At 43.7% G+C, this 144,179-nt stretch overlaps 2 protein-coding genes across 5 annotated transcripts in view; both read right to left on the bottom strand.

Annotated features, from left to right (window-relative positions):
- Positions 1-7,467, bottom strand: part of LOC307215727 (sodium channel protein type 1 subunit alpha) — a 106,063-nt gene extending 98,596 nt beyond the window's left edge. For all 4 annotated transcript variants that reach the window (XM_079975360.1, XM_079975358.1, XM_079975359.1 and 1 more), the window contains exon 1: positions 7,255-7,467. The gene's annotated coding sequence lies outside the window, so the exon portion shown is untranslated. The remainder of the gene's footprint in view (positions 1-7,254) is intronic.
- Positions 7,468-41,995: 34,528 nt separating this feature from the next.
- Positions 41,996-90,839, bottom strand: LOC307220102 (sodium channel protein type 2 subunit alpha-like). Its single transcript, XM_079983746.1, is given in 27 exon segments — positions 41,996-44,401; positions 45,615-45,885; positions 46,052-46,152; positions 48,900-49,041; positions 50,375-50,428; positions 50,709-50,981; positions 52,445-52,567; positions 53,902-54,075; positions 55,110-55,264; positions 58,307-58,424; positions 65,312-65,689; positions 67,363-67,719; positions 68,627-68,800; positions 69,684-69,922; positions 70,280-70,412; positions 73,033-73,371; positions 75,492-75,779; positions 78,094-78,300; positions 79,595-79,736; positions 81,296-81,368; positions 83,207-83,443; positions 84,236-84,417; positions 84,419-84,517; positions 85,392-85,520; positions 87,035-87,129; positions 87,689-87,799; positions 90,084-90,839. Coding segments are annotated over 27 exon segments (6,027 nt in total). The 5' UTR covers positions 90,357-90,839; the 3' UTR covers positions 41,996-43,241.
- Between the last annotated feature and the right edge of the window lie 53,340 nt (positions 90,840-144,179).

Genomic DNA, 144,179 nt, shown 5'->3' on the forward strand with positions numbered 1-144,179 from the left:
AGTATGGCAAGGAACATGACAAGCTTTGGCCCTGATAGGGAATGACTGAAGAGGAGGAAGGAAAATATGGATCACCTTCTGTGTGCATTTACTCGGTGACCTTTGTGCTGAGGCTTCAAGTTAGGAGCCTGGTACTGAGGTCATTTTGCATAAGGAAAACCAGCATCTTATGTTCACTTGACTTGGGACACTCAGTTAATAGCACCATAGTACATAGTACTATTATTAGTAATAATCTGACCACATGGCCCCTGCACAACTTGGGGTCAAAGTGGACTCTGCCACTGAGCAACCTGAATAGCCATTTGTGTGTATCCCTTATTGTGTGGACAATGTCATTGTGCCATTTAGCCAGTAGGTGGCACTGAACTCAGGGTTATCTGGGTGGAGGTGGGAGCTGCTTCTTCTTGCTCTGTTCTTCTCAGAGGGAGAAATAAAGACAATAAATTTATTGTATAGCTTTCTGACTGTGTCATCTAAGACTTCCATCACACTAATTTGTCTCATTTGTCAAAGTTCTGAACACAAACAGTAAAACACGGCTAATTCTACTCAAGTCATAGAATCTAGAGAACTGGGGGGGACCTCAAAGGTCGTCCTATCCAACGCACAGCCAATTCAGGAAAGCCACCACTACAACATTCTTGAAGAGTGGCTGTCTGCCTCTGCTTAAAAATCACTTAAAAAAGAGAGTCTACCACCTTCTGAAGCATTCTGTCAAGCCACCCATATTATCAGGAACCTCTTGCTAACGTTTAATCAAAACCCAGATAGTCCTCACCAACTACACAATATTCCCCTGCTGGATCAGAACAACACCCGTTTAGTCCAGCATCCCATTTCCAATATCCGGCCTTTGACAATATATTCCACAAGTTAACCATGCGTTGTTGTAAGTGTAGGATGTGAAACACAAGAGCAGTCAAGTACAACATTCCTAGAGTGAACATGTTTACACATGGGGAGGAATGTTTGTCCAGCCAGCTGGTAAAATTCCTGTTTCCTTCTGGACTGGGACAGACTTCCTCTGCATGTGACTTGAGGTGGGCATGGCCTCACCTGTGCAGGTAACGACAAAAGCACAGGGCGGGGCAGCCATCTCTCTCTCTTTTGACTACATGCATCGAAGAAGGAACATCTGCTTAGCCAAAGATGCTCTCTTGGCTCCAGCCAAGAAAGGACAAAGGGACTGCCTTCTTATGAGATAGTTTCTAGGTATATGTTACTTTTCTAAGCTAAGTCTGCCTTCTGGGATCCTATTGTGAACAGAATGATGTGTGAGTAAACCTTTTTATATTTTATACTGTGTTGTGTCTTATCTTTTATGAGGGAATAAGGGGGAAATACCAGAACAGTTATTATAGAGGATTTAGCAAACCTGAGCAAACGCATCTGCTGCAAGTTTAAAAAGAGGGATTTTACTCTGCTAAATTGTGGAACTTGTTAACACAGGTTGGAAAAGGATATAATCAAACAATATATCCTCTCCTGCATCCCTGAACATTCCCACAGTAAGTGCTCCAGAATGGGGGTGGGAATGGGGAGGATGCCCTGAGTGGATGCCCTTGCCATGGTCACCACTTCCCATTTTCTTGATATCTTCCTCTGAACCCAATCTGTCTCTACTGCTCCGAAGGAGAGTGCAAAGTAGTGAAGGCTGCACCTCATTGGTCCTCGTTGACCAGCTTTTGCTGGGCTAGCAGACCCACTGGAAAAATCAAACGAGGGCACATTTAAGCAGGTCTTGCAAGATCACAGTTATGGCATTCTATATAAAGAGGGGGAATGCTTTGGCAGGTGTGGCCTCACTCAAAAGATAGACATATTTACTAAGAGCTGATTGACACAAGAGTATTTCCCCATCTTGTAGCCCAGTATTACGAATTCTGACTGACAGCAGCTCTCCAAGGTCTCAGGCAAAAGCTTTTGTGAACTTTGTCACCACTTTGGCAGGAATTGGATCTGAATCCTTAGCTGTACAAGGTTCATATGCCAAAAATTTAGGTGCCCTGACCATAAATATCTCAAAAACTTTTTAGTACAGTGCAAAAATGTGCTAAGCGTAATTTACTATAGATTGGCATGGGAGATTGTATATAGATTAACCAGCATGTTTTCTTCTATCAGCCAGTATCAAATCTGAGGCCGAACTTCCTCCCCTCAGAGTGTAGAGGTAGCCCTGATTGCTGGGAAAGGGGCTTTTCAGATGAGGAATTACACCCAAGCAGACAGTCAAGGCCTGCCCAAAATACTGGGCAGGTCAAGCAGGCCTCATCTTCCATTAAAACTCCTGCCAAACATGCCAGCATCCCACCATAGAGGTTGTTCCAAGGCTACCATGCACACCCCACCCTTCCTGAATCAATGAGGGGAGCTGCAAGATGCAACTTTTCCACAAGAATCAACCCAGCGTCATACATTTTGCCTACACCAAAAAGCAATTTTGTATGTTTGTGCTGCAGTATGCAAGACAGGGAAGCCTCTTTCCATCCAGCACAATGCACGAGTAATCAGGACAGTGGACTGCCTTGGTCCCATGAGCCCAAGCAAGAGAAGGAGTCCCAGCAGGCCACTTAACAGCTGTGACAGCATGTCTGTTTGATCGCTTACTGCTACCAAACACTGCCTGGTTCTGCATCGTTCTCAGGCTTCTGGGGCATTAATCCACTATGAAAATTTGTGTGCTATCACCACCTCTCTCTCTTTTTTATCCTACGCTTTCTCCAATTAGCTTAGGAGGGCACTCATTCTTTCCACCCCTCGTTTATGCTCTCCACAACCATGTGAAGTAGGTTAGCTTGAAATACAGTGACAAGTCTTGGGCTGATTGACATCAGGTGCTCTTTTAAAATGTGGAAATGGGGGGGGGATTATTGGGTTGCTTTTGTTTTTGATATCGTGATTTTATATTGTGAACCGCCCCACGATCTATGAGTATAGGGTGGTATACAAATTTAATAAATAATAAGAATAGTCCAATGAACTTTGTGGCTATGTAGGAACTAGAACTAAAAAATAAATAAATTGCTATCAGTCTTCCTACTCCAGGGATAGGGAACCTGTGGCCCTCAATATGTTGTTGGACTCTAATTTCCACTAGCCCCAGTCAGTATGCCCAGTGATGAGGCTTGATGGGAATTGTAGCCCAGAAACATCTGAACAGCCACCATTTTCGTACCCTTGTCCTAGCCCAACATTCTATCAACCACACAAAACTGACAGTCATGTTTATGTCTCTCCCACACAGTATTTCACCAGTGTTACAGAGGTGGGCATGAATGCTCTGGAAGTTTTGGGCTTGTGGGGAGGGAAGAGGGAAGGATTCATTTACTTTGACATTTGAAGTTTGCATTGATTCCTCTTGAAACAGCACCTGAACAAAGCAAGCTGCTCTCACAGGAATCCCAGGCCTCCTGATACACCGCGAAGTGGGCCACAGATACAGAAGAAATAAAATAACAGTGTTTTGCTTTCTTAAATTACTCTGATCTGTGCAAAAGACTACAGGGACGAATCCAGATGCTTAGATGAACCTACAGCAACAATGTCCAGACGGATCTATAAAAACAATGGTCTGGTCACAGAAATAACTTGGGCCTGCATTTCCATTTGGTGTTGGCCTCATTCAGGCACCCAAGAAGAATGTGGGGAAGGGGAGGTTTGTAGGAGGCATGTGTACTGCCCCTGGTTACAGTGTTTTTGCCCTGCATGCACTGCTCCAACCTTTCTGCCACACTAAAAAACAATGTGGCTCTTCTTGGGCTTTAATCTAGGTTTTGCCAGTGAGATTTGTCAAGGCCACTGCCAGACCACAAGGCCCCCAACTTTATCCATGGGACTGCCAAGCACTGATGTGCCAAAAAAAGCGCATCTGTGCACCCATAGACATTGGTGCTTCCTTACAGTACACAAGGAGTTTCTCCCCAAAGTTGAAATTGGCAAGGGTGACCACCTGCATGGCAATCCATGTATACATACACTGCTCTGTGCATGGAACCTGGAACAGCACTAAATTAATATTGAAATCTGCTACTGCAGAAATATCAGGCGACACCTGAACAAAGAAGCTAGAACACTTACGCAACAGTGAGTTGTTTCCTGAACCTCTCTGAAAAAGCAATGCTCCTTTAGGAATGCCACACATCCACTTTCCATTGTTCATAACCCCGTGAGAACTCTGAAAAGAATGAAATGCTTGAAATTCTAATTGCACATAAGATCTTAGAGAGCCACAAGAGCTTAAGATAGGTCCAGCATCCTGTTCTTACAGGGGCCAACCAAATTGCTGTGGGGAAATCCATAAGCTGGACATGAGGGCAACAGCATTCTCTGTGTTTGCATTCCCCATTAACTGGTATTCAGAGGCGCACTGCCTCCAACAGGAAGTAGTATGGAGCCATCATGGCTAATAGCCTTTGATAAACCACTTTGAAGTTTTATTTCTGTAAACCACCTGGAGGTTTTATTACGCGGGATAAAGAATGAGTGAACAAGGAGACAGTTGAATCCTCATAATCAAGGGTGGGGAACCTGTGGCACCCCTAGATGTTTCTGCACTCCAGCTTCCATCAGCCCCATCCAGCATGGCTAGTGGTCAGGGAAGACGGGAGTTTTACTCCATCAAATCTGTGTGTGGGGGGGTATCAGGTCCTGTACCCTTGTTCAAAATGGCCTAGACTCTATGCACTTCAATTGGCTTGCAGTGGTCACCATGAGGGATGGCTGGTTAGCTTTTGGCTCTTTGGGGAATCAAGAAAGGCCTCACATCTAAAACAGCATTACAGAACTTTTTTTAAAAAACCAAATCAAAACCAAAACATAATTTGTTTTATTCATTCATTCATTCATTCCCTGCCCATCTGGCTGGGTTTTCTTTTCTTTTCTTCTAAAAGTCAGATAGTTGTTTATTTCATTGACATCTGATGGGAGGGCATTCCACAGGGCAGGCACCACTACCAAGAAGGCCCTCTACTTCTTTGAATCCTATATTTAATAAAGATCAGCTGGCTACAATTCTTTGGCTTAGCAAATTGACTTTGATGGTTGTGTTATATATTAAACTTGCTATCCCAGGCATATGCATTTAGGAGAAAGTTCCATGGGAACCAATGAAACTTTTTCTATGCATGTATAGGAATTTACATCACACTGTTGTGCTGGTGTAAATGAATCAGCTTAATTGGCAAGAGGTATGAAATCTATATCCATAACTTCCTGCTGTATATACACAAATACACACACACACACACACACACAGTCCTCTCAGTTACCAATAGAGAACAAGATACTGTCTCCTTCACTGCTGAGAGTGGCAAAAAAATGAAGATGAAGAGAGGGAGGGGGAGGGGAAAATATACCCAAACCCAAGCAAAGCCTAACACTATAATCCTATGGACACACTAACCCTACATACTTCCCTGTAAACATATATAGGATTGGGCTGTAATATATGTTGAACAGGGAACTAAAAATACACCAGATTAATAGCACAAATACTTCTATTTTATCCAAAAACCTGTGTTGCTTACAGCCAAAATAATATCTTTTAAATATAATTTTCAGAACTAGCACAAGGAAGCTACCCTTTTATACATTGCGCAACAGTATTTCCCAAAGGATATAATGACAGGTATCTAATATTAGAATGGAAGTTCTTTTCCCTTAACATTTGTTATTGGTTGTATTCCTTACCCCCTCCTTTGTGTTATGACTATCATACAAGTATCTGGATATCCCAACAGAAAGTATTTTCATTTTTTTTTAAAAAAAGATAAATGGTAATCAGGTAACTTACCCCCTCCACTGATAGATGTGAAAGAATAGCAATGATGAAAATGACTTCATTGTGGATATTGAAAAGAAAAAGCAATGATTTACTATTTTCATAAAAAAGTGATATAAATGATATGAACAAGTGAGATCTCACTGTTACAAGCCAGAACACCGCTTTAAGATCTTCATATAGGCTAAAGAAGCCTAGTCGTTCTGCAAGATAAAGCAGTATGAACGCAGCCAATCTTTCTAGAACCCAGATGCAAGCTAGCAGAATTTAATGAGTCAGTGTGCTGACTGAAGAAATTCTCCTTCCCCCCACTCCAGGATGTGTAACCGTACCTAGCTTAAAAATAATAATAATTAAGCAGCATACTTGAGCTTTGGTTGCACAGAAGTTTTACAGATGAGCAGTTCTTTTAAGGGACTTCTGCCCTGCTTCTTGTTATATATATGGTCTGATTGAACAGTGCTTTGTTGCTGTCCATGGTGCTGAACAATGCCTCCGAGCTTCAGGGTACAGTCCAATGTATCATGCAGCCTCATTAAGTGATAACACTCCAGCAAAATGAGTCTGTTTGCTTGAAATTCTGTCCACAAGGCGACTGCATCAATATTGTGCTCTTCACTACCCAAGGCCTGCTCTGCTGCAACCCAATACTGAGATTCTCCCCCCTCAACAACAACAACCAAAATCCATCATTGGTAATAGAATCCTATTCAGGGATCAATATTCCACCCCCCCCCCGGACTCTTGGAATAGACTTTAGCATATTATTTGAACCCTTTTAGCTACACAAATCCTTCGACTGCAAACACCATCAAAGGTACTCTCTCTGGATATCTGCAGAGCAGTCACTGGGTACAGTCTTGTCCGCAGTACACACACCCCTGTATGTATTTTATGGGGATATAAATACACAGAGGTAGGAAATGACTGCTAGCCAAGTATCTTTTCTTGATTTTTACCATGAATTAATATTACAAAGAAACACACACAAACACACAGAGGCACAAGCTCAAATGCAGACACAAAGCAGCTGTCTTATGAAAGAAGAAAGCACATTTTTACACATTTGGAGTCCCAGGCAATGCAAAGATCCACAAACTGCAGTAAATCTGCCACGCTGAATAGCCATTCCCAACAATATTCTCCCGCAACACCTCGAAGGAAATGGATTTTCTTTCATATCTTAATCAGTCAAATCAACAGTAATTCCCCCATGGAGAGAGATGTTTGTTAAGCAAGCCCTGATGTATTATTTATTTGTTTTCAGGGTGTTTCAAAGCTGGAAAAGGACTAGCATGAAACACACAATGCTTTATCAAGCAAAGAAACAGACCACAAATTTCCTTTCTTAGCAATTTCTCCTCTGCGTCCTAGTGCATTGCTGATAGTCATTGGTACTGGAGGGTGGGGGGGGGGGTTGAGAATCCCTCAGCATAGTTACCAGTAAATCATGCATTGAAAAAAAAAATTACCCAAGTAGATGCAGCAAAAGGTCATAATCCAACTTCCATGCCCCCATGAAGTATTAAGCTGAAGCAGGAATCCCACTAGCTTGTTCAGGCCAGTAGACTCTCTCCTACACTTGACCTAGACTGCCTTACATAATGTGGAACCAGCGCCGTATCCTGAATGTCATCCCTGGCAGGAGTAGCAAGTGCTGGCAGCAGGCAGGCTGGTAGTTTGCATGAAGATCACGGAGCTTCTCTCTCTCTCTCTCTCTCTCTCTCTCTCTCTCTCTCTCTTTCTCTCTCCCCACCCCCCTGAAAACTGGGCTGCTCAAAGAGAAGAGGGACGATTAGCTCAGAAAAGCTGGTGTCATTCTTCCCCTGGAATGAATGACCGGGATAGACGAGAGCCTTAGCGAGGCAAGGCAGACAGCAAAATCTGCATTTGTCCTTACAGCCAGCCTCACACATTCCCTGTCGTATTGTCTCGAGGACTGCATAGCTGCAGCTCATGTGAGCCAGAAAGAAGCAAGTGAGGAAAGGATATGATGCTTGCCTGTGTTTTCTCAGTGTGGTGAGTAGAAGGCAGACACAGAGGAACGGAAGGTCAGAATCTTAAATGCTTTCGTTCAGTAAATCGTGCTCAGTGTGCATGTCGCCGTTGTGCCACTATAAGAGTATTCGTGTGCAGATACGGTCGCTCATGGACCCCATTTGGCATGTTGAGCTGAATGCATTTGATTGATTTGTATTTTTTGCCCATGCAAAGCATGTGTAAACCTGATTCTAAAGAGGGGTTTTTTTGGGTAATTATTCTTGTTCATGGGGATTCCTGACTTTAATTATTTTCTGAAGATGAGCATCTGAGAATTCCCTAGATTGCAACTGTGTTTAGAATATATTAGCACTTTCTCTGGAAGAGAGGCAAAAGGAACTAAACAGAAATAGGTACTTGGCTTGCAAGAGTTGGCAAAGACCTACACAGAATTCTATCACTGGGTAATAGTGAGGATTGTTTGAAATACTGTATGTGATTTGAATTCCTTCTCCAATTTACTTGACAAGTTTGTAAATAAGTAGGAATGCAAAAGAAGAAGAAGAAGAAAAGAAAAAAAAGACCCAAGCAACCCTGTTTAGCAACAGGAAATGAGGAAATGTTGTCAGCATGGTTACTGAACTTTACTATACGGCTCTGTTGTGGGTTGCTAACGTGTAAAGGTGAGCCAGGTGAGAAATAATGTAATCCTGTAATAATGACCTTCCAGGAACAGACCAAAGGTCTCTCTAGTCCAACACTCTGCTTTCAGCAGTAGCTAAAGAGACACCCCCAGGAAGCTCAAGACCTTCCACTGCTGTCAGCATTTGGTAATTGTTGGTATACTGCCTCTGAATATGAAGGCTCCATTTCTAGTGAGTATAGTTGGTAATCATGAATGGATCCTTCTTCCTTACCCTTTTAAAAGCCTTGTATTCTATTCTAACCGCTGTGCGAGGAAACACTTTTGGGGTGTGCCCAAAACTTATCCGTTTGGTTGTTTGATCCCGAGTTGTAGTGCTTTGAAGAAAAAAAGGGGGCAGAATAATCTGCATGTATGCACACTCTCTCCATACCAAAAATCAATTTATAAATCTGTTTTGTCCCCAGCTTAGTCATTTTTACCTAACCTAAAAAATCCTCCTCCTCCTCAGCCTTTCTTCCAATGCTCCAATAAATTGTACTTACTATTTTATGTATGTTCCACATTCTAAAGGATGGAGATATAATATATATATGAGTGAACCATGAAGATTGCACGTGGTGTTCTAATGATGGGTGCACCATATGTCTGCGTAATCTTAGTAAATGCAAGTTGCTATTATATTTCCAGTCCTTTCCCTAATATTTCTAACACCCAGGGCCTGGCATTCTCATTTAGCTTTTGACCTGACATCATGACCCCAAAATCTGCTTCCTAGGTAGCTGCAATCAATGTAGGTATCATAAGTCATAACCCATACCTATCATGCTGCCTCTGTTTCCTTCAACCTCCTCCTCAAGACTGACTTATCCCATGAAGCCCTTGACAAAATCTCTCAACCCCCCCCCTTTTGTGTCATACCTGAGATGCAAGCTCATTGAGGGCAGGAGCTTGTCTTTTTGTTTGTCACTCTGTAAAGTGCTATGCACACTGATGGCACTATCTAAATAAGCAAATAAACAATGTGGCAGATATTAGGAGCATTGTAATTAGCTTGCTGTTATTCCAATACACTTTTATTGCATCTCATCTGTCATGCTGTTGCACATTCACCTAGTTTGGAGATCTCCTTTCAAAGCTCTCTGGTGTCTTCTTGTTGGCATCTATCTGTCTCAGGAGACAATGGAGTGTGCATCTGGAGGGGAAGTCAAAACCGATGTGTTAGCAGCAATGAAATGACCTCCCCAGGGTGCAAGTTTGGGCAGTGTGTATGAAGGTCCTGATAGGGATGTATTTGGGTGTCTGCTGTGGACCAGAACCATCCCTACTTTCATTCCTCAGGATTTGCCACAGCCCAGTCAGAAAGCCAGTTTCCAACAGTATATGCTTGTATGTTCAATCCTCCTCTTTGGAAGAACTAATGTCATTTGGTTGCAATTTCCCCACAATAAAACTTACGTTTTTACTTCATTAACATGCCAGTAGATTAAAAACTTCTCTGCCTAAGCATGATCAAATGCTCTGTAGGTCACAGACTACAGTGGTACCTTGGGTTACATACGCTTCAGGTTACATACACTTCAGGTTACAGACTCCGCTAACCCAGAAATAGTACCTCGGGTTAAGAACTTTGCTTCAGGATGAGAACAGAAATCATGCTCTGGCAGTGCGGCAGCAGCAGGAGGCCCCATTAGCTAAAGTGGTGCTTCAGGTTAAGAACAGTTTCAGGTTAAGAACGGACCTCTAGAACAAATTAAGTACTTAACCTGAGGTACCACTGTATTGGCAAGTAGATACATCTTGGCTTCTGGTAAGAGAAATTGAAGCATCACTAAGGACTTAGGAAAGTTGCCTCTTTGGTGCTGCTGTTTAACCACCCTGGCATCCAGGCATGTCCAAAGGGTGGGATAGCCAGGTACACTTGCCCCAGGCCTTGAAGGGCTAAGTTGGCCAGGGAGTCCTGCTAGGGGCCTCTCAGCCAAGTGGGGAATTAATGGGCTATCCCAGGGTCTCAGACAAGCTCTCCACAGGCCTGCTGGCATCTGTTTAATAATGAAGGCAACACACACCTGCATGCATGCACACCTGTTTACTTTGCACAGCAACAATTATAAAAACATGAGGTTGGAGCTTGAGAGTGATGCATTCCTGCCAGATCCATAACCTTTGAAGAGCAGTCCAATCCCTCGCTGAGTGGGGATGAAGGCACTACTAAATTCTGCTGTGAAAGCAGAACAAAATTCTGTGCCCCTATGGAGGATTTACATCAGTTTGGCATTAGTGATGTGCTAGTAGTACTCTGCCAGTGCAAGGGGTCAAAAATGAGTAGAGTTGTGCTTGGTCAGAATCCTGTGCTTGCGTAGAGCAGTGTTTCCCAAACTACAACTCCCATCATCTCTAGATAGCAGGACTACTGGTCAGGGATTATGGGAATTGTAATCCAAAAACAGCTGGAGGCCCAAGTTTGGGAAACACTGGCTTAGAGCTTGTTCTGGCTCCTCATGGAGCATATACTTATGCCTTCAAAGGAGGTGTCAAAAGTGAATGATCAGGAAGAGAGCATTGTACATATAAAGATGTGCTGCATGGGGACACAGCATACTGCCCTTGTGCCGTGAGAGCTTAGTGCAAACCAGCGAGAACTTTGGTGTAAGGAAGGGCTTTGCACAAGCAAACAGTCAATGTTAGCTACGAAAGAGGAAGGACGGATAATTAACTCTCACCTGGTCTGAGAACCTTTACAGGTACTTTGCTGCAGGACTGGAGACACAAACCCTCAACAAGAAGCCCAGCTTTGATCCCACAACTAGGCTACAAGAATAAGCCGTGCCATACAGGTAAGCAAAGAAGTCACCCGGTTAGGGTTAGGACTCATACTTCAAAGGGCAAACTGTGAACATCAGCCATCTCTTCCACCTGCTCTCCAAGGAGAGAGATGGTTGTGTAGAACATCCACTCTCATGATCACAGAGTGTCTTCTCCCTCCAGCCCCATGCAATTAGAGGCAACTGGCTTAGCAGCCTTCTGCTACTCTACAGGAAGCATCAGAGTCCCTCACACAGAGGATAGGCAAAAAAGTATGTCCCGTGCCACAAAGCCACAAATCTCCTAATGCAAGTAAGTCCACTCCTGCCATCCATGCACAGGTCTTTGCATCATTTGGTGATGACTATTAGCTACTACTGGCGCAATGCTCACAATTATTATTCTTTTTTAATATTTCAGGTAAGAGCAAGGGCACACAGCATGGAACTGGGCAAACTGCAGGCAGCATTCAGTGCAGTTTTTCCCAGTGGAGAGATGAAGGTTACCGCCATGACTACATAGCCTCCCCCAACAGGTGGATCTCCAAATGTAGACCTCAGGAGAACTGCCAGTGGGTAAGTAGGGGGCCAAGCTGTGATGTGACAGCCCTTTCTCAAGCCCTGACTCAGCAATAGTCATCAGAATTATCCATGGCAGCTGCTTCCCAGTCTTCCTTCCTACCTCCTTCTTTTTCTTGTCTCCACACAGGCAACCACTGAAACTGTGCAGAGGAAAGGATACTTCTCACACCTGGTGCCGTGTAGAATGCAAGTGAGGTCTCCAGCAGCAGCAGCAGCAGCAGCAGCAGCAGCAGCAGCAGCAGCAGCAGATCAGCATGACCAGTGAGGAGAATAAAGCCAGCTGTTTCTTTTGTGATTTATTTGGTCCTAGCAGGGTTTCTGCACCTACCCAGAGTTTATTCATTCATTCATTGCATTTACTCACCACCCTTTTCTCCAAAGATGGGGGGGGGGAGAGAAAATTTAAAAGGTACACAAAATGAGGTTTGTTTGGTTCAATATGTTTTGAAGTACATTTCCTTTTCAGGGCACGTCCAGCATACAGATGTTCTTCAGAGTCCTTATCTGGCTATAGAGCACACTGAAGAGCACTGGCGTTTTTGAGATGCCCCTGAAGAAGAGTACTTCTTCCAGACATGTTGGGAGTCAAATCAATATTGTTTCAGGCACCTTCAAGGTTTCATCTCCTGCTCCCCACCAACACATTTTTCATTGGAAAGTTCTGTGTCTTTCTTTTGTCTCGCCTCTCTGCATTTGGACACCTCTTAAGATGTAGTAACCAAATTTCGCAATTTTTCTTGAGGCGTTTCCCCACTCCTCCTCATTTCAAAAGAAGCCTGGATTTTTTCTTAAAAAATCCACCTTGGACCAGTGGGCAAAAATAGTGCTGATCTATTATTGGCAGAGTTCCCATCTCCTGCTCTGGAAAACAAAATGTTTCCTGACAACTGGGGGGGGGGAGGAGGGTGGAATGAGGTGTGTGTGTGTGTCACACAATGCGATTGTCTCTTCTGAATCACACCTGCTTATACTGCAAAGGATGGTATGTAATTTGTGGTAAGAGAGAGATGTTTTGGCTGCAGTCCTCAAACCACTTAACGGTGGAGCTCCCCCATAGTCTTCAGCCTGCCCCCGTTTTGAGTAAATGAGTTAAAGAAGGCTGTGGCCTAGCAAAACAGCAGAAACAGAACAAGTGTTAAGTGACTTACACGTCTCCCACCTTCCGGAAGCTGCCCAACTCTGCCCTTGTTTATGGCTACAGAATATCACCATCAGTTAGGAAATGTAATACCCTGGTAAATATCAATATACTTTTAGTCTGCTCTTGGTTTTAGTCTGAATGTATATGGCTGCACTGCATGTTACAACTTGTGTTGTTGAATAATAATAATAATAATAATAATAATAATAATAATAATAATACTAAAAGCTAAATATACATATATCAGCCAGGTAGTTCAGAGAAACAAACACACCTCATAGAATCAGAGTTGGGGGTGGGCATCTAATCTAACCCTCTGCAATAGAGGAATGTCAACTAAAGCAACCACATTCCTTTGTGATCAGTTAGACAGAAGATCAATTACTGAAATTGTTTGGTGTTTACTGGAAAATGCGTAGACAAATGCCTTCATTGTTTTGAGAAAAGTCTTGCGTTCTGACCTCATGCTTGCTTATTCAAATACAGTCCACTTTGGACATCATGCCAAACCATGGTTTGCCAAGGTTTTACTGTGATCCAGCATGACATCTGAATTGGCAAACTAAGTTGAGATTAGCTGTCAACTTCTCTACAGTGGCAGGTTGAGCAAGTGAAGTTCTAGGAGGAAATGAAAGAATATTGTAGTGGAAGGATGGGCCTCCAGCTATTGCTGGACTACAACTTGCAGCATCCCTTCTCATTGGGGTTCATGGGAGTTGGAGTCCACCAACATATGGAGGGTCACAGTTTCCCCGTCTTGCTATGCACACCTTGGTTCAATTCAGATATGCCACAAACCATGGTTTGTGTTAATCATTCTTTCGAAATGAGCATACAACCAATCCATGGTTTGTGCTCTGTTCCTTGCTTCCCCAAGAGTCCCTTAATGCTGTCCCAAACCATTCTGCTGTGCCTTGCAATACCATGTGTGTGGCTTTGTTAGTATTTCATTTATTTACTTGCAGACTTTCTAACCAGTGTTTTTTCTTCTATGGTTAGCGACGTGGGTGGCGCTGTGGTCTAAACCACAGAGCCTAGGGCTTGCCGATCGGAAGGTCGGTGGCTCAAATCCCCGCGATGGGGTGAGCTCCCATTGCTCGGTCCTTGCTCCTGCCAACCTAGCAGTTTGAAAGCACATCAAAGTGCAAGTAGATAAATAGGTACCGCTCCAGCAGGAAGGTAAATGGCATTTCCATGCGCTGCTCTGGTTCGACAGAAGTGGCTCAGTCATACTGGTCACATGACCTGGAAGCTATCTGCGGACAAACGCCAGCTCCCTCAGCCTACAGAGTGAGATGAGCGCCGCAACCCCAAGAGTCGTCCATGACTGGACTTAACGGTCAGGGGTACCTTTACCTTTACTCACCATGGTTACAGTAAGTGCCACACTTTAACAACAAAAGGAGTACCTTGAGTACCCCCCCAAAAGATCACTGTACTCTTCACCAAGTAGTCACATTGGTCAGTTATCTCATGGGAGCAGTGCAGCTGAGGATTCTCTTGCCCCCAAAGGCCACAGGATCCTCATGTCTGGCATATACAGAGTTGCAGCTGAAATCTTTTCTCCCCAAGTCCGATACAAATGCCATGACTTGGCAGCAGATGGCTTGACAGCATGAAGATGCTGAGTTAGCAGGAAAGGATTGATCACATCATTGTCTTACTTGGACTTAGGGGAATTCTGATCTGTTAAATGCACTTCTTTCTCATGGCCATTTCAGGCCTACATCCCAGCCCTAAGAGTTGCTGCCTTGGCATAATGAATACTCCCCTCCCAGTGCCATGATACTATATGGGCCCCATTTTTTCAGTCAGGGCTAGCTCCAGATTTGGGAAAGCTTGGGAGGGGGGGAGTTCTTATTGGTGAACCCCTTCTTATTTTAATGGGCTCCTTTGGTCTTACCTGGCAGTGGGGACAGCAGGAGGGCTGGGAGTTGCTGTTTTAATTTCCCACAAAACACCGAAGACAGTGTCACTCTGGCTGTCCTGAACCCCTAGCTTATCTGGGGCCAATATGCAAAGTCCAAAGGTCAATCCACACAAGCAAAGTCTGAAGGTCAGGAAATGCAGCCCAGGGTCAAGCCATATAGTCAGGTCTGAAGTCCAGCAGCCAGGATCCTGTCAAACATGAAGTACAATCTTGTTGATGCCCAGAAGCATCCAAGCCAAGTTCCATCAACATGGGCAGTTGAGCAGACACAACACCTCAGCTCTGCTTCCCTTTTATACTTTGCATGCTATTTGCAGCTTCTGGGCTTGACGAGGCAGATGACCCTCACCTGTTCCAAGACCACTGCAGCTGAAGAATCACACACCTCCTCCCAGAGCTAGTGAGCCCCACCTGGCCAGCTAGGGAGCTGGGCTGTGGGCCCTTGCCTGCCTCAGCCTCCTAGAACACCCCTCTCACTGCTCCCTACGCCTCAAAGCCCACCGTGTTTGTGGAGACAGCCCCCCTCCAGCATTTTGATGTCCCGGATCCAGTCATAAGAATGTTGGTGGGTGTGAGACTGGCTGGTTAAAATTGCACAAATTAAATGCATGGAAGGCAGAGAGCTTAAAAGCTCTTTTGTACAGGGTTTTCCTGGTGCAGAAATAGCTTTCAAGCACTCAGACTCACTCACTGGGCTCTGGGAGGCTCTCATGAGATCTCGAATGGCCCCCAAAGATCTTTCTAGAGCCTCCCAGAGCCTAGTAAGCATAACAGTGAACATTTAAGGGGGGTGGGTTTGCAACCCATTTGGCCCACTGCCTCTAGTAGGTAATATGTCTTGTGCAGGGATGGGTCCAAGGGGGTGGTTTAACTACACACATTTTTGTGTATGTGAACCATCCCCAGAACATAACCTCGGTGCAAGTTGTGAGTTACGTGTACTGCTCTTATTCTATTGCATTTGGAATGTGAGGTCAGTTACATTTGTGGGATAGACCCCTCAGAGTCTGCTCTAATCCAAAATGTAGATTAATAAATATATTTATATGGGTAAACAATATAAAGAATGCTGTCCTGTATTCTATTATTTGGGCTTCCCCGGTAAAAACTGAAATACAGTGGTACCTCGGGTTACATACGCTTCAGGTTACATATGCTTCAGGTTACAGACTCCGCTAACCGAGAATAGTACCTCGGGTTAAGAACTTTGCTTCAGAATGAGAACAGAAATTGTGCTTCGGCGGCGCGGCAGCAGCAGGAGGCCCCATTAGCTAAAGTGGTGCTTCAGGTTAAGAACAGTTTCAGGTTAAGAACGGACCTCCGGAACGAATTAAGTACTTAACCTGAGGTACCACTGTAATAATTTTAGCTAGTAATGTCAGGAATGAAATTTGTGTGGCCGCGAGCTATCACAAAGATAGAATATCAATAATAATAATAAAAATGCTTGAACAGTACCTACAACATTGATGGGAAAAGTACAATAGCGCTTATGTGTCATTAAAGACTGGCACATTCTCAACCTAGAGGTGTCCTCTTACAAATAGTTACACGTGTGTGTATATGTGCTTATACATCTATATATGTGTATTTTGTCACCCTGGCCTTCTTTGGAGGAAGGTGTGGAATATAAATCTAATTCATCATCATCACCATCATCATCATCTCTCTCTCTCTCTCTCTCTCTGTGTGTGTATGTGTAAATACCTTTTCTGTTAAATATAAGGCAAATCTGTATAATAAAGACAACATCTAGGGATGGTTTATTTGGATTCTTTTCCTCTTCAAGATGCCACATGTGATCTCAACCTTGCACCCTCAGCATTTGCTGCTGCTTTTATTTAGCTGTCATGTCAGCATCCCTGCTTCACCCAACTCCTTCTGTTGTACAGCTGGGCATTTCTCCTTATGCATCGCCCCCAAAGAGGAACTGCATCACCAAACAGAGGACAATGAAATGCAGGCCTGTTTCATGGCAGCCACTCTGCAGATAGCTATTAGCTATCAGTTATCTTGGAGAATTCTTAAAGAAACCCTAGAAAGTAGGCCAGTATTACTCTCCCTGTATTGGAGGTGGCTGCCCTCCATTAACATGGATTATAGGAGTGACTGTCACTTTCTGTCCAAGAAATAAGAGACCTCCAGAATAGGTAGATGCCGCCTTCACTGCCCATTTCTGAATGCAATCAAGTTATCTGGGCACATGCATTATTATTTTTGGCTCTTCCTGCCCAGTTTCTGTCTGCACTGGCTCGGCCTCTCCTACAGTAAATATGCCCCTTAAACATGCCCATATTTCATTGGATCCACCCATAGCTGTCAACATTTCCCTTTTTTAAAGGGAAATTCCCTTATTCTAAACAGGATTCCTTGCAAGAAAAGGGAAAAGTTGACAGCTATGGATCCACCTCTGAACTGAAGAGAAGTGAGCAATGGTGACTGGTGTTGGGGCCTTTGCTCCTTTCATTGGGGTGGTGGCTGTTGGGGAAATTTTTGTGGGCCTCTCTCTCTTTCTGCTCTTTTAGGTGCAACAACCCTTTGGTGTTATGCCACATCCTCACAAGAGCCATTTAGTGATTGATGACAACTGCACTTTTTCAGAAATCTGTCTGTTGGCCCAGAAAAGTTGGTATCTGTGCTCTGGTTTCATTTCGTCCCTCCCCCCCCCTCTCTCTTTATTTTGATCCCAGCCCCTCTCTTTAACTCAGTTTGGCTCTCCACATGTCAATCTAGCGTCTATTATCTTTCCCTCTCCTAATTTGGCGCCTGGTTCCTCCCTCCTCAGCCCTTCTGTACAGATTACTTACTGTTCTGTCTCTCCCTCTCTCTCACTCCCTAACTCCCTCTACAACTTTAACCAAATAATTGCCAGTCACAACGGACTATTTCCTAATGAAAATCAATATTTTCCATAATGAAAATGGCCCATTTCTGTAATAAACCACATATTTGATCATTCTAAGCTCTGGCTTGTCCCTTATGGTAGACCTAGTTTTCCTATGGCACAATGTGACTATAGCTTAAAGGTCTGAAAACAAGGAATTGGGTGTATGTGTATATTGTTATACATGTGTTGACAAGGACACATGGTAGAATTTGCAGAAAATGCATTTTCCTTGGCCAGCAATGATTTCAGGTTTATGTATAATAAGGGTCTTCTCTTCAATGAACTCAAGACAAATGCAAGATCCTCCCGCAAACACTACCTTTTAGTAGCATCACTGCATCAGCCAGTATCACACTGTTTCATCAAAATTGCATGTGGCACTCTGTGCATTCTGAGGACTTTAAATCATAATTCATGATAGAGAGTTTTTGATGTTTCTGCTGTTGGACTCGCACATAACCTTGGGAACCTATTCCAGAAAATGCAGTGGTGCTAGCACCATGAACTCTCTTAAGTGTTCAAGTTGACCGATGCCAACGTGCAGTGCTGTAAGGAAATTGCTTCTCCTGCGATCACGTTACACAGATTTATGGTTCAGGATTATCGATGCAACCTCAGCAGTAAAGGCAGTTAAGGGCTACTTTCAAAAATGCTTTTGTACCGCCCTAGGCATACATCATTTGTGATTCTGATTTATCACAGGTACTGAATTGCAAAACCTTGGAAATAAGACGTGCTGCCGAGACATTTCACAATACTTTCTATACCCTCTAGGAACACATCAACACCATGCTAAAACACTAACATTAATCTTTGCAAAACTATTCAGGAAAGTCTGAAACAATGCTTCTCATTCTCTTCAAACATCAAACAGCCTTTGGTTTTTTGTCATCTGTTCAAGCATAATCATACACCTCTGTATTGATCAAATAAGAGAGGGGAGACCATATTTACATTCTGATCTAGGAGACAAGTTGCTGACCAGTAATATCTGCCTCCAAAAAACTTTGGATTGTATTCCTCATCCTATAGACAGATGATAGCTATAAAATCTGCATGCTAGTACAGCTCTACTTATTCCACTCAAACAACTTTTTTCTTTGTTGGAGCAAAGTTAATCAATTACCATAACTGATGTGTAGTTGGTTACAGGGAACCATGCAGAGGGCCTTCTTGGTAGCAGCGTCTGCCCCATGGATGTCGAGGAAATAAGTAACTATGTAACCTTCAGAAGAAATCTAAAGGCAGCCCTGTACAGGGAAGTTTTTAATGTTGAATGTTTCGTTATGTTTTTGTATATGCTGGAAGCCGCACAGAGTGCTTGGGGCAGCCCAGTCAGATGGACGGGGTACAAATAATAAAATTATTATTATATTGAAGTGGAGAGTCTGACAATCCCACAACAACAACTTTTGGGAAGGGGGCCACAGTGTGTGGGGAGGGCGAAACACTGGCCAGCCCAATCCCACAAATGCATCACCACTTGCAGTGGTTAGGATTGAAGCCATAATGCTTATGGGAGCCAGTGTGATGTAGTGGTTAGGAGCGGTAGACTCGTAATCTGGTGAACCAGGTTCGTGTCTCCGCTCTTCCACATGCAGCTGCTGGGTGACCTTGGGCTAGTCACACTTCTCTGAAGTCTCTCAGCCTCACTCACCTCACAGAGTGTTTTTTCTGGGGGAGGAAGGCAAAAGGAGATTGTTAGCCACTTTGAGACTCCTTCGGGTAGTGATAAAGCAGGATATCAAATCCAAACTCTTCTTCTTATTATTATTGTGCTCATCTCTTTTTACACTATCTTATAGATCACCACTCTTTATATTAAAATATAATCAGAATTCCTTTGGCTGCTTGGCCATCCGGCAGGGTACTAAAGTAAACAACCTCCACCCCCTTTGCTGGCTGGCTATATGTCAGCTTGAAAAGGTTGCTCTTAAATGTATCGATCCCACTCAGCTGAGTTTCACACCACCTTTAAAAGGGATACACTAGAGCAAGCAAAAATCAATCCAGCATCTTCCTCTTTGTTGGCACGGCTGATCGGTGATTCTCTGCGCTCCTGCATAAAATTGCTTCTGAATTTCAGAGCCAAATGGAATAGCCCATCAAGAGGAGATTGCAGATGGTCAACGTCAGGGCTTCTCTTTAGGAAGTGTTGTGGCAGTGATGGGGAAGGAAAGCACCCCTTGTCAGCACAGTCGCTTAAATAAGGCAGAGTCCAGAGAGAAAGTAAATCCTTCTAACACTTTGCTGAGGAAAGCTGAATAAACACGGTAAAAATCTGAAGAGAAAGGAACAGACAGGTGTAGGCTTTCTTTCTTCAGGCCTTGCAGAGTGGCCTTCAACCAAAAACACAGATGAAAAGCTGTAGGCTAAACCAGCCTCATATAACCAGCATGCCTGCACCTAATTAATGCAAGAAGGGGTTAATGTCATAGAGTTAGCTGTCCTGCCAGGCTTAGCCTATGTCGCTTCCTCTCACCTTGGGAGGAAATGGGCAATGAAGTCTTTGTTCCCTCACCTGAACGTTGGCATATGAGGAGCTCTGAGCTGCTCCCACTAGCTGCATGGCCTTACTCAGCCTCTTTTGTTTCAGATAACAATGAAGTCTAAAACAAGCATTTTCCTATATCAATAGTTTAGGAACCTTTACTATATTGTAATCAAACCAAGCAATGTTTTACTACCTGTGTGTCTTTTGCTGACTGCTGTATGGAAAATCACATGACTTAGACCTTTGGAGAGTTTTTTAGTAAACCATTCTTATAATTTACCAAATGTGGTTTTTTCTATGCTGGGGGAAGTGGGAAGCTTTGGAACGACATTTTAAAGTGGGATAGTTTGGAACTCACTGGAAAGGGCACATTTTAAGATTTTACATCCTATATTTCCATGTTTTTATTTCCTGCATGTTTTGCTATTTTAAATCTCTGCTGGTGTTCTCTCACCAAAGAGTACTTGCCCCGAACCTGAAACTTGACAGCCAAGGATTTTCTAACAAAATCTCCTGCAGAACTACACAGCCAACCGGGGGCTTGTGCTAAATCAGCAAACATCATGTCACTATGTCTTGTTGCTATGCAACACCGCTAACCCACCCATCCCAGCTCTTCTTCGTTAGCTGACATCAGAATTAACACTTAAGTTACAAACTGAATGAGCCCTGCTGTTGTACTTCCAACACTCCTTTTTTTATTTTGATCATGGAATGATTCCCCAGGAGTATCTAAATATCTGGGTAGCTCACTGATTCTACACACTGAGTAACTGGTATTTGGTTTAGACATAAGACAAGCCTATGCAATAGCTCTGTACTTCACCTTTTGACTAATGTTAATATTATTGTGGTAGTTATTGAATGGTATAAAAAAGTGACCGGGGGGGCGGGCAGGCTTGCAATTTAATCTTGAATATTTTAACCTTTGCTTTGAATGTTGCCTCCTCCAGAGTGGTTTAACAATCCCTCTTCAGAGGGGAACTCTAGGAATTGTAGCCCTGGGAGAGGAATAGGGGTCTGCTAACAACTCTCAGTATCCTGAACAAACTACAGCTCCCAGAATCCTTTGGGGGGGAAGCCTTGACTGTTTAATGTGGTACTGCTTTACATGTATGGTGTGAATGTGGCCCTGGTTTCCTTTTGCACAGTACAAGAACTTCACACAGTCTTTCTGCATAGCTGCTCAGAACAAAAATGAAATGCAGCAGCATGCCACATAACAGGCATTCCCAAATTCGGCCCTCCAGATGTTTTGGGACTACAACTCCCATCATCCCTAGCTAACAGGACCAGTGGTCAGGGATGATGGGAATTGTAGTCCCCAAACACCTGGAGGGCTGAGTTTGGGGATGCCTGCTGCATAATCTTATGTGCTTGTACTTTGGTGTACTTCAGCATACTCCCATGATACAGATTCATCAGGTAAGCAGCAGGAATGAGGATGATGATATTTGTATGTCGCCCATCTTACTGGGTTTCGCCAGCCACCCTGGGCAGCTCCCAATGGAATATTAAAAACACCATAAAACATCAAACATTAAAAACTTCCCTAAACAGGGCTGCCTTCAGGTGTCTTCTAAAAGCTAGATACAGTGGTACCTTGGGTTACAGACGCTTCAGGTTACAGACTCCGCTAACCCAGAAAAAGTACCTCGGGTTAAGAACTTTGCTTCAGGTTGAGAACAGAAATTGCACAGCGGCGGTACAGCGGCAGCAGGAGGCCCCATTAGCTAAAGTGCTACCTCAGGTTAAGAACAGTTTCAGGTTAATAATGGACCTCCAGAACAAAGTAAGTTCTTAACCTGAGGTACCACTGTAGTTGTTTATTTCCCTGACATCTGACGGAAGGACATTCTACAATGCGTTCTACATTTAATTCAACATTGGTTCTAAATTCCAATGGCTAAAACGGGTGCTTTTTCAGGGGGGCGGCACAGGGGGATGCATACCCCTAAACATTTTGTGAATCTAATGGGAGATTCATCAGTTCCATTGCTACCCACGATGGCAGCCTCATTTCCTGTCACAATGTTTCCTGAGTCTCAGATGGAATGAGATTACCCCTAAACATTTTTTTAAAAAGAAAAAAAGCACTCGCTAAAACGATAGCTTGCCTGAAATATTGTTAATGGGACATTGGCCTGGTAATAGATATTATCAAGACAGCCAGTGTGATTAAGTGGCTATCAATCGCTGCTAGTCATTACGCCTGTGTCTTGCCTCTGTTATGGGAGGCAGTGTGGCCCTGAATGCTGGGAACCACGGGTGGAGAGAATGCTGTTGTGCTCAGATTCTGCTTGTGGGCTTCCCATTGGCACTGCAAGAACAGGATGGACTAGATGCTCTTCTTACATTCTTATCTCACAGGCCTCTTGTGAGGATCAAGTGGAATACAGTGGTACCTCGGGTTAAGTACTTAATTCGTTCCAGAGGTCCGTTCTTAACCTGAAACTGTTCTTAACCTGAAGCACCACTTTAGCTAATAGGGCCTCCTGCTGCTGCCACGCCACCGGAGCACGATTTCTGTTCTTATCCTGAAGCAAAGTTCTTAACCTGAAGCACTATTTCTGGGTTAGCGGAGTCTGTAACCTGAAGTGTATGCAACCTGAAGTGTATGTAACCTGAGGTACCACTGTAATGCTTTCTCCTGCTCTTCTGTTCCCCCATGACCGGCAACAGTACACAGAAGAGCAGGAAACTAGGGCAGTTATTTCCATCCTTGTTGCAATAAAAGCGAGAGGTTGCTGTGAGGGTGAGTGAATGATGGTGTCAGTCAATCTCTTCTTGCCAAAAGTAAGGACCAGGACTGGGAGTCTCCTTTTGCCTGTAGGGGCCTTTGAGTCAGACGGAGCCACTACAGGCATAGAGAGGCTTCAGTGCACACAGACTCAATACATGAACTCACTGTGATCAAGGTATTGGAAATGTTTGTTTGTGGGGAAGCCTAACAGACGGAAAGCAAAGGAGAGTTTAAGCCAATTTCTTTTAACAGTCAGCAAATTAGGAAGTCAAAATATAGGCGTTCTGATGAGTCCAATCCACTTGGGCTTTGATTTAAGGTGTAACTGGAAATGCTTCAGCAGTAATTTGCATCTTCCTAGCACTTAGGTTTATGCATATTTAATGATGACGTTGAATAATTTTGAATCATCCTGGATCGACAGCACACGCCTCTACTTTCTGAAGGCAAGCTCTAAATAACCCAGAAATGCTTGTGTTTACGGGGGGCGGGGAGTCACAGGGAGACCATGGCTGGTCCGGTCAAAACGAGGTGCCAAGAAGGTGCTGCATGTGAATAGTTTCTAATGTGGAGGCAGCAGCCCCAAGAAGCAGTTCAAAGTGTGTGTGTGTGGGGGGGGTGGTGGTCCACTTGTGGTGTCGGTGGCAGGGCAGAGCTGCACTACCGACAGCAGAATGGCTGTTACTGATCTTGATAAGGATGGTTTGCACCAATGGGAAGCCCCATCCAGATAAACAGCAGCGACCCTGATGTTGGGAAGCTGGTTCTGTGACTACGTCAAACCACTTGCCTCACTACTGGTGTGGTCCAGGGAGCATGTGTGTACACAGGGGAAGAAGGGGTGCTCAGCATGTCGGATTACATTTGGGGGGGGGGGGAAGCGGCTCAGATTCGGGAAACCCAGATCACTGAAACAATTACTAATAACGTTTGGCATCCCACATGGCAAACAGAAAACATAGAGCCTCAAGAACATTCACTATTGGATTTCCAGCGGCATTTTGCAACATAGCACACCTGCCATTGCAGAGGAATTTGCCATTTGATTGTTCCAGTCACGTTTCCTGTTGCCAGTATTCAGCTTTGGCCTGCACTGTATTTTGTGTTTGATTTGTGTTCTCCAGGTGGCATATAGAGGATTTCTTATTTAGCAGGTATTGCTGAAGCTTTTGCAGTGTGAGGCTAGTGAATGTATGGGGTGCTTTGCTTTCTCGTTATGAGATTTATTTTAAAGACCAACCATCAGATTACTTCCTTTTTTCCAAAATAGTCCATAATTTACAAGGAAGAGGCTTATAACAGGACTGCTGTGTTCAGCTGACCAGTAGTTAGATTAAGGAATTTAAAACAGTTAAGAGTGACAATTATTAGGCAGGAGATTGTGTGTGGGAAGTGCTGCTGTTTAGGTTGCCAGCCAGCTGATCACGCTGTCCTTCAGCATGTTCCTTCCCCCACCCCAATCGTCTTCCCCCCAACAATCAATCAGCATTCCATGCCCATTGAGCATGCTCAGTCAACATGGGGTTTTATTTGTCCCCACCCCTGACCATTAGGTCCAGTCATGACTGACTCTGGGGTTGTGGTGCTCATCTCGCTTTAGGAAGCCGGCATACAGCTTCTGGGTCATGTGGCCAGCATGACTAAGCCGCTTCTGGCGAACCAGAGCAGCACACAGAAACTCCGTTTACCTTCCCACCGGAGCGGTACCTATTTATCTACTTGCACTTTGACATGCTTTTGAACTGCTAGGTTGGCAGGAGCAGGGACCGAACAACGGGAGCTCACCCCGTCGCGGGGATTTGAACCACCGACCTTCCGATCGGCAAGCCCTAGGCTCTGTGGTTTAACTCACAGCGCCACCTGCGTCCCCCACCCACATTAGCTTTTCTCTAAAAGTGTATGTGTGTGTGTATCTGCGCAGGCGCACAAGACCTCAGGTTCCCCATAGCTTGCTGATACCTCCTTCTTTGGGCTTCATAAGGACCCATACTTGGAAAATTACTTTAATATTAGTATGTAGGATACATATATTTATAAAGATTGCAGGTGGCATGTGCCATATTGAATGAGGCATCCATGCTCTTCTCTCACACACCTAAATAAATCAACTATAGAACCTGCCAGCATTGCTCCAAGGGGAGAGGGGGGAAATACTGCTGGCATCCCAAAGTCCTTTATTCAGAGCCACACAGGACTTGGGAGATAATACATAACTGTCCACCCAAGCAACTGCTAGCATTTCATGAAAAGGTTCAAATAAACATGTCCCCTTTTATGTGTTAGCTTATATGTGGCCACAGGCATTCACATTTTGAACCCAAAGCCTGAACATCAGGTTTTTTCTTTTGTCTCGACTCTACCTGAAAATGACATGCAGCATGAGTCCCTTTTCTAAGACGCCTGCGCATTTTGAAACAAAAATATTTCGCTCTTCTGACTGAGCATAGATAATAACATCTTCCAGTTTGAACTGCCAGCGCTTCACTCCACCCTGCCCCCAAGAACGCATTTGCAAAATCAATCATTCCTTCCTTTTGTATTTCACTTGCAATAACTCGGATGGAAATGACCTAAAACATCCTTGGTGATTATTCCTTTCTCGATGATTAGGAGTGCTTCACCCTCCTCAAGAAAGCCACATTGTCGACTTATAATTATTTCCAGCAGTCCCTCTTGGCTCCGTTTGGTATGGATCTTAGATCAATGGCTTCTGGTCTGCAACAGCTCTGCAGAACTCCACTGCCAAGAAACCTCCACCTTCATCAGGAATCCAGACTGCAAATTGTCAGTAATCACAGTGGAAAGCTACATTTAGGCTCCCACTTTCCCATAAGCTCTCTGCAGCCCCTTCCATTCTAAAATTCTTACGTTGGCATCAGACAGGCCTCAACAATATGTCTTGTCATAGGGAAAGGGGGTGGGGATTAAAGAAATTGGTTCTGCCCCCCCCCATCCTCATATATATGGCTCACCCGTTTAATTTATAGTGCTGCCCACTTTTTTCTCTCTCCAGCGGACAAAATATTTAGCCCCTGAAATCTCCCTCCCTCCTGCCCTTCTCTCTCTCCTCTTAGAAAAAATCCTATCATGACAAGTGTATGTCTGTGTTGCAGAAAGTCACACCTGTGGTCCTCCAGATGTCATTAGACTCCAAACTCCTATCAGCCCCAGCCAGTGTAGTCAAGGGCCAGTAATGGTGGGGGTTGTTCCAACAACAAAAGGAGTGCCACAGATTCCCTTTTCTCTGGCCTACTCTGACTACCATTAGCTCTCCAGGGTCTCATGCAGCTATCTTTACCATCACCACTTGAGACCCTTAAGCACAGATCCCTGGGATCGAACCACCAATCTTCTATATGCAAGGCATAGTGATGGATGATTTTCTACCAGCAATTTTGTACCCTGCACTGCTCAGGAATTCAGGTGAGGAAACCCCCAAATCTGTGCCATTTTGAAAACCGTGGTGAAAACCAGTGCAGTTTTGAAAAGTTCAGTTCGCCATCTTGATTCAAAATGGTGTCCAGTTGTATCCAAACAAAGAGGAAAACCTGCTTCTTGTTCTCCTTAATCACTTTCTTTAATTTTCTAGCATTTCTTGAAAGGCAGGTGGCACCTTATTTTACAATCAGCAACCAATTTTCCCCCTTTCTCTTAGCATTTATGGGGAGCAGGGCAAAGATACAAAGGTAAAGGTGTCTTAGTAAGACACAGGAATATGAATTGGAACATAGAAGGGTGCTTACTTCTCACTGTTTACAGTAGTACATATATTTATCCAAATGTTGTGTGGGACATTCAGAAAACTAGGAGCTATAAAAAGGGGTGTGTGGATTAAATTTGGATGACAAAATCAGTCTGATTTGGAAATAGGACTTGCCAAAAGCAAATCAGGTTCCTTCTAAATTGTTGCAAATGGAACTGAGGTATCCAAGGCAATTCATAGTTATTTTGAGATTCAGACTTTAAAATAAATGTGCAGTCAATGTAACTGCAAAAATTGACAATATCATCTCTTCCATTCATTCCTCTCACCTCACCTTCCCCTAGCCTCTCAGAAGTCAAATAACCACTGCTGGAAAATTCTACAATAGTGGGACAAAACTGACCATGGAGCCTAGTATTTTTATAATAGGTTCATAAGAGAAAAACTGTATCTATTTATAGAAAACAAAACTAAGAAATTCTCATTAATAACATTTTCTTTGGCTGCGTCCCAAGGAGAAAGAGTACAGACTCCTTGTATCTTTAAAATATATTTAATCAACACTCACATTGGTAATAAACAGATTTGTGATATTGAGCTGACGGTGTTTTAGCAGATGACTCAGTCATTTTAATTATAGCCTCCAAATGTATATTAGAACCAGGGCTGAATCCAATTCCTGTGAAAAATGTCATTGGCATTATCAAAACTCCCCATAGTTTCCCCTCAAACGTTCTCTGACATTCACCCTAAGTAGGAATCTCCAAATCAGCCTCACATTCTTTTTAGGCAAAATCAATGCTATTGACAACACTAATCAGAAGATGGTGAGAATATGCCTGTGTCTGTCTGTACTATGGATGGGGGAGAAATCTGGTTCAGTTGACATTTAAAAGTGAATCTACCTCATTCTTACTTTCTAAAACAATACACAAATCAAAACATAGCCATCCTTTTAATTTGCACGTCAAAATTTTGGTAAAGTATTGTGTTTTTATGTTATGCTTTATGCTCTTAAATTTTTCAGAGTCACTTGGAGGCTCCTTATATGGCAAGAGACTTATCAATTTACATGGTAGTAGTGGTCGTAATAGTAATGTCCCATTTATTTCACTGCATTTAAGTATGATTAAGATTGGATCGAACCCTATGTGGCTAATAGCTTTTTCAACCCAGCTTGCCTTAGTGGTGGATGTTGGTACACAAAAGAGAGATTATCTAGGTGGGTACTGTGTGTAAAGGTAAGGTAAAGGACCCCTGGATGGTTTAGTTCAGTTGAATTTGATTATGGGGTGTGCTTTCAGGCTGAGGGAGCCAGCGTTTGTCTGTAGGCAGCTTTCTGGGTCATGTTCGAATCCGCCAACAGGGTGAGCTCCCATTGCTTTTACCCAGTTTCTGCTAATGTTGTATGTATGAGGATGAAGGCAAAGCCAGCCATGTGGAATGCTGTATACTCATTTTCCTTCATGCCTGGCAGTGCCATGTTTAAATCAGGTGTGAGCTCTTTGGATACTCAAAACAAACAAATGCCTGAACGTACCATTAAGGTCTTTCAAGATCTGAAATTATTTCCATATGTATATTCATTATAATTGATTTGATTGATTTTCGCTGTTGCCTTTATGTTTTATTGTAGCATTTCATATTTTTATGCCGTCTCCTACTATTTATTGTTTTGCACATTGATTTTTATGTTTCAATAAGGTCTGTAATTTGCAAGCCTTTTTGAATTTTTTTTATCAAATTCAAAGCAGGAATACTTGGAATACTTCAGTATTCTAATGTAATAATGAACAAACATGTTAGTTGGGGCGTTTCTTGTCATCTGGGCAGCCCAGGATCTCCATACGCGCTGCCCAGGCTTGCACCCCAGAGAGGTCACTTTGGGGCTGGCAAGGCAGAGGTTTGACTTCAGCCCTGGAGGGACACTGGTCTCTCGAGACAGATGGATGCTAATGACAACAATAATCAGCACATCCAGAACATAGGAAGATGCATTGTAAAGAGTGAAATGTAGCAGTCCATGTAGCTCAGTCTTGTCTGCACTGATTGTGGCTCTCTAGGATTTCAGAAGGAAGTCTCTCTCAACCCTACTTGGAGATGCTGAGGTCTGAACTGAGGACCCTCCTGCCTGTATGAACACCACGGCACATTTGAGGCACATTTGTGTCTTTGTAGATCCCTATGTTTGCTTCATCCAAGTGCAGTACTAGGCATGTTGATGCATTTTATGGTGGTTTTTTTTCTGAGCTGGCTTGAAGGGTAAAGGTAAAGGGGTAAAGGGACCCCTGACCATTAGGTCCAGTCGCGGATGACTCTGGGGTTGCGGTGCTCATCTCGCTTTATTGGCCGAGGGAGCTGGCGTACAGCTTCCGGGTCATGTGGCCAGCATGACTAAGCCGCTTCTGGAGAGCCAGAGCAGCGCATGGAAACGCCGTTTACCTTCCCGCCAGAGCGGTACCTATTTATCTACTTGCACTTTGATGTGCTTTCGAACTGCTAGGTTGGCAGGAGCTGGGACCAAGCAACGGGAGCTCACCCCATTGCGGGGATTCGAACCACTGACCTTCTGATCGGTAAGCCCTAGGCTCTGTGGTTTAGCTCACAGTGCCACCTGCTTGAACTTTTTCTAAAAAGAAAAAAGCAGGGCAGAATTGTTTTGAATAAGCATTTCCTTGGCAATGTCCTTCTGCACTCGGTGAGACTTGCTTCCAGGTACGTGTGTATAGGGATACAGCCTCACTCTGTGGTTTGTGCCATGTCTGGAGAATGGCAGAAACGGCTGCAGACTACCCAGACCCTCTCTGCATTGTGAAATATTTATTGCTGTAGTGTATTTTAGATACTGACAAGTGTACAATGCGGAAAGGCTGCCATGGAATGTATGCACGCCATTTTAAAAAGAAGCAGTGGAAACATGGATGCACATCTTATTCCTTGAAGATGCAGCTTCTTAAAACCATCAGTGTCCATGTAAGCTCAGAACAGACCTAATATGCATGTTTCTTTTCACCAGATAACAATTTCATACCTTTCAACACAATGTGCATGTTAAAATGGGTCGGTGGGTTAAACAGCAGCTGCTGTCCAAGTGCAGCTTTCATTGTGTCTCTTGATTCAACTCCAGCAAACTTGCAGCATCAACTGACTGAACGGAAAGGGGGGAAAGAAACAGTCCAAAATGCAGAACTTGGCTGCCTTTTGGGTTTCTGATAAATTGTTGATGAGGTGCCTTTCCCTGTTTCCATCAAGAGCTGCTCTTGCAGCAGGGACCATGTGTGAGCCGGCATGCAATTTCCCCTCTCTCCCCAGAGATGAGAATGTGCCGCAGTTTACTTTGCTTGGGTTGCACTGCAGTGTGATCTATTTTCTTAAGACAGGCACTAGGTGGATCTGTGTTTCGTGCTACAAAGCAGCTGTCTCTCCACAATAGAGGTGTGTGTGAGAGAGAATCTTTTTTTTTAAGGGTACCTGCATCACTTCAATAAAGCTGTGTGCTAAAAGAAGGAAAGCAGCAACGTGCTCCCATCATTTCTCTCCTGAACGTGTTGTTAATAATGCAGAGGTTTGCCAGCCATTATTAATTCTTGTACTGCAGTCTTTGCTACGGTGAGATTTCTCCTAATGTACTTCAGAGGTAGATATTTTTTTTTTCCTGGATGCATTCTGCAATGAGAGCAATTTAGTTGTTTCTAGGGTATGCAACAACCAATACACCTGGGCCCTTGGTGGTTGGCTTTTAGAGGTATTCTGTGTTATTTTTATCTGGTACAACCCTCGGCTTGCATATAATATCCCAACTTACTGCCACTTTAGCACATTGTGGTCTGCTTTTGCACTGACGCATGGAAAAATTGTGCATCTTCTCTCCAGCAATTAAAGACAAAGCTTCATGTGCAAAATGCCTAACGTGCTCCAAAGAAGATCTCAACAAGATGCAAAATAATATTAGGAATTCCCCCCATCCCAGACACCTATTGTCTGCAGACTAGGTGTGAGACAATATGTCAGTGTGGAGGCTGGTCATTTAAGGTGAGTGGCGCACCACCTCACCAACCTTAGTCGGCCTTCAGTCAGCCCACACCCATCTGCTTGTTGACATGCAGAGGGCTGGGAGGCCAGCTGGCTAGCCCCAGCTGGGCCATCACCTTCCAGTCGTCCCACTGCAAAGACCATTGGCCTCTGCTCTGACGTAAATCAGGGATCCGGACTTCAAAGCCAGGGCACACTATCAGCAGATCGTACTGTGCACACAGAATAGGCATGAGGCTTGTGAAAGCATACAACAACTACAGATTTTTTAATCATAAATCAGGACAAAGAAACATGTCGTCTCTCTCTTCGTCTTTCTCAGCAAGAACGGGAAAAGCAAAAGCTATACACACAACGGAAGTTCCCAGCAAGCTGTGCTGGAATGTAAACAGACATGTGACACGCAACAGTTCCACACGTCTGCTTCTTAAGGTGGAATGGAAATCTCAACACTGCCTTCTTACTTACAACCAGCACACTGAGGTGGCCCTGACCCTTCCTCCTCCATCTCAATTTTGCTCTCCCTCAGCAGGGAGGAGGATGGGAACAAAACCAGAATCAGTTGGCTCCACCTGTCGTTGGCTCTGGCACCACCTACTGATGGACTCCCTTCCTTCTGCCCTACCAGTCCCCATGGGCATGAGGCACCACTGCAGCCAGTGCTCCAACGCCATGCTTCAGCTTTGACAGGCATCGAGAAAGTCCACAGTTTGTCCGAAATGCCTATATATCTCTAGTGAGAACATTATATATGGATTATTAAAGCAACCGATAGATTGCTCCTTCCTCCTGGGCCATGTTCAGAAAGTAGTGGTGGCTGATGAGTGTTCAGACCCCTGGGCTCTCACTTGAGAGAGGCCTCCGGGACACGACTGCTGCTGCTGCTCCTGCTGCTGCTGCTGCTGCGCACCCACAGCATAAGAGGCCTGAGAGAGGCTTCCGGGACACGACTGCTGCTGCTGCTGCTGCTGCTGCTGCTTGCGTGAGTGTTGGGAGGACCGCTCCCTCTCCTGCCAACTCCATCCGGCCTAGGGGGCGGGGCCTGCACTCGCACCCACAGCATAAGAGGCCTGAGAGAGGCCTCCGGGACACGACTGCTGCTGCTGCTGCTGCTGCTGCTTGCGTGAGTGTTGGGAAGACCGCTCCCTCTCCTGCCAACTCCATCCGGCCTAGGGGGCGGGGCCTGCACTCACTGCCACAGCATAAGAGGCCTGAGAGAGGCCTCCGGGACACGACTGCTGCTGCTGCTGCTGCTGCTGCTGCTTGCGTGAGTGTTGGGAGGACCGCTCCCTCTCCTGCCAACTCCATCCGGCCTAGGGGGCGGGGCCTGCACTCGCACCCACAGCATAAGAGGCCTGAGTAGCTACCGGCAGCAATGGACAAAATGGTTTTAAATGTTTTAATCGCTTTTAATTTGCAGCACTTTAAATGGTGGTTGTTGTTTTTTATAATATTATATTATTTCATTATTTTATTTTTGCTTGGGGTGGGATAAGCACTGAGTCAGCACTATTGTTCCTTGTTTTGCTTTGCTTTGTTTTGTTCTGTTTTGTTTTATTATTATTGTTATTCTGTTAAATTATTATTTAGTTTGTATTTTGCCTTTTAAGGGGGAGGGTCATGGCTGCCTGGGAGTGGGCCTCAGCCAATAGATTGGGTGGGGCAGGTTCCACAGGGGGAGATGTATTGGGACACCCGATCTCGGTGATCACGGGCAGGAGGAGGAGTTATGCTAAGACCAGACCATGTCATTACCGAGGAGGCAGGTTTAGTCGTTGTTTGAGGACTATCCCTGCCTCCAGGTCTGGTCCTGACCGGAAGGATACAGTAATCAGCAAGGGAAACCCACATGACCTGAAAGTGTTGCTGTGCAATGCCAGGTCAATGATGAATAAAACCACTGCCATCCACGACCTGATTGTGGATGGAGGATTTGACCTGGCATGTGTGACAGAGACCTGGTTGGATGAGGCAGATGGGCCTGTCCTTGCCGCTGCTTGCCCACCAGGTTTCTCTTACGCACAGCAACCCAGGTCATGTGGGCGGGGAGGGGGGGTTGCAGCGATTTTTAGGAAGTCATTAGTCTGCACCAGGCGTCCTATTGGGAAGACCCAGTTTTCTGAGTGCATGTTCTGGAAGTTAGGCAATAGGGGCAGTACAGGATTCCTACTGGTGTACCGACCTCCCCGCTGCACCAAGGATTCCCTGCCCGAGCTGCTTCAGGTCGTGGCGGATATACTCCTGGAGACACCTAGCTTGGTTGTCCTGGGGGATTTTAACATCCATGCCGACACGACCTTACAAGGGGCAGCTCGGGACTTCGTGGAAAGCATGGCCTCCATGGGGCTGTCCCTGAATAAGTCTGGCCCAACTCATAGCCACGGACATGCCTTAGACTTGGTGTTTACCTCTACGGATGTTGGTGATCTGACATTAACTAAAAGCGAAACAAAAGAAGTGCCATGGTCAGATCACTTCCTGGTGCAACTGGACTTCTCCGCAACCCTTCCCCTCCGCAGGGAGGTGGGACCGATTCGGATGGTCCGCCCCCGCCACTTAATGGATCCAATTGGTTTCCAGAGAGTGGTAGGGGATGCTTTATCCCAAGTTGATGGCCTTTCAGCTGATTCCCTGGTGGCACGCTGGAATGCGGAGTTAACCAGGGCTATTGACTGTCTGGCTCCGAAGCGCCCTCTCCGATTGCATGGAGCCCAGACAGCCCCGTGGTTCTCCCCGGAGCTGAGGGTGATGAAACAATCGTTGAGACGGCTAGAGCGCCGGTGGCGGAAAACTCATTCTGAATCAGACCGGACACGGGTTAGAGCTCAACGTCGAGCCTACCAAGTGGCAATGGCGACGGCGAAGAGGGCCTTCTTCGCCGCCTCCATTGCATCTGCAGAAAACAGCAGCAGGAGACTTTTTCAGGTGGTTCGCAGTTTATCGGAACCACCTGTACCACCGGGGCCTGGTAGGGACCCCAAGATCTCCTGCAATGCTTTTGCAAAGTTTTTTGCAGATAAAATCGCTCAGATTCAGAAGGAAGTAGACTCCACAGTGGGAGCAGGGCCAGGGCGGGAGAGTGCTAGAGTTCTGTCTGGTCCTGTTATATGGGATCAATTCCAATCTGTTACCTCCGAGGATGTGGACAGGCTGCTTGGACGAGTGAAACCGACCACCTGTCTTCTTGATCCTTGCCCATCCTGGCTGATAAAAGCGAGCCGGGAAGGGCTGGGCGATGGGCTTTGCGGGGTGGTGAATGCTTCCCTCTGTGAGGGAGCCTTCCCAGACCCGCTGAAAGAGGCGGTCATTAAACCGCTTCTTAAAAAAACATCTTTAGACCCGGCCAATTTGGCCAACTATCGCCCAGTCTCAAATCTTCCATTCTTGGGCAAGGTGATTGAGCGGGTGGTTGCTGAACAACTCCAAGCACGCCTGGAGGAAACGGACCATTTGGATCCCTTCCAATCGGGATTCAGGCCTCACCATGGGACTGAAACTGCCTTGGTCGCGCTGGTTGATGATCTCCGGCGGGCTAGGGACAAAGGTGAGAGCTGTTTCCTAGTTCTGCTGGATCTCTCAGCGGCCTTTGACACCATCGACCATAACATCCTTCTGGACCGCCTAGAGGGGCTGGGAGCTGGGGGCACTGTTATACAGTGGTTCCGCTCCTTCCTCCTGGGCCGTGTTCAGAAAGTGGTGGTGGGGGATGAGTGTTCAGACCCTTGGGCCCTCACTTGTGGGGTACCTCAGGGCTCCGTCCTCTCCCCCATGCTTTTTAACATCTATATGAAGCCGCTGGGAGAGATCATCAGGGGGTTTGGACTGGGTGTTCATCAGTATGCAGATGACACCCAGCTCTACCTCTCCTTTAAATCAGAACCAGTGAAGGCGGTGAAGGTCCTGTGTGAGTGCCTGGAGGCGGTTGGAGGTTGGATGGCGGCTAACAGATTGAGGTTGAATCCTGACAAGACAGAAGTACTGTTTTTGGGGGACAGGAGGCGGGCAGGTGTGGAGGATTCCCTGGTCCTGAATGGGGTAACTGTGCCCCTGAAGGACCAGGTGCGCAGCCTGGGAGTCATTTTGGACTCACAGCTGTCCATGGAGGCGCAGGTTAACTCTGTGTCCAGGGCAGCTGTCTACCAGCTCCACCTGGTACGCAGGCTAAGACCCTACCTTCCCGCGGACTGTCTCGCCAGAGTGGTGCATGCTCTGGTTATCTCACGCTTGGACTACTGCAACGCGCTCTACGTGGGGCTACCTTTGAAGGTGACCCGGAAACTGCAATTAATCCAGAATGCGGCAGCTAGACTGGTGACTGGGAGTGGCCGCCGGGACCACATAACACCGGTTCTGAGAGATCTGCACTGGCTCCCAGTACGTTTCCGAGCACGATTCAAAGTGTTGGTGCTGACCTTTAAAGCCCTAAACGGCCTCGGTCCTGTATACCTGAAGGAGCATCTCCACCCCCATCGTTCAGCCCGGACACTGAGATCCAGCGCCAAGGGCCTTCTGGCGGTTCCCTCATTGCGAGAAGTGAGGCTACAGGGAACCAGGCAGAGGGCCTTCTCGGTAGTGGCGCCCGACCTGTGGAACGCCCTCCCATCAGATGTCAAAGAGATAAAGAATTACCTGTCATTCAGAAGACATCTTAAGGCAGCCCTGTTCAGGGAAGTTTTTAATATGTAATGCTGTATTGTTTTTAACACTGATTGGGAGCCGCCCAGAGTGGCTGGGGAAACTCAGCCAGATGGGCGGGGTATAAATAATAAATTATTATTATTATTATTATTATTGTGGGGTGCCTCAGGGTTCTGTCCTCTCCCCCATGCTTTTCAACATCTACATGCAGCCGCTGGGGGAGATCATCAGGGGGTTTGGGCTGGGTGTTCATCAATATGCAGATGATACCCAGCTCTACCTCCCTTTGAAGGTGGTGAAGGTCCTGTGTAAGTGCCTGGAGGCGGTTGGACGATGGATGGCGGCTAACAGATTGAGGTTGAATCCTGACAAGCCAGAAGTACTGTTTGGGGGACAGGAGGTGGGTAGGTGTGGAGGACTCCCTGGTCCTGAATGGGGTAACTGTGCCCCTGAAGGACCAGGTGCACAGCCTGGGAGTCATTTTGGACTTGCAGCTGTCCATGGAGGTGCAGGTCAATTCTGTGTCCAGGGCTCCATCTGAGACCTTATCTGCCCGCAGACTGTCTTGCCAGAGTGGTGCATACTCTGGTTATCTCTCGCTTTGACTACTGCAATGCGCTTTATGTGGGGCTACCTTTGAAGGTGACCCAGAAACTACAACTAATCCAGAATGTGACAGCTAGACTGGTGACTGGGAGCGGCTGCCGAGACCACACAACACCAGTCTTGAAAGACGTACATTGGCTCCCAGTACACTTCTGAGCACAATTCAAAGTGTTGGTGCTGACCTTTAAAGCCCTAAATGGCCTTGGTCCAGTATACCTGAAGGAACATCTCCACCCCCATCGTTCTGCCCTGACACTGAGGTCCAGCGCCGAGGGCCTTCTGGTGGTTCCCTCACTGCGAGAAGCCAAGTTACAGGGAACCAGGCAGAGGGCCTTCTCGGTAGTGGCACCCACCCTGTGGAACACCCTCCCACCAGATATTAAAGAGAACAACTACCAGACTTTTAGAAGACATCTGAAGGCAGCCCTATTTGGAAAAGCTTTTAATGTTTGACGGACAACTGTATTTTAATATTTTGTTGGAAGCCGCCCAGAGTGGCTGGGGAAACCCAGCCAGATGGGCGGGGTATAAATAATAAGTTGTTGTTGTTGTTGTTGTTGTTGTTGTTGTTGTTGTTAGGATGGCCAGAGCGGGCTTGGGAGCCTCAAATGGCTTGCAAGGACATTTCTCAAGTGTGGCTCTCAGTCAGCTCAGCTATTGGAAGTTGTTTAACAACTGCCATGGCTTTGACCTGTGCCTTTTCCCAGCCACTCCCTGGGATCAAGGCAGCGCTTCAGAAATATATGCCAGAGTTGCTGCCAACATCCTTTTTTGGATGATGCAAGTCAAGAGCTCAGTAGGCACAGAGGGGCAGAGTAATGGGAAAGAAGGAAGGAACTATGAACTAGCAAGAGAATAGGAGTGACGGGGAAGAGGGAAAAGTAGCTGGGAGAAAACAGTGCTCAGGAGAACATTCACTGCCCTAGGAAAGTATCCAATGACTGAAGACGGGGGAACTTTGTAATGGCATTTGTGTGGGTAATGAATTTAATCTTCTCCATGTAAAACAAGCTGACAATGACTGTTCATTACATTTTAAGACAACAGAGACACAAAATGAATCTGCATTATGATAAAAATTATTAGCTTTATTCTTTTGGCTTGTTAGTAATGTAGTTTGATAGTTATTTATGCTAAAATAGTCTTCTACATGCAGTCAATCAATATAGGTTACTAGTCAATAGCAAAAGTAAAAGAGTAAGTTTCGCTTTTTCCCTCTGTAGGAAACCGACAAAACAAAACAAAAAATGTCCTGATAATGATTTGATTCTAGTATTACTGTTTTGTTCTTGTGGAAGTAGGAGATGAAATTACAGACTGTGGGCCCCATGCAGGACAGTTCAAATACAGCATGGATAAAAAATGAGTTATCTATGAAGAAATACTGCAACAGATGGAGTAGTTGATAAATTATAAGATCAAAATGTCTGATCAAAGCAATGTCAGGTGGAAAAAACAATCATTTACTCTTTTTGTCAGTTACAAAGATCAGGTGATTCAGAGGCAAGTGAACATGGTCCCCTTGTAATGTGAAATTATTTCATCTACAACTTTGTTCAATTTTTCTCCTTACATGACCCACTGAAGAAGAGGTAACAAGGGGACGGGTAAGGAAGAAGTCAAACTTGTTTGCACCTGTTAAATGTTGTACTGTGGTGATATAAAACAAATGCTCTAATAAATACATACATAAATAAATAAATTAGAAAGTGATTATTGCAGTCACAAATCCTATTATAACTGCAAACTGGCAATATAAAGCAAGGTGACTTTGAGAATATAAAAACGTTATATAAATGTATATTCTTAAACCAATTAAGGCTGCCATCCACACTTAGAAAGGAGCATGTCCAGCTGAAAACAAAAGGGACTTGCTTCTGAGTAGACATGTAAAGTATTATAATTGTTTACAGCACATCTTTATAGAAACGATTTTGCATCACATGACTGTCATTAAAAAGGACACTTTTAAGCAGCATCAGGTTGTCGCTAACTTAAAACAAAACTCTTGTCTCTACAATGGATTGATTTCTGCCACTGATGCATGATTTCCTATGTTGGGACACAGGAAAGAGTACCAGGATACAATCTTCTTCTGAAAGCCCTGTGCAAGGCTGTATGTATTCTGTACCAGCTCTAGATGCTGCACAAAATCAAACCTAAATTCTGTAGCCAATATATACTGCAGAACTTCATTGAATTTGCACATGTCAACCACACTTCAAAAGAACGGTATTTTAGAAGGATTTGGGATTTTTCTTTCTGCAAAAGACTGGAGAAGCAGTAGGCACAGAGGGAAAGAGGCAGGGAATGGCAAAGCATGATGACTTATATATCTGGGCCTCCAGGTGTTGTCAAACTACCACCAGCCTCAGCCAGGATAGCCAAGAGTCAGGGATGATGGGAGTTGCTGTCCATTGAGATCTGGAGGGCCGCAGGTTCCTCAGCTCCTGGCTTATACTACCTGTAAGGAATACAGGTAAGGCTGCCACCTGATTAAAGAAATATTCAGTCAACTGTAAGTTTTATTAGTGAAGTAATGAAGTGATCACATTTGCGTGTGACTAAAGCAATAGGCCCAAAGCAAAACGCATACATTTGCTTTTAGAAGATGCCTGCAAGGTATGTGATTTGTAAGAGAGGCATTCCCTCCTGTGTGACAGTGAATGGGAAAAGCTTCTTCTAAGGCGGTGCTTGCCATCTGCAGTTTGGGTGATTATTTATAAATTACAGTAAAATAAAGTAAATCTGCCACCTGATTAACTGCAGGCACTTGTTGATGAAAATATTTTAAAGCAAAAAAGCAAAAGATGTGTCATGTTGGCCCATAAGAAAACAAACAAACAAACAAACTCCACAGTATGGCAATGCCTTCATTGGGCCAACCAAAATATCACAGTAAGGAAGCTCTCCAGAACTCTTCATTGGGTAGGAGGGGGGTAAGAGAAAATCTGGCTTGCTGTTAAAGCTATAAAGTCTGCATTGTTGTGGACCCTGGGAAGAGGTAGCAAACTTCACAGATAAGGCTCTCCAAGGTGCCATGCAGGTTTCAAGTTACACCCAGGGATGCTGGGATGAAGAAACACAGTCAGATTCGCCATTTTTTTTTTCTTTTGGAAAATATGCATTCCAGCTGTTCTCTAGATCTGTCGATCAGTTAAGCTAACAGGTTCATTTTACAGACCTGGGATGCAGGGAATAAGCATCACCTAAGAGACAGCCAAATAAGGCACTGAAGCTCCACTCTCTGGCCATATTAAATCCACAACAACCATTGCCCCCCACAATCCAGTGGACTATTTGGTTTTCAACAAGAGAGAAGTGTGGGGAGAGAAAAAGGTGAGGTCCTCAGAACACCTGGCTCTGACCCCAGTATCAGAGAGGATGCTTCCACTGCAAACCCACACTTGCACAGAATACACACAGCCCTTGCTTTATTATCCAACTGATAATGTCATAGAAAAGAATGTTAACAGCTGCTGGAAGATTGCACACTAAACAGAAGGCTCGCATTTCTTGCAGTAAATGCTACCTGTGTTAAGGCAATCATTCCTTCCTCTCTTTTTTTCATAAACAAATGCTACTTTTCAAAAGCCCAAGGATTTATTCAAAAGGGCAAGCACTGATACACACAGTCAGTTTTGCACAGGAAAGAATATGGTTGTTTCAGGACAAAGCTAAGCAGCTACATATTTGAATATTCCCTCCAGTGCAGGGCACTACAGAACAATGGAGGCCAGATTTTGTCTTGGCTTGTGGCTCCCCCTGGCTACAATTTCATATCCTGGAGGGATTTAACGTTTGGTTAGGATTCTTGGCTACGTTTGTCCAAAGCATAGCAATATAAGGCAAGTATAAAATTACCAACTGGTCCAGTTCAATGGATGAATTGTGGAATGTACTGGTTAAAATGCAATATTTCATGATAAAAGGCAAGGGGAAATCCACCCAACTACCCTAAAGTGTGTAGCAAAATTTTTAGCTGCACTAATACAACTTCATCCTGGCATTTCAAACTGCAAATAGCTGAAGTGATGCAACCCTGAAACCTGATGTTAGGCTTCTCTTTTTGGTTATTTGCAAATTTTTTTCTCTATGCATGAGCTATAGAGTAGGGCATGGCTACATGCAAATCTCTTATCTGTACGTGAGAGAGAATCAGGGTAAACTAACTTACCAAGTAAGCACCAGAGGGGTAGCCATGCTAGTGTATTGCAGGAAATACACGTAAGATTCTTGTGATGCCAAATAAAATAAAATAAAAATGAAATGAAACACTTTGTAAATCCGTTAGTCTTTTAATGGTGCCATTATTAAACTTCATTTTTGTTTTTGCCAAATCATTTTTTAAGAAGAATATGTAAGTTAAAGAATATATATATTTTTAAAATCTAACCAAAACGACTACTGGACAAATAAAAGCTACATGGACTGTGTAGATATTAAGTGCAGTTTTGAAAGCAAGCTTCCACCTATATTTTGTCATGGTCAATCATGTTATGCGTGCATGTGCCTAGTTTCTGAGATAGAACCTAGGCACGTGCATACCTAGGAAGAGCATATTCTATGCCATATTTTAGAATATGCATAGCCCTATTCAGGCATTCAAACTGAGGCTTAAACATGTGGAAAAAGGGAGTGTGGTAGCTCCACACCCATCACTCTCCAGGTGTTCAGTGTCCAAAAATGTACAAGAATCTCCACCAGCATAGGAGGCTCCCCCACCGCAGACAGTTGCCTTTAAACATGTGGGGGGAAATGGGGACAAAGCTAGCACACTCATTAAACACCCCCCTCCTCACATGTTAAAGCCTTGTGATAAAGGCCTGAATAGGATGTATATGTATTCTGGGTTGATTCTTCCCTTAGGGAGGAGAAGTGTGGAAATTTCATATTCTGATCTACCATGTGGCTTTACCATATTTCACAGCAATTCCTGGGACCATTCTTCATCTGAAGAAGGAAACTATCACCTCAGCATTCCCTCTCTAGTATAAATGCGCATGCATGTGCGCACACACAAACCAAAATTACATCAGAATACAGTGGTACCTCGGGTTAAGTACTTAATTCATTCCGGAGGTCTGTTCTTAACCTGAAGCACCACTTTAGCTAATGGGGTCTGCCGCAGTTGCCGCGCCACCAGAGCACGATTTCTGTTCTTACCCTGAAGCAAAGTTCTTAACCTGAAGCATTATTTTTGGGTTAGCAGAGTCTGTAACCTGAAGTGTATTTAACCTGAAGCGTATGTAACCCGAGGTACCACTGTAGTAGAGCTGGAGGAAGGGGAATTGACCCAACTAGCCTACCCCAGCCAATGGTCAGCGATGCTGAGAGCCACAGTTCAACAGCATCTGGAGTGCACCAAGTTGGCGAATGCTAGGCCCAAACCATGAGAATCTCTCAGGAGCAGCCATTGAAGTTTTCGGAATTGACCAAACTAAACGATTTTGGAAAGGGGAAGCGACAGAGGGATCCTTAGAACTACCAGGTGAAAACAGTGCCTGGTGGCTTTCGATATTACTATCTCACCTCTTTAAGGGCACTGAGTAAGTTTCAGGCAATTTAAATAAGCCAATTGCCTTATCTGTGAGATGCACTGGTTCCTTTCAAAGCGGAGGAGCCTGGAGTCAGCAGCAGCCAGTGAAGCAGTTCAGTAGGCAGAATTACTGGTTAATTCTGCAGAGCAAGGGTGAATTCCTATCCTCAGCTGTAAGTGCCAGGAAACAGCAAGCATCACAGCCAACACCATGGAAGTGGACAGTTGCAGTCTAGCAGCCCCACCAAAATCAGAGAGCACATGCCTTTATGGAGTTGGCTGCAATGCCTCAAGTTTTCCCCTAGGGATTATGGGTGAGGGTTGCACCCCTGTAGCAGCTGCTGGCTCTCCCTGGAGAACCACTTCATAGGCCACTTCTGCCTGGATTGGACCTTCCTTTGCAAAGATGCTTGTGCTTCCTCTCCAGCCTGCCAAGTGTTGGCTGATGCCATTCTCAGCTACTGCTTTCCACTTGGGCTTTTCTTCTGCCTTGCATCTCCTCTTTTCTCCTGCCTTGCATCACCTCCTCACTGCCCCTTCTGATTCCTTGTGTTGAGGAGCTGAGCACCTGTCGGTTGTCCAGAGGAGTCGCTCTGAGCTTTTCTTTTCATGCTGGAATTTTGAATTGTTCACCCTACTGTTTCTTTTCTCACAATGGAGCTCTCTGGAGTAGACTAAGGTAGGCCAGATCAGGATTTGAATTTATTTCATAGAATCACAAAATTGTAGAGCTGGACTGGACCCATTAGGGTCACCTAGTTCAAGCTCCTGCACTGCAGGAATCTTTTGCCCAACGTGGGGCAAAAATTAATTTTTTTTTAGCAGTGGCCATTATTTGTTCTTGAGCCAGAATTTGGGGACTGCATGGATTGTGTGTGTGTGTGTGGGGGGGGGGTGTAACTTTTAACTAAACTTATCCTTTTCTGCATATCTACAAAGGCAGTTTGATTTTTAAGCCCTATGCCATGTCTATGCAAGCACAGCCGATGCTTAACTTAATATCTAAACAGAACCTGGCACATACACAACAACATCCTTTAACCACGTTGACACTTCTTCCTTTCTTCTGACTGTTCCGCCTACCTGACATGCCTCTTTAGAACGCCATCTCTTTGCAGCGGACCCAGGGTTTTCTGCTAAATGCTTGTATTGGACCACACCCACAATGAGTAGAAGTCCAAAATATCACATCCATATCCTAAGTTATAAAGGGTGGTGTGTTGGTGGGGGGGAGGGAATGCATGTAAACAAATATATGAGAGAGAGCACCTCGCTCCTTTGCTCAACATATAATTAAACAGCAATTTGTAAACAGAAAAATGGCAGCACCAAGAGAAATTTGTCAAACAAGACACATGTGGCGACTGGGATGCACACAGTGGATACAATTACTTCAGCAGTGGTGGGTATTTTTTTTGTTATGATAGACACAATTATGGACGTGTCCTGACAGTTTGTAGCTATTTTGCACACCCATCTCCATCCGCGCCTCTTGGTTTGAAGCACAGCATTGTCCTCACAAGTCTGCTACCCTACTATTCAGCCAACAATAAGATGATGATTGCCTTATTTATGTTCAACGCTGGCCTTGGGTGCACAAGTGTACTATGTTGGATAACTGTAGAAACAGGCAGTTTGGCATAAACTTCCAGCACAATCCCTATCAGTTATCAGTGGTAACTTTCTTATGCTGTAAACAAATTTGCTATAGACAGGATCACACGTTCACTTTCGTTTTTACTTTTTGCTCTCCTTGTCATCTTTGTCTTTTTCTTCTTTTTCTGACTTTTCTTGTTCGTATTTGTCTGGCTTTGTCACACTGTCATATGAAGGTGGTGACGTGGTGGAGCAGCTCCTCTTCCTCGTTTCCAGGGGCAAGTTCAAACTCAGCTTATCAGGGTCCATTTTGTTTTTGCCTTTGTCATATATGAATGAAGGTTTATGCACCGGGTTTGAGGCACGGTACCGCCTGTAGGCTCGCTGGATGACTTTAGCGGACTCCAGCTCCAGTTTCCGCCTCAGAGTAGTTGTAATGGGTTCGTAGGAGACTTTGGAAGGATTGGCAGCCATAAACCGATCTTCCATTTGAACACGGAGAGCATCCATTTCATCACTTTCGCCCAAGACACGTTTCGTGAAAGCAAACAAGATGTCAAGGCAGTGAATTCTGTCGCCGCTGACGATGGGAAGATCCATTGCAATAAGCTGGAGGTGGTTTGGCTTTGGTATTAAAAGAGGCGGCTCCAGAGAAGCTGCAAAATCAAAGAGTTTGCAGTACTCTATAAATTGGGTTGCATCTGGATCAAACTTTTCCCAAACCTCATAGAACATCTCAAAATCGTCTTCGCCTAAAGGCTCAGCGCTTTCTTCTGTGGCAACGCTGAAGTTCTCCAGAATGACAGCAATGTACATGTTGACCACAACCAGAAATGAGATGATAATGTAGCTGACAAAGAAGAAAATCCCAACGGAAGGATTGCCACAGTCTCCTTTGGTTGTGCTTCCTGGGTGGACTTTTTCAGGGTCACAGTCTGGTGCATTGCTGTTGAGAATGGGAGCCAGCAAGCGATCCCAGCCCCCAGAGGTGGTGATTTGGAAGAGGCAGATCATGCTGTTGGCAAATGTTTCAAAGTTGAACATGTCATCAACCCCAACTTCCTTTTTCACATAGGCAAACTGGGACATTCCAAATATAGCGTAGATGAACATGACCAGGAAAAGGAGGAGGCCGATGTTGAACAAGGCAGGGAGAGACATCATCAAGGCAAAAAGCAGAGTGCGGATCCCTTTAGCACCCTTGATGAGACGCAGGATGCGACCTATCCTGGCAAGTCGGATCACTCGGAACAAGGTGGGCGACACAAAGTATTTTTCAATGAGTTTGGACAGGAAAAGACCTGTTTTAAAAAAATAGGGCAAACCATTTTATAATATTACATATTAATGTAATACACAATCACATCATTTTCAATCAGGGGCTGCAGTGTGAGGTGGAAATGGCAAATCAGTATCCCCATGTTTTGCTTTTTTACCTGGAATTGGCTCTAGTTCACATATTGTGGTTATTTTCTGACTCAACTGTCCTGTGAAAGATCAAGGGGAGAATGCTAGGCTAGGCTGACACTGGGATGTCTACAGCTCCTGCCGTCACTGGGATAATTAATTTTCTCTGTGTATACTATGGGATGGATTCAAAAATTCTATCCTGCTCACAGGATGTCCATGCTAGATGAAGGGGGTATGGGTAATTTTGCTGAAACTCTCCCCTGTGGCCACTGAACATCTGCTCTGGAAGGGTGAAGGAACCTTCAGACCTGTAAGGCAGGGGAACTGCAGGGGAACAGACAAACATGGTCCCCTATTTCTGCCAGTAGGAGCTCAAAGTCGCCTCCACAAGCAGAGGAAGGCCTTGTAAGCCACCTTGGAAGGTTTTATATCCTGAAAGGTGGGATTTAAATAATAGTGATTTATGAAATAATACTCCTTTTTGAAAGCTGCCTGACCTGGTGGTTATCACAGCACCTTGCAGGAATGAAGTTAATTGTTAACTGTATGAAGAAGTGTTTTTATTTTGCCCATTCTGACCCTGCTGCCAATCAATTTCATTGGGTGCCTCTGATGTGTCATGAGAGGAGTTGACATGAGATGTGTCATGAGAGGCTTTTTCTCCATCCACTCTTCATACCATTTCTGACCCCACTAAACTGAATCCCCTGCATCTACAAAGTCTCAAGTACTTATAAAAGACCTTTGTGTCATTTCTGATGCAATACAATGTTAAAACAATTCGCCATGCACAGTGGCGTGGCGTGGGGGGTGCAGGGGGGGCCGTCCGCACCGGGCGCAACATCTGGGGGTTAGGGAAATCCACGGGTTAGGGGGCGCAAATCCATGGGTTAGGGGGCGCAAATTACTTGCCTTGCCCCGGGTGCTGATAACCCACGCTACGCCACTGGCCATGCATGCTGCAATGTAGACTTTGTAGTCTCAAGTGGAGAAAAAGGGAATTAAGTGGGTACCAGCAACGTTTACAACAGTTTATGCCAAATCTCCAACATACTTTCTTTAGCTGACCCTTTTCTTCACTTATGAGCCCCAAATATTTCTTACCTATAATAGAGATAATGACGACCACAAAATCAAATATATTCCAACCAATAGTGAAATAATAATAGCGGAGTGCAATCAATTTCAGGAGAAACTCCCCAGTGAAAAGGATGATGAAAATCACATTGATCCAGTACAAAGTGTCTTCCACAGAGGGGTCCTGGTTATCTGTTTCTACCATCATGGTGATCATATTGAGGCAGATGAGAACCATGATCCCGATGTCAAAGGCTTGCTTGGTTACGAAATCAAAAACAAAGCCTTGGAATTTATTCTGCAGAAACAAGACAGAGAGAAGTAAGACAGAAAAAGGGTGTGATGTCATTTCATGGGCAAGGGAAAGCTGTTTTTCTCGGTGAACTTGCTTTTTAAACTTCAATGAAAGCTTTTGTCTGATTAATGCAATTTTGTTTTTTAAAAAAGATACAAGACATTCTTACTGCTGGCCTGGGTATAGGTTTCTGCGGTTTCTTGGACCCCAGCTTTTTCATTGCATTGTAATATTTCTTCTGTTCTTCTGTCAGAAAAATGTCTTGTCCTCCTAAGTAAAGGAATAAAAAAAACCCACTGGTTATAACCATAACTTTAGACTCATAAGTACACACTAGGCCACTGTACTCCATGCGTTGATAACCTTGAGGCTGGATTACTTCAATGTGCTCTATGTGGGGCTGCCCTGGAAGCTCCAGCAGGTGAAAACTGCTGATGGGAGCAGATGCCAGACAGCCTGTGACACATCTGCTAAAACATCTGCACTGACTGCCCATGTGCTCATGGGCCAGCTTCAAGTTTCAAGGTTCTTGCATTAATACACAAAACCCTGAACAACTTGGATCCACGATACCTTAAGGACCTTGAGTTCTAATATCCCAGCTTGATCACAGAGATCATCTGCAGGAGTGCTGCCTATTGTACCTCATCTTGCAGAGGCCCAACTGGCTTCAAACAGAAACCAGGAATTTAGTGTAGCTATGGAACACTCTTTCATCAGAGATATGGCAGCCCCTTCACTTTTGACTTTTGTGCATTTCTTGAAGACTTTTTTATGTTGGTAGGCCTTTGCACCTGTTTAAATTGATTAGCTGGTCACTTTAATGATTATTTGACTTTTTAAAAGAGTGCTTTATGTTTAATTGTTGTACACCACACTGATATTTTATGACGCAGCGACACAAAAACATTTTTAATACATATATAAATGGGTAAACCCCATTTATTTCAAGTAGATGGGCAAGCACATTACTTCTTCATGGATATGTTTTAACTACAAAACTTTGGGATTCACCTAACAAGCCCTGTGTGGAAACTCTGTGTAAGGACTTCTGCTTGCACTATGGGGTTTCCGCCCCTCTCCCTGTGCCCCTCAAATTGGCTCTGGAGTGCCTAAGAACTCCCAGAATGGACTATGGGAGGAAAGGGGGATGCATCATTCTGTCTCAAAAGCTGATATGCTCATGTAGATGGAACATCGGCATTTAATTCCATCCAGAAAGATGGAACATTCACCTGCCCAGTCTACCAGTGTAGGCATTATTTTGCATTCATGTAGGGTTTGTTTTAAAGAGGAAAATGAAAATATTTGATGTGGATCATTATTTGATGAATACCCTTTGTTCCCTAAGTGATGGAATAGCCTCGAAAGAAGCCGTTTACTGGCTTCGGTTAACTCCTTCTTGAGTTGAATTACTTCTGGTACTTGCTTAGTGGTGGTTTTTGGTACATACGCTTTACGTTTCAATTTAATTTATTTTCATCATCCATAGGTCACTGCAAATTGTATTAGAGGATACTGACAGCTTGCATACAGTGCAGAATGTTGATTTAATTGCACTGCTGTTGTATCAGTTGACCTCCAGCAGAAGGAATAGTAATTCTATCAACAGTTTGGATTGGATCAAAAGATTCCCTCTTCCTGAGATGGAAGCAGCTTCCTTAGAAGGAAAGAGTTTCTGTCAGAGAAAAACTCGTTCCAATGAAATTCCTTCTATTCAAGAAATGGAATCCCTGATGCTCTCAAAGAAAATATAGTGGTGGTTTATGGTTGGGAAGGACTGAATGGAGAACAACGAGATCCATTAAAAATCATACATATCTGTAACTAACTAATCAACTTCAGAGCCATGATGCTCTGATGTACACTTGGAGTTCCTATCCCTTCTCCCCATACATACCAGAATGTGAAGCTCTTTGTCCATTTGGGGGCAAAGGGCTTGAGTAAGTTGTGGCACCTCAGCTCCAGGTATTCCTGGATGAGGAAAATTATCTACAGCCAAGTCAGTCAAGCTTCAGGTATAGTTATGAAATGGAGACTGCCTTGGTCACCTGGATGGATTATCTATGTAGGACAATGGGGAGTGTGTTCCTGTTGGTTCTGCTGGTCCTCTCTATGACTTTTGATACCACCAGTCACGCTATCCTTCTAGACCTTATGGTGGGAATGGGAGACACAATTTTACAGTGATTCTGGACCTTCTTGGAGGGACAGTTTCAGAAGGAGGTGCTAGGGGACTCCTGTTTGATACCTTGGCCTTTGGTCTATGGTGTCTCTCAGGGTTCCATCTTCTTCCCCAGGCTTTATCTACACAAAACCACAGGGGGAGGATGTCTGGGTTTTGAGATCACCAATACGCTGATGACACCCAACTCTATCTCTCTTTTTCCTTCCAAATTCAATAACCTGGTCAAGTTCTAAAGCAGTGTTTGTTGTTGTTAATGGACACCGTGAGGTGCACTCAGGCACTCCATTTGCCTTATGGCTTACACTCGTTTATCCATTTGTAAGAGATGCTGGAAAAGGGCAAATGTCTCATTGCAAACTTGCCAATCAGGTTTTATGCTGTAACAAAAAGTTCAGCTGACCATTCAGAAAACTGAATATTGGTGCAAATTAAGTAACACACTAGTCATACTGTATAAGCACCTCCAAATGCTATGGCAGTAAGAAAACATAGTGCTGATTCTGGAATGGTACACAACTATGACATTCTGAATGCAGTGGTACCTCGGGTTAAGTACTTAATTCATTCTGGAGGTCCCTTCTTAACCTGAAACTGTTCTTAACCTGAAGCACCACTTTAGCTAATGGAGTCTCCGCTGCTGCTGCACCGCCGGAACACGATTTCTGTTCTCATCCTGAAGCAAAGTTCTTAACCCGAGGTACTATTTCTGGGTTAGCGGAGTCTGTAACCTGAAGCGTCTGTAACCTGAAGCGTATGTAACCCGAGGTACCACTGTATTTTCTGTGAAACACAGCTCACTGTGTGAAGTAGAAATGAATAATCTGGACACTTATCTTCTTTTTTTGCTGGTTGAAATTATCAATGATGACACCAATGAAAAGATTCAAGGTGAAGAATGAACCAAAAATGATGAAGATGACGAAGTAAAGATACATGTACAGGTTGGCCTCATATCTGGGCTGTTGATCCAACTATAATGCAAGGAAACATAAAAATAGATCAGTACCCAATGGGCTGCATAGATTATCTTCTAAAAACATGTAGGTGCTTGCTTAAACACCAATACCAAGGAAATAAGAACAAGCATATAGATGTCTGTAGAAAATACATAAGGCCAGTTCACAAAACTAGAGCATATTTTAAAAACCCCAATGTTCCCTTATAGATACTGAAAAATGTTCTACAGAATGGCCTTGGTCTTGCAATTGCTCCCTGAGAACCACAGTTGGGATTAGTTTATTCCCATGTTTCACTGGCAATTTAAACTAGGGATACATTTGTTTCTAAGAGTTAATGGCACAGTAGGACTTGAATCCCTGACATCTCCAGGTAGGGATGGAAAACCCCAGTCTGAAATATTGGAGGGCTGCTTCCAATACTGATCCAGATGAACTAATGGTCTTTGCAGCCTCTTATGTTCCCAGGTCTGGGCCCCTCTAGTGCATGAGTGCTTGCTCCCACTCTCCCTTAGCTGTCACTAAAGAGAGGCAGGGGGGAAGAGAATAGAAACAAGGACTTAAGTGAGGGACAAAATAAAAGGGAAAGTAAGGTCAAACAGGAGGCAGAGCTGCTAAATCACTTTCCTAACCAACAGACTTAAGGTAAAGGGTTAATTTGTGGGTGGACTGGCAATTAATGAGAGCGGGGTGGGAACTAACACTGTAAACGTAGTAAGAAAGACATAAGACTAGCTTGGGATGAAAATGGCCACAATTTTATTGACAACAGATGTAAACTGGATTTGGCATTGGCATTGAGTCTGTGTCCCATAACAGCAAACCCGATTGCTGGCTGATATCACCATCAGGCTTAATCCTGGTGAAAGGATTTATGCAGATCTAATGGAGAAATCCCACCAGGATGCCATTTAGGGATGTCCTATGGCATGTTGGCCCCCATCTGAGCTTTCGGACAGAACCCAAACCTTGGACCCCTTTAGTAGGGTACCCTGAATTGTTCCCAGATTTGGGGCTAACCAAGGCAAAAAACCTTTTACTTAAGAGTAAAAGGTTAACTTCATGCTCTTTGGTCCTTAGGAAAGCAATTTCCACTTCCAGAATATTCCCTTACCCATATTCAGAGAACAAAACACCACATACCAAATCTTAGACAAGATGCCCAATTTTTTTTTTTTTTTGGGGGGGGGGCATGTTCTTAAAAACAAATTGGAAAGACAAGACTGTTTTCGTTAAGAGAATAAATAGGATAGTAAGCGCTTTAAAACACACACACACACACACATACACACACAAAAAAAATTAGCATTTGAGAAAGAAAAAGAGAGAGATACCATCATGTACTTACACCTGTGGAATCCACAGCAGCAAACATTATCTCCATCCATCCTTTAAAGGTGGCCTATAAAGAGGAGATATGTTAAAAGCTATCCACGATCTAAGTTCTAATAGCTGAGAATATTGTGCAAATTTTCCAAAGCAGAGCTTAAAACTCTTGCATATACAGGTGACCATTTTAGCACACATGCACAGCTGTAGGTTGAAACTGGGAAAGATTGCCTCCCCCTCCCTTCATAGCAGGCGTCCTTCTATGAGTGGGAAGACACCAATGGGATTCCACCCGACAAAACTGACATCCAACTTACTGCTAATGGAGCGGTATCTAATGGGGGATTACTTACAACCTGAAGTAGAGAAAGGTATCCGGCTCCCACATTATCATAGTTTACTTTAACATTTGTCCATCTGGATACATTTGGCATACTTTCGCAAACTGATTTATTCTGAACTATTTCATGTGAAATCATCTTCTGATCTGTATTATTCATGCAAAAGTAGAACGTGCCAGCAAACATATTGACGCCCATGATGCTGAAAATTAGCCAGAATATAAGACAAACGAGAAGCACGTTCATGATGGAGGGTATGGCTCCTACCAGAGCATTCACAACCACCTAGACAAAACGACAAAAGAAGTTAACAGAAGTTATTGAAACGACTGCAAAAGATTTGATGTTGGGAAAAGTATTTAGGTAGCTTCTGATGCTGGTGTTAGATTTTATCAGATACTTAATGGTAAACTCCAATTAAATCCCAGTCAACTGGCTGAAGCATTTTAATCAACTGATCCGTTTGATTAACATAAATCTGCATTTAAATAAAAACCACAGTTCTGGGGGAAAGTTTCTAAACCATTAGCAAGCCATTACCATCATGGCTGTTAAGAGGTCATGTCTGCCGCTGTCCTGGAGGCTCTTAGCAACTCCAGCGAAAGCAGTGGGCTCCTGCCTTATGCCTTATTATGTTTCACCCTACCCAGTGATAAGGTCTTATGCCTTAGTCTAGTTAGTTAGGATAATGTGGTCTTATTGCACAAATCATGCTTTAATGTGCTTTATGCACGCTAGTTCTCTGCATTATGCTCAGAAGCAGGCTACCTATGTGCATTTCATGCTTTATTCTTGCTTTACATGTATAAAACTTGCAGTCTTTATGCAAAGCATGTTTATTGCCACTGAATCCACCAAGAACAGCTCCCCTTGGCAAACCCCTCCCCACACCTCTTTCCCCCAAGGCATAATCCCTTTTCTAAGACGGAATGAGTCATCTTCTGGCTCTGTGACGATGCACACTTACGTCACAGAAGACCACATCTTTCTAAGATGATATTGTCACTTTGCATTTAAAAATATTTTTTAAAGGAAGATTGTTGTTGCTGCCCTAATAATTATTTAAGTCTAACATTAAAAGTAATGTGAATATTGTGTATTCAAATAACTATCTAAATAAATATATTCCTCTAGAAAAAATGAGGAAGGGAAAGTGGGATCTATTATGTGCTTAATAATGTATTAGAGAACAAATGAGAACAGAAGGCTGTGAATATAACAGGAGAGCTAACCTCTTACAGGCGGAGATATAAGCTTATTGCAGAGTGGGTGGGAAGGGATGATATTCACTTGGGTTATAACCAAAAGAAGGAGATTGGGTAAGAGGCTATTGTCTGGGACACCTGTATTGGGGGGGCAGCTAGAATGCAAGTGCAGGAAAGCTCCTGGTGAATATAACTGAAGATATGTATGTGCTTGTTATCAAGCCTACATAGTCGTGGTGAGGGCACCAAAGAAGAAGAGGAGTTTGGATTTGATATCCCGCTTTATCACTACCCGAAGGTCTCAAAGTGGCTAACATTCTCCTTTCCCTTCCTCCCCCACAACAAACACTCTGTGAGATGAGTGGGGCTGAGAGACTTCAGAGAAGTGTCACCCAGCAGCTGCATGTGGAGGAGCAGAGACGCGAACCCGGTTCACCAGATTACGAGTCTACCGCTCTTAACCACTATACCACACTGGCTGAATACCGCTTGCTGTTTCTGACCACAAGTCCCTCAATTGTTATTTAATGATGTCTGACTCACCCTCATTCCTTCAAATCGCGATAATGCTCTCAGAGGTCTCAAGGCTCTCAGTGTCCGAAGCGATTTAATGGGACCAAGTTCGGAAAAGTTCAAGGCATTGGCTATTAGACTCACTATAGAAACCTATTCAGAAATGACAACAGTTACAGTATTATTGAAAAAGTATAAATTATATCTTTTTAACAACAAAAACAACAGATAGAATTCTAATATCAACTCGATTGCAAACTTAAACCAGAGGGGTAACCTGCATTACGCCAAGTAAACAGATGAATGTTCCTTCCTTCCTTCCTCTCCAGGAACAGCTTGCCTGGTGGGATGGCGTCACAACAATAGCCTGCCAACAGTGGCAACACCACAACATACTAAGAGGGGGACAGATGAGGTGGTTGCAAGGTTAGGGCTGTGTGGATGCACTGGCAGACCCATCACATTGCCATCACTAGCTTGCCCACACAACCCTGTGCTCTCTGTCTCCTTGTTCCTTCCTTCCCCATTAAGTGGCAGCAAAATTGCTGATGGGAGGCTGTTGTTGCAGCCACTGCTGGGCAAGCTATTTCTGTTTCCACCTACCTACCTACATGTATATCTTGCCTTTTTTCCAGAGTGAAACTTAGGGCAGTGAAATGGGTTTGATGAGACCTAGGTCTGCTTAGTAAGGTTCCTGCCCTTAGATACGCTTCCTGCCCTCAGATACTACGCCTTTCAAAATTCATTCCATATGGGTCTTGCACTATTGCAGGACAGCGTTCCAGCAACTGATGCACCTAAAGTCCGAATTATCTTACTGTTAGTCACCTCCCTGAATTACCCACCTATACTGTAAATGACAAACAATTCAGTAATGGGTACAGAATGAGCCCAGCTACTAACCACAGGACCACCAATCTGCATCCAGGCATGTTGGAGGCCAGGTTCCTGACTATCTCAGTACCTAAATGTAGCACAGAATCAAGCTTACGTGAGATATAGAAGGAGAACATTATGAACACATCAAGTCACATGGCACAGCACTACAACGCTGCCACATCCCCACATCTAGGCAGTCATGAGTACACAAGAGTACACAAGAACACATGGGAAGAGAAATTGATAACGGTGGATAACACTGTAGAAAGGGCACTGAGCACAAACAGAGGGCAAAGTGTTGCAGCCCAGTTCATGAGAGACCTGAACAAATCCCTATATCTACAGAACACACCTGAATAAAAAGCAAGGGACTTCTATTACCAGTTCCTTCCCATAGCTACTATGTGTTAGGGCGCTGAAGCAAACACCCACTAGGTAAGATACCTAAACTGTTGAAGGTGACTGGGAGTACAAGAATGCATCTTGCTCTGACTGCGATGCGTAACTGAGCCAAAATAGCCCACTTTAAATATTATGATGCATTATGATGAAAGCATGGGTCACCAACAATTCAATGTACAAAGCTGCTAGGCAAAGGAAGTACTTACATCAACTATCAGGAAATCGAGCCAGCACCAGGCATTTGTGAAATAGGCTTGAAACCCATAAGCTACCCACTTCAGAAGCATTTCCAGAATGAAGATGTATGTGAAGATCTTATCTGCATATTCAAGTACGATCTTGATAGTCTTGCGCTGTTCTATATATATATCTTCAAAAGCCTATGAAGAAAAACGCTACTACAAATAAGGTCATATTGGCGGGGGGGGGGGGGCGGAGAGACAAAATGTCACTCATTCTGCTGTGCCTGATATTTTTTAAGGCTATGCTTTATATTTATGTACATCTCAGTTACATTTTGGACACTTGTGACTTGCTAATCCATTGGAAGATTTTCTAACATTTGCTTGAAATGCAGAATCTACACATTATCAAAACACGTACCTGAACCAAATTGGTTTGACAAGTTATAAGACATCTAGAGGCTACCAATACTCTTTAAAATACACTTAAAGAAGTTCCTGCTATTTTATTTAATTGATTTCAACATAGCCTCTCAAGAATAAAATTCTTCCCAATACATCAAAATGCACCAAACAACATTTTAAAAAAATCAAAATGAAATGTAATTCTGTTTCATTAAAACTAGCAACCCAACACCCAAAATACAGCATAATTCAGTGGAATTCATGGGAAGGAACTAGGAGTTTATACAAAAAAGGCTTGAAAACTAAAGCAGGAATGTGGAACCTATAGCCTTCCAGATGTTGTTGGACTCCCAGCTCTCATCAGTCCCACACAGCATGGCCAAAGGTCAGGAATGATGGGAGTTGTAGTCCATCCAGAGCAGTGGTTCTCAACCTGTGGGTCCCCAGATGTTGTTGGACTACAACTCCCATCATCCCTGAGCTCTGGCCTTGCTAACTAGGGCTGATGGGAGTTGTAGTTCAACAACATCTGGGGACCCACAGTTTGAGAAAGGCTGATCTAGAGGGACACATTCCCACAACTTGTTTTGGGAAACTAGAATGGTAGCATGGTAATAGACAAACCCATTTGTGACTATAAGAGAATCTTAACGAATAGCTACTTGGATTTCAAAGGGAGAAATATATATTTAAAAAGTCATATAACTAGAAGGGAATAGAAGACCACCCCAAAATAAATTCATTTGTGTACAAATTGGGACAATTCCTCCCATCCCAATTAATTAATATACTCCGTTCTACAACATAATGATCTATATTCCACTTACCAAAGCACCGCTGCTGAGAATGATCATGAAGACAATGAAGGTTTCAAACCAGTTGTGTTCCACTATCTTATAGCAGGTTTTGCGAAGGTTCCACCATAATTTGCCCTTTCCAGATTCTATGCTGACCTGACAGCATTTGAATCTCCGTACACAGCCTGGAATTAGAATATTTGGTGGATGAAATTATCAAAATAAAATAAAATAAAATAAAATATTTTGGCAAACTCCAGGATATGGATTGGGCCCTGAGCTGCCCTTCTGCAAATGGAAGGAAATCCTCATAGATCTTCATTTCTCCCTACAGCCTCATGTGCCACCACCCCCAGTTTCCCCAAAGGCACCCCGACTCTCTAGAAGAGACTTCTGTTAGCCACAAGGGTGTGACTCCCCCCACCCCACCACCTTTCCATTCATAGTTCTGCTCATAGTTCTCAGGATCCAGCCTCATGAGTTTCTCATGTCCTGAAGCCATTGTTGTAAATGAACAATACTGAAATATGCAATTGAAGGTATGTTTATGGAAACAAAATGTTTTGTGGCACTGTAGAAACTAATGTATGAATCTGATGAAGGAGGCTATAAAATCAACTGCCAACACAGGTCTTTGAGGTGTTAAGAAACTATTAGTTTCTGCTCTTTTGTCTTTAGAGTGGTACCTCGGGTTAAGTACTTAATTAGTTCCAGAGGTCCATTCATAACCTGAAACTGTTCTTAACCTGAAGCACCACATTAGCTAATGAGGCCTCCTGCCGCTGCCGCACGATTTCTGTTCTCATCCTGAAGCAAAGTTCTTAACCCGAGATACTATTGCTGGGTTAGTGGAGTCTGTAACCTGATGCATATGTAACCTGAAGCGTATGTAACCCAAGGTACCACTGTACTGTTGCCAGATTCATTTATCTAATTAAACATTATACAACAGTATTTCCAAATTCATTGTGCACAATGATGGTGATTATTAATGTAGCATCATCAATGTGTATGGCATTATGTATTTTATGTGTATTATGGAATAACAAACATAATAAGTTCAGTTTCTTGCTCTGAGAACCTGATTTCATATATGTTCAGAGATACATTATCAGGGAATTACATCTTCTTCCTCCTCTGTTGCATTTTCCCAGAACACCAATTGCAGTCTTTTGTTCCTGAAAAATGTGATTCTCTTATTTCATCCTTGCAGATATGACTGTTGTGGGGAATGTGTTTCCACAAGTATAATGAGTACAGTGTTACAGTTATGATGTAATCAGAAAAACATGATTTTCTGCTATATGAATGAAATAATGCTAGAACTACTGCTAGAACTCTTTCATAATGAAGATTTGCTTCTGCTTTTAAGCAAACCTTAGTTTCTAGTGCAACAAAAGCAGGGAGCTGTGGTTTGCTTTAACTCTAGGCAGCAGGGGAAAGTCAGCATCAAACTGTGGCTTCAGATTGACTTTTTTCTAACTAGACTTAATACAAACAACAGTTTCTGAGTTCCAGCATAATGGGAGTCATGTTTTGTTTAAGAGGAAAAGCAAACGCTTCTGGCCTCCTTGCAGACGGGAGAGATGTGGGAAGGAGGAGTCTGCAAGCCTGAGGCTCTCCATGGTTCATTCTCATAGTGGGAAACTATGGTTTCTGGCCTTATTGGATCACTCATAATGTCCAGTGTCATGTGACTGCATGCATTATTCCCTTCACATTATTGTTATTACTACCTCTGAAAGTCAGTCTGAATTTGCATCTATACATATAAAATGGCATATGCTATTTTATTTATTTTTTGCTAATTTGTCATCAGAGGTCTGTACCTAGCAACGCTCCGGCGTAATACCTCTTTTTAAGGAAACCTTTGGTACTGTTTCTACTTTCTGTTTTCTCAGACAAAGAAACAGAGTACCCCCAGGACTCTCTACCATTCTGCTTAATGACAGGACGAAAATGGATCAATAGAAAAGATCTTCCTATGGAGTCTGGAAGCAGGAAACAATTTGCTAACTGCATCCTGAAGAGTAGGCAATCCTCTGGGACAAAGTCAGCAAACTTATTCTAGACTCCAATTTCAAAGGGATGGATCCCCCCCCCCCAACTGACAATCTGGAGCAGTGCACAGACTTGACGTCCTTCCTCAAGGAACAGGCCAACATATTGATTCCCAACTCCAAAGGGAGAAACGTCACTGTAACAGATTGATAAAGGTAAAGGTAAAGGTACCCCTGCCCGTACGGGCCAGTCTTGACAGACTCTGGGGTTGTGCGCCCATCTCACTTAAGAGGCCAGGGGCCAGCGCTGTCCGGAGACACTTCCAGGTCACGTGGCCAGCGTGACATCGCTGCTCTGGCGAGCCAGAGCCGCACACGGAAACACCGTTTACCTTCCCGCTGGTAAGCGGTCCCTATTTATCTACTTGCACCCGGAGGTGCTTTCGAACTGCTAGGTTGGCAGGCGCTGGGACCGAGCAGCGGGAGCGCACCCCGCCGCAGGGATTCGAACCGCCGACCTTTCGATCGGCAAGCCCTAGGCGCTGAGGCTTTAACCCACAGCGCCACCTGCGTCCCGCAACAGATTGATAGTCTGCCATTAATCTGATATGTTTCACCACAAATGCTCATTTAAAGAAATGACTTAAAAGAGGGGGAAAATCCTCCTGGAAATATATGGATCGGATAGCTGTTAGCCAGTTTTATGATTTATGGAAACCCCAGAACAATTGTGCAGGGTTGGGGATGAAGTTTCAATCCTGCAGGGGGGGAAACGTTGCCCTGATGGAAGCTTAGCCGTAGCGCTATGCTGAATACAACCCAGAACCTTTCACTTGCTGCCTACATATTGCTGGTGCCAGACATTCTGCCCATCCCTACATTTGTTTGCTAAACTGACTCACACAACGTAAATTTAAAACAGCTTCATTACTCTAAATAGCAACTGCGTTTAAAATAGCATTTCCTCAAGGAAAAATCCCAGAGGGAGTAGCTATGTTAAGTCTGTTGTAGCAAAAGAAACAGAGAGATCTGTGGCACCAATAAGACCAGCACATTTATTGTGTCATAAGCTTCCATGAGCCACAACCCACTTTGTCATAAGCATAAAATCATTTGGCTGAACATCTCCCCCCTGCTTCCTCACATACTCACAGGATACAGCAATTCCCAAATACATATTTTTGTCCTGCATGCAATCCCCACTGTTAGGTTTGCTGCCCTTGATACCTTCTGTAAAGCAAGCCTTTGGTTGTGATGGGTCTTCTGCTGCATCTTCCGCTTCCTCCTCTCCCAGGGGAGCAACATCAATTGTGCTGCCTTCAGTGGTGCTGGAAATACTTAATTTCTGTAAGTAAGATAACACAATGCATTTTTTAAAAAAGCAGTATGTACTGTATTCTGAGCTGAGGTTAATGTGACTGGGCATGCACAGGAGTATGTTCACACATCTCAAATCAGATTTCCAGAAAAGCAAAGCTGTGTTCACAAAAGCCTACTTCAGATTACGGGACCTTTACATGCCAGCCCATCTGTATGTCCACTCCACCTCCCAGCTTCCTGTGTTGAGTGGGAAGCCCTGAAGGGTTTTCATAAGTTTAAATTAATGTTCCGAGAAGCCTCCCTGTGACTGGGAACCCTGATAATACAGGACTTACAATAGGAGAGGCTTCCAAATGCACACAACCAGATGAACTTAGACATGCCCTTCAGGCTTTCCTGATCAGCATGGGAAATCAAGGATGCAGCCACTGTTTGGGGGCAGTGCAGGTGGGGACAGAGCACACAGCCATACTCTGCAACCACCGGGTGGAAATTGCAACACCTAAATACGGTTCAAGTGCCTTAGAACATCTAAACATACCCATATGCAGCTTTGCATTGTTACTTACCAAAGGAAATTTCAAATGCTTTTTGGGCAATGATGGTAAGAATATCCCCCCAAAATATATATATATATATATATATTTGGTGTCAATCTGTATAATTTATCAATAAATGTATAGAGGGTGCAATTTTTTCCTGCTGCTCTTAAAATTGTTCTTTTCAAAAAAGAACAATTTTGTCATAGTAGTTCTGACTTAACTGGCATTAGTTGATCGGCAGAAAAAAAAATACTGCTAAACAGCTTTATCTATCAATGTTATTTATAATGCTAAATTCAAGCTTGCACCACAGGCAGGAAACCCTCCCCCCAAAAAAAAGTTGAAATCAGCAGCAAGATCCAAGCTCTCAATTTGGATGTGAATGATTAATTCCCCGCCACCCCCACAAAGATTGAGCTTTATCTAGGGGTGGCTCTATGCTAGCAGAAAGCACTTGTGCAAGGCATGACAACCAATTTTTGGCTGTCTTCCCTATCCCTGAAAAACAGCTCCTGATGGGCGGGGGACCCTCCAGAACAATATTGGATATGGTGCAGTAAACTGGGGTTCACCAGACAACAGATAATCACAGAATACCATTTCACCCCCAAACAAACTACTTTTTTTTAAAAAAAGGGAAATGTCAACAATGAAAGAAACATATTTATTTCATTCCCACAGCCTTTATTTTGCATTCTCTCTTGCAAGTGCATAGATGTGTTGGTTTCTATGCATTTTTAAACTCTTTGTTACTCTGGTACTCAGACCAACTCTTAGAAGTATTCAGAGAATTATCGATTCAAGTGCTAGAGAACTCTCATCTTAGGTTGTGACTGCAATTGGTTTGGCATCCTTCGAACCTGACCATCGAGATCAAATACGCAATGGGATTTAAGGCAGGGCCAAAATAAACAGCATGAGCCACGATAGGTCTGAGTACCAAAATTAACCAAAGTTGTTGTGATTATGGCATTCTCTGGCCTGATACAATGTTATTACCATACAGTATATAACATCAGAAATGGCACCAACAGCTGGATGAATGTGGGGAATGATGAAAGCACAGTTAAAACAATACAGGGCGATTCTAATCACAGTTATTGCATTCTGACTTACGTGATTCAGGGATGATGTACGCCTTTCTGTGATTTTCAAACTTTTATTCCAATTATTTAAAAACTTATTTAAGATGTTTAAAGGTACTGCTCCTAATCATTTTTAAGAAAAGCAAATATTTCCCTGGAAGTGATAACCCTATTGACAATCTAGATATTTATCCTGAATATGGTGTTAAGTATGGTGCTGCCATGGACCCAATGGGTATGTATAACCAACCATGTAAATAATTACTCAGAGATGGATCAGTCACAAGCACATTCCAGCCCCTGCCCATACGAATATGTTGCCAATTCTACCTCCATCAAAGCTAATCATCAGGAAAGTAATTGTCACAAAAATAATTTGTGGTTTTTCATTCTCATGAAGGTATCCTGATCAATGTAGCCTAAGTCCATCAAACTCAAGTGGAGGAAGGTCATCGTTTTGGGAGCTGCTTGGAAAAATGGATGGAACAGAACCTCTGTCGGTCCAATTCACTTTAAAACATGTCAAATGAAAGGTGAAAAAATACTTATTGACTGTACCTACAAATGCTAGATTGGATTTTTCTGTTTTAGTTTCAATCTGCTGCAGATAGCATAGGGTTGCCATAGTTCAAAAAGTGAAAATCCAGACACAAAAGCTATTTTTTCAGGAAATTCGGCATTTCAGTGATTTGCACCCAGACACTGCTTTCGACTGGCATATTCCAGCTATGTCCGGAAAATTCCAGGCATATGTCAACCCTAAGATAGCAGAAAGATTTACGAGCACAAATTATCCCTGTGATAGACTTTCATGTTATTTGCTACTCAGGTATTTTATGAGGACAGTTAGATTGCTGTTCATTCCAGATGAACAAGCAATTGGTAAACTGCAAAACACTTGTATCCAGTTCCCTGCCTGTAAAGTGAAATTATGAATGATCTACCTCACAAGGCTGTTTTGTAAATTTTGTGAAGGTCTTTATACATAAGAAGCATTATAAAAAAGACAAAAGCAGCAATTAATACTCTTCTAATTATTCTGAACTGGAAAATACCAATTCAAATCTAATCAATTACATGAACATTTGCTTTCATCATTTTAATATGGAGAGCATTTTTATTGTAAGATGCTGTAGCAGAGACAGGGTGAAATAATTCTGAACTGGATTATAAAAATCACAAGTGATCAATATATATATTACATTTTCCTCTTCTGTTACTTAACAGCCTGCCAGCCTGCCTTGTATGCATCCATGGGGCCTGCCAACTCCTAGGCTGGTCCAATGCAGAATAGTGAAAGCAACATTACTATAGGTGCTAATCAGCAGCTGCAGCTACCCAACATCCTCTGAGCCCATGGAAGAGTGCATCTTATTCTTCTCTTTCCATGACAGCAGCAAAATGGAGAGCAGTCAGAATGACCCTGGGAAGGGAGAAAACAGGACAGCCACACCACGCAGGAGCAGGACACACCCCAGATGAGTGGTTAGGAAGGAGCAGCCCTTTTGAATTTTGCTAAGCTTCTAATTTTGCTACACCTAAAATTTTGCTGCCCTAGGCAGCGGCCTAATTTGCCTAGTGGTTAAATCAGCTCATGGTGAGAAGACACACAAACTAGCAAGTGAAAGGTATGGTATGTCCCACGGAGGACCTTATGGTCTTCAAACAAAAACATCTTGGAGGTCCCGGGCCACAGGGAGGTTAGGCTGGCCTCCACCAGAGCAAGGGCTTTTTTGGCTGTGGCTCCGATCTGGTGGAACGCTCTGTCACAAGAGACTAGGGCCCTGCAGGACTTGACATCTTTCCGCAGGGCCTGCAAGACACAGTTGTTCCACTAGGCCTTTGGCCAAGACACAGCCTGACCCCCTCCTTTGGTAATCCTCATAGAACTCTAGCCCAATGGTTGCCATTAATTTGATTTTGAATTGATTTTAGAATGAATTGATTTTAGAATGTTGTATTACTTTTACTGTTGTTAGCCGCTCTGAGCCCGGCTTCGGCTGGGGAGGGCGGGATATAAATAAAATCTTCTTCTTCTTCTTCTTCTTCTTCTTCTTCTTCTTCTTCTTCTTCTTCTTCTTCAGCATTTAGGAAGAAACACACATGGGATTGGCTTGGGAAGCCAGCCGGTTCTGTTTTGACATGAATTTATTAAATCTTCAGAACTTAGAAATGGAACTCAGCAAGGCTGCAGATTCTGATGCGCTAGCTAAACTCAAGTAGGTACTCTGCCAGCTTTACTTTCGGTGATTGCACCCTGTGCCTTAAAATAAGGTTTGCGAGAGAGCGGTTGTCACAACAATGAAATGTTTAGATCTTAAAAGTATAGGGTGATATCCAACGGTGTCACCTCACCTATGCAATGGACAATGGATTTCTGCTTGCACAACAGCGCTTCCTCTCCCCCCCCCCCCCGCTGCCCAGCATTCCAAAAATCTGCTCTGTAGGGTTCCAGGATTCCCCATAGCTGATTATGGAAGCACGGGGGGGGGGGGGAGAACGGGAAAAGGGGCAAGTCCTGTGGCATCTTTTGGCACAACAAGTTATCCTTTGAAAATAAATTACTTTAAAATATATTTATACCACTTTTCATTTAAAAACCTCAAAGCACATTGTAAAACTTGTATGACAATAATTGTAAAAAAAAAAAAGCAACCAGTAAAACCAAACCAAAGGTTAAGAAAGGAAAGTATTCATTGCCAGCAAAATCTTGAGCGAATGAATAAGTTTACATCAGGTGGTGAAACAGGATTGGAAGCAGAGGTACTGCCTCCTACTCATTAAACTCCTCATGGAATGGAAAAACCCTTCATGGGTCTTCCAGGGCCTTTGGCAAAGACTGTCAACAGCCACATCATTATGGGAAAGCCGCACTCACAATCACTTCCTTGGCCATCACCATATTCAGCTGCAGCCACTGAGGTAGCAGTTAGTTTGCCAAGCCTCAGGCCTCCTCCTCATGGCTAAGAGGAAAGGTAGTGAAGGATCCTTCATCCCTGAAAGTTCCCTACCTGATTGGAATGTAGCCAGAGGACCCAATTGCCCAAACACCTAACAGGAAACACGATAAAGTGCAAATTACTGTTAGTGGTGATGTCAATGTAAGTCTACCATAGGGTATGGCCACTACATCCACTTCCAAGGCAAGATTTTTCTGCTGTCAATTACAGAATGGCTCATCCCTGTATTTCCTAGTCTTCCACAGAAGACAAGAGGACAAAAAAGTCCACCAGTATGCAGTTGCATCTATCAAAATTTAAATTAAACACTACCATGAACATTTAGGGAACAAAAGCAACAACACCCTCATTTGATTCCTATTCATCCCTAAAAATGTCATTATGAAACAGAAAAGAGTTGTGATCCTTTTATACTCATGAAAAACGAAGGAAATCCTGTTTCAAACTTACGTGTCATTAAGCCTCCTTGAGCATACTAGGACGTATGTAAATATGCATAAATATGCACTGTAAATTAATGAATTATGCCTTAAGGAATGCATATATCAATTTATTATATTAAAGAGCTTACTAATGAAAATGCAATGTTAATAGTCATCACATTCCGACCGGTTATGTAATTTCTCAAAATTACAATTTCTCTTACTAAACTTGAGCACGCTTGGAACTTTAGAATTCAAGACCCAACTATACTGATGGACCAAACCTTCCTCCCGGCCCAAGACCACATGAAAATGGGTTGATTACTTAATTATTCTTTTTGTTGTGATAGCAATGGTAGTGTGCTGTGCTAGGTGCTGTATGACTCATATTTTTTTTAATAAAAAAATCACTTCTTTTATTTCTTATATTTTACTGTATTGCAATTTGAATTCCATAGAATTCTACAAGAATTCAAACTGCAAGTGTTCTTCATGGACACACCATAGACCACCTGAATGAGGTTTCCAGAGCTCTGGTGGCCTGCAGATCACAGCTTGAGAACCAGTGCCACAGACCATGCAGTTCACATATCAAAAAGCTATGTAGAAATCATCAGACACAGTGAATGTTGGAGTGTGCTGATCATGCTGGGATGAGCGTCGCATGACTCCAATTGCAGATCAGCTTGTGCATATTTCTGTTGGTATCACAATGGATGAAGAGGGGAATATACAGATTAGCATGCATGTTCAGTCAATCTTTGTTCAACAGTGATCATGTATATATGAAGTACTGAAGTAACCTGTTCAAAATGGCTGACACACGTTGCTGTGCCTGGTTAAAAACCACCAGGGCTGCACTCTTGGTTGATCCAGTTTGAGTTTAGTCCTGTGAGAAGTAAGAACGGTAGGAAACAACATTGAAGGCGCAAATACTTCTGAGTTTGTAGTCCTGGAAATACCACAAACATGGCTGCGAAAGTATTTTCTAATACGTTATTCACACAAACACATTTGAAAAAGCAGGGTAAACACAGCAACTGAGCAAAGACATATAGAGATATACACACCGAGGACACCATGGTCATTTGTTAAAGTAAGAAATAACAATTCTGATTTATATGTTTAAAAATTATTCTGCGTAAACACAATCATGTTTTCACAGAAAGACAATTATGGGCAATGGCTTTGTCTTTAAAAAAAAGGTTAAAAAAAAGGTTAAAAAAAGGAAAAGAGAGAGAAGCATCGTCATCTGGCATTAATGAAAAAAAAATATCCCATCGATACTGACTTGAACATATGAATTGATACAGGCAGTCAGTATGTCCAAATGAGGTATCCAAACGAGAATGATTACTGTAAGCTACATATTCAAAAGTAGAATACTTTAATGATTACCATGGGCCTGGATAAGTTGAATGGTTTCGTCAGGTGTGCCATTTACCAGGGCAGTGTATAATTGTAGTATAAATAAGAACTGAGTATTCATTACTTCAGAACATTAACAGTAACAGATTCAGAGCTACTTCACAGCAACTAGGATGCTGATACCACACACCCAGTTTTGGCATGTGTTGTGCCCTGCCCTGCACACATCCAGAGTCCTCTAAAACGTCACTGGTGAAGAAATGCTCTTTCACAGAAGCTGGTCCATAGCCTGCACTCAGCAATGTGAAGATGCATTGCCAGTGTCACTTCATTAAGTAATGAAACAATACCAGACTATTCCATGTTTATAGAATGGGGAGGTAGGTACACTGCTGCTTTCAATACTCACAGGCTTTTCAGGAAAAAAATGAAGATTATATTTTAAAATATGAGCGCATATACATTTTATGGCAAAGCTGATGATGTATAAATAGAAGGGCAAAGTGTAAATATGGAAAATTATCCCTTGCCTTACCTCTTTACTTTCCTCGAGCTCGGATATGCTGCTAACTTCCTCCGTATTCAGGTGTTCAAAATCAGACTCTCCCGCAGCTATCGGTACTGTCACTGTGAGGTTTGGGTTGTTGATGAATGACATGTGATCACCGTTGGGGACACACCCACTTTTCTTGCCATTTTGCCCATCAGCTGAGCCAATTCCAGTGGAGGCTTTACATTTTTGCAAAAGGGTCATTTGCACAAACTCATATATTTTTCTTTTGACATAATCTATTCCTCTCTGGATCCTTGCTATGGCAATTTGTAAGTTGTTCGCATCTGTATCCTGATCTGGAGCAGCGAGGCTGTCTGAACTGAAAGAGCTCAATAACAAGGCCAGAAAAAGGTTCAGGACCTGTGGGGGGGAAAGAATTCAATTAGGCTCTTTCCCCCCTTTAAGTTAATTCCTAAAACATAAAAGTCAGATTTGTTCCCATGTGTTCTCAAACTGAATTCATGAATTCGTATTTCAATTTCTGAATAACTTTATAGTTTTTTAAATTCTTTGATTAAGTGCTTACTTCCAGGGTTTGTGGATATGAAATCAGTGGTCACCTATCCTTTCTTAGTTGCTGTCTTATATTTGACAATGCTTTTGTTTGATAGCAGAACCAAACAATCCAGTGTGTGTTGTGTCTGCAAGTTTACCAAATGTTAGCAATTTGTGTATCAGAGAAACTGAAGAGAAGGACCTATTTATCTTGTCATCATTATTTTTTTTAACCACTTCCACCAATGGAACATACTTATTTCTTAAACAGAGTGAGATATTTGCGAAAATACACCCCAATATATTGAAGTGCTCCATACAAAGATGACAGAAAAAGCACAAGTAAGTTTGGAATGTTAGGACCTAACTAGGATACAGCAGCAATGCCCTTTGGGCCAGATGATTACAGTGGTACCTCGGGTTAAGAACTTAATTCGTTCTGGAGGTCTGTTCTTAACCTGAAACTGTTCTTAACCTGAAGCACCACTTTAGCTAATGGGGCCTTCTGCTGCCACTGTGCCGCTGCTGCACGATTTCTGTTCTCATCCTGAAGCAAAGTTCTTAACCCGAGGTAATATTTCTGGGTTAGCGGAGTCTGTAACCTGAAGCATATGTAACCCGAGGTACCACTGTATTATTATTTATTCAATTTATTCAAATATATTCTATTTCTGTACACTGCTGAAGTACTCTGAATGAAGTACACATTCTGACATAAATATATAAAAATAAATAATGTAACAATATGCTTTGAATGAAGAACTGTATAATAATAAACCAATTGATTTCTTTCAGTATATTTCAGTGGTCTTTAGCACCAGGTTATGCTTTACTCCTTGACTCACTGGGTTGCTAATTTGCAAATTCAAACATGGATTAAATCAAACAAATTAACATTGCTGCATTGGCTGGGAAAGCACCCAAACTAACAACCCAAACTATGTGCCTTCTGCTGCACTCAGGGAACTCTCTTATCTGCAATGTATCTTTAATGCTGAACATTTGTTTGCTGTCTTGTCTGTAATGCAAGGAGGGCATTACGTGTGGATTCCTCTGCCCACACTGCTGGCCACCAGCCATGAGTGCAGGCAAAAGAGCCAAGCACAACAAAATTGCTTCCAGGCATTGAAAATTATATGCCATCCTGAGAACCTGGTGACTGGGTGACCAACAAACACAACAAACAAACAAATAATAACTTGATCCCTTTTGCTGGAATGCGCCATAAGACATCAAACTGCAGCCCAGGTGATGCCTACAATGAAAAGGAAATCTGGTATTTTGGTGGGCAAATAATTAGTGCCTGTCAAAACCTTTGGTGCCTGTCAATGCGGCCAGCTGAGCAAGCTCATCCTTGAAATCCCCTACAGCTATACGATTCTATGGACATAGCACCGTGGGTGCTATTTACAGAAGAAAGGGGGGTCAACAGATTTTCTAAACAAGTATTCATACTGGGTTGCCTAAATGGATCATTATAGCAGTCAGACAATCAACAAAAAATACGGTAACTGAAAAGACAGTTGTTGATTACATACCACAAGGTTTCCAATCACCATGACCAGCATGAACACAATGAGGCACAAGGCTTGGCCTGCAACTTCCATACAGTCCCACATGGTTTCTATCCATTCTCCGCAAAGGACTCGGAACACAATCAAGAAAGAGTGGAAAAAGTCGTTCATATGCCAGCGTGGAAGTGAGCAGTCCTCTGAAATCTTGCACTTACAATTATCATAGCTTTTGCCAAACAGCTGCATGCCAACCACAGCAAAAATGAAGACAATAATAGCCAGGACCAAGGTCAGATTTCCCAGAGCACCCACAGAGTTGCCAATAATCTTTATCAGCATGTTCAGAGTTGGCCAAGATTTCGCCAGCTTGAAGACTCGAAGCTGGAAATGACAATGAGGCATTTATTTATATGAGAAAGAGATACAGACGGTGGTTGCAATTCAGAGACTCACATCCCATCACCAGCTATATATTGGACAAAGAGTCATGAACTCAAGTGTTTCCATAGCTCTATTTGGGAAAGCTCCATCAACAACCATATGACACACTTACTTAGCTTACGGCCTATAGCAGTGGTAAGGAACATGTGGCCCACAAGATGTTGCTGGACTACAATTCCCATAACCCCTAACCATTGGCCATGCTGCCTGGGGCTGATGGGAGCTGGAGGCCGGAGGGCCACATAGGTTCCCCATCCCTGGCCTGTAACTAGAGTTATCACAGTGTAAGGCAGGCTTTCCCAAGCAGGAATTGCCTGCAGAGGTACAAGTTAATGTCTCACTCCTCCTAGCTAGTGTGGCTTCTCTGTTGATGTAGCTGTGGATATAAAGTAAGGATATCATGGACACTCTTTCCCCTTCTTTAGCAGCAGACCCACGTTATTGAGCGTAAGAATTCCCAGTGTCCATGCAAGAAGACATCTTGGATGGATAAGCAAAGGTGTGCTGTTAATCAGCAGCATAAATCAAAAGAAAATATGAGATTATGGTGCTCTAAGAAAAGCTTGTACCCTTTCTCTGCTGGTTATGAGGCCTTGGAGAGACGAGTGAAGCTGGCAGTTTTAGGTCTTCACACCCATTTAACACGCTTGCTACTAGCTTCAGCTTGGTTAAATTTGATGATGTGGTTGGGATAAAGGGTGGAAACCTTTCCAAAGTAGGTCCAGCATTCACTGCTTTCCTGTAGATTCTGTGCCCTTCCTCAGATCCAGTCAGAGGGAGGGTTTTTAACTATTTCCCCTCTCAAGTCTACAATCAAATGAGTAATGAGATTTTGCTTCTTATTTACCAATCTGAATGACCGTAGAACAGATAATCCATCCACATCTGAAAAACCCAGCTCTATCAAACTCAGGCTGACAATGATGCTATCAAAAATGTTCCAGCCTTCTTGGAAATAGTAATAAGGATCCATGGCTATTATCTTGAGGACCATTTCTGCAGTGAAGATCCCAGTGAAGACCTAAGTGCAGAATGAAATAAGTTAACTTCTGCATTTTATTACCCCGTCTTCCCCATCCCATTTAATTGCATGTTTTGTATTAAAAAGAAGCAATGCATGGATGTAATCTAACAGTGAAAGTGCTGGGACTGCATCATTGCCCTGTTCAAAGCAGCAGGGTGCTGATTCTGATCTTAGAAGAACCAGCTTGCAGTATACAGAAGACAGGGCTGGAAGTGCTCCTTAGAGGAGCCATTCTTGTTTAACTTCAGAACTTCTGACTGTGTGGAGGAGCCTATTCATACTGACTTCCCTTTAGGCTTTTGCCAAACACAGAGGTTGATGGGAGTGGAGCCAGTCCATGTGGAAGATACATTCGTACGAAAGTGGAAGACAGAGAAACAGAGTAGGTCTTGGCTATCTGAGGAAGAATTTACTGCAAGGAAGTTTCCTGGCTAAATGTTTGGGTGAGGAAGCTGGGAATTTTCAAAGGAGCTTTAAATCTGGTAGGAATTTGGAGCAGCAGCAAGCAAACCCCAGGGAGATGCTTGGTTGAACAGAGCAAGGTATTCTTGCAGGACAGAAGCCGATGGAAGCAGAACTTTGGGAAGAAGGAGGAAGCAGGACCTTGGGGACACCGGTTCAATCCTAGTTTAAATGACTTCAGACAGCAGGGCTGGGGAAAACCTCTTTACCTGCTATCACAGAGAGCTAGTGGTGGTTACATAAGACTGCGCTAGATGATGTCTTGATTCAGTAGAAGGCAGATTCATATATTCAACAGGTTTAGGAACACCCAATGGAGATACAAACCTTTTTTGAAAGCATTTTCAGTTGTCCAGAATTAGTTTTAATTAGAAAATGATAAGATGGGTTGAAACACAAAACAACAACCCTGACTTACCAGGTTTCCAGTTGATAGAACATTCTTGAAGGCGTCGTCTATGGGATGATGTTCCATGGCCATAAACAATGTATTTAGGACAATGCAGATGGTGATGCCAAGATCAACAAACGGATCCATCACAATGAAATGAACAGTTTTCTTTATTTTCAACCAAGTATCGCAGCAATTCCAAATCAAGTAACTGTGGGCAAATTTATACCAACATGGTGGACATTTCTGCCTGGATTCTTCAAGCTCTGAAGAGAGGCATATTGAAAACATGAGGAGCAAATATTCACTCAATGCTGTTTGCTAATTATGAAAATGCAACTTGACTAAATTATTCAATATTTGCAAAATTAATTACGTAAGTTCTGTTGGCAACATTACCTCTATGGTGATGCATTGATCATTTGATCCTGCAATTGAACATGCATGTTCACTAAAGCTTTGCTTTATTTTTGAGTTGTCACTACCTAATAATTATAATTAGTGCTTTTCCAGATTTTACTTCTTTAATAACGTCTCTCATAACTTCTCATATTCTTAAAAGATTCCATTCATTTATGAACCAAACTCTCACAGTGCATTTACACCCACCCCAACACACCTACCTTCCATGGTATTTGTGATTATGCTTGCTATACTCATTGCTCTTTGCCTTATAGCAGGATCTTCCAGTAAATCCATTGGTATCTGAAAAGAACTTGACCTCCTCTTTCTGCTATCTACTTCAGAAGCAGTGCTCTGCAGTGGAGTAAAGCAGCTAGATTATCAACATAAACTATACAGGGAAGCATACATTGTAAAGGTAACCCCACAAAATATCAAAGCATTCATGCCACATGCAGTTTTGCCTTTATTATGCCAGACTTTTTACAATATCTAGCCCTTCCCAAAAAAGATGTTTCATATATCTGGTTTTAAAGAAATAATTTAAATAGCAGAATGTATTTTGTACACGCCACAAAGAGCCAGCTGAACTCTTACAGCTTTTCAGTCGCTCAGTTCAGGCATCTGGCTTAGTGTAATGGATTTGTGTGAGCAGAATCAAACCCACATCTCAGGAACTCTCTCATTTGTTATCATGTAAAGGAGCATATGCATTAGCCTGGTATTTTTTAGATGTGAACTGTCTGGTGTCCTTCTGCTCCTCCAAAGTGGTGTCAGGATTGTGAGTATTGCACACATTCCTGACTCACGTACAACATCCTGAGCATGGTGTTCATGCTGCCTGTGAGCAGAACCGTACTGCTGGGCGAAACATCTGACCTGGCTGTTAGATTATTTATCAAAAAGCCCTTTAACAAATGGAGCCGTGCCTTTGCTCTTGCGACTACAACTTCCATCAGCTCCATCCCACATGGCCAATGTTAAAGGATGATGGGAGTTGTAGTCTCAACAATATCTAGGAGGCCACAGATTCTCCATCCCTGGAGAAGGTAGAAGAAACTGTACATTATTCAAAACATGAAGAACTTGAACCAGAGCTCAGAACTCCCCAGGTTTTTATGCTTAGATATCCAAATAGCTTTCACATGGGGGTCAATAAAGGAGGAAAAAAGGTCACATGAGAACAACAATTATTTCACTCATCAGTATCCAATTTGTGAACAAGTGTTCCTTCAGGTCTTCAATCCGTTCAGGATTGCTTCTCCTTATTAAAACATATAGCAAAGTTAAATGCCTGATTTCTCTCATTTAGAGCTTGTTGCATTTGTCTAAATAAATTAGCAATAAAAGTCTGACTTAATTGAGCTTTACCACGTCAATCAGAACCAGGGACGAATTAGTGGGATAAAATGTTGTACGTATCTTCAAACACAATGCATAGGTAAGTGAGGAGTCCTCCATCAGTGTCTACGGACTACAAAGAATGGTTCTGAAACAACTAAATGAAGCAGTTTTTTTAAACGAAAAAGAGCAATTGCTCCCATTTTTACAGATGGGGATCTGGAGCTAAGACAAAAAGGCTTTCTGGTGAGCAGAAGCAGCTGGTGAGGCAGCAAAGGTGAGGCACTGCTGGTCTCCTGGCTTCCACGTACAATGTGTTGCTGGCACTCACTGGAGAGAAAAGGGGAGGGGAGCTTAGTGCTGTGTAATGGCATAATGGTGAGAGCCACTGGCTCCAGAGCTTGGCACTCCCCACACATAACCCCATATGCGCATGCTGTGTCGGGATAGCAGCAGTGCCCCACCACCCCCACACCAGCTGCCACTACCAGCAAGTCCATTACGGAGCAAAGTTTTTAAACTGGGGCCTTATCAGGTTTTAAGTCTAGATGATATTTGTTGCTTCAAAATCCACGCAGACATGCCTAATAATTTTCTACTGCTTGGAAAATGCCATTTCCCCTCAACGTTAGGCTTCAAAATGAACACAGTGTGATTGCAGCAATGCCAGGGGCTGATGATCACCCACAAGGTCACTAATGGAGAGCTACATGTCCATCTTCAAACGCTGCCCAGTTTCCCTCTGTTCTCCCCCCCCCTTTATGTATCATGTCTGGTCTTTCTCCAGCAGTGCAGCACATACACAGAGACACATCCATAAATGTGGAGCTTTATAAATGATAAATACAGTGGAACCTCAGTTTTCGAGCCTGCTGGCAGCCGATTGTTTCGGAAGCCGAACACAGAAAGCCTGGAAGTAATTGCTTCCATTTTTGAACGTGCCTCAGAAGTCAAACAGCTTCCGCTATGTGTTTTTCTATTTTCTCAATTGATTTTGCCGACCACCCATCGCTCCTTGGTTTTCGAATGTTCTGGAAGTCGAACGGTTTCTGGAACGGATTATGTTTGAAAACCGAGGTCCCCCTGTAAATAAAAACCAGGGCACTGGCTGTTGCCTCCCTCCCTGTCTTTCCCTGCTAGGCTGACAGGGAAGCTGCTTTAGGGATGGCCTGCAAGGTGATGGGAGGTGCCCCTTTCTCTTTTATTGTTCTCAGGGTAATTGGGGAAGGTAATGGTGCAGGTTTTGCTGAGGGAATGCAAAGGAGATCAGGTAGCTGGGGAAACAGGAGAAGAATCAGGGAGAAGGATGGAGTGAGAGAAAGAGGATGTGCAGGAACAGGGATAATGCAAAAGGAAAGTGGCCTCTGCCACTGAACAAGCATTTGCTGTGCACAAAGTAAATGTACATTTGGCCATATTAAACTGCCCGACTCAGGGCTGTGTTTGCAAAAGCACATGCAGGCAGAGGCAGGGCCATTCCTTTCTGTGTCGCATAGTTTTCAAAGCCCGGAGAGTTGCAGCATGAAAGCTTGCTTCCCCACTGCCGCCGCAACCCCAGGATGCAGATGCATTTAGGCAGCTTGGATTCCATTCTGTAGACCCACCATGCCTATGCTACTTAAAACATCCTTACACTGTCATCGGTAGTTGCTTTATCTATTATCACCTCTGGGAGAAGCTGTCCAGTGGGCGAGAGGAGCGCTGCGGGTCCTCCTACCAAGGAAACCACCCCGTTGCAGTCCACGCTGCTGTTCCTCTTCCCATTCACTGGAAACACAGGGAACATGGTCTGGCTAATGTTACTTCCGCACCGCTCGCTGTGCCTGCGTAGGATGAAGTAGGAACCGCTACGGCTCCCGTTGTCGTCGAAGGTGCTCTGTTCGCTATCGGCATCCGAGCCCCCTTCAGTGGTCGGGCCTCTGAAGCTGGAAAAGCTTGCTCTGCTGTTCCGTCTTGTGGAAAACAGCATCGACTAAGGAGATACAAACAGAATGGTTAGATGAAACTTAGGAAGCCATAGCTAAATCCTCACTGCTGTTGCTTTAAGAAGAAAACCCAGATTACTCTTCCCAGATCCAGAAGGTTTTTCAGGTTTTGGTGAACTATCAAAATATTAACTTTGTGTGTATTCACCGGGGGTAGCGGTGGGGGAAATAGTGAGCTTGATAGTATTTAGTTAAAAGACAATCTCTAAAAAAGAATATGCATTCCCCAGCTTTGTTCTCACAATGACAACAGCAATATTCATTCCTCTTCAGTTAAGCATTTATGTTATGAAAGCGAACGTATTTTTCAAAATAGGTTCAATACAATAACCAGTGCTAGAAACTCAGATATATAATCTAGGTGCCAAATGGCTCCTTAAACCAGGGTCACAGTTGCCAAAATGGAATGCCAAGTTGCTATTTGGGGGGCAGACTGGTTCAAAAGTCATATTTTTCAATATGACTGTTTGGTTCCTGAAATTCAGGATAAATGCAGATAAATGCAGATAAAATATAATGGATGGAATTCTACAGGATGTGTTGCTAGTGTGTGAAAAAAGTCAAGATCCAAGGGTCCCCAGGCATGCACCTCCAGATGGTGGGGACATTGGGCACCACCCCGATGCCTGGGTATCTTCACTTGGTCTCAAAGTGGTTGATAGCGAGGTGCAGAATGCGTCTGGCAAATTTTGAACGTTGATACAATTTACTCAGTTGGCACTAGCCTGCCTTTCTGAATATCTACACCACAAACAACTGAACAAGTAATGAAGATGAAAAAAGCAAAAGATAAAAAGTCGAAGGGGGGAAATCACTGAGGGAGAGGTATGTAGTGGAGAAGCAACAAATATGAGAAGGGCTAAGTCTGCTCTTCTACGTCACACGTCCCTCTTGCTGCCCTCATGTACCAAGTTGCACACTCCCCCTGCTTCTTTTTCTTTGCTTAAACATCAAGCAATTAAAAGGTGTCAAGGTCTGGGCTTCACCAATTACTTCTCTACTAAACCCCCAAAAATTATCCAATAGGTTCAGATGATACTAAATCGGGTCCTCCCTTAAAGAGGGCACATGTTGTGGTGAGACCTGGCAACCAAACCCTGTGTTGTGGGTGGGTTCGATTGAATAGCCACAACACCCAATTGGTAGGTCCCCTTGATGCTGGGTTCAATCAGGCCAATGGGACGCAAGCTAAACAGATCAAGGGGCCTATATATACCTATGCACGTGACCCAGAGCTTCCTCTTTTGGTGCGTGCATTGGAACACCTGCCCACCTCTCCCTATATTTAGGGCTGCGCACTTGACCTTGCTATGCCGTCGTGTGTCGTTGGGACAGGGGCACGGCAGGAATTTTCCCCATGGCTGATTGGCTGGTGCCATTTGGGTTTTGCCTGCTGCATAGCAAATCGTCACAACTTGTAAGGTTGCGGATAGGCTCTGGGTTCAGGTGATAGGGATGGGAGAATGCTCTCGCCATCCCTATGTGCAGGGTATTCCGTTAAAGGAATCCAGGGACTCAATGGTTTGGTCAACCCCTGAGAGGGGGTTGTGCCCGTGCCTGAGTCCAGGGGGGCATTTGAGTGGTAGAGATAGCCTGTTCCTGGCTTTCCACTTATCCAGGTGTTCACCCTAGGTTGACCTATGCTGGTGCCCTGGGTCAGCGCTACCTGCAACAGTGCAGGGAGCTAGTCAAACCAGAGCATATGCAACCACTCACTTGCTGTAATCAATGAAGTTGTGGCCTAATTCTGCCAAAACCCAAACCAAAATTTGAGTCTTGTCTGAACTTATTTAAGGGGGAGGTTTAAAGGTCTGAACACGCAACCCCTGAAACCTGTGGAACAGAAGAGATTGGTAGAAGGTCATGGTGCTTTTGCACTTGTTCCCGTGGCTTTGCCTTCCTCCTCTTCCCCTGTACATGCTGTTGGACTCCCAACTTCCGCCAGCATGGGCAATGGTCAGAGATGATGGGAGCTGTGGTCCAACAACAGCTACAGGTTGCCCACTCCTGGCGTGAAACGTCAAGCCTAAAACAGATCGGTCCCATCGCCCAGAGCCCATCTGAAAGTTGAACATTTTGCAACAACACAGCTAGCACCACAACGTACCTGGTATGGAGAGGTGACCCTGTTTTCATATGTGAGCCTGTTTCCTTCCAGGGAAAACTGAAACCCCTTCTTTTTGATGCTGCTATCAGACTCAGATTTTGGAAACTTTTTGCCATTAGCTTTCTCGTCTCCTACAGACAGCTCTCTCTGCCGTCTCTTCTTCCTCCGGTTCCTTCTTTCTTTAGCGCTTTTGGAGCTCAGCCTCGACATTTCCGAAGAAGTCTGGGAAAGTCTTCCAAGTGCACCATCATCCTTAAAGTCTTTGTAAGCAGCTGCGGCTGCTATTGCCTGTTGTATAAAGAGAGGTCAAGCTCTGCCATAGCTCTGCCGATGAAGACTTGCAACTACCACATAGTTATTGTAGAACTATTTCTGGATGAGTTATCTATGCTTCAAGAATACAAGAAGATGGTTGGTTTCCTCTGTCAAAGTATTAACAAAATAGCTTCCAAATAAGGACCTGGAAGGAGGATCCAGGATACATGGGAGTATATATTTATTGTTCATGGAGTATATTTTTGTATGCACCAATGTAATATATACTCTGAAGATAGTATGCTGGTGGATTGTTTCTTTTTTATACCAGGGTAGACAGCATGTTGCCCTCCAGATGTTGTTGAACTAAAATCCCCATCTCCCTGACCACTGGCCATGCTGGAAGCTGATGGGAGTTAGAGTCCAGCAAAATCCAGCTGCTCCTGCTCTACACAATGCTGCAATCCACTGGCCTTAGTGCACAGAAAGCACAATGTGTTAGGGCTGTTCTATTCTCTTTGTCAAAAATAATATTAATATTAATAATGTTATTATTTGTACACTGCCCACCTGACTGGGTTGTCCCACTCTGAGGCTTCCAACAAATATAGGTAAAGGTAAAGGTACCCCTGACCGTTAGGTCCAGTCGCGGATAACTCTGGGGTTGTGCGCTCATCTCGCTCTATAGGCTGAGGGAGCCAGCGTTTGTCCACAGGCAGCTTCCGGGTCATGTGGCCAGCATGACAAAGCCACTTCTGGCAAACCAGAGCAGTGCACTAAAACACCGTTTACCATCCTGCCGGAGCAGTACCTATTTATCTACTTACACACTGACGTGCTTTCGAACTGCTAGGTGGGCAGGAGCTGAGACTGAACAACGAGAGCTCACCCTGTTGCGGGGATTCGAACTGCCGACCTTCTGATTGGCAAGCCCTAGGCTCTGTGGTTTAGACCACAGCGCCACCCATGTCCCCCCAACAAATATAAAAGCATCATAAAACATCAAACATTGAAAACTTCCCTGTTCCATAAACCTTACACTTATTAATAATTAAATAAAAAAGATGCAAAAATAATTTGCATCTTTTCCTGAATCATTATTTGATCGGTGAGAGTTCTCTTTGTTTTCTAAAACCCATGCTTCTCTCTCACATATATACAGTATATGTATATATGTGTGCATGTGTGTGTGTGTGTGTGTGTATACACACACACACACACACACACACACACACATATATACATACACACAGTATAATGCTGTATTGTTTTTAAAACTTGATTGGAAGCCGCCCAGAGTGGCTGGGGAAACTCAGCCAGATGGGCGGGGTATAAATAATAAATTATTATTATTATTATTATTATTATTATTATTATTATTACTACTACTACTACTATACACACACACACACACAAACAAATACACACACACACACATATATGAATGACACATGAAGCTGGTTCATTGTTTATTGTCCCAAAAGATGTTCAAATTTGCCGCTGTCAGAATTACCCTAAAATAAATGAACACCCTGAGAAATTCAAAGAGCTCTGCTGAAGAATATTCACTTGCCAATATTCATTTGCATGTTGAGGTGTAGAAATATATTTGAGGTGTAGAAATATATTTTCTGTTGAAAAGCACATCTAATAAGGAATGTATCCAAATGACTAACTGTAAGTGTCTGACTATACGCAGTGCAGGAGCAGCTCACCCAGTGGGGCAGCCGAGCAGTAATAATTTCCTGGTAGTGGCATCGTTGCTGTTCACTGAGAGGGCAGAGATAGCAACAATTTGGGAGCACATCGGTGGAGCCAATCCAGTGCTCCCACCAGAGCACCCACACTGACTCTCTCACTTCTAGTAAGTAGCAGGGACAATTCTGTAGGGAGGCTATTACTGCAGGTGCGCCACAGTGAAATTGTCAAGTATTTACAGTGGCACAAGACACACTGTTGTTTCTGAGCTTACACCATTAACTTCCATTTTTCCAAATTGTACACTCTACTAGTAGAGAGTTTACTTAGCATTGCACTGGAATCCCACTGCAAAGTCCCACTGGAAATCTGCACTGGAATCCCACTGCACAGGAATCCCACACAAGTCCCACTGAAAATCAGCAGAGCTTTGTGCAACTGCTGTCTACCTGCTGTTAGGGTTATCCATTCATATATATTTTTGTAAAACATTTTTGTCTTCAGTTAAGTTGCATGCATGAACTCATTTGCACATGTTGCTTTTTGCCCAAGTACACGATGGAACTTCTGCAAGGAATCTCTGGGCAGTTACGCCTTCTATTCTCAAATTTGTGGGGAAATGCTGTACTAGCGCAAAAGTTTCCAGTACCTGGGCTTCTTCTTGTTGCCTTTTCAGTTGTTCCAGCATCTGCTGATATTCGGCCTCCTTCCTCTCTGCTTCTTCCATGGTGGCTTGGTTTTGCTCTTCGTAGGCCATGGCAACAACGGCCAGGATCAGGTTGATCAGGTAGAAAGAACCCAGGAAAATCACCAGGACAAAAAAGATCATGTACGTTTTGCCAGAAGCACGCAGAGTCTGGGGAAATCATAGACAATGTAGGTTACTGGATCAGTAAGACAACTGAAACTTACAAGTATGAGTGACTATGCCACACTCAGATTAGACTCAGTGGACTTAAGGTATGAAGGCAGCAATGCTAACCCCACTTATCTGGGAGTAAGCCCCACTGAATTCAACAGGGATGACTTCTGAGTAGGCATGGTTAGGATTGTGTTACTTAAGTTACCAAGCACCGCCCCCCCCCCCCGAAATCTGCTCTTAAAAGTTGTACAACCCTATGGAATATTGTGGAAGTGGGGAGGAGGAGAAATCAGGGGGAGAATGCCTCTCTTCCCCTTCCACAGACTGGAACCTACGCTAGATTGCAGTCCTTTCTGCAAACAAAAGTAGCTCTTCCATCTTTCTTGGACGGGCTACACCAGAACCAACCCAAGTGTTCAGAAACACTTATGTGGTGGGAGTATTTGTAATATATTTGCAATACAGCACAGCTGCTTTGAACAACATTTCAGAATTACATTTCATTTACAACTTCCATTGACAAGTCCAACCTTTGCTGTGCAGTCTGTGAGGTTCAGCCCTTTCTCTCGGTAAATAAAACTGGCTTTCAAATGCAGCAATTTGTCGTTGCTGTTTTTAGTTGAGTAAGCATTTCATAGAGGCAGGAACATAGAGAGACCGTGGCATAGCGTGGGGCGGGATGGGACGGGATGGGGGACACCAGGACAGTTGTCCCAAGCACAAAATTGTTAGGGCCGCAAAATTTCAACACCTAGTGCTGCCTCAATACAGCTGTGTGCTTCCATTCCTGGGCTCCGTTGAAAATGGCTTCTCCATGCGAACCAGGAAGTGACCTTTCCAGACAACAGAGCGACTCTTTTCTTATCTCTGCAGCTGCAAACTCCTGGGTGATGCAGATGCCTAAAGCAGCTGAATGTGCATGCATACTCTATTTCCCACCCTCCCTCCCACCCCCCATCCATGCAGCCCCGGGTGCTGGCAACCCACACTACGCCACTGTAGAGAGCAGCCATCTTTTGAGTCAGACCATTGTCCTTTTAAGCTCATTGTCCACACTGACTGGCAGAGCCTCTCCAATGTTTCAGGCAGGGTGTGGGTGTCCGTCTTTCTCAGCCCTACATGTAGATGTTGCGGATTGGACCAGGGACCTTCTGCATGCAAAACAGATGGTCTACCACTGTGCTATGGCCTTTCTCATAGGGATGGAAAGGTGTTTTTAAGCATGGGTAGTATTAGGCTTTCCCCTTACATATGGTATCAACAGAATTTGGTTTTGAGACCCTCTCACCAGCTGGTACAGGTTTTCCCAGTAGTCCTGAGTCATCAGCCGAAAGAGCGACAAGAAAGCCCAGCTGAAGGTATCAAAGCTTGTGTAGCCATAGTTGGGGTTTCGACCAGCTTTTACACATATATATCCTTCTGGGCACTGGCTGTGAAAGAAAGCAATGGAGGGAGAGGGGGGGAAAGATGACTTGTTTCTGTACCTAAATTGACATTCCACCTACTAACTAGGGATGGAGGAGAATTTCATAAAATCCACTGCTTTCAATTTTCCACCTTCTATTGTGTGTGCAGGGCGGTCCTAACCGTACCTGGTCAACTCCCCTAGCAACACCTCCCCATCTGGGATTGGCTACTGTCTGAGGTTAGGCGGGAACCTCCAGGTATCCAGCTTGGGGAGGCGAAACCAGGCTGAACTGCTGGGGATCGTGCAGGATCAGGTGGCTGCGCCCCCCCGCAAAAAGCACCCCCCATTTGAAGTTGGGAGCGGTCCTTGTAATACAGTTCTCAGTAAAAAGAAAAACAAAGCACCAAGATGCATTAAAGATGTGTATTTTAGCATAACATAATTTAGAAATGTGTACGTTGAGGTAAAATGTCTATTTAACCGCATATTTTGTGACAAGGTACATCTTTAAATATGGATTTGAGTATGGGTTTTCTTTTTTAAAAAGATATTAACAGATTAATGCAGTAGCAGGCTGGGAGAGACCTGTGAATGAACACATGTGAAATGGACAGAAGTAGATGAACTATCCATATCTGCTGCTACTACTATGTCAAATATATGCATATAGAACGGGCTGTGTTACTCCATTTTAAGTGTCTGAAAGAGCAAAAGTATAGTAAAAAACCCTAGCTCAAAACCACAACTGATGCTTGCCGAATAGAGATGCGCTGCGGTGTGTGATATTTCTAATCCTTTTGGATGGGTTGGGAACCTAAGAAGCTGGGAACACAGGAAGTTCTGATACATCTAGCTCAGAACTATCTACACTGAGTGGCAGTTTCAGGGTTTCAGACAGGTCCTGCCCCAGCCCCCTGGAGATGCCAGCGATTGAAGTGGAGACCTTCTACCTGCCAGGCAGATGCCCTGTCACCAAGCTGCAGCCCTTTTCCCACTGTCTAAATAGCAATGTTGCATCGCTTAGAACACACCACAGCACATTTCCATTGTTTGAACATCAGTTTGAGACTTTGCCTCTCTTTTTTGTCAATTCCACCTTTGGGGGCTCTTCCTCCTCTCCTTTTGCAAAAAAAAAAAAGGGGGGGAAGGGGGGGGACAAACCCTGGTTCAGTATGAACTAGGCTCCTGAGAGTATAAACAGTATAAAACAGCTTATCACAGGACTCATATACATTTCTACAAAGAAATTGTGGGAAATAAACATTTGTGCTAAATCGAGTCCTTGTTAAACCCAAACATTACCAATGGCTTGAGGCCCCCTCCCACAATGGGGGGAACCCATTCCTCCCTCCAGCTGCCATGCTCCATGCTATTTTAATGTATTCCCACCCAATCCCCAAAAGCAGCTGTTTGGGGTGTGGGAGAGAAGGGCTCTGGAGGGAAAGAGACAGTAGAGAAACCCAATTCCATTAACCTCATTCTGCTCACAGCTCTTAGGTTCTGAATTATGCCATTAGATTAGCCAGCTTCACTTGCATGATCAGCAATGGCTTCCCCTTACGCAATTTTACGCTTGCTTACCCAGCATCTGTGCCGTTACCACAAAGCAAGGGATCTGGTGATCCTTCCAAAGTGTAAAAATGTTTTGTTTGTTCTAAGGAGGAAGGAAAGGGGGGGGGGAGAGAAATGTGTTACCTTCTGCTTTCATTCAAACGATTGCTTTAAAATGATAATTGTAAAAGCTTGCACACCTTTTTTGGGTGTGGTGGCATTGTGGGATGGCAGAGGAGTCCAAGGCCCTGGCGAGGGGGTAGCATCCTCAGACCCCCATCTGGATAGGGAGTGTGGGCGTAAGCCCGTGCCACCTATCAGAGGCCGGATCCTAGCCTGCATCCCAGATTGGCAAATGGGGATGCAAGCTAGGACATGGGCTGGGCCATGGGGCAGAGCCCACGGAGCAGGAAGGCTTGCCTTGGGTCTGCCCCCATGGCCATTTAAGCAGCGCTCACCTGGGGGGGGGGTCCTAACAGCCCCAGGTGTCTGCCTGGTGTCAACAGGCAAGGAGTTTCAAAGTGTGGATGCTGCCACGCTAAGAAGATCGGTTTCTTACAAACGTGAAACAGTGCACTTACTATATGGCACCTATAACGGTGCCAGTTCTGCAGATCGAAGTGGCTGAATGGGCATAAATGGGGCAAAGCTTTCTTGCAAGTAAACTGGCCGCAACTCGTTAAGGGCTTTAAATACTAATTAGTTACAGCTCAAACTCGACCCAGTAGCGAATGAGCAACCGGTGCAGGTCTCTTCAGCAGAGGTGATATATACTCTGGCAGGGTCTCACTCCTGTCAGCAATCATGCTGCAGCACTCTTCACCAACTGTGGATTCCAGATCAAGCACAAGGGAAGCCCCATGTATATGTCCTCCACACTTGAGATGTCAGTATTCAGAGCTCTGCTACCCAGTAATCAAGAAAGGATTCCTAAGCTAGTAAAAGCAGTTTCTTAGCATTTGTTGCAATTTGAACCCAGGCAGTATACATCTTATTTTGAGCCCAAGCACCAAATGAACAAAGCAGTGCTGGCTCTAGGTCTTTTTTGTGGCTGGGGGTGAGGGTGAGGGATATGAGTGAGTTTTGGCAAGATCCATGCAGTGGTGTCACCCAGGGGGAAAGTGCCAGGCCAGGGGAGGCTGCTGACCCTTCTCTTCACTGTTGACACCGTTTGCCCGCTTAAGGTAAAGGTAAAGGTAAAGGTACCCCTGCCCATACGGGCCAGTCTTGACAGACTCTGGGGTTGTGCGCCCATCTCACTTAAGAGGCCAGGGGCCAGCGCTGTCCGGAGACACTTCCGGGTCACGTGGCCAGCGTGACATCGCTGCTCTGGCAAGCCGGAGCCGCACACGGAAACGCCGTTTACCTTCCCGCTGGTAAGCGGTCCCTATTTATCTACTTGCACCCAGAGGTGCTTTCGAACTGCTAGGTTGGCAGGCGCTGGGACCGAGCAGCGGGAGCGCACCCCGCCGCAGGGATTCGAACCACTGACCTTTCGATCGGCAAGTCCTAGGCACTGAGGCTTTAACCCACAGCGCCACCTGCGTCCAGCTTAAAGGTGCTGCAAATGCTTTGATGGTGTTTTACCAGTTTTAAGGTGGTACACCGCCTTGATATTTTATGAGATGGTGGTATAGAAATACTAGATACGATGGACAGATACAGAGAGCAGATTCACAGAAAAGAAAAGGAGTTTCAACAGCAGGGGTAGAAGGTTCCAGAAGGAAGCAATAGGCCACCTGTTAGGGCTTGAGTCCTCCTGGCAGGTGCCTAACAATGCTTCCCAGATTCACAGGCTGCACCTAGTTATCCTGTGTCTAAGTGAGGTTGGTTCTCTGTACTCTCAGCAGTTCATCCTGCTGAACTCTTAATTTCTGAATGATGCCTATTATGACTTGCCTGTCCGCCCTGGACCACAGAGCCCCTTTCAGTAAACCTCACCTGTGTCGCCAATGTATTTATCCCAGTCGATTATTCCTGCATTGTAGTATCGTGCAAAGTACGGTTCTTCAGCAGAATCGTTACTTAGGGGCCAAAGCAAACATTTTTGCCTCAGGTGGCCCATGAACAGTTGCAACCCTATTAGTGCAAATACACTCAGGCAGAACACAGTCAGGATCATGACATCCGAGAGTTTCTTCACTGACTGAATTAGGGCCCCCACAATGGTCTTCAGACCTAAAAGGAGAGAAGAATGTGGAATCACAATAGCCAACTCATTGTTTTAGGTGTTGAGTAGTTGAATATGGTTGTATGGCTGCTGAAATTTAAAAATGTCATGCAGGCAGCTCCTAGATGAAAGAAGCTATCATTTTTGTCATGAGGTAAAAAGAGAAAGACCCTTTACCTCATGAAAAATGGTTCATAATGTAAAATTGCAAATGGAAATGAAAAGCACAGTCTATACTAGCCATTTAAAAGCTGGTGACATGGTTATTCATGCTTTGTATCAATCTCATGTAAAGAAAAAAGGTACTGATTGTACATTTTTTCGCTCATGAAGCACACATCCTTTCAACCCATAAGACAGTTGGCTGAGGAAAGGTATTTTTTAAAGCAATACTTCATGCAATGCTCATGCTATTCTTTATCACCATATTGGCTTAATTTCTACTAGTGATTCAGCTTTCCAAATGCTGAAATTTTCCATCCCAAATTATTTCAATAAACGGTAAGGTTTATCTTAATATGAAAACAGCAACTACTTTTCATATTGGTGTGGGAGAGAAAATTTAGTATTTTAATATGCAAAATACAAACTCTGTATACTGTCTCATGCAAGAATATGTTAAACTCAAAGGCTGACTTGCTTTTTTTTAATGCGAATTATTTTTTTCCGGTAGCATCTAAAAATCTACATTCCTTAAAACAACAACAATACATGGTTAGCAGCAAAGCTTGTGCAAAGTCGCGTGACTTGCAGCTGTGGCAAATCTACAAGTCAGCCTCTGTGTTTAACCTAGCTCTCACCTGGAATGACTGATATTGTTTTCAATGCCCGAAGAACCCTGAATGTTCTCAACGCTGAGACATTGCCCAGGTCCACAAACTCTGTCACATATCTGCAATAGGGGAGTTCACACACAAACACAATGACAGGATAAAAAGGAACAGTTGGGAGGCACGAGGGACCTAGCACTTTACACCACTCACTTCTTACCTGGGATTACAGAAATAGTTTTCAAAGCTCTCAACACTCTGAAAGCTCGAAGAGCTGAAACTTTGCCTAGGTCTACAAATTCTGTTATATACCTGTAGAATCAAATCACAGTTATTCAGCATCAAGGCAGATTTTATGCCACTTACCTAAAGATTTATTTAATCTACTTTTTTTTTAGAATTAAACAAGTTGTTTCCCCCCCCCCCTGTGTTTGCCTTCAATGCAATCCTGGGCACATTTACCTGAGATTAAGACCCACTGTATTCAATGGGGCTTAATCCTAGGTAAGCATGCATAGGCTAGAAACCATTGCATTTCTTCTTTTTATATTTTCCTACCTTACCCACAAGGCCCTAAAACTAGGGTGGGAAATTCAGCACCAAGTATCATGTTGGGAATACACCACAGTCTTGCTATTTGCCACAATATGCATCACTTTTAAAAGCTTATCTCTGAAACCAGAAAGGCTTGCCATATACTTTTAAAAAATAATAATAATAATGAAAGCATTTAAAGGATTATCCTAGGAGCAACATTAAAGCATGCCTACTACTATCAACTGTTGGATTGTTTCGACAAGAGGAACTATGCCAATTTTAAACATAAATTACTCAAATCTAAAGACAAGATTTGTAATTTGTTTCCCCAAAATGTATCATTTTTTGCACTATTTCATAACAATTCAAATACTGATACAGTCAAACCTTGGTTGTCGAACGTAATCCATTCTGGAAGCCCGTTCAGCTTCCGAAATGTTCAACAACCAAGGCGCAGCTTCTGATTGGCTGCAGGAGCTTCCTGCACTCAAGCGGAAACTGCGTCGGATATTTGGCTTCTGAAAAATGTTCGAAAACTGGAACACTTACTTCTGGGTTTTCGGCATTCGGGAACTGAAACGTTCCAAAATGGAATTCATTTCTGTAAAGTCTACTCAGATGACACACTAGGAAAATGCTGGATACTTACGCAAATGAAATGACAAGGAAATCCAGCCAGTTCCAGGGGTCTCGGAGGAAAGTAAAACTACCTATACAGAAACCTCTTGCAAAAATTTTAACGAGGGATTCAAATGTATAAATTCCAGTGAACGTGTATCTACAGGGGAGAGTGAAAAAATCCAAGCAAACTTTTCAATTTATAGGCTAGATCACGAATTATAAATACTTGTTCATTTATTTTTTAAGAATTATCTTTCTTTTTTTTGCACAATTATTAGAGAGAAGCTCATAGCAGCCCATTACATGAATCTGATGTTCTTCATTGGCCATTTCTGCTTTTCTTTCTCACACACCCATCTTCTTTCTATATTTGTGTTGTCATTAAAATGAAGATATTACTCATAAAATATATCAGGTTTTTTTTAATGGGAACACTGAAACTTTCATTACTGCAGAAGTGCAGACAGTCCCAGTCTTGCGGGGGGGGGGGGGGAGCAGGATATAATGAGGAGGAGGAAGAGGAGGATGCAGTTCTTAAGGAGTCATTAAGTCCTCATTAAGCATTGGTGGCCAGAGAGGCAGAGGTCAGAAATTAAGGTACAATGCTGGGGAAGTTTATAAATGTGATCAGAGGTTCAGGAGTTCAGATTCAATGCGCCCAAGTATTCAATAAAGGGAAAATTATTACTTCCCTTTAGCTGAGTGCAGGGGAAAGAGCCTGATACATAACGAGGAAGTCTGAAAGAAGGACAAATGGTGATACAAGAGACCGAAATCCATCATGCTTCAATATATTGGCAGCAAATTCTGCAAGAGCATTTTTGCTCTACCAACATCCCCTCATCTCTACTGTTCTCCATGGGGTTCTATAGGACTTGGTTCTCAATACACTAATAGAATCAAAGGACTGTGGAGGTGGAAAGGACCCTGAGAGAAATCTAGTCCCACCCACTGCTATGCAGGAATATCAACTAAAGCATCCATCCATCTCCTTTCCTCTTCACTCTTTTCCCGTGACCTCATTAATTCTCACAGACTCTGTTTCAGCTGCTGTGCTGATGAGTCTTACATCTACTTTTCAATCTAACGGACTCCATAATTAATTTCAGGAATGTACAGTGGTACCTCATGTTAAGAACTTAATTCGTTCTGGAGGTCTGTTCTTAACCTGAAACTGTTCTTAACTAGAGGCATGCTATCGCTAATGGGGCCTCCTGCTGCTGCCGTGCCACTGGCGCACAATTTCTGTTCTCATCCTGGGGCAAAGTTCTTAACCTGAGGTACTACTTCCAGGTTAGCGGAGTCTGTAACCCGAAGTGTTTGTAACCCGAGGTACCACTGTATACCTTTTAAAACAATGCCATGGGTTGAACCTAATTCAGTCATGGCGCAAGTGGAATGACTTCCCCTTGTGTAACAGAACATTATTTCCTCTCTCGTGTGTTCCCCAGAACCCTAAAAATCTGCTATTGGTCCCGTCCCCCCAGGTCTCTGAAGGGGATACTGGGTGGTGGTGGGGAAGCACACCTGTGATGAATGGGAGGGAAAGTTCTGCTGCATGGGCGGAAGTCATTTGGCTCAATAAGTTCCTTCACCAGATTCAACCCAATTGCGCTATGCAGAGCATATTTAACCAAATGTCACTGGGAAGAAAACAAAGAATGCACTTACTCTACAGCCTTTGACCACTCAGGAGGATCTTTCAAGGTCATAAACACGCAGTTTGTCAGAATAGTGAACATGATGAAGATGCCGAATAATGTTGGCTTAAGTCAAGGAACACATGAGAAATGCTAGATAAGTTAGATCACCCAAATGCATATAATTTCTTATGAAACAGGCTTCTAAGTGAATATGAATTCATAAATTCCATCCAAGCAATATCTATAAATCCAAGATGAAAACATTTAACATCATAATATAGCATGAATTATGTGCTGCTAATTTATTTAGGGTGTTGTATTGTAATTGTGGCACCCCACTTGTGCAATGAACTTCCCATTCCTCTCCTATCACCTATAGGGCACACTATAGGGGATTGGGGCACACTCCAGAGCAGATTGGGAGGCTGCAAAGGGAGAGCAGAGGAAGGATAAGTCCCATTGTGTCTGCTAGCATGATGTTGGATCTTGACCACAGAATTCTACTTCTACTGAAGTTCAACCAAGTGATTTCATCAAAACAATTTGTGTTCACTTCAATGATGAAATTAAGAAAAAATAAAACCACATCCAACTATTTAAATAGCCTCATGCTACTACTGAGTTTCTCAAAGAAGTGCTTTAAACAAGTATTATGTAGAAGAAAAAAAGGATATGAATGAACCAAAATCTTTATAGAAATTCTTCTAAGTATACTGAAAGGACTTAACATGTACAAGGCAGGTGTGGCGTTGAATCTGTAAATGGCCTTCCCTTTATTCAATACTATAAATGTCTGAAAAGAGGAAAAAGATACACATGTAAAAGCAGGATTTTAATAACGTTCAAGGAGATCTTAAAATGAAAAAAAGAGACAATTTCATTTGCTGTGGTTTACTCTCAGGCCCAGTTCCAACATTTACAGGTAACCATGGTTTCTAATTATGAGTCAGTACCAAAGTGAACAGTGGGCTTGTCCACTATCCCCTCCCCTCCTATTTTATGAATGAAGGGATTTTGTGTGTGTGTCATGTCTCCTCATCTTGGGGGGTGGGCAGGCCAGTCTTGATCCACCAGAGCTTCCAGTTTGGCTCACAGGGCTACTTTGTGAAACCATGGCTATCTGTCAAACAGGTGATGTCACCCTGATCGGCAGGATATGTCAGTCGATGGGTGGGGCTTGATGGGCAACGTCAATCCCTGAAGGATTGAACTCCCCCAACCCTTCACCCCAGTACTTCTACTCATGTTTTCACACAGCCTCAACTTTCCTGTCATGTCGCTGCTACCAGGAGGCCATTGCTGCAGCTCTGCCCTATCACGCGAGCTGTTCCTGCCTCTGATATGTAAAGGAGGAGAGAAAGCGGCAGCAGAAATCAGATTAATTTTTTTAGCAGGAAATCCATGTTTTCGTATTACAACTAAGCGGGGCCTCACCGTGTGAAGATTTAAGTTCCCAGTTCCTGGAATGTTGTGCACTGGTTATCACAGAAATGCCAAAAGGACATGAATGCTGTCCCAAAACTTATAGGCCTGCCAAATTAAATGAAACACCAACGTATCCCATACAGCAAATGATGCATGAATATTCAGTTAGTTCTGGGGTGGGGTTTAGTCACTGAAGCAACAGCAGAAGAGTTGTCTGGCATTTAATATCTTATCTGGACAGGGATAGGCTAACTACTGTCTATGCTCTAGTAACCTCAAGGTTAGATTACTGCAATCCGTTATATCTAGGGCTGCCTCTGAAACTTCAGCTAGTGTAGAACTCAGTGGCCAGGTTGCTCACCAGGGCAAGACAGTTTGAGTATATTACACAGATCCTGGTCTGACTGCACTGGCTACCAATTAGTCTCCGGGCTAATTCAAAGTGCTGGTTTTGACCTATAAAGCCTTAAACGGCTCAGGACCACAATACCTCAAGGACCGCCTCTCTCCACATGAACCTACCCAGACCCTGAGATCATCTTCTGAGGCCCTTCTTCATGTGCCTCCTCCACGAAAGGTCCAGAGGATGGCAACAAGAGGATGGCAACAAGAGGATGGCAACAAGAGGGAGGTTCGCCTGGCACCTTCATTATACACCTTTAGGTGCCAGGCAAAAACTTTCCTCTTTAACTAGGCCTTTGGCTGATTGACATCCAACACCCTTTTAAAATGTGTTGGAGAAGAGAGGTTTATTGGGTTGCTTTTGCTTTTATTATGTATTTTGTACTTTTATATTGTGATTTTATGTTGCAACTGCCCTGAGACTTGTGGTCAGTGCTTTTTTTCTAAAAAATATATTTAGGGGTACTCTCATTTTCCTACTCATATTGAAATACTGCCCCTCAATGAGGCCAAATATAGATTCACAAAATGTTTAGGGGTATGCATCCCTCTGTGTACCCCCAGAAAAAAGCACTGCTTGTGGGTATAGGATAATAATAATAATAATAAATTATATTTATGGTATACCCTGCCCTCCCTGGCCAGAGCTGGGCTCAGGGTGGCTAACACCAGTAAAATTACAATAGAAACATAATGGGGGGCGCAATTTAAAATACAGGATGAAATGCAATTTAAAATGCAGCCTCATTTTAAAAGTAGCCCATAGATCAAAACCATAAGGGGAGGGAAACATAAGGGTTAGACTGAGTCCAAACCAAAGGCCAGGTGGAACAGCTCTGTCTTGCAGGCCCTGCGGAAAGATGTCAAGTCCCACAGGGCCCTAGTCTCTTGTGACAGAGCGTTCCACCAAGTCAGGGCCGGTACTGAAAAGGCCCCGGCCCTAGTTGAAACCAATCTAACCACCTTGCGACTTGGGACCTCCATGGTGTTGTCATCTGTGGACCTTAAGGTCCTCCGCGGGGCATACCAGGAGAGGTGGCCCTATAGGTACGTGGGTCCTAGGCCCCTAGTATACAAATTTTAACAACAACAGACATTTGGCGATAATGCACTATGATCAAATATACCTTTGCTTGCCTCATTCAGGGTTTTTTACATTGCTTAGACATGAGAGTTATTCAGTGCATACATTGTATAGCCCCGGGACCTGAGAAACCATGCTGAAGGCTTTGGTCTTCATGAACACTTACTTTTTTATCTGCATAATAAGGATCCAGGTCTTCCAAGGGCTCTGACACCATTCCTGGGGGTACATCCCCATAAATAAAAGGCAAAGTCTTCCCTGCCTCCAAGTCATTGTTTGGCTTTGGCTTGTTTTCCTCACTGTCCTCATCCTTTTGCTCCTGATCAGTTTTCTGTTTTGCTTCTTCGTCAGCAATCCTTTGCTCAATTGCCGCAAGGGACTCCCGCGTGAATCGGAAGAAGCAGTCGGGTCCTGGCGGTGCGAGGTGTGCCTGTGCCATCTTTTCATTCTGCAAATGTTAATTACCTTTTAATTCGTAGGAAAGAATAACCTACAAGACAGAGACACACAAAAATAAAGTTAAAGGGAGGGGGGAGGCAGCAGCAATGCGAAAACAAACCCTAAATCACAAAAACTGAGCTACTTGCAACAACGCCATGGAGATCCCACCCCCGCCAAATGAGACGAGACTTTTAAAGGCCATTGAGAGTCAATGAGGCATGGATGCTCAACTTCTAATTAACTCTTTCAGAAATCCCAAGCTAACATTTTCTTTTACTGAAATGATCCTTGGCAGGTACTTGCAGGATTGAGCTCAAGCAAGGACTTAAAACATTTGAACTATATGGGCTAGTGCCGTTTCTATCAGTGGGTTAGGAGAGCTGAAAATAATGCCAATATATTTCACATCTGGCAAGCCATGAAACCCTTTGGTTTCAGATAATACAAGGGCTAAAAAGCCAAACTAAGCCTCCAGAATAGAGTATACACTTTCTGAGTTAATGTAATACATTTGTTGTTGTTGTTTAGTCGTTTAGTCGTGTCCGACTCTTCGTGACCCCATGGACCAGAGAACGCCAGGCACTCCTGTCCTCCACTGCCCCCTGCAGCTTGGTCAGACTCATGCTGGTAACCTCGAAAACACTATCCAACCATCTCGTCCTCTGTCGCCCCCTTCTCCTTGTGCCCTCCATCTTTCCCAACATCAGGGTCTTCTCCAGGGAGTCTTCTCTTCTCATGAGGTGGCCAAAGTACTGGAGCCTCAGCTTCACAATCTGTCCTTCCAGTGAGCACTCAGGGCTGATTTCCTTCAGAATGGAGAGGTTTGATCTTCTTGCAGTCCATGGGACTCTCAAGAGTCTCCTCCAGCACCATAATTCAAAAGCATCAATTCTTCGGCGATCAGCCTTCTTTATGGTCCAGCTCTCACTTCCATACATCACTACTGGGAAAACCATAGCTTTAACTATACGGACCTTTGTTGGCAAGGTGATGTCTCTACTTCTCAAGATGCTGTCTAGGCCTGTCATTGCCCTTCTCCCAAGAAGCAGGCGTCTTTTAATTTCGTGGCTGCTGTCACCATCTGCAGTGATCATGGAGCCCAAGAAAGTAAAATCTCTCACTGCCTCCATTTCTTCCCCTTCTATTTGCCAGGAGGTGATGGGACCAGTAGCCATGATCTTCGTTTTTTTGATGTTGAGCTTCAGACCATATTTTGCACTCTCCTCTTTCACCCTCAATAAAAGGTTCTTTAATTCCTCCTCACTTTCTGCCATCAAGGCATCCCCTTCATGGATCACTGCCTTGCCGTGGCGAAGGGGCTTGAAGAACTCAGAGAAGCTATGAACTATGCCGAGCAGGGCACCCAAGATGAACAGGTCATAGTGGAGAGTTTTGACCGAACGTGATCCACCTGGAGGAGGAACCGGCAAGCCACTCCAGTATCCCTGCCAAGAAAACTCCATGGACAAAGACATGTAATACATTACATCTGGTAAATGAGCCATCATAGCCACTAGAGGGCTGTGAAAATTTGTGTTCCAGGGTTTTTTAGACTCATCTACCCCGGTCTACATTGGGACGCAGGTGGCGCTGTGGGTTAAAGCCTCAGCGCCTAGGACTTGCCGATCGAAAGGTCGGCGGTTCGAATCCCTGCGGCGGGGTGCACTCCCGCTGCTCGGTCCCAGCGCCTGCCAACCTAGCAGTTCGAAAGCACCTCCGGGTGCAAGTAGATAAATAGGGACTGCTTACCAGCGGGAAGGTAAACGGCGTTTCCGTGTGCGGCTCTGGCTCTGGCTCTGGCTCTGGCCAGAGCAGCGATGTCACGCTGGCCACGTGACCCGGAAGTGTCTCCGGACAGCGCTGGCCCCCGGCCTCTTGAGTGAGATGGGCGCACAACCCCAGAGTCTGTCAAGACTGGCCCGTACGGGCAGGGGTACCTTTACCTTTTACCCCGGTCTATGCAGGTGGCACTGTGGTCTAAACCACAGAGCCTAGGGCTTGTCAATCAGAAGGTCGCAGTTCAAATCCCCGTGACGGGGTGAGCTCCTGTTGCTCTGTCCCAGCTCCTGCCAACCTAGCAGTTCGAAAACACATCAAAGTACAAGTAGATAAATAGGTACCACTCCGGTGGGAAGGTAAACAGCGTTTCCGTGCGCTGCTCTGGTTCTCCAGAAGTGGCTTAGTCATGCTGGCCACATGACCCGGAAGCTGTACGCCGGCTCCCTCAGCCAATAAAGCGAGATGAGCGCCACAACCCCAGAGTCATGACTGGACCTAACAGTCAGGGGTCTCTTTACCTTTCCCCAGGTATTATCTGAAACCAAAGGGGTGCATTGCTTGCCCAATGTGATTTTCCCCTCCAGCTTTTTTTTATCCGTCTACATATATTATGGAGAACCAGTGCACGGTCCTCCCTCATATTTGCATGCAGAACCAAAAACAACTGGATTTGCTTTTTGTTCATCCATAAGACGTATAGTAAAAAAAAAAAAAGCCCCATTGATTTTTACAGATCAGTTATGCATAAAACATGTGTCTTTTCACTTTCTTTTGAGCAGGAAGATTCCTCTCCCTCCACCGTCAGGAGCCATTCATCAGGCAGCAGAGGGGGGCGAGAAGGGAAGCAGGGACACTGTTCTGGCTCTGCTGACAGACCAGCTCAGCTTGACTTCTCTTATCTCGCCGATGACACCAAGGTCGCAGGTTCGATCCCCATACGGGACAGCTATACATTCCTGCATTGCAGGGGTTGAACCAGATGATCCTCAGGGTCCCTTTCAACTCTACAATTCTATGATTCTAAGATTCTATGAAAAGCTACTGTGCAGGGTCTTCAATCAATCAATCAATCAATCAATCACACAAGCTCTTTTGGGAGCCTTTTTGGCTAAAGCGTGGGATTTTAAAAAACACACAAATAAGTAATAAATTAAAATGTGTTAATGGCCAACAGTGTAGCCATGAGAACTGGATTCTACATCTGAACAGGAACCTTCTGTACAATTAACTATATCCTCCCTCTTGAGTACAGAAGACTGGCTTCTCCACATATGCTCCAAGGACCAGGTTGACCAAGCTCCCCTTCTGCTTGTTCCGCTCAGCTGTGAGAATTCCAAATAAGGCCCCATCCACACTAAACATTTAAAGCCATATCATGTCACTTTAAACTGTCATGGCTTCCCCCAAATAATCCTGGAAAGGGTAGTTTAAGGCAGCTGCAGGTCGATACTGGCAAGCAAGGTAGTTTGCCCATCAGTTGAGCGAGGATTTAAGAAAAGCTCCAGGCTTGGTGGGTGAGGTCTTCATAGTGAGACACAGGTTAGAGTAGCCCTTCCCCAACCTGATACCCCCCAGAGGTTTTGGACTACAACTCCCATCAGCACTTTGAAGGATGGCCACTCGACAAAGGGATCATGGGATTTGCAGTCCATGCCATGTGTAGTAGGATACCAGGCCAGGGAAAGCTGGGTTAGAAAAGAATCTCAAAAGAGGAGATAGACAGGGACCGGAAGGTGTTTAAAGGGTACTTGCAAAACCATATTGAAAAATCAGAACTCCTATTAGAATAAACAAGTTCTGTTTTAAATACTGAAATAAATAAGATAGATAACAATGTGTAATAGAAAAAGGAGCATGAAATTAGGTTAAAGGTGTGTGAAAGAAAATAATAGAAGTGGAAAGAAATTGCAATTGAGTAGATTGGAAGTCTAACACAAAGGTGGGGTGAGGGGTGGTGGATGGTGATGAGAAAAGGAATTATCTGTGGGATTGAGTGTAGGTATGTTTGAACATTTTTAAGGATTGTATGAAATGTATGTTTGCATGCTTGTATATTCGCAATATGTGTGTATTAATGCTGAATTATTTTAATAATAAAAACTTTTTTAAAAAAAGAAAACAAATCCTTTTCAAAGACATTTCTTAAGCTGAGTTTGATTTCTAAACAACGCAGGGAAGTGACCACAGGGAGAAAAAGCAATCAGCTTTTCAAAACAGGGGCGGCAGCATATATCAGGATTTGTTGTACGAAGCAAGACGTGGGAATCCAGTCTGTGAGCAGAAGCAATTTTGTTGGGTCATGGAGCAGCAGTGCGCAACGGGGGTGCTGAGTAGGCTGAACCTGCACACCTGAAACTGCCATCAGTCTGAAAAGTGATTTGCTGGGCGGCACTGGGGAAGGGGGAACTCTTGTTTAATGTTAGTAGGCGAAGGCAGACAAAGGCCCCCTTGGGGGGAAAGCGCCAGCTTCACAATTCTTTCAATCCAGACCATATATTTCAAAGTCATCTCTTTAAAAACTTTGCGACATTTGAATTCTATTTTTAAAATAGCCACGAGACAGGCCCAGTAGATTTATATTCTATAATTGAAAGAGGCAAAGATATAAAATTGAACCAGCAATTCAGTTGGGGGCTTGGGGTGAGCTATTTCAGTAAGTAGAGCAAAAGCAGGACTTAGGTTCATTTCGTAAATAAGATGATACACACACACTGCACAACACACTTAATGGTGGGTGGGTGGGGGTTTTAAAAAGGCTAATAAATACTATTATATATTGCACATTTTGCTTTTGTGTTGATGTTCATTTGTCTTAAGCAGACCCTCTGCAGCAAGTGAGATGAAAATTGAGCATATGAAAAATAGCTGTTTTGCTTCTGACAGCCCCCTCCTGTCACTTTGCTTGTTAGGAAATAACCATGTTTACGATATCTCCCAATGAGCGGAAGGACTATACAGTACTGTCAAAAAGGCATTCTTTTCTCTGAATATATTCCCTGATACTGGACTTAAAATGGGACGCAGGTGGCGCTGTGGGCTAAAGCCTCAGCGCCTAGGGCTTGCCGATCGAAAGGTCGGCGGTTCGAATCCCTGCGGCGGGGTGCGCTCCCGCTGCTCGGTCCCAGCGCCTGCCAACCTAGCAGTTCGAAAGCACCTCCGGGTGCAAGTAGATAAATAGGGACCGCTTACCAGCAGGAAGGTAAACGGCGTTTCCGTGTGCGGCTCTGGCTCGCCAGAGCAGCGATGTCACGCTGGCCACGTGACCCGGAAGTGTCTCCGGACAGCGCTGGCCCCTGGCCTCTTAAGTGAGATGGGCGCACAACCCCAGAGTCTGTCAAGACTGGCCCGTACGGGCAGGGGTACCTTTACCTTTACCTTTACTGGACTTAAAATGAAAGGCATGCATTTTAAAACTATATTAAACCATCTATAAAATTAACTGTTCGCTATTTTGTTAATGTGCATGTGTCCACAAAATACTCCATAGCTTTATATCTGAAATAAAAAAATGCGTTTGGCATTAAGACAGAGAGGAAAAAAGACAAGCAAGCAAAGTGGAAGTAAATCAGTGGGAGCTATAACATTCTGGTGCACTTTCAAATTAGGGCTGGCATATGTCTGGATTTCAAAGGTGGAACTGACAAGGGGGGGGGTAGTTCCCAAAATGCAGTGCTTTGTCCTGGGTCTTAGAGGCAAGTCAACTGAAAAATTGTGTTTTGTCTAAAACTCTAAAAACAAAAAAATAAAAATAAAAAGCTATACAGTGGTACTTCGGGTTAAGAACTTAATTCATTCTGGAGGTCTGTTCTTAAACTGAAACTGTTCTTAACCTGAGGTACTATTTCTGAGTTAGTGGAGTCTGTAACCTGAAGTGTCTGTAACCCAAGATGCCACTGTACTTTCGGTGTGTCCTGGTTTTTACTTTTTGGAATATGGCAACCCTACGCAGCTGTCACTTTAACAAACACTCTAAATGCTACTAATGAACTTAGGCTACTCCTGGTGCAGACAGAGAAACTAAATGTGGTGCCCTCCATGGCAAATGGTCAGGAATGAAGGGCCTTATAACCCAACAACATCCAAAGGGCACCATATTGGCTGCAACTGATCTGCACTTTGCCTACCCACAAACCATCTCCCATTATCTCCCTGAGCACTTCTTCTGGAAGGCATCTGGTCTTCCTTACTACAGTGGTACCTCGGGTTACATACGCTTCAGGTTACATACGCTTCAGGTTACAGACTCTGCTAACCCAGAATTAGTGCTTCAGGTTAAAAACTTTGCTTCAGGATGAGAACAGAAATTGTGCTCCGGCGGTACGGCAGCAGCAGGAGGCCCCATTAGCTAAAGTGGTGCTTCAGGTTAAGAACAATTTCAGGTTAAGAACGGACCTCCGGAACGAATTAAGTACTTAACCCGAGGTACCACTGTAATTACAATTTGGGACCAAATCAGATGAGAAGCAACTAGCAGTTGTTTGAATAGCCTTTCAAAAGTTAGTGGAAGGTGGGGGGTGGAGGGAGGGATCAGGACCCCAGTATAGAATAAAGGGGGACTTTATGCTTTGCTTCCTATTGAAGCCCCAATTCAGATTAAGGCCTCATGTGATTGGAATAAAATATATGATCTGTGACCATGGAAGCTTTCATTTTCCTACAAATAGGGTGGATGCATTCTGCAGCAGAAAGGCAGGTATTGTTATCTTTCATTTAGCTGGATGTTATTCTGTCCAGGGTCTATATTCGGAACTTCTGTTTAGGAAAAAGGTTCTAAACCACTTATAGATCATCTCATGTAATCATCCCTCTCTCTCTCTCTTTTACACACCCATACACAATGAAAAAAGTGCAAGTACACAGCATTACAAGGGTGCCATGCTTTTACCTACACGTAGCTACATTCTGCATTTCAAAAGAGCACACTTAAAAGCCACCTTCATTTCGCTGCTTCCTGTCAGAATGTGCAACCACAGGAAACATCCTGGACAAATGCTTCCTTGCAATGCGATACGCAATTATGGTTTCTAGTTCCTCCCGTCTCATCCTGCTTCTTGGCAAACTTAATTTTGACCTACAGTCTCTCTCTCGTCGTCTTCTTCCAGGAAACATTTCTTGAAATCAGTCATTACCCTCCAATGCAAGGTTGGATTCAACCTCCCCAAGGCCCCTCTATTTTGGCAATTTTTTTTTTTAAAACAATGTTTAGAACATAGCTTTGCTGAGGTGTATCTACCGTGATCCTGTGGCATTCCAGCTATGGTGGTGTAGCGGGTTCCACCAGCCCTTCCAAACCATGAGCTTTTCCACCAACTTACTTTGCAAAAACACCTTGTCTCCCTCTTCTGCAGCACTGCAGCATTGCAAGTCTCTCTAAGTACAGTGGTACCTCGGGTTACATACACTTCAGGTTACATATGTTTCAGGTTACATATGCTTCAGGTTACAGACTCCGCTAACCCAGAAATAGTACCTTCGGTTAAGAACTTTGCTTCAGGATGAGAACAGAAATCGGGTGGTGGTGGCACAGCGGCAGTGGGAGGCCCCCATTAGCTAAAGTGGTGCTTCAGGTTAAGAACAGTTTCAGGTTAAGAACGGACCTCCGGAACGAATGAAGAACATAACCAGAGGTACCACTGTACTCAGGAAACAGAACTTTTTTTATTCCATATTGCAGCTCTGAGGTAGCAGGAGGGCTTTCCTTCCCAGCACTGTACAGTGGTACCTCGGGTTAATTTGTTCCGGAGGTCCGTTCTTAACCTGAAACTGTTCTTAACCTGAAGCACCACTTTATCTAATGGGGCCTCCTGCTGCTGCTGCTGCGCCGCCGCCGCATGATTTCTATTCTAATCCTGAAACAAAGTTCTTAACCTGAAGCACTATTTCTGGGTTAGTGGAGTCTGTAACCTGAAGCGTATGTAACCTGAAGCATATGTAACCCAAGGTACCACTGTAATGGGGAGCAAAAACACAGGGAATCTCCCTCCTCTAATGGCCTGCTTAAGAGAGCATGTCTCTCTCTTCCTGTTTGTCCATATGTACCTTCTTCTGCTGAGTATGTATCTGTCTGCATCTCTCTCTCTCTCTCTCTCTCTCTCTCTGCCTTTATATTGTTATATGCTGCCCCAATCTCCAAGCAGTGAAAGTTTCCAAGGGGGTTCCAAGCACTTCACTGGGGTTTGGTTTCCTTGGAATGAAGGTCAGCAGGGACTGTGGTGTCTTTAGGACATATGGCTTTATTTACATATAAGATGGAGAGGCTCACAGAATCAACAGCCCAAAAGATTTTGCTCCTCCATTAGCCACAGCACACAGCAAAACATGTCTCTGTGTCCTCAGCTTCCACTTCACACATGTTCCACCGTGATATGCTACTCGCGACCTCAGAATGGTATTCTGTGCTGCTTTACATATACACTGTTAACTTAATTAATGGAAGTGTTAATAGCAGTATGCGATTAACCTGTTTCCAAAATAAGTGTCATGCTCCAAGATCCCACGCTCTTAAAATTTCACGACTGCTGGTAACCAGTAATACTGGCTAATTTAATTAAGCTGATAGTTGAAGCAGAAGCTTCTCCTTTCTGTTTGTTAACTGTTGCATTTCCAGCAGCATATTAAGGTTGGAGTTGTTTCAATCAAGGTAATATCAATCACCAAGAGGAAAGATTGGTTTTTAGGTAACTGGCTTAAATTAAGTTCCCCATTCTGCTGATTCATGTATTTCTTTGTTACGTGTATGTTGTTGAAACAAGCAAAATACACTGATTTTCAAGTGAACAAAGTCTTGGATTTGTGAGAGAAAATGCAAGGATCGGACACTTGCAGCTCCTCTCGTATAAACTCAACACTGGAAGAAGCTGAGAGTGCTCAGTCCTGGGCCAATGATAAAAAGAGTCATCAGTGTCACAAAGGGCAAGGCCTCTACAGGTAGGATAAAGTGATGCAAATCGTGCTTGTTGTGTCTGCCTGCTGACAGCTGAACAACAGAGCTGAGGCTTAAGCAATTAAGTGGCGCACTCCCTCCAGCGGCTGAACTTGTTGTGGGTGTGCCCTGAGCATCATCACCATGGCAGAGAATGTACCAGGGACTCCTCTTGCTCCGAAGCAGCAATTAGAGCAAGTCATCCCAAAGGGATGTTTTCCCCCAGCTGCTTTGACACACAAGGCTGCGCATGGCTCCCTTCAGCCGGCAGCTGGCCTTTTCATATCTCACAGGGCACACTTAGTTTACATAAAGGGGCAACCTGATCAGGTAGCCGGCAAAGAGGGAGAAATGTTGACATGTTCCATCGCCCTGTTTACCTTTGCAGCAGGTGGCACTGATGTGATTCTGTTGACATAAAAATACACAAAGAAGAGCATGCAAATATAAAAAAGGCCAAGCCTAGGGAAATTGGAATCCAGGCTCTCCACTGGTAATAGATGCACGGCTCGGTTTCGAAGTAGTTTCACCACACCTGCTTTTTAATCGCAGAAAGTGAAAATAGCACTGAAGTATAAACAAACTCCTCAGCAAGCCTGTTCATACTATGGCTTAAATCAACCATTGCACACTGAATAGGAAGGAATTTATTAGTGAGATTTACTCCTCAGTAAAGATGTTTCATGTGGGTGACAAATCAAATAGACTCATTTTACTTTTAACACCTTGGCTCCTCAGAATTTATTACAAAATTAACTTGTTTTCCAAAGCCTCTAATAAACTGACCTATCTAAATTATATATATTAAAAAAAAACCTTTCTTCATATCTGCTTTCCTAGTTTACATATGCAGTATTTTAAATATAGATTCTACTCACTCTCTGAAATCAATTTCAGCTCCAACTCCTTTAAAGCAGGAAATGCTATAAATCTAAGTTCAATTCCGTGGAGTAATTCTGACTGTTTGGAGTCTGGGCTCACCTCCTTTGGTTCTCTCTTTCTATTCTGCTTTCCCTTGTAACCTGCTATTGCAGCCTCTGAAAATTGGTTGCTAAGAAACAGATAAGCAAGACAAGCATATGCTCCTTTTTTAAAAGGTGAAATAACCTTTCAAAATATGAGTTTTGTATCCCGCCCCTGAGCTGTGATATAATTTAGGCCCTGAAATATAATTACTGGTTATCTCTGTTAATAAATTGCAGTGTTGCAAAACCCCAAACCAAGCAATTCTTTGAAATCTCCAAATGGGTTGTACTGCATTCTCTTCTGCTTCTGAAATTACAGTATTGGATACGATAATCTAGGGCTGCCATACATTACCATGTGGAAGTGAATTTTTGATGTCTGGGGGGAATTTTCGTCCCGGATCTTCAGCAAGTAAACGGAAAAAGCGTATTTGGCATTGTCTTAAAAAGCTCAAAAACTTTCAGGGTATCCTGGTTTTTACTCTTTGGAATATGGCAACCTTAGAATTGGACTAATGAACCCAAGGATACTTCAATTTTGCTCCATCTTGACATCTATCAGAAAAATATTTTGTAAGGGTGTGTTAATTTGCACACAACTTGGCCTTTTTGACTTTTATCTTCTATATGAGCGTAGACTCACAAACAAATCATTTTATCTTAAGTTGGAACTCATCATTAACCTGTATTAAGGGTAGATTTTTACTTAGGTTTACTCCCGAGGTATGGCATCAGAGCTGCTCCTTCCTATGCTATTACAGTGGTACCTCAGGTTACATATGCTTCAGGTTACATACGCTTCAGGTTACACACTCCAATAACCCAGAAATAGTGCTTCAGGTTAAGAACTTTGCTTCAGGATAAGAGCAGAAATTGTGCTCCGGTAGCAGCAGGAGGCCCCATTAGCTAAAGTGGTGCTTCAGGTTAAAAACAGTTTCAAGTTAAGTACGGACCTCCGGAACAAATTAAGTACTTAACCTGAGGTACCACTGTACTCAGGTCATGTGGGTCCTCTCCCCCCCACCTCCCCGAATGGTCCTGGGCTTTTCATGCTAACAGCAGCTCCTAATCCAATGAACGACCAAAGAACTCACTCAAAATGATTCTGCCCCCATGAATACAAAGCAACTCCAAGAGAGTAATTGAGTTGAAACACGAAGCAGAAAGCCAGCTCTTGCTGTCTGAGTTCTTCAGCCCTGCTTGAATAATGCATCACTTTCGGGAGAAAGAACAGGAGCATGGCTTGGACTCTCTGCACCCTCCACTGCAGGAAAAGTGAAGGAGTCAATCCCTATAAAGACTCTGTATAAAAATCCTCTGCATGATTTTCGGCGCAGCAGAAGCAAGTCCCCGCACCATGCTGCACTGGTTTAGCACAGCACGTGGGGACTCGCCAAGCAGGCGGCTCGGTTCATGGGCAGCTCATGGGCCGATGAAAAGACCTCCATGGGCCGTTTGTGGCCCATGGGCCTTAGGTTGCCAACCCCTGCTGTAGGGGCAGAAGGATTCCACACTGAAACAGACACATGTTCTCCTGGTTCTTTTGTCCAGTCCTACCAGAGCTGGAAGGTGGGGACAGAAGGCTGAAAGCCTATGAATGCTTCTGGTCAGAGGTGTACTTAGGGGCTGGTTAACTTTGCCACCACCAAGGGTGCAGACCTAGAACAGCACAAAAATTGCACCTCTCCACTCTGGCTCAGAGTGTCTTGGAGCCCGCCTGCCCAGACTGCACCTCCATTGCTCAAGAGTTGGTGGGTGCCAGTGCAGCTCCTTGCTAAGAAAACAAGAGCATTTGGGTCCACCTCCGCTCCTTGGTTTTTATTTGGTTTCATACAAGCAATCTCACTGTTGTGTCTTTGGCCTTCGTGGAAGATGCCTCAGCTACTTAAAGCAGGGGTGAGCAAACTGTCACCCTAGGTTTGCATGCGGCCCACAGCCTAATTTAATGTGGCCCTCAGTCCCTTCCCTGGCAGCCGGCTGAGCAGTGCAAGAGAAGGAGAAGATGTGGCAGAGATGAAAGCATGGACCCAGCCACTTTGGGCTTTGGCGCCATTCACCACCGGCCACAACCATGCATGCACACAACCAGCATGCAGCACCCGGCAGATTATTTCTGAAGGAAAGCAGCCCTTGACAGGGAAAAAAAAGTGTTGCCTACCTTTGACGTTAAGTAACAAATTTTCCTTCTCCATCAGAAGGGTTACTTTTAAACAAGGCATCCATTAAAGGGCACCTAGCACACAACTTGTCTGAAATATAAACAAGGCTCGAGAAAGCTGCTTGAAAAACTCAAACTCATAAATTGGGGGGGGGGGGGAGGGGGGCTTTTATAGCAGCCAAAAAGATTTTTTTAGAAGATACACTTTGTACCTTTAGATGGCAGTCAGATGCCATAAATCACAACTATCAAAGAGAGAAACATGAGGGTTTTTTAGATTTGAAAGAACTGAGAAAAGTTTGGTTCATATCAGGGGTCAGCAAACTTTTTCAGCAGGGGGCCAGACTACATTTTTTGGGGGGAGGGGGGGAATGAACGAATTCCTATGCCCCACAAATAACCCAGAGATGCATTTTAAGTAAAAGGACACATTCTACTCATGTAAAAACACGCTGATTTCCAGAAGGTCCATGGGCTGGATTGAGAAGGCGATTGGGCCAGATCCGGTCCCCAGGCCTTAGTTTGCCTACCCATGGTTTATACTGTAATTCTGAGCTGGGGGTGCTGAGGGCTCCTCAATCCATTATAAGTGGACAAAAAATGCCCTATTTTTTTCTTATTAATCAGGGATTGCATCCAATGTTAGCCCTAATTAGAGAAGATTGATTGAGATTAATAGAAATAATTAATTTCAGTGAGTCTGCTATCAGTAGGGCTTATTTGGATACAATCCTGTATTTTCAGACCACCCGCTTGATAGCACTGATTTATAATCAGTGGCACTGGGTATATGATCTTTACAATATCTTTGGCAGATATAAAAGAATGTAGTGAAATACAACATAAAATCATAAAATATTCCGGCTCCTGGTTCAATCACAACATAGCAACAGTATAGAAAGTCACAGTGAACAGGAATCGGCCAACCACTCTTCAGGCCCCCAAGGCCACATGGAAGAGATATGTCTTTAACAGACATCAAAAAGGCAATAATGAGGAGGACAAATGGGTCTCCAATGGAAGAGAGTTCTGATACTGGGGAACCCTTACGGAGAAGGTCCCGCATACTGTAAGTCATTGTGGAACATGCTTCAGTTAATATATGGAACTATAAGCAAGGTCTTCCCAGAAGATCTTAAGGCATGGGTTTGCAGGTAATGGAGAAGCGCTCCTTTCAGAACTTGGGTTCAAGCCATATGATATTTTGTAGACCAAAGTGAGCACCTTCAATTGGGACTAGTGCTATGAGACAGAATACTGTGTTTTGGCTTTTTGTATGTCCCTCACAAGGAAATAGGGACGCAGGTGGCGCTGTGGGTTAAAGCCTCAGCGCCTAGGACTTACTGATCGAAAGGTCGGCGGTTCGAATCCCTTCGGCGGGGTGCGCTCCCGCTGCTCGGTCCCAGCGCCTGCCAACCTAGCAGTTCGAAAGCACCTCCGGGTGCAAGTAGATAAATAGGGACCGCTTACCGGCGGGAAGGTAAACGGCGTTTCCGTGTGCGGCTCTGGCTCGCCAGAGCAGCGATGTCACGCTGGCCACGTGACCCGGAAGTGTCTCCGGACAGCGCTGGCCCCTGGCCTCTTAAGTGAGATGGGCGCACAACCCCAGAGTCTGTCAAGACTGGCCCGTACGGGCAGGGGTACCTTTACCTTTACCTTTACACAAGGAAATGGGAGAATCGTATATCCAACTAAAATAAACCGAAACTCAATCCAGATACGACTGAGGCACTGTTAGTGGGTAGCTCCCTAGACTGGATGGATGATTACACTTCCTCCGAAGGGGCAGGTATGCAGTTGGGGGCACTTGTGGATCCTTTGCTTTTGCTTAATGCTCAGGTGGCCTCACTGTCCAGAGCGCCTTCCATCAGCTTCTGCTGGTGGCCCAGCTGCACTCATATCTGGACAGATACAGCCTAACTTCTGTTGTCTATGCTCTGGCAGCCTCTATGTTAGGTTACTACATCACATTATACAAGAGGCTGCTTCTGAAGATGGTTCAGAAACCTCAGCTGGTGTAGAATTCAGCAGTCAGGTTGCTCACCGGGGCAAGACAGTCTGAGCATATAACGCCAATCTTGGCGCAACTGCACTGGCTACTAATTACCGTAGTTTCTGGGGCCAATTCAAAGTGCTGATTTCGTTTGTTACTATTTTTGTGTTTTTATATTGTAAACCACCCTGCGATCCTCAGATGAAGGGTACTATAGAAACTTAATAAATAACAACAGCAGCAGCAGCAACGGTATTAGAATGCATTTTCCATTGAGTTCTTAGAAATTAATTCCACCTTACAGCATGCCACCAATAGAAATATCCTTTGTTTCCACACATGATAAATATAATCACTAAGTGATGTTGCCTTTTATGCATTCAAGCCAAACTTATCCTTTAGTTGCCACATAACAATACATTTTTGAAGATATAAGACTATTTATACTTGTAGATATCACTGTGGTATTCTTTTGATCTCTTTCTTTCATTATTTTTGTAAACAACCAGAGGGGAAAGCAACCAGACTTCCAACTAAATGTTTTTTCTCCACTGCTCTATTCAACAGTGCTTAAGTGGTACCCTCAGGGCTGAAATGAACTCCATCTTTTGAATCCCCAGAGGCACAGTGGCCAACAATTACTACAAGGTCCCTCAGAGCTAATAATGAAATTGGGTAATGGAATTCTACAAAGCAAGAAAACACATCTAATTAACAATTTACTCCACTGAATCAGCAGTAAATTAAAAAAAAAGCATATTTATTTGATAAACAACATCAGGAGCTGGAAGTGCCTTTAGCATATGCACAAATGTGGTATGGTAGGTATTTCACAACAGAGGTCATACTTGAAAAATTATACGGAGAGATCACATTTTGATTTGGGTTTCAAATTTCTATCCATGTTTAAAATGGTGTGTGCACTTTAATTTGCACCCAGATTTGCTTACTAGACTCAGAACCTGTTTTCAGTGTTAGATTCCAGACCTTGGATTAGGTGAATCAGTAAAGAAGACTGTGTTCTTGAGCAGGTGTAGGGTGCCTCCTCGTCTCCCATATTTGGGAAGGATTTTCAGAGTAGATGGGCATGCCTCCCCCCCCCCCATGCTGGGACCCAGTAAGTTGTCACTGTATAAATTAAGTACCGGTACTGCCTGAATGTAACGGTTGTGAGGACTAAAGGCAAGGGCAGAGGTGGGCTGGGAGAAAAGAAGCAGGAAATGGAAAGAAAGGGTGGGGGAAGCAGGGAGCCAAGGAAAAATTAAGCAAAGCAGGATGCTGAATGGACAGCAGGTAAGAAAATGTGTGCCATTGATATGATCAGGTGTGAAGACAAGAGGAAGGCTGGTTTTAGAATATACCATTTCAGAAAGTGTAGTAGAATTCTTCTATAAATGTATGTTGGCTCCTGCATGAAGCAACTAAATCTTATAGGGTCTTATTCTGCTCTACTACTCTTTTCCATTTAAAAACCCTTAAATTAATATTGCATGCATGTTTCTACTTCTGATATTTATAGTGTGGTCTATAAACTTAATAAGCATAGTAATTATTCCCTCTTCTGGCTGGCTGAAACCATTCAGTGTGAAGACAAAATTGTATAATAGTGCTGTCTCTTTGTTCAGTGTATCGTAACCAGCAGTCAGTCCACATTGCTTATATATATATATATATATATGTATGTGTGTGTGTATATATATAATGTATATGTGTGTATATGTACAGAAGCAATCTGTAGCTAATTGCTTAAGAACCTTTGCATGGAAAGTGTGTCATAGTGCTTTACAGAAAACCACCACAAATTAGTTTTCCAGAGGGATTCTTTTCAGGTGAGAGGGGGACCTATTTAAAACACACTGGACACTGTAGTTTCCCCTCACATAAATACAGTTTTCAGGATTCTTTGGGGGAAGTCATGTGCTTTAAATGTGTGTTCAATGTGCTTTAAAAGTTTGGTGTGCAACCCCCTTCCATCTGAGGTCAAAAAGTCCTGCTGTTCACTGAACTTCAGGTACTTGAGGAATCCCCTTTCTATTTCAATGGGCATCATAAGTTGCACTGTACCTGCTTACTGAACTTAGCTGTGGATTACTATTATTTATCTTAAACACCGTATTATTTTGATGTAAGGATTGTTTTATTAACTGCTGCATAAACTGCTTTGTGACCATCCACGGTGAAAAGCTGTCCATAAATATTGAAAATAAATAAGTACAAAAACATCTGGCCAAAGCTTTCTTTTTCCTTATTCAAGGTTCTACTTCAAGCTGGTTGTGTGAAGGGGTGGGGGGAGGTTATCTTGCAAGCAGTAGACAATTTCCACACACAAATGATCTTTGGATCCTGGCCACAGCCATTTTAAATCTTTTTAATGATCTGAAAAGACTTGCATTCATGCTTTCAGTACTGATTTATGAGGCAGGCAGACTTCACCCTGCCTGAACATATAAATACATAAATATGCTAGGGAGGAAGAGAAGGGGGGAGGGTGAAAGGAGAATATCCATTTCTGTTATCCAAATGCATTCAAAGGAGAAGGCCACATTATTTTTTATTCAACAACAATTTCATTTAAAAATATTTATTGTCAATGAATAATTGAAAACAACACAATGTGTGGTTTCTCCAAGATGCCAGAAACATATGAGCTTCATCTATATTAGCTACCTTTAGCAGGAGAAATGATCACTTCTACTTTATCTACATGGTGGCCAACTGAGATACACCTGCAATTTCATTTTGACGTGAAATATAACATAAAAACAAAACTATAATCCACCTTTGCAAGTGAATCTTTGTAAAAGAGATTGGCCATGGAGATCCATTAGAAGGCCAAAGCTTTTGACAACCTGCATGTGTGTTTGTGTAGAGTGAACATTGGGCTTGGATAGGGAATGCCCAGGTTCTAACTACCTGCTAAATCATAAGCCTCACTGAATAATCTTGGGTCACAGGGGCAGATGAGCTGGTCCGGTGTAAGACTTTTTAATACGTTCCTAGATTAATGTCTGGCACAGCTAAAGCAATGTTTGCTGTGTGAAAGGGGGATACAGTGGTACCTTGGGTTACAAACACCTCGGGTTGCAAACACTTCAGGTTATAGACTCCACTAACTCGGAAGTAGTACCTCGGGTTGAGAACTTTGCCCCAGGATGAGAACGAAAATTGCGTGCTGGCGGCGCAATGGCAGCAGGAGGCCCCATTAGTGAAAGCATGGCTCAGATTAAGAATGGTTTTGGGTTAAGAACGGACCTCCAGAATGAATTAAGTTTGTAACCCGAGGTACCACTGTATACATTTCCAAAACATGTGAGGTCACAAAGCAACTGGAGATACTTTTTTTTTTTTGGAGATACTTGATTCATCTATCCCAACAAACCATGGTGTGGCTGTGGCAGACATTATTGCCACATAAAGGGAACCACTGTGGTCAAGCTTGCCCACCCAGAAATGGTCATAGCTGTTCTACCAGCAGCAGCTGGCAAAAGGCACTTCCAGTCACAGGGGCTACCTAAGTCACCAGCAGAGCTCTTTTATGTTCTGATGTGGATCACACAATCCCCTAAAACAAAGCCATTAAATTGATTTAGAGAGACAGCTGTGAAAGAGTCCTCAGAGCAATCTAACCCAAACTGCACGCAGCCAAATAATTATTTTCTCTTTTAAAAGCTGATAAAATGGTACCTTTCACCTTCAGTTCATCTTTTTACATGCTCCTGGAAATAATTCACAATAAAGATGACATATTAAAAAATACAGAAGATTGAGTCACTTCTGTGGAAGACGAGGAGGACATGCCGAGCATGAAACGCTACTCTTACTAGATGTCTGCTTCAACAGACAAGCTTTTTCCAAGAGGGGCATCGTTTAGCTAAAAACCAAAGCGAGTCCTGCAACCTTTTGCTCTGTAGTGCAGGCAACCTTCTCACCATTTCCTAAGGCAACTTCATATGATATGCCTCCATCCACACACACTAAGAAGATGAGTGCATCTTTTGAAACAAACATACACATGGCAGGGGCCCAGAAACTGGTCAGTTTTCCCTGCCACATTTCCCAACTTGAATCTAGGTCAGGCTTCCTCATCCTCGGCCCTCCAGATGTTTTTGACCTACAACTTCCATGATCCCTAGCTAGTAGCATAAGAAACAGGTTGTCTGGTCCTTTAAGAGTTCTGAAAAAGGGCTCCTGCGATGTGAGAAGCTGTCTTTGCAGGAATTCTGTATGTGAATCAGGGTGCCATGCTGTGCGAGATCTATTCCTTGGAGATCATTAATCTCCTTAAAATAGGAGGAAGAAGTTCAACTCTTCTATAATAATGGGTACCCCTCTACTTTGCAGTGAAGCAAATCATGTGAACATAGCACGTGTATTTCCGCTGGCACCTCAGTGATGTTACATTGGTTTTGTACCCAGACATAGAACAAGGGTACACTTTGGCCTTGGGGTTTTTGAAAAAATAATTGTTGTTGGTTGAATCCCTAGGAAGACTGTGGGGCTGTGCTGCTATACATGTGCTAGCAAATAATGTCTCCAGCCTACAGACATTTCAAACAATATAACTGTTTAATCAATAGAAAAGGAGCTCTTAAATACTGCTTTAACTTCCTCTAGCTAAAGATTCTGGCCACATCGGAGATCCCCTCTTAAGATGGACTTTCAAGAGCACAAATGTACAGGGTATCTCTCTGTGTATCTCATTTGTTCTACCACTGAAAAGTAGTAATCTTGAAATATAGCTCATACAGGTTTCTGAGTTGTGTGGGGTGTCCGTTCACACAGAACAGCCTCCTACTTCAGACCTTCCTGAGCAACACATAGGGAAGCAAGGGGACGCTGTGGTCTAAACCACTTGCCGATCAGAAGGTTGCTCGGTCCCAGCTCCTGCCAACCTAGCAGTTCGAAAGCACGCCAAAAAAAGTGCAAGTAGATAAATAGGTACTGCTCTGGCAGGAAGGTAAACGGCGTTTCCGTGCACTGCTCTGGTTTGCCAGAAGCAGCTTAGTCATGCTGGCCACATGACCCGGAAAAACTGTCTGTGGACAAACGCCGGCTCCTTTGGCCTGTAAAGCGAGATGAGTGCCGCAACCCGAGTCATCTGTGACTGGACTTAACTGTCAGGGGTCCTTTACCTTTACCTTTACCTTTTAAGCAATGCATGGACTGTGGAAATGGGCCACAAGGAGCCTTTAAATTTGCCATTTTTAATTTATTGCTAATAATTATTATTTCAGCCATTTATATGCCGCTTAACATCACCATCTCCACATGGCATACAACAAGTACACGAAATATAAAATAAAGATACAATCAGTTGTTGTAGCGAGTGCAAAATAGGAAAAGCTTACTGAAGAAGGCCTGCTGAAATAAAAAAGGTCTTCAGTAGGCACTGGAAGTTCAACAGGGAGGACGCCTGTCTGACTTCAGCTGGGAGTCAGTAATTGGGTATAGGGCCATGGCCTATCAACTGAATGGTCTAAAATAAACCCTTATGTGAAAAAGAAGCACAATGCCAGGAAGATTTCCCTTAGTCACTGCATCATATCTGACATGAGTAACATTATCAACGAGGCTGCAAAACAAAGGGTAATATCATGCTGTACTTTTTTTAATATCTGAGCTCTGTCATAAACATGGAGCTTATCTGAGCCAGATTTCAGCGATCCTGGGATTTTCATGGCTGAGTACTGTTGTCTGTGTATCCAAAACTAGCAGTTGCAATGGCTCAGTAGCTCTTTTGTTGGCTGAGTACATCGTGGGATTGCACAAAGAGAAGAAAGAGGAGAGAAGAGGGGAAGAGAATAAGATTCTCGCTAGAGACACGCAGATGCTAATGCGTGATTGCTAGTGATTTGTTCCCTTTCTCCAGTTAGCTTTATTTTTGTCTTTCCTGTTCTGCTGTTTGCCTGCATCTCAAGACAGGTCTGCTCTTCTTTATTTGCTCTTCCTTACCCCACATTTGTAAAAGCAAATGAACAGAAAACACCATTCTACAATCAAATTAAGTAACATTAACTGAAAATCAAATTGAATCATTTGCTAATTTTCTGGCCTATATGTTCCTACAAGGAAACACTGGGCTGTATCCAGTTAAGTGCTACTCAGAATAGACCCACTGATGCTACTTGATTTCAGTGAGTCTACTCAGAATACAGCTGAGGGGGAGACTGCTCATTAGTGGGTGCTGTCTGCTTTTTTTGGTAGCCATTTTGAGACAATGACTTTTTTTACAACATTGTACTGGGGAGATATCCCCAGCTCATGTGATCCTCACTCACTCACCATGGTAAGAAGTGAGTAGCCAAACTGGAAGATCCATCTTTTACTCATAAATCCAAATCAAGATGCCTGGGTCACTTTCAAACTCAAGCTTGGAGGTGGTGCTAGAGAAGACATTTGATAAGCAGCCGATTTCAATTTGTTATCCCTCTGCAAAAAGAAGGGCTCTTTCCATTTGAGAAAGGGTTTCTGATTCAGCAGAGGCTCCCAGAAATAACTTGATTTCCACAAATACCCCCAGCATTCCCATGCTGTTCCAGAGGGACCCCCCACCTGCTCCATGGCAGCTTTTTCTCAAAGGACATTGGGAACTAGACAGTGGCATAGCGTGGGTTGCAAGTGCCTGGGGCCGTATGGAGGGGAGGGTGGGAGGAAGAGAATGTGCATGGAGTGAGCATGCACATTCAATTGCCTAATGGCGTCCAAATTACCCAGGAGATTGCAGCCGTAGAGATAAGAAAAGAAGAGTTGTACTGTTGTCGGTCCAGCCCAGATGTAGGTTTTAGTTGCCTCAGTGAGATCCAAACCCTTTATCAAGGTTCAGAAACTTTTGGCCCTCCATGTGTTGTTGGACTCCAACTCCCACCAGCCTCAACCGGCACAGGCAAGGATGAGGCACAATGGAAATTGTAGTCCAAAATATCTGGAGGGTACCAGATTGGGAAACAAATTGGTTGTTGGACCATTCTTCTTCCACCTATAATACTTCAGATCATACTGAATGCTGCCTCAGGGCTCCCCAAAATGTATCAGCAGAATCCCTTTCCTGTAGTTTATACAGAAGCAAAATTCTAATCACTGCTCCCTTCTAAAAATACAACACTGAAATAGATTTTTCTCACTTGTCACACTTTATCTGCTGCTATATATAGCATACATTTTTTAATTAATGCACTATCTTCAGTGTTAAAGGCAGTAGGGGCCTGTGTCCAGAGATGAAAGAAAGGATTGCTTGATATCAGGGTGTGCACCACCCACAAAGTTTGGTTTGTGTGCGAAAGCAGCCCTTCAGAAAACAGCCTGCCTTGGTCCGAGGTGCTTTGTAGGCTGCCTGATTCAGCTTGGGGTTCGTCCAAGTCTATTCCCCCACTCCCAATTCATTATTGGGAAATTTCAGCAAGCTCTCATTATTTTCTTAACTTCAAGGTCCATGTCAGCTCATACAAATCCTGCTTCATCTCTGACAAACTCCAAATCTATCCAAGGCACCTTGCTTCAGCTCAGAATTCATCCAAATCTTATACACACCCCTACCTGATTTTAATAAGTTGCATAACAAAACATGGATTTTGGATCAAATTTAGCCAAGGAACAACTTACTTCATCAAATATCCTCAAAATATATACAAGGTTCTGCAATTTGCACTTTGTTTGGGTTATTTAAATTTGTTCAAAGTGAACCATCAGTCACCCTGCAACAGTTAGAAGCTCAACAGCCTAAAATGGTACCTGCAAAATTTTGCCTAATGGCATAATGTAAACTATAGAATTACATCTAATTCTTTGATGAAGCCTATCATTTATTAGTTCAGCCACTACATTGATTCTCAAAGATTTTAGGCTCTGTACTCTGCACAAATGTTCTTATTCAGTGTGCATTGGCACGGGACTGATATAAAGGCTTTAAAGGACTAAGGAACCTATCACATTCACAAGTAAAAAGGTTTCAATGGTGAGTGATTATACTTATATTAGAACAGACCTTATCATTGGCAGACATTCAAGTGCATAAGATGATGGGCTGACAGCATTCTTCAGAGTGTAAGGAAAGATGAAGTGCCTTCAGTATGGTCCATGGCAGGAGGACAGGCAGTGCTATAAAGGGAGACTCAAATCTACCTATTGCATGTGTCCATTCCATTAAGGCAATGGTGGCAGCCAACTAAACCCAGCCAAGGCTGATGATTTTGCAGCTAGACTCCACTGGAAGGCCATTCAACAACCCACTATCTTTGAACATACTTGGTAATAGTACGGTACAGTTTTGCCCGAAGAAAGGCACACCCACTCCCTCTGCTCCTACCCCAAATTACAGAGCTTGCCCAACCTAATGCTTCTATAAGCTCAGGTCTTTATACAGTTCTGCACAAGTCCCAATCCAGAAATCTTGGAATCCAGGTAACGCTAACAGGAAGGTAATCTCCCTGCATTTGCAATATACCAAGGCAATCTGAAGATCTGGGAGCTTATTCTGAAGGTTGGGCAAAAGAGAGCATTGGAAGCAGCCACAGCCTGCCTTAAGCATAGGAGAAATATACTTTGCTGTGTCCACGTATGTAGTGAGCTACTTCTATTCAGGGACTCCCACAACACTCTAAAAGTCCTAATTAAATTATGAAAACTTTGGGTAGTATCCAACTTGACAGATCCTGTAGTACCTTTGGCTACGTACTAGAACTTTCTCTCCCTCTCTTCTCCTCACCCCACCCCCCTGTGCACCTCTACATTGTGTTCAGGGTCCCCCCCACCAACCCTCCAAAGCAGATTTAGGGCATGTGCAGGGCTCTGGCGGAGGAACGGGGGCGGGGCACGTGGAGTGCCCTGCCCATGGCACCATCGGGGAGGGGGTACCATCACGGCCACCACCTCGGATATGCGCTGTGCACCCCCCTGCCGCGTCGCCACTGGTGCAGGGGAGGGGAAGTTCCATTCTGCAGTCAAAACTGCTTGCACTAGTGGGAACTATTTATTTGGAGACCACCCTTTTATCGTGCCTTTGCTATGGAGCCAACCACATTTTCCTGCTGCGTAAGCATCTACATGCAACTATCATCAGAAGTCTAACCTTATGTGGGATGAATAAAGGAAACTGTGCATGACATTTAGTTTTCTATGGTTCTCCAGTGCCTACAATTTGGTTCTAAATCACAAACACTATGAATGGGCACGCTATTTCAGCAATACTCTTACAGGTTTTAGGTATGGGGGAGGGTTGGGTGAACCTTTGGTAGGTGGGGAGCAAATGTACCTTTCCCTCCCCAAGGAGGTACATGTTGAGCTTTTCAACCATTGCTGTGAGCTCCTACCACCAACATGGTGTCGTTTTTTGGTGTATTTGGGGGAGGGGGCAAAAAAGACACCATGTTGGTGTTATTTGGGTTTCTGAGCTGCCAGGAGAAGAGCTGTGAAGCTGCTGTCACTACTGCCTGGCAAAATAAAAAAAAATAACCATGGAACAAAGAAGCTCTCCAGGAATGACTTACTAAAAGTAAGGGTTTTTTTCCACAATGCCAATGTATTTCACTGTGCCTTCCTGCCACCCATTTTATCGCAAACTATTTTTGCAAGCCCACTCAGTTCCAAAAGCATTTTGCCACATGGTTTGACACCATGATGAAAAGCTACTTTGTAAACTCCAGCTTCCTGTTGACAGAAAATCGCATCTGCTGTCTCCAAAACTAACAGAGGAAATGCCCCTGCAAGGGGGGGGGGAGGAGATGGGGAGTGCATGACCCCATTGGGTGCTTCCAGTCACCCAATTATGGCATGGCAACCGGGCATCTATATGTCTAAAAAGGTAAAGGTAACCCTGACCGTTAGGTCCAGTCGCGGACGACTCTGGTTTGCACGCTCATCTCACTCTATAAGCCGAGGGAGCCGGTGTACAGCTTCCGGTCATGTGGCCAGCATAACTAAGCCGCTTCTGGTGAACCAGAGCAGTACATGGAAACGCCTTCCCACCGGAGCAGTGCCTATTTATCTACTTGCACTTTGATGTGCTTTTGAACTGCTAGGTGGGCAGAAACTGGGACTGAACAATGGGAGCTCACCCCGTTGTGGGGATTCGAACCGCCAAGGCCATATTACACCATGACATAAGAGGGGGAAACAGCTTAATAACAGCTATACAATATAAGAGATTTCAATATTATCTTGTATTATCTCAGTATCTGTATCAGGGATGAGGAGCAGGTTGTTGGACTACAACTCCCGCCATCCCTGAAGTCCATCTCTCATGGACCACAGGTTCCCCATCCCTGATCTATAGCTAAATCTATAAGGAAACTCTGAAAAGAAGCAGCAGCGCAATGAAATCAGTCAGTGCCACCGAAGAACAAATTAGAAGCGACCTGGCAAGGCATCAAATACAAAGCAAATGCATGTTTTGGCTGCACCTTCCACTACAATGAGCTATTACTACTCTTCATCATCCCTGTGCAACTCTACTAAGGCTCTGAATAGAACACAGTACCGTTAGTTCTTGGCGTACCAATGGAAGAAGGGTGTGTAGAGAAATCAAATTAGAAATTCAGATAAAGCACCTGTCATTTTGTCCCCCTTAGTGGGGCCTCAGTACAAAACGTGTTGTGAGAAACACAATCATTTTAAAACATTTTTAACCCTATCTGTAAGCAAAGTCCATATTCTGATAGTTACAGATCAGTTACAAGGTATTCATCTGCTGGGAAGCCACAACTGAATGGCAGTGAAATTTGAGCAATTTCCCACTGTTTTGAGTTCATTCTTTCTCTCTCTCTCTCTCTCTCTCTCTCACACACACACACACACACACACCCCTGATATTAACCCAAACATGGATCAGCTCCTACACATCCAAAGCATATGTGTGAGGATTAAATAAATTTCATTTATTATCGGATTTCAGCAGATGTGGTACACGCTACTGCCCTCAGGATTTATGGTTCTCTGAAACCACACTTATATTCCCCATCATAGTCAGTTAAGCCGCCAGGAAATTCCACAGACCATGCTGCACATTGTGCAAGCAAGAGGATACCACAGAAATAATAATACAGTGGTACCTTGGTACTCAAACGGCTTGGCTCCTGAACAAATCGGTTCCCAAACGCTGCAAACCCAGAAGTAATTGTTCTGGTTTGCAAACTTTTTTTGTAAGCCAAACGTCCGATCCGGCTTCCGCGGTTTCCAATTAAGTGCAGGAAGTTCCTGTAGCCAATCGGAAGCGGTGCCTTGGTTTTCAAATGGTTTCGGGAGTTGAACGGACTACCAGAATGGATTAAGTTCAAGAACCAAGGTAAGGTAAAGGTAAAGGTACCCCTGCCCGTACGGGCCAGTCGTGTCCGACTCTAGGGTTGTGCGCCCATCTCACTTAAGAGGCCGGGGGCCAGCGCTGTCCGGAGACACTTCCGGGTCACATGGCCAGCGTGACGAAGCTGCTCTGGCGAGCCAGCACCAGCGCAGCACACGGAAATGCCGTTTACCTTCCCGCTAGAAAGCGGTCCCTATTTATCTACTTGCACTTAGGGGTGCTTTTGAACTGCTAGGTGGGCAGGAGCTGGGACTGAACGACGGGAGCTCACCCCGCCGTGGGGATTCAAACTGCCGACCTTTCGATCAGCAAGTCCTAGGCTCTGTGGTTTAACCCACAGCGCCACCCGCGTCCCTCGACCAAGGTACCACTGTAGTAATAATAATAAGAAGAAGAAGAATAACCACCCTTCATCGTAAGATCTCAGGGAGGTTAACAGAATAAAACACAGAATGAAAATTAGTACATAATTAAAACAAAACAAAACAGCAAAACAATAACACCCTCCTACACATGAAAGCACTATGATATCCCTTTTGACAATCATGCATTTCCCCCACAGAATCCTGGGAGCTGCAGCTTGTGAAGGACACTAAGAGCCGTTAGGAGGCCCCTGTTCTCCACACCCAGATACTATTCCTAGAGTGACTGATTGCTAAATCACTCTACTAAAAACTAGCTCCTCAGTTCTTCAGACTCTGGCCCTATATCCAGCTCACAGATTCATTTCACAGCTCTGTCTAAAGTCATTTGTGTTCATTTTCGACAAGGGTCACCAGATTCAAGGCCAGAGATTATTCAGATGCCTTTAAATCTCTTGACTGGTCAGGAAGTCAGGCGGCTGCAGGTTCTCCAGCATGCCCTCCCTGGTTTGCTATGTGGCATACTTGGCATTAGCATAGTGCAAGGGCAGATAACCTGTGGTCTCCAAGATGCTGTTGGACTCTGCTACCCAGTTAAATTATTGTTTAAATATGGCTAGAAATTTTATTTATTTTTTAATTAAGAAAACCAGTGTGTATGTGTGTGCTGCAATTCTATGTGTACTTACCTGGGAAATACGCCAGTGAACACAGTGGGATTTACTTCCAAGAAAACATGCATGTTATGATGGGCCTAATGAAACATTAAATTTAGATGAACATACAGTAAGGTAACTGCTATTGAATGTATTTCTTACATTTATTGTAATTATCAACCAATACTTAGCAATTATATTTCTTTTATACACACACACACTCAAAATTCACATTTACTTAACTATAAAAGCAGTATCGAATTCAGTGTCTTAAGGACGATTAAACTTTTCCCTTTGTGCAACACCACAACAGAAGTTCTATCAAAATGCTAAATTGCCTTCAGGGTTTAAGCATCTAAGAAATCAAACCTTAATTTGATGTTAATTGTGTAAGTGAGAGTACACATACTCATTGGGAAGCAATAGTCTCCTGCTGAATGATTTGATTATTTTAGAACCATCAAATACACACCTCAGCCCCTTTATTAGTAAATTAAGCATCATGCTACACTGGGGGTGGGCAGGGGATGGAGGAGGAATCAACTTCATAAATCTATGGACTCTTCCTGAATAGAACGAAGCAGCTTGCCCTGTTACAGACCTAAATTTACCTTCAGCCATGCAGACCTAATGTTCTCTTCTTCTTCTTTTAGTTGTGAATTATTTACACTGTGCAGCCAGACCCAAGTTACTGGTTTCAGAAGAAATTAATTTTGCAAAATAAAAAAAAATAAAACCATTCAATAACTTTGGCACTTGGTGCTGTCCTTTTCTTAGAACCCAATTTTCTCTGCAGAACAAGCATGCTACAGAAAGAACGGTTCGCAGACTTCTACCATCCTTGCCCCCCGGGCATTAATTAAGAGCAAAAGATGCTTTCCACACTCCTTAGTCTTTCACACTTCTCCAATGCACCCTGCGATGACAGTTCCAAAGTCAGCAGTTCATCTCATGAAAATATATCTGTATAATCAGAAGTGATTCCTCCCCCCTTCTTTCCAAGATAAGACAAACTCTGCCATTGGGGAATGTAGTGGAAAATTATGTCTGTTCCCAAAAGGGTAATATATATCTCATTTAGCTATTCACTGAAAATCAGGATTAACACTTCACACATCTGATGAAATGGACTGGAGTTCATGGAAGCTCGCACCATAATTATGAGTGTTAGTCTTCAAAGTGCCATGGGACTTATGCGACCCCCGAGCCAAAACTACAGTCGTACCTTGGATCCTGAACACCCTGGAACTCGGACATTTTGGCTCCCAAACACCAAAAACACAGAAGTGATTGCTCCAGTTTGCGAACATTCTTTTGGAACCTGAACGTCCGATGGGGCTTCCACAGCTTCTGATTGGCTGCAGGAGCTTCCTGCAGCCAATCAGAAGCTGCAATTTAGTTTGCAAACATTCTGGAAGTCAAACGGACTTCCGGAACGGATTCCATTTGACTTCCAAGGTACGACTATATACAACCTTTCGGCAAGAATGTTTTATCATGTTTTTCATATTCTGTTGGAAGCCACCCTGAGTGGCTGGGGCAACCCAGTCAGATGGGCGGGGTATAAAGAATAAAATTATTATTAGTAGTAGCAGCAGTAGTATGGAATAGGACGTCCCTATTTTCATCACTGAAATGTTGGAGGATATGGACTTGTTGCTTTGTGTTAACTCCACAAATGCAAGAAGACACAAATCAGTCTTTATCTATTTTAAGAGTTTTGATTTTGATATATGCATTTACCCAATTGTGAATTTCACACCATTTCACTAAAACAGTACAGACAGAGCAACAGGTTTTCCTTTTGACCGAAGACTAGAAGAGTTCTTGGATTTGGTGATCTGACACACCATGCATAACGAGGGCATTCCAGCCACACAGCTCACATGAAGGATGACTCTGTTAATGCTAATCCTGTTTCTAGAGCATGAAGTTCACACTTACCATCATGTGCCACGCATTAAATGTTGCGCCTACATGCAACCAAGCAAACATCTTGGTATCACTGAATAATGCATTTCACTCTTAAGGTGAATAAATGTTTCACTGCTGACTACTATGAACTAGTTCTACTATCAAACAATTTACTACAAAACAGCTGACATAAATATTTAAAGGAGGAATCACTACCAATCACTAATTTAAATACATGCCCACAAAAGCCATATATGCTGTGTCTCTGAGTTCCCATAGGGGGATATATAAAAAATAAAAATGTTACTTTTCTATACTTTTGTTGATCAGACGCTGCCACAAACATCTGGGCAGTTTTATTGGCTGCAGCATCTGGAATTGTTTGTTTCCTTGCTTGTTCACCACCAGTGTACCCATGTCACTAGGGATATTTAAGGATCTGGAAATATAATTTACTAATTAATGACATTGACACACAGCTCAAAGATTCACCAGAATGAGTCGGAAGTCCTGGGGGCAGGGAACAACCACAGTTGATGTATTTGGGGAATGGAAACACACTCACTCAGTTCAACGGTAGAACAAGTGCAACTTTTAAAAAGGTCTTGGGGCTTTTATGACACAGCAAGGGAGAACTGTCAGCACAGCAGCACTATGCATCGATTAGGTAAAGGTAAAGGTACCCCTGCCCGTACGGGCCAGTCTTGACAGACTCTAGGGTTGTGCGCTCATCTCACTCTAGAGGCCAGGAGCCAGCGCTGTCCGGAGACACTTCCGGGTCACGTGGCCAGCGTGACGAAGCTGCTCTGGTGAACCGGCACCACAGCAGCACATGGAAACGCCGTTTACCTTCCCGCTATAAAGCGGTACCTATTTATCTATTTGCACTTAGGGGTGCTTTCGAACTGCTAGGTGGGCAGGAGCTGGGACCGAATGACGGGAGCTCACCCCGCTGCGGGGATTTGAACCGCCGACCATGCGATCGGCAAGTCCTAGGCACTGAGGTTTTACCCACAGCGCCACCCACGTCCCGTAATGCATTGATTAGTATACACTAAACTGCAATCCTTAAGCTATGTTCTGTATATTGTACTGCTGCTAGAACAACAGGGACTCAGCTATACACCTGGAAATAAAACGTTTTAAAGGTGTTGTGAAGTGCAATATACAAATTTGACACTAGATGGCGAAAGTGAGCTATGCCAAATTCAATGTATTTTTCAAAACTTTTTTTTTAAAAGCATTTTCACAGCATTTTTTTATGTGTATGTAGACTACGCCCAGGTCAGGCAACTAAGCCAAATTCCTAATTCATGCAGCTTTACCACTTGGCAGCTATGCAAAGGAGAGCTTACACACCAAAAGAAAGTAAACAGAATGAAGTAGCTTGGCAAAGGACTCTCGCTCTCCAAAGAAATCTGAGTATTTCATGCTTGTCTTTCTAAACTGCTTAACACACACATACACTTTCCCATACCTCAGGTGTAAGTTTATCTCGTGCAGTCATCAATTTTTATATGACACTTAAGAAACTGCAATGAGAGATTTGTCTGTTTGTTTGTTTAATGTTTATTAAATTTGGCAAAGGACAAGGCTACATTTTTGCAAAAGACAAGACTAAAAATCACAAATAACAAACGCATTAACGAAACCCTCAGAATTACATCAGGGGTAGCTAACTAAAATAAAATAAAATAAAATGTAAAACAAAAGGCAGCATTTAGTCTGATGATTCTGTATCTGTTCACAAGCATGTACAGAGTTCACAAGTTACCGGTCACTGATCTTGCATGTCAAGTCTTCTAGCTATTAATAGTTCCATAAACTCACTCTGCTCCCTAATTTATATATTTAACAAAATTAGACTGGATAGAAGGTGTATTTTCTTTATATCCCACTTTGTGTGTGAAGTTTTTGCATTAGCTTTTCTGACATGGTCAGAATCCAGACTCTGTCAAGCAAATTTCCACTGTGACTTTATCAGTGTACTTCCAAACGCATGTGATGGATCAGTCTAGCTGCCATTAGCAAGTAGCCAATCAGTTCCTTGTTTTTACAGCCCAAATTTTGACCATCCCAAAAGTTCAAAATTGTCAGGGTAGGAACTGGGAGTATATCTTGTTGGGTAACCACTACAGATGGAAATATGGGTCTTTTTCTTGTCTGCACCTCCAGCAAATCTGTGAAGACAACCATGAGATGCAAGACATTTTAACTGGCATAAAATGCTAGCAAAAAAAGAAAGAAAAGGTATTAAGCAGTTTCCTATACTTTCACCAACATCAAGCGCAAGAGCTAAAGGAAATCCCAGCAGCTCTGTCCAGGCAGCGATTACCAGGAAGAGTCTTACCATGAAGCAATATGAAAGTGGAATCAGATACTTCAGGCTGCTGATTCCCAGAAGGGCAGTATTTTCCAGGCTTCTTCTCTGCATGCCATTAAGAAAATGACTTTTCACTTCCAGGGCTAAAATGTCTCTTGTTACTTATTTATTTTATCAGTTAAATGCTAAAGGCACATCTCTTTCAGCAGGCTTTTGGATGAGGGGTGGGGCAGGTTTGTTTCCTGCTTCCGGATTCATCATATGGAAATGATCAATAGGTTAATGCAGCCTTTTCTTATTGTATCGTGGAACTGCTGTTATACTGACCTGTATTTTATTGTGTTGCCTTTACATTTTTATTTCTCGGTAGTGGCACCCTCCCATCAGATGACAAGGAGATAAAGAACTACACGACTTTTAGGAGACACCTGAAGGCATCCCTGCACTGGGAAGTTTTAAATGTTTTGTGTTTTATTATGCTTTACATGTGCTGGAAGCTGCCCAGAGTGGCTGCGGAAACCCAGACAGATTGGGGGGGGGCTATAAATAAAATTGTTGTTGTTACACCCCTCCCTGGAGCCTTATCTCCAAAGTGTGATATGTAAGAAGGCTGGCTAAGGGTGATGGGGACTGTAGTCACCACACTGGCTACTCCTTATTTAAATAAACAAATAAATGACAAAATAAATTGGTATGCTGACCTTAAACTCTCAAGGCAGTCCATACCAATTACAAAATAAACATAGCAGAATTAAGCAGGGTCCTACATCAGTAGGAGGGCCATAAACAAGGAAAGTGTCAGGCCTGACAGGGCAGGATTGGCAATGCAGTCCCTGCTCTCCTTCACGAGATTTTAAGCAGGACGGGATTCAACTAATGAGTCCCACTAGAAGAAGCCCAGGCAAGGACTTCCAACAGTGCAACTGGGCTCCCCCCCTTTTCTTTCTCCCTTGCTGTGTCCCTGAAACATTCCTCTGATTCACCAAGTTTGTAGCCCCCCCCCCAAAAAAGAACGAGATTCATTCGGTATTGCTTGTTTTTGAAAAACCTATGCTATTATTATGTATCTACTTGCACTGCGTGCTTTCGAACTGCTAGGTTGGCAGGAGCAACGGGAGCTCACCCTGTTGTGGGGATTCGAACCGCCAACCTTCTGATCAGCAAGCCCTAGGCTCTGTGGTTTAACCCACAGTGCCACCCACATCCCTCTTGGATGCATGCTTACTTGAGAATATTCCCAGCTGAATTTCAAGGGAATTACTTTCTAGGTAAACAGCTGCATATACCTTAACAGTTATTTAGCAGTAACACAGTGCAATATGAATGCCATTAAACTGAGGGTACTTGCCATAGTAAACAGTTTTAAAACAGACATGCCATGCCAGTATGATTAAAGCCTACATTATGGCAAGTCAATGGACTGATTTTAATATTGTTTAAACACATGTAGCAACTGCACGTGCTAGGCTCTGGTATATCTCCATAAAAGCTTATATTATTTTGCAGGAAAATGTTCCAAAGATAGTGGGTGGAAATCAGTGTTGTTCACTTCTGAATGTTCCATCTGGGCAAGCACTGCAGCTTACCAGATTGAATGATTGCCCCCTCCCCCACTTACTTTTCTAGGAATTCTCCCAACCCCCTCAAGGCAATTTGAGGGAGCATGAGGGCACAAGGCAGGGAGGAGAGGGGGGAAAGCTTCTCTGAACAAACAGAAACCCTTGTGCAGAGGCATATTAGGTGAATCCTGTCTGGTACATTCTTTTTAGTGAAATTTCTGCATGAAAAGCCAGAATAGTTGCATAATGAGGTACATACCTGTGGACCACACAATACTTACACATAGAATCCTACCTATAAGAAGAAGGTGCTATGCAAATATAGATGCATCTAATGATGTGGACTTCAGACCATTAAAGCTTACACCATAGCTTTCTGGGACCACACAAATTTGGGGGCTCCCAGAGATCAGCTGGCAGCCACTTTGCTTTTCCCTAGTCTTTTTTTAAACTCCTGCAACAAGCTGAACTAAGCCAAGGTTTGGGTTAGCTTGTCATCTAGCCAAGAGTTGTTCCTCTCTGGCACCCACATGTTTGGAAGGTCCTGGTAAGTCATAGTTTGGCTGACTGTGAACCAGGAGAATACATTTGCTCATTGTTAAGGTAATCATGTTACTCTGGCTTTTGCACTTTAATTCACTGACATTTTATAAATAAATATTAGTTGGAGAGGATATATTATATTACAGCTCAATAGTACAACGGAACACTCAGTTCTGCAAGTCTCCAATCCCCAAACACAGCACACATTGTAGCAAAGTCCCTATGATCTCAGAACGGCCCACTAAGAATCTTTCTCCCACATCCAGAGTGAAGCAACATCTGCAGAAGGAAAAACGTATTATTCAGCTATGCAGGAGGAATTAATAATTTAGTGAATCACTAATCAGTGCAGGGTAACCCATTAGGCTGATCTGCTTCCCTCCCCATCTACTTCCTCAGTTAGCAAGATCTCCTGTCTAAGACACATGGAAATGTGAACACTTCTTTCAGATTGCATCCTTAGGACATATATTTTACACCACAATGCAAAGAGAGATCAGCGGGATTAAAGAATGCTAAGATATCAGGCCATTTCCCTAAATACAGATCTTTTTCCAATAGCCCCATAAATGTTTTCAGTGGAATTAAGGATAGCTAGAATAGTTGCCAACAAAGGTCCGTATAGTTAAAGCTATGGTTTTCCCAGTAGTGATGTATGGAAGTGAAAGCTGTACCATAAAGAAGGCTGATCGCCAAAGAATTGATGCTTTTGAATTATGGTGCTGGAGGAGACTCTTGAGAGTCCTATGGACTTCAAGAAGATCAAACCTATCCATTCTTAAGGAAATCGGCCCTGAGTGCTCACTGGAAGGACAGATCCTGAAGCTGAGGCTCCAATACTTTGGCCAGCACATAAGTAGAGAAGACTCCCTGAAAAAGACCCTGATGTTGGGAAAGATGGAGGGCACAAGGAGAAGGGGACGACAGAGGACAAGATGGTTGGACAGTGTTCTCGAAGCTACCAGCATGAGTTTGACCAAACTGCGAGAGGCAGTGGAAGACAGAAGTGCCTGGTGTGCTCTGGTCCATGATGTCCATTTAGTCGGACATGACTAAATGACTAAACAACAAGAAGAAAAATAGTTGCAAGAATAACCAACTCCACTACAAATAATCCCAGTCTTGAAATGATAGCTAATCCAAGGTTTTGTGTGTGGCAGAATGATGGATAGGAAACATATGCCTACATTAGTATAAGTGAACATGATGAGATGTTACACCTACAGCACTGCAATAATTTTTATGCTGCATGTTGTCTTAATCCTATGTCTTACTTTCTTGGAAGGCCTGAAGAGTTATTATTCACAATAATATATAATGGAATAAATCCTTGTGGTTTATTTGGATCCCTAGCTGGGGACATTCTTGAGTATTTTTGTGTTCTAGTCAAAATATTACCAAGCCAACCACATCCTGCATCTAACCCTCACCCTGGAAGTCCCAAGACAAGGTGAGAGTCACCTAGCTAATTTAGGCTGTCAAACTTCACTCAATTCTCTTCTCTCAGTTTAACAGCAAAATGTTACAACCCCTCAAACCCAGCTTCCTGCTCTACCAAAGGAGACCCAGATGAAGAGCTGCAGGCTGCTTCACTCAGGAGCCTTCAATACAACTCCCATGCCCTTCTAGCTTGAGTCTGTGGCCATGCTGCCTTCGACAGCATTTCCTTCCCCCTGCGCCACAGAAGCCAGGGCTACAGAAACAGAGGAAGAACTGTAGAACAAGTCATTGTCCATTTCTCCACTGTCTATAGTAGAGAAGTAACAGTCAGCAGAGCTAACTGGGAACTCTCCATGGTCCTGAAAAGGCCTGGCTGATCTTTGGTGTTTCTTACCAAGCCGGGTTACATTCTCATGAAACTGACTTTTTATTTATAGGATTTTTTTTTTTACCTGCCCTTCACTGTAAGATCCCAGAGATGGCAGCAAGGTGTTACAGCAATGGAAAATAAAGCCACTGCAATTATAAAACACACAATTTCCCCCCCAAATGGAGAACGTTGCAATTTGCCATGGCCCTGCTTACTGAGATTTTATCTAGCATAAACCTTCTGAAATAATTCTGTTGCTACTTCCCCTCCAAGCCTAATCCCACTGCAGAGTAGTTCTTCTAGAACCCAGAGATTAGTCCCTGTATGCCTACTAATGCAACATAGGCACTTTTTTCACACACACTCCTAGTACCCTGGGATTTCTCCTCTGCCACTGCCTCTTGACACTAGGATCATGTGCCTGTTGCTCAGCCCTCTTTTGCTCTCTTATAACTGTAGGCATTTAACCTTCCCACCATCCTGTGCTATTTCATAGCAAATGAGGGAGGCATATTAAGATGTTCTGCAATGAAGGGGGAAAGAACATTACACCTACTTAATACTTTTTTTATCTGAGATGGTGACTAGTTATACAAAGGTGAAGGCATCTGTGGACCAAACATATTTGGCCTCTTGAAAACCCATAGGAAGGGGACTAACAATAATGACAAATACATTATGAAGATCTCAAAGGAGAATAAAAACAATCTGCCCATGTTTCTCTCTGCTGCACTCCTATCCTTTCAAAGACTGCTAAATTAATCTGGACACTATTAATATAGATATATACCATTGCTTAAAACCAGCATGCATATTCAGATCATTTGAGATTTAGAAAACTAACCCCCTAGGCCATTCTTGTCATTGAAATCTCAGTGACAGACTCAAGAATACTGAACAGAACAGAGGAAGAGACTGCTCACCAAATAACTCACTAGTTGGGGTTAATAGGTTAATGGGATGCTGTAGCCATACATATCTCTTTGATTTCAACTCAACTGTTGGAGAGGGAAGCACTTACCACAATGCAACAGAGCTTTTGAAAACAAAGACACAAGCAGAGATGGCTTACAATCAGCACAGTGACATACGCCCTTTAAATAATAGCTGTTCCTTTCAAAGATGAAATTAAATTAAACCAAGAGCCAGTAGTCAAAGGACATATATTTTTGGAATGATGTCAGGAGAAAGAATATTAACTGACATGTGGAAATGATAGCACTTCTTTCCCCTCTTTTCTTTTTAAAAAAAGGCTCTTGAATTGTCTAATCACCACAATATTTTTGGGTGGCCAGGTTTAATCTTGTCCTAACATGTAAACATACAAAGAACAGCAATAAAAAGGTAACAGAAGGCTGCACAGCCATTAGCTAAGGAATTTTGTTTTTATTTGCAAACTAGCACTCTTGCCTTTAAGCACAGTTCCCATGTTTCCTTATTAAATATTTATGAAGCCAAAGCCTTATTTCACTTAACTTGTGTTATCTTTGGTTTGAGCGAGCAGTGGAAGAGCTATTGGCAAAGCTTTCCCAAATCGTTCTTATACCCTTTTGCTATTGGAAATGCATAATGCGGGTGAGGGAGGGAGGGAATTAGGCTACGCTGCAAGCTTGCTTGGGGCCAGTTTCTGGAAATCCAAACCCAGTAAGGTTGGGAATGTATTCAAGAGCCACATCCTAATAAGCAAATACAACAGGTGAACTTTTTCATAAATAACCCCTGTTAAGTGCAGAGAGGAAGGACGGAAAAGAGACTCACTCTTTTACCCAGGGTGCAAGCAGCCCCAGACCACAAAAGGTAATATTTTGGAATCATTTATTAGAGAATATTTGTCGTGTAGAAGAAACACTTTCTTTTCTGCCTACAGAGCAGTGACTTGATTGTCAAGAAGAATCAAGTTGCAACAATAAATTTACCTGCAATTTATAGGCCTCCAGAGTAGGAAAAGAACTCTCTATTGCTCAACAAACCAGAGCTTTTGGGTATTATATACAACAGGTATGGGGAAACGTTGGCTCTCCAAATATTGCTGAATGACAACTCTGTCTCTGACCATTGCCCATGCTTGCTGTGCCTGGTGGGAGTTGTCACTAAAACCAGAAATGTGTAACAGCAACAAACACATGTTTTGAAAGGCATGTACACCAACGTACAAGGATTGTACCAGCAATGGCTGGTGTTCCCAGCTACATATTTTCTTGTGACCTGGGATAGCTCAGTCGGTAAAGCATGAGATTCTTAATCTCAGGGTCATGGATCCAAGCCCCACGTTGGGCAAAAGACTGCATTGCAGGGGTTTGGACTAGATGGCTCTCATGGTCCCTTCAAATTCTACAATTCTATGATACTATGGTTCCTGGTGTGTGAGGCAATTCTGTGCCCTCTATCAGATGCAGTTTTATAACTTTCAAAGGTAAACCCCATACAGTGCTTTCTAAATGCTAATCTTGGTAGGCTTGATAGCACCACCAGTACATATCCAAAATAATAGATATAATTGGTGAATATGTGCTTCTAGATACCATGGCAAGATGGTAATCACTGTAGAGTTCCAGCAAACTGTTCTCATCCTAGAAACTCTCAAGGCTGAGAACCAAAGTACCCACAAGAACTCTCTCTCTCTCTCTCTCTCTCTCTCTCTCTCACACACACACACAAATATTATTGCTATCTCTCCCTCCTATTGACAATAGCTGAAATGTTCTCAGTCATAAAACAGCATAGTTCATTGTTTGCTAACCAAAATGCAAATCAAATGCTTCAATGCTTAATAACCAATGCACCATGTGGATGATTGCTAGCTATATTTCAATAAATGGAAGCAAAGTTATTTGCAAACAGTACTATGTATCTGCATGTGACTCAGCAGTTCCAGCAGTGAAAGCCATGGTTACATCATGTATCAGTCCTGAGGTTAAATACCTCTGTGTCTGATACACAACCAAGCTGAATAAAAATGTTGTGCCTGTTTATGGAAAGCACAGTGAAAATTCTCTTATTGTGAGCATGGTGCCCAGCTACAGTGTGATGCAACAGAAGGTAGAAAAGGAGAAATGGTTGAGAAGCATTTTAAGAAAATCGGAGTATTGAAAAGAAAGGAAGCCACTAAGAGACAGAGGAGCAAAACCAAACATTTTATGATTTTTCTTCAGTCACAAAGCTTGAACGGTCTTTGAAAAAACGTTTTAGGATTTTTAAAGCCCACTTGCTACTTAAAAACAACACACTATTGTAAGAACTTTAAAAATAGTGCTACACTAATATCATTTCATCCAAATATTACGACATTTAACATCTGATGGTAGAAATGCTATGAACTGTCAGACCAATTATGGTGAATGGGCTAGAATAAAACAACATTGTTACGGTCAACTTTTATGCTTTATTATTCAATTGCATCTTGGCTACATTATAATATAAAGACACTTCAATATAAGTCCTCCAAGAATATGCAAGTCCTCCTACTGCGTACCCCTTATGGTTAGATCATACATGACAGTCAACCAACCTCTGCTTTAAAAACTCCAAGGAAGGAGAGTCCCACACCTCTTGTGGGAGTCTGTTCCACTACTGAACAGCTCTTACTGTCAGAAAGTTCTTCCTGACATTTAGTAGGAATCTCTTTTCTTGTAACTTGAATCCATTGGTTTGGGTCCTACCATCTGAAACAGGAGAAAACAAGCTTGCTCCATCCTCCATGTGACAGCACTTATTTTGAAGATGGCTGCTATATCGCCTCTCAGTCTTCTCTTTTCCAGGTTAAACATACCCAATTCCTTCAACCATTCCTCACAAGGCAGAGTTTCCAGATTCTTTATCATCATGAATGCCCTCCTCTGAGAATTGCAACTTGTCATCATCCTTCTTAAACTGTTGTACCCAGACACAGGTGGGTCTGACCAAGGCAGGATAGAGCATGATTTGCATTTCCCTGCTTGGGACACTATACCTCTGTTGATGCAACCTAGAATAGCATTAGCTTTTTTTGCTGCAGCTGCATCACACTGCTGACTCATGTTAAGCTTGTGGTCTACTAAGAACCCTAGATCCTTTTCACATGTACTGCTAGCAAGCCGGTGGTCCCCCAGCTAACATTTGTGCAGCTGGTTCTTTCTGCTTAAGTGCAGAAGCTTACATTTGTCCCTGTTAAAAGTCATTGTGTTGGTTTGGGCTTAATTCTCCGATCTGCTAAGATCACACTGAACTTCAATTCTGTCTTCTGTGGCCATTTTGGTATCTTCTATATAAATTGGATGAGCATACCTTCAACACCTTCATCTACAGTCCCAGGACAGAACCCTGCAGCACAAATCCACCTAACAGTTCTCTTGCCCACTCCATATTTTACCAGATTCTCCACAAGCATACCATGGGGGACTTGGTCAAAACCCTTCCAGAAATCAAGATATACTACATCCACAGTATTTACATTATCTACAAAGCTTGTAACTCAGAAAGAGAGAGAGAGAGAGAGAGAAGGAAGTCTGGAATGACTTGTTTTTGAGAAACCCCCATGTTGGGTCTTAGCAATCACAACATCCATTTCTAAGAGCTGAGTGTTTAATTATCTGTTCTAGGACCTTTCCTGGTACTGATATCAAGCTCACTGAGTGGTACTTGGGCCTTCTCCCTCCCCCTTTTTGAAGATGGGGACATTTGCCCACCTCCAGGCTGCAGAAACACATATATGAAAGGATATAAAAACTTTATGAAGAATTACTCTGCGGCCTGTGGTCCACAGTATGTACATTAACAACCAAGCTGTGGGTTAAAGCCTCAGCGCCTAGGGCTTGCCGATCGAAAGGTCGGCGGTTCGAATCCCTGCGGCGGGGTGCGCTCCCGCTGCTCGGTCCCAGCGCCTGCAAACCTAGCAGTTCGAAAGCACCTCCGGGTGCAAGTAGATAAATAGGGACCGCTTACCAGCGGGAAGGTAAACGGCGTTTCCGTGTGCGACTCTGGCTCGCCAGAGCAGCGATGTCACGCTGGCCACGTGACCCGGAAGTGTCTCCGGACAGCGCTGGCCCCTGGCCTCTTAAGTGAGATGGGCGCACAACCCCAGAGTCTGTCAAGACTGGCCCGTACGGGCAGGGGTACCTTTACCTTTACCTAATATTAGAATCAGAATCGTGGGGTTGGAAGGGTCCTGGAGAATCATCTAGTCCAACCCCCTGCAGTGCAGGCATATGCAGCTATCCCATATGGAGATCAAACCTGCAAATCTATGGCTTCACAACAATGAAATGCAGACACTAGAAGGAATTCAACATTACATCAGCACAATCATTAATTTCTGCTTGCCATATGGCATGATCTCTCCCCCCCCCCCCCCCCATGGTGTTGTTCCAGAGGTTCTCCTAACCTTCCAGAGTAGATTTGGGGAGATGCACAGGAGAGGAGAGGGGTGAAAGCCCTATTGTACCAGCAGGAGTTTTGGAGCTGGTTTCCACTAGAGCACCAGGTCAGTTGAATCCAGCCCACTGTATACCTCAGTGTATTCTGCAACTTCTAGCTGGGATGACTGGATACATTCTTCAAATGCTAACTGCATCACAGCAATGTAATACAATGACTTGGTTGCCCAAATCATTGATATGCTGAAGATGAAGATTTGAAGATGAACACCACAATAGAGGTGTTTCTAAATAAATAAATAAATAATTTTTTTTTATTATTTATACTCCGCCCATCTGGCTAGATTTTCCCAGCCACTCTGGGCAGCTTCCAACAGAACACTAAAAGCAGAATAAAACTTCAAACATTAAAAACTTCCCTAAACAGATACACCAGATGCATTTTGACTTATGAAGTCTTTTTCAGTGACAAATTGTTGAGAAAGGGGACACCCTTGTGCACAGGCTCAGAGAGCAAATTCATATGATTAATTATGCTGCTGCAGACTTTTATGCTGCAGTCGAATAAAAATAGTCTAAGGGTCTTCTGCAGTACAGCAAAACCCAAAGCTCTCAGTCTTCACTTTTTTCATAAAGATACACTCTGCTGCAAGTTAGAGAAGGCTCGACTACGCAACTGTGCCCGGAGTCTCCCCATCCCCCTCACCCTCCAAATTCCTACAATTTAAACATCCTTACAATAACCACATTCTATTTCAAAGCAATATTTAACTTAGGAAAATTTATATCCAGAAGAGTTCTTAAAAAATGAGGTTTGTTTAAAATAATTATTTAAATTAGGAAGAAATGTGCTCCAGCTCTGTAAAAAGTTTGCTCATGAATCATATTCTTGTGACTCAAACCCTGTCCAGATTAGAGCACATTCAGTTATCTCCAGGATGCATCTCTTGTGCTTCGTAGGCATCAGAAAATGGGCCTTGTCATGCTTGTAAATCACAAGGTTGTTACGTCTATATTTTTAACAACACACACACCATAGAAGAATTGAGAGTTGGACAAATGGCTATTCTCTGGGTAAGCAACCCAACAAGGTTTCTGAACCCCCATGCATGTCATTTCTACACGGATGGGGAACCTGTGGCCCTCCAGATGTTGTTAGACTCCAACTGCCATCAGCTCCAGCTAGCACAGTCAATAGTCAGGGATGATGGGAGTTGCAGTCCAGTAACATCTGGAAGGCTACAGGTTGTATGCCCCTGGCTTTATGGAACATCTTGGTAAATACTCTTAAGTATGTGAATAAGCACAGTATTCATAAATACGAATGGTTAATAAAAAGCACGTATTTTTTACAAAATAAATAGTAATGCCAACCAGTAGAAAATGCTGAACAAAGGCACACCTGCTGCTACGCTAGCAGTGCAAATAGGAACACTTGCAAGTAAAAAGAAACTGAGCACGTTCTGCAAGCAAGCATTCAGCAGAGTTGATAAATGTGTGTGGTGTCAGTCTAACAAAATGCACGATACTCCAGAAATGTTGGAGAATAAGCAGCTAGGCATTTTCAGAAAGTGTGACTCCTCTCCAGGACTATACACATATTATTATAATGGCATCTAAACCTCTCAGAAGATGCTTTATCAACTCCAAACAATTCAAAGCTGTTCTCCTCCAGTGGAAAGCGAAGTCGAAATCTTATTTAGGGGGATGAAACACTAGATAACAATAGCTGAATACCCAAGTGGGAGGAATACGGTTTAGAGACTGGAAAACTTCAAAGGTTACTACTATCTTATGCACATCTACTTGGAAGTAAGCCTCAATGATACTGTATTCTGACAAATTATTTTTGCATATTCATAAATAACTAAGAGCAAGCCAAAATTTACTGTTCTATGTTCACGGTAGTTGGAAGAAGCTTTTTGTTGCATGGAGCCCCTGACTTAATGTTAACCATTGCTGAATGATAATTTGAAGACTCTTGCTATGGATTCAATACTGTTCACCCTAATCCTTCTTGTCAAAACGGAAACATGCCACGCTTCCCACTAGCTGTGAAAGTGGGAAGGCAGAATTTATGTGTCAAGCACACTTACTAGTAACCAGCAAGTACCTAATCTCTTACTTACATTTGAGTAGACTCCTTTAGGATTGCATTGAAGGCTTGTGATTACTTTCATTGGCTATGAAGAATATACAAGTATACATTATTTTTATCTGTATGCCACCTTTCCACAGTTATGAGGCTTACAACATGAAAAAAATATACGTAACTGCAAATGTTACAAAAGCAGTCATAAACAATAAGGAAAACATTTCAATTTCCACATAAATCACAACAATGTATAACAACAGTCTCCAACAACTCTCAGCTGTTTGATCCTGTTGGGATAGAACAGAATGAGTGATCTGCCATTAAAACCGTGTAACTTTTCCGTAGTTGAACTAGCTTTTGGCTCAAGCCCAGGCATACATATTTGAAAAGGAAGTGTATGTTACTGTGTCCAATAGGGCCAAGAAGTACATGTACATAGGAATAAGGCCTTAGTTCCATTACCTCTCATTAGAAATAAACTGTTTCATTTTTTTGGTGTAAATATTCCATTTTGCATGGCTTGGGGGTTGAACTAAAGCCATTCCCAAGCACGAGAAACTAACCATGAAAATAAATATACTGTGCCCTGATAAAAGCTTGAGAAGCTGTGTGATATAAGGACATGTTTGCAAGCCTGCGAACCGAAAGCATATCTAGTCCTGCATCTCTTTCTCACAGAAGCCAACCAGACGCTTACAGGAAGCTCACAAAGCAGGACATGAGAACAATATCACTCTCTCCTGCTCACGTTCACCAGCAACTGGTTTTCCAAGATATGCAACCTCTGAGCCCGAAGAAGTGCTCAGCCATCACTATAAGTAGCCATTGATATGATATGATATGATATGATAATGATATTATATGATATTATAATATAATATATATTATATTATATATTTTATATTGATTAAAAATTATGCTACGACATATGGTATTATGGGCACAAAAGCCCTGCACATTTATCTGTCTCTATGTGTGAAAGGGAAACCGCTATCATCATAGCGAATCCCTGTCCCCGCTAAGTGACCTATAGACTGTGTGCACAAAGGCCTGCACACGTTGGCACCAACTGCACCACCTGCACACTGCTATATGCATAGGCTCCTGTACAAACATTCTATGGTATGAGTAGACACTGAACTCTACACACACAGAGAAAGAGAGAGACTAAGCATTGTTGTCTTTTTTATGTTTTTAGTGTTATTTGTCAGCTGCTCAGAGAACTTTGTTACTAGGTAGCATACATTAATAATAAATATCTATGCAAAGCTAAATCACTTCAACTATAGATTATAACACTGCCAACACCAACTTTTCAAAAAGCACCTGTCCAACAAGCAAGCAAGCAAGCAAGCAAACAAACAAACAAACAAACAAACAAATGTATGTCACATGTGTTGATGCTCTAGGAAACCAACCAATCAACCAACCCTATCATTGACTATCCTGCCTGTATTGGAACCAACTAAAATGTCACTAAGTACTAAGTAAGCTTTCAACTTCCTATTAATTAAAAATAATCAATACACCACAAGTATGCACTACTAAGTTCAGCACAATGCTTTTTCAGGCTGGTTTTTATGCAAATGAAGTGGGGAGGGAGAAAGAAATACATTGTTAGGCATGGCTGTTCAGGATATTTTTAAAAAACTAGGTATTTTAGGAGTGTATGCCACCAAGACCTAATCTGAGTAGACCCACTGAAACTAATGGAATTGACTAACTTAAGCCCATCAGTTTAGATGGATGTACTCTGAGCAGGACTTAGGTGGATACAACTCTTAGTGCATGTTTCACCTGGAATAAAAGTGTGTGTGTGTGTGTGTGTGTATTACCAGAAACGTAAACAACAAACCTGCTCCAAAATTTAAAAGAAAGCAGTAAACACAACTTATTGGCAAGGCAGGTGGGGGGAGATGGGGAAGGTGGAGGGACCCCCAAGCCCTGCCTCCCCCCTTTTCTCCCCGTTCGTTGCTGCCATTCTGGACTTGTGTCACCAGAGGTCATCCAGGAAATATGGTCACTAGTGCTTAGCAACCAGCGAGGAAGAAAGGATGGAGGAAAGGGTAGAGGCGCTTCACCTATCCCTAAGGCTGACTCTCTCCAACGCAGATTGGGGGGGGGGGGATTAACACTTTTCCCAGCCAGAAAAGTTCTTTTAAAACACAACACAATCGAAGCGAGTGGCTTTTAGCTGCTCCAAACCAATAAGAAGCACTGGGGCGACTCAGGGACTAAGGAAAGAGGGAGGGGGAGAAGCAAGCCGGGCTGATTTTGTGTTCCAAGAAGGCGCGGCTCCAGCTTCACCTGCCCAGCTTCTCCCATTCGTTCCAAAGCAGCAACAGCCCGATATTTTTTTTTGGGGGGGGGGTGGAGTGGTACTTTGCTGCTGTCGCCTCCGCCGCGCGACAGACGGCTGTGGGGCGACTTCTCCCGACGCGCAAGTGGCAGCTGAGCGCGCGCAAAGCTAGCCCAGTCCGCGCCACGAAGAGAAGGGAAAGTGGGGAGGGGGGGTGAGAGAGAGACCAGCACTTACTTGCTCCCATGCCCCGAAGGTGGAGTTCGGCGCCCAGCTACAAGTGAAGTCGCCCCCCCCCCCAGCTGGCGCTCTCCGTGGTTTGGTCCCCCCGCCCCGCTCGCCACAGGCTCCCTGTCGGAGTTTCTTCCCGTCCTTTGGGCCACTTCTCTCTCCCTCTTCCTTCTCTCTCCAGGTACTCCTTCAAGAGCGAAGGGGAAAGCGTCGTCGCGCCTGGAGAAACCCTCTCCAGAAACACTTCAGCGCCTGCCTTCCCTCCACCGGCGGCAGCAACAGCGGCGCCAGCGCTGCCCCCCCCCCTCTCCGCCCACGTGAGCTGAGCGAGGCCGGCCCCACCCGGGCTCGGGGGACCCGATCAGCCCCAGGCGCTGGAGGGCTTGCCGGAGGGGGGCGGGCAACAGGGCGCGGCTCGGCGAGGCGGAGGAAGGGAAGGAGGGAGCCGGAGAGAAGTTGGCGCTTTGCGCTCGGGGCGCCCTGTCTCCCGCGCGTCGAGATGGAGAGGAAGAGCATCGTCTGTGGAGGGGAGGCTTGGCCAGGGAGGGGGGGTGAGCAATCCGCTTTGGGGGGTGGGGGGTGAAGGAAGGAAAGGGCTGTGTCGCCCAAGCAGATCACCATTAAAGATCTGGGATCGGGCTCCGGAGAGAGGCAAAGACCAGAGACGCCTGTTGAAAGCCACCAAGGCAGCTGGAACACACTCGGCAACCTGTGGCGAAAGCGAGTGGGTTGCCGCCGCTTGAGAAGGAGCGGAGCCAAATAAAGGAGCGCACAAAAACCTTGACAACTCCCAAAATAGTTGAGGGGCCGCCGCCCCCTCCCCGTTGATAGGTATGGCCATTCAAATCGTGTGTGCGTGCCTCGATTGTGCAGGGTGGGGCTTATCGCCCCCGCCTATATTTTATTCAAGTTGTCACCCCTGCCCTGCCCAGACTCTATGCAATAGAATAAAAAGATCAGCATCCCTCCACCCCCCCCATACCGAATAGTGTCTCGTTTGCTGAATGCAAACGGATATTGGGGGGAAAGGCTATGAATGGAAAGTGAAGACGCTATATGTACTTTTCCTTGTTTTTCTGTTTTTGTATCACAAAGAAAATCTTGAATAAAAGCTAAATTGAAAAAAGAATGTCATGATAAGCCTTGCATGATTCTAGATTCAGGTAGGTAGCAGTGTTGGTCTGACACAGTCGAAATAAATTTTAAAAAATTAAATAATTGTCCAGTAGCACCTTAGAGACCAACTAAGTTTGTAATGGGTATAAGCTTTCGTGTGCATGTCCACTTCTTCAGATACACTGAAACAGAAATCAGTGTGTCTTCTGTTTCAGTATATCTGAAGAAGTGGACATGCACACGAAAGCTTATATAGGCATACCTCGGGATGAAGTAGCTTCGGGATAAGTATTTTCGGGTCGTGCGCTGTGGCAACCCGGAAGTAACCGAGTGCGTTACTTCCGGGTTTCGCTGCTCGCGCATGTGCAGATGGTCAAAATGACGTCATGTGCATGCATAGAAGTGGCAAATCACAACCTGCGTACGCGGGTTCCGTTCGCTTCTGGATGCGAACGGGGCTCTGGAACGGATCCCGTTCGCATCCAGAGGTACCACTGTACCCAGAAAAAACTTAGTTGGTCTTTAAGGTGCTACTGAACAATTTTTTAAAAAAAATTATGATAAGCCTGTTTCGGCCCAAATGGATGCTGAGGGTGGGGTGGGGTGGGAGACTTCCCAGAAAGGAGAAAATCCATGCCATAGGATGTCCAGAACTTCATTAACGTATGACCCCAAAATTCCATATCCTTGCTTTCTGCAATGCCCTGCAAACTGAGTAATTGACCCTCAAGTGGGGGGGGGCATAGGGACACCACAAAACCCAACCTTGTTCGAGATGAGCAGGGCTGGCCCAGCTAGATGATGATGGAGAAATGGCGGCTAGACATCTAAAAGACGAGATGGCATCTAGATGGGGGCTAGACATTTAGACAGCAGCTAGATGTCTAGATGGCATGTAGATGGGAGCTAGACATCTAGATGGGACTAGACACCTAGACAGGGCAAGACGTCTAGACAGCGGCTAGATTGCTTTAAGGGCCATACTAGTCAAGGCATGGGATAGCCATAATCAGATCTTATATAAACACTGAGGACTGGATAGCTCAGTTGATTAGAGCAGTGGTTCCCAATTAGCTAATTACTGATGACCCCTTATTTTCAAAAGCCAAGTAATGGACCCCCTACTTTTGAAAAAAAATATATAACTCTATGGTAGTTAGCTCTGCAAAGCAATTTTTTTGAACAAAATGTGTTCAAATAAGCGAAGGATTTTAGGTATACCAAAAAACGGACTGTGAAATTTGTGATATTACTATGCAAAATGACAAAAAAATTAGTTGGGAGTAAGCAAAGGATGAGGCCATGGACCCCTTGAGTGTGTTCCACGGAACCCCAAGATTCCCCAGACCCTTAATTGGGAACCACTGGATTAGAGCATGGTGCTGGTAACACCAAGGTTGCAGGATCGATCCCCCTATGGGATAGCTGCGCATTCCTGTATTGCAGTGGATTGGACTAGATGATCCTCAGAGTCCCTTTCAACTCCATGATTTGAGTTCAGCACTGCAGATGCCCCCAAATTGGATCAGAGCATTCCCAAACAATGCCAATACTAGTTCTGGGAATAGGATTTTGATCAAGGAATTGTGTGTGTATGTTTGTGTGTGTGTTGGGGTTAATCAGTGGTAAGTTTAGACTCTGAACTTAAGGGTCTTTGAGGAGGGGCTTTTTAAAAAGAAATGCACATGACTTCTCTCAAATATGTTGAAAGCCACCCCTGTTGAGTTGGGGTTCATTCTGATGAGTGGAACTTTGGACTTCTTCCCCATCTCTAGTGGTAACACTGATAAGGCCCCAGCTACACTAAACTTTCAAAGTAGTATCACACCATTTTAAACGGTCATAGCCTCCCTAAAGAATTCTGGGAACAGTAGTTTGTTAAAAGTGCTAGGAGTTGTTAGGAGACCTCTATTCCCCTAACTGCACTACAAATCCCTCTGGGAATCGTAGTTCTGTGATGGGAATAAGGGTCACCTAACAGCTCTTAGCACCCTTAACAAACTACACAGGATCCCTAGAGATTTTTAAACAGAGGTTGGATAGCCATCTGCCATGGATTCTTTAGCCGAGATTCCTGAATTGGATTGGATGACTTCTAACTCTCCAGTGTTTTGACTCTTTGTGGGAAGCCATGGCTCTGTGAAGTGGTATGATACTGCTTTAAATGTGTGGTGCAGATGGGGCATGAGTTAAACAGTGCCATGGCCCAGTGTTCAGCCTCTCCCCCTGGCTGTTTTCAACTAGAAATATAAATGTTGGCTGAACCACTTGCAGCTCTAATGTAGTTTGCCTCTAAGCAAATGAAGCCTAGAAGCTTACCAAACTGTGTGCTACAAATTTGGTTGCCAGTGTCATGGAAGCCAAATACAGTGGTACCTCAGGTTACAAACACTTCAAGTTACAGGCTCTGCTAACCCAGAAGTAGTACCTCAGGTTAAGAACTTTACTTCAGGATAAGAACAGAAATCGCACGGCAGCAGCGGGAGGCCCCATTAGCTAAAGTGGTGCTTCAGGTTAAGAACAGTTTCAGGTTAAGAATGGACCTCCAGAACGAATTAAGTTCTTAACCTGAGGTACCACTGTAGTGCTACCATGGAATTCTTAAGAGAGAACTGTGGTTGTAATAGTTAATGCACACAATATGTTTCTCCCTGAAGCAGAGTTGTGAAGGGTAATTCTGTGCTAAATGAATTTCTGCCTGCTCTTCGCCTATAAGAAGATGCCTGGGTTGTGTTTTTTTTTGGGGGGGGGGGAGGTAGAGGAATGAGAGTCTTAAACCATGCGTATCATACCAAAGTGTAGATTTGCCATCTTGTTCTTGGCAGGGTTCCTGAGCAAATTACACTCTAGAACTTCAACTTTCTCTAGCATGGACATAAAAGCAATAGGATAATCACCACCTGCTGAATTTCTTCATCTCATTTGTGTATGTGTATTTTAGGTAGGGATAACAACTCCTTCTCTGGCAGGGCTCCTGTGCCTCCTGCACAAAAGAGCAGAAATCCAACATTTTCTGAGCATGGAAAAGATGGAGCAATAGATGATTCAACTATGGCCTTTTGTTTGGGGGGGAGGAAGAGAGAAAGGACTATTGTGAAGGTATTAGGCATGGGACCCATGGAAAAAAAAGAGGAATTGGCAACCACTCCTTGTAAACAAATATACACACAATGGCATGGCAGAAAGAAAGTCAGCAGGTGATTCCATTCCCCCAGCCCTCTTCAATTTCTGTGCTGGGAAATGTTTTACTTGATGAATTTCAGACCATGTTAAAGGCACAGCACACCTGCAGAAGTGCTTGCAGGGCAACAGCAAAACTTTGCGAGGCTTGTCCTTCTATTGGGCAGAGTGAGGTGGCATCTCACTTGAGCGTGTCATAAAAGGGCAGCAAATTGTTAATTGTTTGGGATAGAAACACTACTAGAATGTTTTGGAGGTTTTCTGTCTGGGGTGCTAAAATAATCAGGCTGAGCTTGGGTAGTATGCACTGTGATTTGGAGGGTGGGGCAAGGGACACACATTTCCATATTTCACTGGGATGGGAAAGAGAACAGAGCGATCCCTCTGCTGGATTGACATTGCGAATCATTTGCCACAGCTGTTTATTATGTACTCTTTTGCATTGTTTATTATCATGAAATGTATTTATGTTACAGCTGTCTTTTTTCATTTTGTATTGTATGTTATCTATTTGCATTATGTTTAATAATAATAATAATAATAATAATAATATAATTTATTATTTATACCCCGCCCATCTGGCTGGGTTGCTCCAGCCACTCTGGGCGGCTTCCAACCAAATATTAAAAAACAATACAGCATCAGACATTAAAAACTTCCCTAAACAGGGCCATCTTCAGTTGCCTTTTAAAAGTAAAATAGTTGTTTATTGCCTTGACATCTGCTGGGAGGGCATTCCACAGGGCAGGTGCCACTACCGAGAAGGCCCTCTGCCTGGTTCCCTGTAACCTCACTTCTTGCAGCGAGGGAACCGCCAGAAGGCCCTAGGAGCTGGACCTCAGTGTCCGGGCTGGATGATGGGGGTGGAGACGCTTCTTCAGGTATACAGGACCGAATTGTGCTACCAATGTTGTGCACCTTCCTGCACCCTTTTGACAAAGAACAGCATAGAAAAAACTTCAAAAAAGAAATCAATGCAAGCTACACCGCCTGGGGTTCCCTCAACCACATAGCTATTACAGGTGCAGGAGCAGTGTCTTGCCCCTCTATGTACTCCATCCGCCTCTCAAAATATTGAGACCTGGCCGGGTGGGGAGGCGAAGGATTTTACGGATTCATTAGCAGAATGAATGCCATGCGCCCCTGCTGCCCACGCGTCTGGCGTTGAAGCTGATCTATGCCAAAAGGGAAACCTGGCGGGGAAAGCTCGCGAAGGGTTAAACCCTGGAAAAGAGCCAGTCCGCCCTGCAGCTCGTCGAAGGCAGAAGCAGCAATCTGTTCTAAAAGCCCTGTCGATTCCCCGGGGCTTTCAAGGGAAAGCTAATGGCTGGGAGGGGAACGGAACGGAAGGCACGCACCAAGCGCAGGGAAGAGACAACACGCGCCCGCCCTTCCGCCCCTTTAACTGGGCGTTGGCCGCCGCGGCGGAGCGAAGCTCTTCCGGGGAGAGCAGCCGGCAATCTCAGCGCGCAGCATAAAAGCAGCGGCTGCGGCAGCAGCTGCAGACTTCCGAAGGGGCGCGCGCGCGGGCGGGCGGGCAGGCGGCAGGGTGGGCAGAGGTTGCATTGTGCGACGGGGAGGGAGCGAGGCAGAGGCAGGGAAGGCGACAAAAAGCAAACGCTAGCCTCTGGGAGGAATCCCAAAGGAACCCCTTCGGCTCATGATGGTCTCTAGGGATCCAGCAGCAAACAGGGAGGGGTAGCGTGTTAGGACGTCCAGGGCGCCGTCGTGCCTCGACGGCTAGGGCGGAGAATTATTACCAAAGGAGGGAGCAAAGCAGGCTGCATGGGCGTAGCCAGGGTTTGTTAGAGGGGGCAGGAGACTCACCTGCTTTCATCCTCTGTCTGGCTCTGTGATGGGAATGAAAGGTTGCAACAATAGTTGCTCAGGATTACTTTCTTTTGACCCCCAAGTGCTCAGAAAAAAACCTGTCAAAATCTTTCTGCAATTTATTTCTTTTTTTTTAGTTAAGTATTTTTTATTTGCTTGAATCAGTGGGGGGGGGCGGGGCAGCTGCCCCCTACTCCCCCCCCCCATTTTGCCCATGGCAGTGGGAGTGCCAGCTTCGCCCCCATAACCGTGGGTGTCATGGCCCTGGCACTGAAATTTGTGGCTGCTTGGCCCCTTCGTGGGAAATTTTGTTTATGCGGGGAGTTGACACCTAATAAGAGATGGGAATGAAGGGGGGACTTCTTGGAGTCAGGGGGGTGGCATTTGGTAGCTCTTTCCAACAGCTGAAGTGGACAGTGAGACAGTTGAAACTAGCTTCTTCTGGTCCACACCCCTTTTAAAAGCAAAATATTTCAATGCAACTAGTTGGTAAAAGTTGGAAAGTTTGTGTGTACCTGCATGGGTAAAATAAAATTTACTTCCCCTCCCTTTCAAACAAATGATGGATGGTTAGACCTAATACTGTACAGGGTAATGCTGGGCTTTTCTCATTTGTGTATAAAATTGGTGTAAAAAGAGATGGATGTTACACTGAGGAAAAATAAGAACTATTTCAAACAGAGCACCATAAGTTCAGTTAAAGTGGGTTCCATAAAACAAAACACCTGAAGTGTTAGAATGCCGAAGTAAATTTGCAGCCTTAGGCAATATAGGGTATGGGAGTAAAACAGAGAAGGTCCAGTCTTCCACAGTTTTACAGATGTTCCTCACCTCTAACCTAAAAACGCACATCTTCAAAATAGTTCTTTGTTGGGATGGAAATATTTACCACAAAATAAAACAACATGGCTTTCCTGTTTTCAAGACATTTTTAATTTTAATTTGTTGCTGTTCAACATTTTAAAAAATGCCCTAAAATGTGTTTTTAATTTTAAAGGGGAAATCCCTCCTTTAAATGACAAAATGCTTCTACATGGCTTATATGAAGATCTGTAGATCCATGTTCACTGATGCAGCAAACCCATTTGCAGTTCCATCGTGTTTGCTGCTTTTGTGTGGATTTCAAACCCTTCCCCCCCACCTTGTATCTGAACATGCTGAAAATGTTTCTCCCACTTTTAAACCTTCTAACAAACACTTGTCAACCTTCTTTAAGTGTGTTTCATGTAGGAGTATCGCTGATGCCTTTTCAAAGTAGCCTTGCAATTTTTTCTCTTTATAAATGAATTTGGTCCTTTTAGATTACATGAGGTCAATATGCTTTAGCTTCCTATTATTTTATGTTTTTGGAGAAAAACAAATGGGGGGGGACACACCTATGAATTTGTTGTGGAGCTTTCATTGTTAGGAATGCTCTTAATTTCAAGTAATTGTTTCTAGTCTGCTGAAACAGCAGGTACTCTTTCAGCAATTAATGGCAATATGGTTTCACTTCTTTTCACACCTTGTAAGAGTTCCTCATCAGTCGCCTGATTTAGAACTTGTATTTGATCATTATCAATAGGCTGCATATATTGCAGATTAAAATCTGTGGCTTGTAAAGATGGAACTTCTGTACAGTGGTACCTCAGGTTAAGTACTTAATTCGTTCCGGAGGTCCGTTCTTAACCTGAAACTGTTCTTAACCTGAAGCACCACTTTAGCTAATGGGGCCTCCTGCTGCCGCCGCGCCGCCGGAGCACAATTTCTGTTCTTAACCTGAAGCACTATTTCTGGGTTAGCAGAGTCTGTAACCTGGAGTGTATGTAACCTGAGGTACCACTGTACTGTAAAGCTTAGAATAAATTATCTTGTTAGGAGAGGGGAGGGGACTTCTTTATCCAGCCTTCTCCATGCCATACATAATTTTAAAAAACTTCAACATTGCTTCCTCTTACTCACCTTTTCCTCAAAATCAAAAAGTCCCAAATTCTGCAACCGTTCTTCAATCCCTTTGATCATTTTGATTGCCCTTTTCTGCATAAATTTAATCATGTCTTTAGGCAGTGAGTTGTTAGGTCACTGCAGAAGTCCTTCTCAAAAAGCTGACTTGTATTCTTGTAATGCCTGGTAGGATGTTCTGGAACCAAGCGATGAGGAACGTTGACATATCTGGTCCTTTGAAGTTTTCTGCTATTCCTTTTATTATAAGCTTTAAACAGCGAGGACTATAGTCTGCCTCTTTGGGATGGAGTAACCAAACAATTAAGCCCCTGTGTTGCAAACAATTATCAGTAATATCCAAGGCAAGTACAACAATGCGATGTCAATATAAACTCTTTATATAATCTATACAGAACATTGAATAGTATGAAATATATGAAATATGCACTCTCTGCAAAACCAAATAAACAGAAATCTTACAAATCTCTGTAAGTCACAAAATATGCACTCTTGATGGATTCTCTTGAAAACAGAGAACCAAATCAACATAAATCTTGTAAGTCTCTGAAAGTCTTCGTAGACTATGCAAGTCTCTGAAAGAAGCAAGGGGTCAGAGGCTTCCGGAACAGCGCACTCAGCGTCAGGTCGGAGTTTGAGCTCAGAGTTGGTTGAGATAGACTCAGCACATGAAGAGGCTAAACAGGAGCAACAGGAGGCATAAGTTGCTCCTACGCAGGTGGAGCAGAGGCTCAGTGGCGCAAAAAGGGGTTTCCTCACACTAGAATTGGACTTAAAGTCACCTTAAAAAGAAGGAATTTAGGGGAGAATCTCAGCACAAAGGAGCGAGACCGCCCTCTGGTGCATTCGCCAGTGTGGTGTAGTGGTTAAGAGCAGTGGACTCATAATCTGGTGAACCGGGTTCGCTTCTCCGCTCCTCCACATGCAGCTGCTGGGTGACCTTGGGCCAGTCACACTTCTTGAAGTCTCTCAGCCCCACTCACCTCACAGAGTGTTTGTTGTGGGGGAGGAAGGGAAAGGAGAATGTGAGCCGCTTTGAGACTCCTTCGGGTAGTGATAAAGCGGAATATCAAATTCAAACTCCTTCTTCGCCTCCAAACCCCATGAGCTAGCGCTGGACTCTCCAGTAAGATATTGACACAAACTCAAGGAGCGTTTCCCCCCCCCCAATATATATATACAGTGATAAGCCCAACAATACATCGGAAACAAAAAGGGGGGAAACTAACAAACAGACAAAATTAAGAAGTTGCAAATGGAATGCTAAAAGGGGGTCATCCCTCACAACAGAAATTAAGCTGCAGAACCAGCATTGTGGCAGAGGTTTTGAGGGGCTTCTCCGCACTCCCTAAACAACACAAACAACCCAAGAAGTGTTACTGGAGTTTGGAGTGGGGGAGTAGTTTAGGCGGGCTAAACAGACGACAGAAATAAGGAGAGCTCTTTACCCAGAGGCTTGCAGGGATCTGGAGAGGTGACGAGAAGGCTGGAGAAGACAGAGTGG

This window comes from Podarcis cretensis, assembly GCF_951804945.1.
Source record: "Podarcis cretensis genome assembly, chromosome: 1".
Lineage (NCBI taxonomy): Eukaryota > Metazoa > Chordata > Lepidosauria > Squamata > Lacertidae > Podarcis > Podarcis cretensis.